This window comes from Ammospiza nelsoni, chromosome 8 (genome assembly GCF_027579445.1).
Source record: "Ammospiza nelsoni isolate bAmmNel1 chromosome 8, bAmmNel1.pri, whole genome shotgun sequence".
NCBI classification, from domain to species: Eukaryota; Metazoa; Chordata; class Aves; order Passeriformes; family Passerellidae; genus Ammospiza; species Ammospiza nelsoni.
In genome coordinates, this window is record NC_080640.1 from 15,316,043 (window position 1) to 15,460,221 (window position 144,179).

Here is a 144,179-nt window from a genome sequence, read left to right on the forward strand (position 1 = left end):
CAACAATCTGTGCTCTACAGACTCATTACACAGAACACCTGAATATCTCAGCATAATATTCACAGCTACAATGACCTTCAAAGAACAAGGAAGCCAGAACAACACACACAGACTACACAGAGTGAATGTATATCAAAATCATGTCAAGAAGTCTGCAGAGGAAGATACTCAATACTACTGAACTACTAAAATAATAAAATGTAGTCATGATTTTTAATGTATGGGAAAGTAATCCAAGATGTCTCTTCTGAGTAATGAAATGTTATGTAAACAAAATGGGACATGATAAAGAAACTGTATAGCAAGTTTAATTAAAGAACTGTAAAGGGGGGGGGGGGTGTATGCATGTAAATATCATAATCTGAACCATGCAGTTAACATCGATAAAATTATATTTTGCTCAGAGTATGGGTTTGAATCTACAGAAAATCTGACCATTCCATTATCTTGTGTAGGCATCTAATAAAGTACAAAATGTGCCATATTGCACAACCTGCAAAGGGAAAAATCCATGCATATTTTCTTACTTCAATAAATCCAGAAAGTTCTTTGTCACAAGTAATTCTATGTATGCTATATCTTTCCTTGTATGCTGACTCAGTGGCTTCCTGGGTCCTTGTTTCACTTGTCTACAGGTTATGGAGTTAAAATGTCCTCTTGATCCCTTCCTACACATGGTACAAGTGTTAAAAACAAGGAGAGAGGGTCAGATATGGGACAACCAGGTGACAGGGGACAGAGAAGGCACACGATTGTGGGCAATTATGCTCAGCTTAGATAGCTGGGGAAAAAAGTTCAGATCAACTTTTCAAGAGCTGTTACTGCTCTGGTTTTCAACAGTGTGGTGAAAGGAACCAGACACAAACATTTTTTGATGAATAAGGACAAAGGGATGTTAAAGAAACTACCTAAGTAAGACTGTAAGAGTGGATGTCTCTGAGAGGGAATAAAAATAAACTCACATTTCAGGGAGAAAATATTACAGGAAGTAATATTCTTCAGTTTTAGCAACGATTTAAGACATATTCTCATCACTGCTCACTGGTCAAAATCATGAGACAACAAAACACAAACCCAGCAGCCTTTGTGGTATGATAGGAAGCCATCACACATGCTCCCTCTGCTTCACAGCAAACCACATCAGGATCACCTCACATCACCTCCACAGCTGCACTACCCACAAGCAGGTTACAGCACAAACACCAGTGCAAACAAGCAGCAGCACAACACAGAAGGATAAAGGTGAGGGGCAGAAATTAAGGAAGACTCTTTCACAGGACTAAGCAGTAGACAATTGGCAATACTTCTTTAGACCAGTTCTACTTTATGTATTTGCATTCACAATGTGTTCTCAAAGCTATGTTAAACAGCTTGGCACAGGAATATAACACATTCATTAGGTAAAATCATTAGGAAAATAATGGAAAAGAAACTTGTAAAATAAAACTACTAAATACACAGTACACAACAGGTGGAGTTACAATTTATTACTACCTTTTCAGTCATGGTATTGTACATTTGACATCAAAACTTGCAACTCAGCCCCTCTCCAAAATGTCTGAGCCAAAAGAAGTAAACTGATGCACCCGACTCTTTAAATCACCCAGGAAAATTTGAAAAACTTGCCCTTGCAAAGCCTGAGCAACCTGAGGTTAGGAGATCCAGCTGAGAAGACATTTCATATATAGTAGAGGCAGTCAATTTATTATTCACTTTTAAGAAAGGCTGTAGAGTCTCCTCAATTAACTCCAGAGCAAGCAAGAAAGATTTTCGCAATACATCAAAATAATGATCACTTAGCTTCTCTTCTTGTCAAGTTTGAGAGTGTTTTTTCCTTACAGCAATGACCAAAGCTTTGTCCATTGCTGTATTTCCCAAGAAGCCACATTTGACATCTATTTGAATGGATACATTAAAAACAGTCAACTTTGTTAAGATTGCTTCAGTACCACAAATAAACAAGACATACCTGAACAGTTATATATCACTTTGCACCCTTACTCATGCTGAACATGCCTGAAAAGCAGTCAATACCATTCCCTTCCCCCACATTTCAAAATAGGCACATGTGTAAGCTTAAGCAGTGTACTTGGTGCTCTTCAGGCTTTTTATTTTCATAAGTGACTAGAAGCTCCAAACTTATTCACCTTCCATTTAGATCACTGCTTTTCAATCTTCTGCTGTGCGACACAAGATATCCATATTAACAATTAGACTAGGATAATCATTAGGGTCAAAGGAAACAAAGCTCATTTGTGTGTCTTTTATACTAAGGCTAGGAATGAGAAAATTCATTGAGCACAGATGTGAGGAAGGGTCTGAAAACTGTGCTTAGATTTTGGCTAAAAGGAATCATTTTTGAACATTAATGAACGAGATAAATCTTTAGAGCTCCAAGTTCACTAGTGCTAAGCACTGAATTCAATAGGATCCCATGGCCTAAAAGTAATACAGGGCCAGCAATTTCAGGCCAATGGACAATGTCAGGGTAGCAGGGGTCAGGATTGCTGGGATTATAGATCCACATTACCCAATGGGTTTATGGTCAATTAATTCCTGGGCAAGAAAAGAAACTTCCCTGTTCATAGAAGGGTGTTAGGTGTGAGGAGGCAACAGCTGGGTTTGGGCTGACAGTATTCAACAGACTGGAGTCAGACCTGATTCAGAGAAGCCACCTGGCCTGGGTTTGTGGTTGTACAGGAAATAATTTCCCTCTGCAGAACTCTAAGCCCAGCTTTTGCACCTTTTTTTCCACTTAATCTTCTCTCTATCCTATAAAGTGATCATACAAGGACCCTAATTGAATATAGTTCCTGGGCAATTTAGTGAACTCATGTGGACAAGTGCTTCATACTGAATGCAGAGAAGCACATGGAGTAGGAGTGTGAGCAGGTAAACAAAGTGGACTTGGTTCATTTGCTGAACAATTGTTGAAAGGAATACTTGTTTGATTGGAAAAGGGAGGACACTGACAATAAAATGAAACCAAAATGTTTCTCTATGATTAAAAGTGTTCATTCAACCAAAAGTGAAACTCCTTGTATCAATTATCCAAAAATAGCCCACATTCAATTTAGGTTGAATAATGTGTTTCACTTGATGTGAAGTCAGGCAACATAAAACAATTTCAAAATACTTGTCGTCTTAATTCCTTATTTTATTTTTAAATTTAGGGCTATTTTTATTTTAAATATCATTTTTGAATGAGAAGTGGAAGAAAAAAAAGCCACCTTATTCTGCTGGTGACATTTACTGGTTTATCTAAGTTCTGTAAACACTGAGTCCTGTTTGAGCAAAAGCAAAATGAATCCCAGAGCAATCAGTTTAATATCTTATGTGTTGGATCTCTAGCTTTTGTTAGATTTTGGTAACAGCACTGAACAATGTTTGGGGTGGGGGTTGACTATGGTTTGGGTTTTTTAAAATATATGCTCTTCTTTAAATAAGTTGCAGACATTCCTTTAACTATGATCTTGGTTTTTAATAGTCATATTTTGACACATCAGGACAAGCCTAATGAGATATACTCAGACTTAGATATATTTAGACTGATATGATGCAACATGCAGCTATCTTGATATATTCAGGCTCTCACCAGAAACACATGGCAAATGTGATCCATTCACCTTCATCTATTTCTGTGCAGATACATTGGTGGCAAATTTTCGAACACCAGAAACTCCTTATCAAAACTGAATATTTTTATGAAGTATATTCTTTACTGCAATCACAGTCACAGGATATAAAACAGGCAGGTTTTCTTTCTCAATTTCTGTTAAGCTAAAGGTCACACTCTCTAAAGACTGTTAGTAATTTCCAACCTTAACACCTATGAATTTACAAATTTGTTTGAAGACTTCACAAAAAAGAAGACCAAAATGAGTGCTGTGATTTCTACACTGAGAAATAATTTCATTTTCATTCCCAGTTTAAGGCCAACTTCTGGATATTATTTCTGCTTCAGCTAGTATGACTGAAACCTGAATAGATGGCAAGAAAGAACTTGTGTTTCAATAACAGACTCTTCTGAGGTGTTCAGAAGCCTAAATAAGTAAACAAGTGTTCAGTAGGATCTAGGGAAGAGTGGTGCACTTTACAACTGGTGCAGAAGAAATGTGCTTATAACTTGCATACTGGTGCATTCACACATACACACTTTTCACTTCTATGAATGTTAAAAACATTTTTTCTGTGTTGGGTAGGTCAAATGTTCAAAGTTGAAAACATTTATCATTCAGTTGGTACGACTCCATTGGGGACAGCAGTCATATATCAACAAAGATTCAGGACAGTGACTTTTCCTGAGGGATTCAGGGAGTGAGGGAATACATTAACCACAGGCACATTTTCTTGCTATTCAACTGCTTATTACTGTGCTATCCAGGAGAGCACATTATATCATAATATTTTGCATAATGGCTAAATATGATACAAGCCTTTTTAAGACATGACAAGTCCAGTCTCACTGCACATATGACCCTTATGACCCCTCACAAACTTTGGTTCTATCCATAGAGGTTTAATTTCTTTCTTCATGTGATTTGTTCCAAATATAAATTCTTCTAACCTAATCTCATAAATTTAATTGAAACTTGTAAGCGGATAATACTGTCCATAAAATGGAAATTAATCATTTTTAAAGCCAGATTCCAGTGTTACATCCAGGAATATTTTATCCAGAAATATTTGAACAGGAAACTAAAATGGAGAAAGTATACCTTAAGTTTTAGCTTTCATATTTTCCAGATTCTGTACTGCTATAGTATATAACTCTGTTCAAGTTCCCTTCACAGTTTAGTTAGACAAAGCTATCCTTTTCCAGCCAGAAAATCAAGGACACCATTGCAGCTTCAGGCCCAAAAAATGTAAACAACAGCAAAATGAGGAGAGCAATCTGGGAGGATGGGACTTCATAACCTGGAGCTGTAATTGGACAGTTAACCCCAATATGCAAATGGACCAAAACTTATGAAAATGTTAAAAACTTGTGACCAATTGTCCATCTTGGGTGGAGCCACAGTTGGGCTCTGCCAAGGTGTATCCTTTGAAAGCCTTTTTAATAAAAACCTACCTTATTCCTTTAACACTATCTTGCCTCTGTTCTAGGTAGCCTCAAAGGGCATCAGAAAGAATTGTTCAGTGAACAATTTAGATTAATTTCTTCAAAACAAAGGGATGATATTGCTACATGAGGACAATTCTATGCTGAGAACAGCTCAGCTAAAATTCCTTTTCCTGTGATCACTGTTTTTGCTGGGGAAAGGAAGGAACATCAAATACTCAAATAGTTCACCTGAAAAAGGAGCAGTAACTACTGCTCCAGAGTGAGAACACATTCCTTGTTTCCTCTAAACACAAACTTATTTCAAGTAAAAGTAATCCTTTCAAAAAATGAAACCATTATCTCTGGCTCATTAAGACAAATTTCAGTATTTTTGTCCATTTTCAGAGATGGTTTGATAAAGGTATTGTTTCCAATTACTGTTGACACATTTCTTGAACTTGGCTTACTAAAGCATAAAGGCATATGTGAAATGTCTGTGTTCAATATCACTTATTCCCATATGCCTAACTCAGAAATCACTGTTTAATCAATCCACAAGTGGAGACAAAATCCATTAGGCTTACAATCAATGACTGTAGATCATCTTCAAATAAAGTCTTCACTAAAGAGCTCTTTTCAAACTGAGCAAACATTAAGTCCTGAAGTTATATAATCAGCAAACATCTACTCACCAGAAAGTGTATCAAAGTCAGAACTTGGCATATCATAACACAGCTTTGATTTACAAGGTGATGTATGTTCATGGCAGACAAAAAAGAATCAGCCCTGGCAGACAAAAAAGAAGGTGAAACTTTAACACTTATCTCCTTTTCATATGCTAGTCACAATAAAAATGAATTTGAAAATGTTTTCTGGAGTTAGAACAATATTTTGCTTATGAAGGTTCAGTGAGAGGCTGTTGCACACTCGTACAGTGCAAAATTCTGTATTCATTGTATTTTCACTGCTGACAAATAAGGAAACATTAAGAATTCTGTCTAACTTTGGTAATTATGAATTACTTAGACTGTGTAAATAGCATTTAACAAGAACATAGAGATTCGCAAACAAAAGGCAAAGTATAGCATTTTCTTTCCAAAGCATGGCTTTACTCTATTGCCTTGTGCACAAAATTTTCCAGGATAAATTAATAGTCAACTGTCATGTTAAGCCCCCTTGATACCAAGTGTCAGTTATCAAAAGAAAAAATATATATCCTATATCTTGTCATTAATCTGCACTGGGTTTTATCCACAGATCTCAAAACAAGCCAACGAGCTGTCAACCCTGACAGCTGCAAATGTCTCCTGCATGAACGTGTACTGTGGGCTAGATTCCTATCTCAGTTACAGCAGTAACAATAAAAGCTCCTTTTGTAAGCAACATCAACATGAAAGAAGTACATCAATTATCTATGGTAAAATTACAGGTAGAACCTGCATGAATATGGGAAAGAAAATGAAACAGTAATTTTGTATGTATAAATATTACAAATTTAACTCTTAATAAATTAACCATTCGGTCAAATAAATGAGGAAACTACTCCAAGCAACAAAAAACCTCCCACCCCTCCATTTTTGAAAATTGATTATACTGGTTCTGCACCAGTAAGACATTTGCTATTTGATTTTATGCTTACATGGGGTGAAAACTATTTCAAGTCTAAAGAACTGACAAACTCTTTTAGGATATTATTTTTTATTGTCAAGAGGAGATCAACCACCTTGCATTAGATCCCCCTCTTTCTCTGCTCCTGAACTCTAAGGATTCAATGCAGTTGAATGCTCCCCCTTATGGGCTGCTACAACATGACATTATCGTGCTCTGTGTTTCTCTGAACTAAATGCCACCACCTCCAACAGAGTTAAGATAGGTCTAGAGTGATACAGCCCATAGGAACTCTTTCATTTCACGACGTCCCTGAAAGCAGATTTTTGCAACTGCAAATTGTCATTCTTTGTTTTGCTTTTAAATGTGGTTTTGCTCATCATTATTAAATTTCAGAATAAATATATAGGAAGAGAATTGATTAAGTCAGGCTCTGCTGACTAGTGTTTTGTTCTTATTGGAATTTACCCTGGACAATAAATACAGCTAAGCATTGTTGTTAGGAGATTTGCCACTCCAGTGACTTGTTTGAAACCACATTTATTAATCCGGTAGGAACCAAATGTAGAATAGTGAAACAAAATCTAATTAAAATGGTATTTACTATATTTTCCTGAAGAAGTGGAAAAAACTACAGTATATGCATGTAGCCACTAGCATCTACTCTCTGTGTAGATTTGGTGAGAATAACTTCCACCTCCAAGTTCACTACTTGTTCTTCAAATCAAGCAGTCTATTTCAAAATGGATTTGCAATTTCATTGTGCTAATCCTTTAGAAGAAAACTTTACTAGTTAGATCTTATATAAGATCTGCTGTCCTAGATTATAATTCACTCAACTTGAAATGCCTTAAAATTCAGAAAGTCTTTCCTGGGTTCTGTTTTCACCCTATTAATGACTGAAAACACACAGGGTCTCTCACCTGCTATATCTGACTGTAATAGCTCATTCCTCAGGGCAGTTTGTGTCAGTACACGTTCCCTGTTCTATTATGTCCTCACATGCTTGAGGAGGGGAAAAGGGAAATATCTTTAAAAATAAAGATATTTTTAACCTGAAATGTTATTCAAACAGTAAAACACATAACTACATTGATCCTCTTCACTTCTTTTTAACACCAATTCATCTCCTCAAAATGTGCTGAAAAACATTCATTAACAGTGATATAATTTCACCTCCTTTGTGCTGTGTCAGTCCAGCAAAGTGCTCTGTTCTCTTGCAAAGTCTTCAAAATTCAGCTGGTAACTTCAAAGAACAGCAAGCCCTAACTTCCCCCAGCAGATCCTGTAACATAAAGCAAAGCACATTAAGGATTAAGATCCTCTCTGGAAATAAACAGAACTTCATTTGATTCAAGTTCTTCTCCCTGAACTTTAACTGAGTGGTTTTGGGGTCATTCTAATAAAACAGTTCACTAAAAGGCATCCTTTCTGAAAGTGCTTTTATCTTTGCTTGTTCCGCTCATAAAAATAAAAATGAATGGGTTTATCTGCAATGGATTTGCAATTTAGATATCTAAACAAAATAATCAGATTAACAATTTTCTGCAGCATATTAATTCTGTGGGAGTTAATATTTTTAAAAAATTGTTTAGAACATTTATTAGAACACTCAAAGTGTACAAACAATACAAAGGATAAAAGCAACAACAGAACTTGACAAAAACCTCCTAAAATCCTTCTAAAAAAACAGCTTCAATACTGGAACTCCATATAACATTTGACAAATAGTTCCCAGCACTATTTCATCTCCTCCTCTGTGAACAGCGGGGGTGGTGTCATCTCCATTCAAGAAGTTCACTTGATTCTGCTTTTCAAGTTTCCAAATAATATTAAATTCAAAAACCAAAATTCCTCTATTAGGCAAAAATTTTACAAGTCTTAAAGTCTTACCTTCTGAAACAGGGAAAGTATTCAACATTTCTCCTAAATTCTATTATGAAGCTATCAAAAAGCACTGAAATTTTACATGAAATGTTAAATTTCAACTTTGCTCTTTCTGAGATTGATTGTATTTGAATAGAATCTTCTTTTGGCTTTAGGATTCTTCTATATGCAGTTGCACAAAAAAGTTTTGAGGTTTTAAAACTGGAGTTCATAGTGGGAACTAATTGTAAATGTATTTTCTTACTAGTCATAGGTAGTACAGGTAAGGATATTTTTCTTAGGAAACTAAACATCATAAATATGAAAGGTCTGTCTTTCAGACAGAGTGAAAAGATACAGAAAGCTGCTTTTCCAAAACAGAATCACCTTGATTTTGAGATGTTTCTAATCTTTCAAGAAGGGGGGAAACACCCCACTCCCACAGGCAGTTTGTAATCTAAAAGTACACACATTGACAGAAACTCATGGGGGAAAAAATAGGAGGCAGGAAGGAAATCCTTATGAATTAATAGATTGGCTCCCATCAAACAGAGGGGTCTGGTCTCCTCTTCAGTCTGATTTGAATCAGTAGCAGGGTGAAAGCCAGACCTTCAGACACACAAAGTTGGCCACCATGTCCTTCCCAGCACCTTCTTAGAGATTCTTAACCACACTTCTGCAGGAGAGGAGTTTCAGCTTATTTAGTTTGACAAGCAAGTATCTTGTTTGTCACCAAAGGAGCTCTCAGGTTTCCTGAGATACAGATAAAAAATCTGAAGGAGATTGATAGAAGAAAACCCTCACAAAAATATTGCATTCTTTCTGGCCTTTTTCTCCTGCTGTTCTGCTCTTACACAAGGTGTTGACTCACAGGGCTTTGCATGCTGTGAGAAACAGCAAGAGTTAAGAGAGCTGAGTGCAATTCATCTGTTATAAGAACAAAAAGGAAAATGAAGATAATTATTTAGAGTATCATGAAGTTCCTGAGTTCAGTCCATCCAGGGCAGAATCTCAGTTCTTAAGACACTGAAATCATTCAATACCTCAATTCAAGCTTCCTTTTGGATCTGCAATTATTTATGAAGTCTTGATAGATAATTATGGAGTAAAGAGGTGAGCAAGATTCTCAGTAAAAAAATTCATTATTTAATGAGTCAGTGATTGTGAGGCTTTCCGGGTGCAACATGAAAATTACTTGATGGTTACTGTCCCTCACATGTTATTGATCTTACTTTAACATCAGAAACAAAGACATGGCTGAGGCTGATGTAAGCACCCTGCAAACTGGCAGTAGAAATCCAAAAGCTGGACTGGCCAGTGGAGCAACACTGATGGCCTCATGTCAGTGATGTGACAGGGACACTGGATCAGAGTGCACGCAGCACACACTGTGACAAAATATTAACTCTAAACAATACAATTATTTCTGTGCCTGAAATTCCAGCTACAGGTCAGCCACCCAAGTCAACAGGAAAGAGTGGAGATGAATACAGTTAAAAGCAACTTTTTTTTTTAATAACTTCTAATCTGTTATAAGCTATGGGCCATTCCAAATCATTCTGATACAGATGTACCAGGGCCAGTGTCTGTTCTCACAGCTTTTGCACTCATATGTGCCAATCACAGATACAGCACAGTGTATGAAGTGTTATGAACTGGGGCACAGCTGACCAAAAGGAGAGAATTGCCAGGGAATTCAATGGTCTGCTGTAGTCTGCCAACAATGGAGAGATGCAAAATTACAAGCAGAAATAATAGATCATGCTCTGGACAGTGGAGAAGAGGTGACAAATGAGGCATGGGATGTTATGCAGAACATGTACGTTCCAGAGGATGAAAGTCATCACTGCATCATCTGATTTCTAACTTCTGGCCTCAGCATAACCATAGCATAGTCAAATCTCATTGCTTTGAAGGTCACTGCTGAGGTTTTTATCAGCCTGACATTTGTTGTCAACTTTTTTATTCTAAGTTCTCATTTCATTTTAATAACAAAGGAATGAGGACATGAAGGTTATGCCTTCATACCTCCCACTGATTTTTCATAAAATACTTGAATCTAAACAGACTTCAATTTGTCAGGAATGTAGGTAACATTACCAAGTCTTTATTCACATTATACCTCCAATCAGCTTTTGAAAACAGGCATGGAATTCTAAGGTAGGACTGCTTTTGAGGTGTTCAAAAACCTAAAAGAAGCATAAAGAAAAACACCATACAGAGTTAACTTAATGTTTGAGTTAACTTAATCTCTTTCTAACTTCCTATGGTTTATGGTTCACTTCTCTAGAAGTGCAGTTAATATTCACTGGTTCTAAAGAAAAGAATATTTCTAGAGAAGTGCAGCATTCATCACTGAGGGAAAACAGGAAGCTTCTATTTCTACTACTGTTCAGTTTATTGTCTGGCAAATGCAGGTTTGCCCAATGCAGTGCAAGACAAAACAAAAGCAAGGGGAAATCTGCTTAACACCATAATTAAGACACTTCTTATCCCCCCAAACAGTAGCCTATTCTCCTTTACACTATCTAATAAAACAGCAGCGTTAAATACATCAACATTAGGTAAATAATTTACACTGTACACTGAAGTGGGAATTTTACAATAAAAATTCTTCTTGCAAATGCAGTTTAGCCAGTGGGTTTATTCCCCACATTGCTTCAAAGTATATTCATCATTTGAGATATATCATTCCCATGACAATGGGATCACAAGGAATCGTGGTATAACAATGCTAGACCAAACAGACAGAATGTCAGCAGTGTCAAACTGGCAAATACATCATTTAACCAGAGATCAAAAGAGAAAATCTGAAGGTCAGAAATGCAATATTTATAATGCTGTCAACAGATGGATGCATACCAAACACCTCATATCCAGACCCCTAAAAAGCTTAGCAGAGGAATGTTCACAACACACAAGAGAAGTGCTACTGGAGTGTCCTCCATTCGTTTCCAATATGAATGAAATCTGAGGCAAACATTTCCTAATATGCTCCTCAGGAACAGCAAAAAATCTTGAGATACACTTTCATGCCACCAACATAAGCAGCAGCCAACTACTACCCTCATTCCCACTAATTCCACCTGGTACAACAAAACCCGCCCAGCATTTTTCCAATAGGCAACACATTTCCTTGGAAAGAAACCAACATGATTAGGATGGCTGCTGGCTTTAGAAAAGAGGAGAGAATAAACAGAACCAACTCTGTATTGTCACTGATTCATACAAAGCACTTTGAACAGTGCAAAGAAAATACCTGTGAGAAAATTCATGGTTTGTCTTGAGTATCTCTGTGGCAATGGAACTGGAGATGCTAAAGCTATGGGAGGAAGGTTGACAAAAGCAAGCTCACAAAAAAAAATGGAAAGGGAATTGACATAAGCTCACCAAACTCTGGCTTTATTCAGCGTATAACAATACAAGACTGCTCCACATTTGGTGTGGGAAAAAATCTATCACTGTTTTTTCCTTTCATACCTCTCCTGTAATCATGAGAGCATTTTACTCAGATGTAATTTCACTTAATACCATGGTGATAGATGTTCAACAACATTACCATTACCCAATGATAACCAAAATCAAGCTAATAAAAAGGATCCAGAATAAAAAGTTATGAAATTACTGAGTTTAAGTTTGTGAGTCAAATGAGAAAAAATCAAAAGCAGTTTGTCATTTTCTTCTTGATAGCTTTTTCATTTACAATTTATTATCATAAACACAGTATCTCTTGAAATATCTTTTTGATATCTCCTCAAATACAGTCAGAATTCTAAAAAAATTAGATCTCTCAGTTTTCACGGTCCTTCTTATTGAGATTTTATCATATTCTCTGTGGACTGTCAAATAAACTCTGCTCATTAAATTTTATCTATGTCAGCAAGCTAAGGACATAAGAAATGTAAAAGCCCTATTTATGAATCCAAAAACCTTGAGAAACATTCTCTATTTATACAGCTTGTCTCTTCTTTCCTTTTCTTTACTTTTTGTACCCTTCCACTTCTAAAACCCTCTCCCTTTTTCAGTCTCTTCAATTTCTCTATCTTCTATTTCTCAATCTATCCTCAAGCTCTTTGGAATTCCTCCTTTTGTCTGCCTTTATTTAAGAGGCTTAGAAGTTCATTTTCCCAACTTCATTTTCAGGGATCTGCTGAGTGGAAGTAGAGAGGAGGTTTGCTTGTTTTTGGTCCAAACAATATCTGGATGCTGGCCAGCTGACATGGACGCTCCACCCCGTCCCTCTTGAATAGTGAATAGCATGCTTCCCTGAACCCTTTGGTCCTCCCAAAGCAATCACTCTTGCTCCTTTCCTTCCTTCCTTCCACATGCTGTCTTTGTGACAATAAGCAATAAATACCTTGCCCAAACAACTTTATATTGCAGTTTCTGTTGTCAGACTCTCCCTTCTCTCTCTAATATTTAGCCAGTTTCCCTCAGAACTCCTTCTCTCCTACAGAAAGGTCTTGGATTTTGAAGTGCCCTGTTCCCCTCACCCTGTTATTTATCCTTTCCAGTTTTATCTCAGTTGTTCTAAATAAGTAGAGGAACTGAAGTTCTGACCTTCAGAATTCACCTGGTACAAGTTTTTGAAGGAAACCTCCATGTCAGAATCACAGACACACTATAATGCAGTACCATAACATCCCATGGCACTGGATGCACCAACAGGGTCAACTTTGCTGAGATCTTCCACTGTAAAATATCATGTGATGCCCACTGAGAGCTGAGATATTACTTTAACATTTTTCCATTTATTTCATAGCAAGAGTCATGAGCATGGTAAAATACTTTCTACATATATCAGTGCTCAAGCCTCAAAAAAGATCAATAGTGGTTGAAGAAGAATTCATTACACTAACAAAACCCATCTGAGAACATTTAAAAAAAATTAAAGCAAGCATCAGCCACAGCATTTCAAATTTAAGTTGCCTTATTTAAATAAAATTTCTAGGCAAGACACTGAAATAATACTGAATTTCTAAATTTACTCACTTGGTTTTAGTGCATAAAAACGTTGCCAGATGGAAAGCTGTTTGTACACATTTTTCCATATTTTATCAGAAGACTCAACACAGATGAATTTCAAAAGAGAGGTTTTATAAAGAAACTATATGAAGTCTAAGCACAAACTATACAAGGCAGCACATAAATCTAGAGAAACAGACAGCAAGTTTTACCAACGTGTTCAAAAGAATAATAATCAAAAAAGTGGCTCAGTTAAACAGCAAAGAATACTGAGTACTGGCAAAGGATATCACAACCAAGCACTACAGCATCAATTCCAGCCTTCAAAAAAATCAAAGAGAATTTTTAATGAACATTGTCATTTTTGTAGCAGGTTGTGATTTTATTACTGATATGTTTTATTGTACTAGTTGAACACATGATTTTTTGAAAAGATAAAGAAAACTAGGTGCAAAATCCAGGCCACAAAGAAATACCTATGAGAATAAGTACATTTTTAATGCATGGTTCGTTGTAGTGAAGCTCTCTAGAATAACAGCTGAATGTATTGCTAGATCCAAAGAGAAGGTCAAACTAACAAAGAAAAGCCATATCAAAAGACTTCAGAAGGTTGAGTGAGAACACAAAGAGCAATTGTCCTTGAGACAATGGGTTTTATGTCATGTATCCAGCCTCTCTGACAAAACTTGCAAACAAAATCCCCCAGCATTCGGCAGTAATTAACATTCAGTTGAAACTACATGCCCCAGAAATGGATTAAAGAATTACTGAAATAAAGAAAAAGGGCATATTTATGCAGCAAATTGTATGTAGTGAAAGTGATTTAAAGGTGACAGGTTTCAAATCAGTGAATAGCCTTGAATGGTACTACCATTCTCAGCAAATTTTTGGGGATCTGAGGTTTGTCTTCATATTTTTTCCATTTGAGGCTTCTTTGGCTCTCCGTCTTTTGTGATCCCAAGAAAAGTCATACACCAAAACTAGAACAACAGACATGGAAAAAACCCAGGTGCCCATTTCATAACATGAAGATTTTCATAACTTTTGGACAAACATGGATATATTATGTCCTGTGATTCTCCTTGCTACAGCACTGAATGCTCTCACAGAAACAAGGATGGAGGAAAACACTGTGACAGCAAACAAGGAGATTGGCAAAGATCCATGAAGTTCTTAGGCAGGTGTAGGTCTCTTTGGCCTCTGAAAAACTCCTTAATTGACTTATCAAAATCATTAAAAACAATCTACTTCAGTCACAAAGGAAACTCGAGACTCTGGAATGGGGTTTTCATATCTCCTATATCTACAGGGCAAATATCTCGCCTTGAACATCACGAGGGAAGGAGGAGAGCAAACTAGAGAGCAGTCAGCCCAACTTCAAATCTCACAAATATACAATGCAAATGTTGGGCCTCAATATAGCTATAAATTGTTTCTGCAGTAAAAACTGACTTTTCAGGAACAAACTGTGTCAAACCAGTCTCATTTCCTTCCCCATTATGATAGCTACCTAGATAAGGGGCACAAAGCTCATATTAAAACTGATGCTTTTTATTAGGGTCCCACATAAAAATCATCACATACAAACTAGAGAAACATTATTAAAGCACTGGTTTTTGTAAGACAAACAGTATCTGTCTGACTCTCATTGAGAATATATCCTGTGAATCACTACCAAACTCAAGGAGTATTTCAAGTAGAGTTACACAGGGGTTTGTCCTGGTCTTAACTGTACTCAGGATTTTGTTAATTCCATGGGTGCTGCACAGTAAGCATTCCTAAAGTCTATCAGGATATTACTGAGCCAGAAGTGGTTTCCATGAGCTAAAGAGTATACTGGGACCAGTTTAGACACCTCATTTTTCAGAAAGATACAGCCAAATTGAAGAGTGTGCTGAAAGGGAAAAGACTTAAGAGTTTCCCACACCACTACTTATGAACAAATGCTCCTGAAACTGGGTTGGCTCCTTCCAAATCAGCAGGATGTCTCAGTCAAACCCATCTGGTGCTTAGACAGCAATTATCCTTACAAACAGACATTTCCTTTTGCTCCCTCCAGCAGCAGAGCAGAAAATTTATTCTAGATCTCCTTCTTGCTGTTCCACTTAAGGACATGGTCAATCTGATGCATCCCCAACAACTCAGTTAAAAAAATGGGTTACTGAACTGTTTTCCAAGACTGACCCAGTTTCCTCTAGTTGTGTTTGATCCTGCCTCTCTGCTGAAGCCCTGCCAAGATCTCTCCAGGTCCCTTTCAGACTCTGTGATTTCTGTTGATTATGTTGCTTTTGTTATTTCCTATTAAATGAAAAAAAAATAAAACAAAACCAATTAGCAAGACTTTTATCAAACTTCTAGACAGATAACTGTAAGCAAGACTTCATTTTCCAACGTTCTTTATAGACTTATTTAGACTATGAGTATAATCTAGCCTTTTACTTTAAGAATGTTTTTCTCCCACCCACCATGAATGCCAAGCCTGTCAATCACACTAACAACAAGAAGATACATATGGGACAGTTTAGGAGGAAGAGCAGACATGAGAAACTGCTCCTTTAACTTACTTGGAATCAACTCCAACATGTGTGCCTGGGAGAAAAAAAAAAAAAAGAGTATGTGGTAAGTCACGTTACTTTCATTATTTTTATATAAATTTGGGGAAAAAAAACAGGGACAACAGTTCATATTTTCTGTACTGTAATATTCCATTTGCTCAAGTGTATTTTCCTGGGGCAGCATTCCAATGTTACATCCAGTAAAACAAGTTGCTTGCTGCTGCTGCTGAGGGGTTTTGCAAAGCCGAACTTTACTATGGAAGTTTTGAGATACTTTTAACACATTTAGTGCTTATGCTCATGAATATACAGAGCAGTAAGAAATGCCAGTGGTATGACCTAGGAAATAGTTTTATACTGCTTTTTAGCTATGAAATCACAAATCGAGAACTTCATTTACAAAAAGCCAAGGAGTTGGAACCTGCAAAAACTTGGTTTTTATGTTGCTTGCACATTTCAGACTCTAGGAAATGAACTTTAGGCAATATAGAGTGTAAAGATGTGTTAACTCTGCTTGATACACACGTTCTGTATGGGAATGAATTTCTCTTAAGAGGACAAAATACCTGGTGTATAAAATGCTCACATTTAGATTCCTCTGAAATTTGGTAGTTCTCAAGCACTAGATGTCCTTTTTTATTAGGAATCAGAAAATGAAATTTCTTAATATATAGAATCAGATTTCTACCTTTTTTGGAGGAATAAAATTGTAAAACAGTGCAGATTAAAATTGTTAATGTCTCCAGTAAGACACAAGTTTCTAAAATAGCAGATTACTCTCTGCACACATACCAAATACATTTTTAAGCCTAACAGGGTTCACAGCAGATCAGGAAGCTCCAGGGAATTTTCAAGTAGCAAGCGAGCCTGATCTGCCCCAGGCTAGTACTGTTTCACATTCAGGTATCTAAATTCTGCTTCAAAATTTTATGTAAGCACCTGAAAGTTAGGAAAGAACCCATTTCGGTGGCCTGTCTTTATCTGGGGAACTCTGTAAGCCTTGGTATTCTGCTCAAGAACTCCTCCCACTAGAGCCCTCACAGCCAACATGCATCCAAGTGCACATATTTATTTGGGTTTATCACACCACGGAGGTGTGATACATTACACAGAGGAACTAGAAGTATGAGGGTACTAGGTAGAATCAGTAATGGAATTTGGGGTTCCCCAGCCAACAATTCTTGAAATAATCCTCTTGAGGGTAATGGAAAGCAAGTGGAAGTGCGTGACAATATTCTCCATTTCTGTCACACACACTGAAGGACAGAGAACTACAGCACCAATTGAGCCAAGGGCAAAACCAGCATCAAGAGAGGAGATGCAGGAACCCAGATGAGCCTCCCCATGTCTCTGGTCTTTTTTTTTTTTTTTCTTTTTTTTCCCTCTTGTCATTATGTTTAATCTGACTAAAACACTAATGGAAAAATATTTCCTGCAAGTCTTACAAGTCTCTTTGGTTGAAGCAAAGCCCCTTTGGGAGCAGAAAACTGAGCAGGACCTTCCCAAACAGATTCCTGCCTCATTCCGTGGACAGAGGCTGACTGCACTAACCCTGGCCTTTTAAGAGACTGTCCTAAGAGCCTAGAACACAAATTAAGGCAATGTCAACACAGAAGAACTAGCCACAATCTAGTTTTGAGGGAGAGCAGAGAGAAACAGGTAAGACAAGGAGGACACCTGGGCACAGCAAGGTGGGGCAGCTGGCAGGGCAGAGCTGCAGCTCACCCTGCACTGCAGGAAGGAGACAGCAACTGGCAACCAGGAGCAGTTCTCAGCACCTCAGTACTTCCAAAAATGCTCCCTGCCTGATGGGGAGGAGGAGCAGGTACCGCTGGCAGCACACACTGAACTGCAAAATTCTTAACGCACTATTTTTAATTGGCCTTTGAGATGTTCTGAACTAGGACTGCTAACACCTACTCGGTAAGCAAACAGCCTGCACTTCACATTATTAATGTTCCACACCTGATGCCATCTGTTATTTGGTTGTTTCGTGTAAGCAGCCATTAAACCTGTAACTCACACAACTCCTACCAAGCTGCTTCCCACCTTCACAACTCATGACAACTCTACAACAGACAAAATCACTCCTGCACTCAAACTAGGCAAGCAAACTGTCTTGTAAGGAATACATGCACCTCTCTCTTCTGGTTCTGCATATAATGGAAGGAGTATTGCTGCCTCCTGACATCCAGGAAGACGGCACCCCCCTTGGAAAAACTCACAGCCAACTTTCTGAAACACTGAACAACAAAAAGCACTATGAAATTCAACATCATTTTTTCATAATATGCCAGCCAAGTACCTCTAAGGTTTTTCTGAGGAGGCCAAATTTAAGATGCAAGAGCTTCAGTCATATTTCTGCAACTCTGGGAATGGAGTTCTGCCAGATTCAGTGTTCTGCCTAGGCAAAAAATAGGAAATACGTATTCACTGGCAACACCTGACCTGTCAGTCACTCTAACAGTAAAAAGCATGCAGGAAAATTTTAAGGATAGCAGATGAGACACTTGAACTTTTTCAGTAATGACAGGTATGTGCATATGTTGATATAACAACCAGTTCCTTATACTGGAGTCACTCACATGAGAACATTGGGACTTCCTAAATCACCCTTTACAGGCGTTCACTTTAAGTGACCAAACAGGAAAAAAGTTGCAAAAAGGACTTCCCCTTCAGATTTCTACATCAGTAAAAAAAGAGTAAAGCAAGAGTTCAGTAGTATTCATGCAGATCAAGTTTTTTCTCCCTGGAGAGAAGAATGACCACAAAACTACCATCTCAAGAGGAGTTTGAGAACTGGACAGCTTTTCAAGTTGCAGATCTCTTAAGACAGGTACTGAATCTGTATGTAAGACTTTAGAGAGTTCAGTCTATATTCAGCTAGCAGAAACACTGGACTTATCCTTGAAAACGAGATATCTTATCCTACATCTACCACAAATATTTAAAAGTACTAAAAATAGTTTAGTCACCACTTATATTATATATAAGTTCAGTTTTCTGTAGAAATCTAATTCATGGTAGAAGCAAAGATCTCCAACATAACAAACCATACAAAAAATGTTTTCTCACAGGAGTATTGCTTATAAGAGAAAAGATATTTCATGCCCAAATTTATTTCCTACTGGGAAAAAATAATCATTTCAGAGAAAGTATGTCTAGTTTTATATGTAAGTATAGCTTTAAAATTTACAGCATGTAAATAAGAATCTACTCTTCATGTTTTCTTCTCAATGCATATATACACACCAGTAGTTGCTAGATGTTGTTTAAGTTGTACTTGAACTTTTGGGGGGGGGAATTGAGTCAGTCCTTTGTTGGCTTGTATATTTCTTTGTTCTACAAGGTCCTTTCTAGTATATCTAAAATAACCTGAATTGCACAAAGTATTCCAAGCTCATTTCAAAGACATCTTTCACTATCTTACTAATCTCTTCTCAGATATAGAAAATATATCCTCCATGATACAGCCTTTTTTAATCACATTTTTCCTTTTAACCTACTGAATACTATTACTCAGGTTTTAGATTTCTACCTGTAATCCACTGTAGAACAGTTCAATTTTGAAAAAAATCATTCTGGGTTCAGAGAAGGTTTTGAGTACTGTGCAGGACAGGTACACAAGATAGACAAGCAGTGAGCACTGAACAGAAAATAATACATCAACCTTCAGGAAAATAATATCAGCTTCCGTGGTCTGTGACTGAGGCTGGGTTTTCTAGAGGTATACTCATGTTGATGCCACAATACATACATATAATGGGTATGTACATGTGTACCATGCAATTTTAGTATCTTCTGAAATTTAAGTCTTAATGATATAGATTTTCTTGCGTCATAAATACAGAAGTTCTTGACTAGCCATTCTGCAAAGTGTTTCCAGCCTCATGAAAGCCTCATTTTGTATAAAATCAATACCTTAACTACTAAATAATAATTAACCACACAGATTTTGCATTTTCCCTCATAAGTAAGTGAAGATAGTAATGGAGACCTGTTAGCCATGTGGATGTACCTCAACGTCATCTTGCACCTATGCTGTAGTTGCAACACTGAAATATTCCATATTGTGTTCAGAGATTATCTACTTGGCCTCCATTTGCCATATAGTCTGGTCCCTCTCCTAGTACTGACCTTAATGTACTTGTAAGAAAAGTTAATGCAATCTCAAGAAAATTAACAGTTCCATGGTCATCACTAAACACCAGCAGCAATACACCCACTTGCCTAATGCATTAACCATGTAAAATGAACAAATTTTCCCTTACACAAAAGCTTGATTAATAGCATAAGGCAAAGCTCAAAAGCAGCTCATCAAGCCAGTAACTGAAGATATTGGTAGAAACTAGAAATAGATGAGCACCAGCCAAGAGAAGCAGAAAGTCCATAGCCTTGATTATTTGTCTCTCACCAACACCTATTCAACAGATGGCAAATTAACACAATGCACAAATGACCACTAGTGCAACAACCACAGCAACCCTCCCCTTTGAATTGTGATCTATTCTGCATTGCAAACAAGCAGGACTCTCCCAATCATAGTAGAAAAAAATTTATAAACCAAGGGCTATCAGCTAACAGACCAAAAAAAGAATATATATCTGAACAGGACATTTTCATATCAAAAAGTAGAAAAAATACACACTGAATATTTAAGCATGATCAGTTTTAAGTAGTCTAGAAATATAGAATTATCTTAGGAAGGCCACATAACTACGTCTATAAGAACTTATAGCCCTAATATTTCTCTGTTAGCATCTGATTTGGTCAGTACTGATACTGACATTTACATCTAAGCATTACAAATACTAAAACTCAATTTGAGAGTGGTACATTCTTAAAGAAAAGATTCCCAAATTTTTTTGCCACTTTCTATGCATAGCAGTTAATTTCTTTCAAAAGCCACACTAAGTCATCTAACACACCATGAGATTTTTTTAGGACATCTTCAGCCTTGATGCATTCTTTTCCTCTCCTTAATAGAAAATCCAATGTGTCCATTTTTTCCAAACTACTATTCAGCAGTTAGTTCTATTTCAAGATGTAATATTTCTGGACATTCTGGTTTCATTTGAATTTATAATTAACATCAACTTTGTTAAAAAACACGATTACCACAGCCAAGTTACAGAAAAAAAAACCCTGTTTCTGAGCCTGAGTTCTTTCCAGCAATGCCCATCAGCATGGTAAGTGCAAGACACAGCCCAAATAGCTGGTACCAAAGTCAAGCAGACCAAACAGAGGCTGGTAAACAGCCATGTGGGATGATGGCATGGCTACTGCTTAGCTTTTTCCTCAGGTTACCTTTTAACCTGTTTCTAATTCTGGCTTCTTATCCCACAGCAATCCACAGTACTCCTGTTGGGCTCCTTGCTCCACTTATATGATATTTGCTGCTTGGAAATCTCTTTTTGTCTACTCCATCCACAATTTCATTAGCCCTTATCCCCTGTAATCTTTCATCCTAAGAAAGAGGTAAAACTGTGTCTTATCTCTTACGTGAAAGTCACTGCCTGAGCATTACAGTTACTCAATACTCTTTTTCTAATTATCCTTGTCAAGTAGTATAACAATTTCCACAACCCTGAGTATTTGAGCATGGAAATATTAATTAGTTTGTTTACAAACGCCAAGTTTCACACTACTGCAATCTTGTCTTTTTTCTCACCTCAGTTTGGAATGCCTGAATCTGCTGTGGTTGTAGAAAAACTGTGCATGAGTGGATCTCATTTCTTGGTAAGCAAATATTCCATAAGAGCTCTCACTCGGGTGTATTTCAGCTTGGGGATTGTACCCCTTACAGTGCCAGGAAATAATGTGAAATGTTTCCTTCTCTATACACTCTTCATCAATTGCTTTGATCTTGCATTTGAGTGGGCTGATTTCCACCTCTGACTCAAGGAATCCCTGTACACAAAAGAAATCCCAGTCAGCCTTCCCCCCTCCAGAGAAAGGGCAGATATAATCAGCCATCAGCACACAGGTGTGGCAGGGGACAGCTCATGAAATATGAGGAGGTTGTGGGGTTTTTTAACAGTATAGATATTTTAAAGCCATCATTTATGTAAAAGCTTTTTGATAAAAATTGCATTATTAAGAATATTTACCAGCACAGAATTGTACGTAAATTTTATAGTAAAAGTTTAAAGAAACAATGCCTGAAAAATCTGATAATGTCCTTTCCTGACCTCTGTAGAATTTTTTGTATGAGCATGTTTAATTGATTGCAACTAATAAGGAGAGAAGACTAAAGTAACTCCTTGAACTGCAGCAATTCCTCTATCAATAATACCATCTGTCTAACTACTGAAGAAAGTTCCTTAAAACCTATTTAAAGGTAAAATTATTGTTATGGTGCATTTATGCACTGCAGAGATAATATGTTTGCTTGGCAATTCATTGCTAAACAGAACTGTTTCCTGGGTGCATCAGGAGTTATATCTGCTGTTTACTCTAACAAGAGCTTCAGTGCTGCAACATGATTCATGAGACTGCAGGTGCACCATGGCCACAGAGTAAAACTGGGTTTTACCAGCTCACACCAATGCAGTCGGGCTGACAAAGCTGCCAAGTCCACACTGATGCCTGTCCCATCCATCCATTTCAAACTGGATCACTGAAGGTGCTGCAGTCCCCATCACTGGATGAGAGGCAGTGAAGTTAAAGTTAAGGGTGGATGTGGCAGCTTCCTGTGACTCTGTAAATAAAGCTGTAGAGCAGCAGTGGACTGAGAAGTAATTTCAGATGTTAGTGGCAACCTATTCAAAACACAAGTGAAAAAAGCAAGGAGAACAATGGATGACCTTTGGACAGTCTACAATAGAAAAGTAGTATGAGTAAAAACAAAAGTATTTGCTAGTATGTTCTCCAAACTATGCAGTGTCTTCAAAATAGCTTTAAAGACTATTTTGCACTGCCAAAAACACGGCATCATACATGCAACCCAATAAGCAACATATATTTTTTATGTCTGTATAGAAAAATTGAGACAGGTCTCACACACTGGTAGAAACTTTCTTCCAAATTTTATATATTCTTTAATTGAATTGCTCAGTAGCATTGCCAACATGATAAATCTGCATGCTTGAAACAGAATTAATTATGACAATATTAAAAAAATTTAAATACCTATATTTTTCTATCATTAACAGCCTTATTTGACTAACTGTAAGATGCTGTTCTCCTATGTACAAGCTAACACTTATATCAACTTAAAAGTAATTAAATCAACAGCCAAGTTTCTTATTCCAAGCTCCTAGCCCAATATACGAGAAATCTGTACTAACCAGAAATTAAATGTTCCTTATCTGCTACAAGGTGTGTTTAGAAAGCACAGTATCCAATGGAGTAACCACATGTTGGTCATTGCCACTCAGAAAATCTGAGGTTTTCTACATAACATATAGCATGATTCCTTAACTGCATTTACTGTTCTGTAGAGATGTTCAGAATTCAAAAATCCTACAAGTCCTGAAGCTGTTATGTGCCTGTTAACTGTCTTTTGCAAGAACCTGAGGGTTTGCACTTCAGTTTATCCTTCAGTTATCAGAAGAATATTATTTCTTTCTACTCCTGTCTGCAAAGTCTAAACAGAAGCTCAATATCACCTTTAGACATTGAGATTAGAATCATTAGAGAAAAGCTGGCCATCTATCACTACACAGCAATGAACCAAAAAAACCAAGCCCAAAACCCTAAAAACACTTGAACAAGCCTGATGACACCTAGTAAATAGAAGTGACAGGTTTACCTTTACATAATAATTTTTAAAAAGCAAATACAGGTTTGCTGCTGTGTGTGCATAGACACCCTGTGCACACATGGAGATCTCACAATACATGTGTGGTGTTTCTGTGTGTCTAGCAACAGTCAGATGAACATTTAGATACAGATCTGGTTTTGCTATGATATCTGTTAGGAATCACTAAAAGTGAAAATTCCTTTTAGCCTGGCAGATAAAGAAGAAAGCAACTCTGTGGTATCTGACATGAGAACACAGTGAGCACATTCAGAGGGGCCCAAGTTGCTGTTTTACCTTTGCATCAGCTGGAAGATTGTCTTCCATCCCAGCTGCAGAAGGCACATCCGAGTGCCTGGGAAGGCAGGCAGGGCACCCCAAGGGGAGCCACCCCAACACCAACCCATCCCAGCCTTCACAACTCCCAGCCAACCCCCTCTTCTCACAGTGTCACTCCTCCAGCCTGCCCCAAAGCCCTGCTATGGCACTGACCCCTAAGAACATGCTGTGCAGGGGTTTTGTGCCAGTGCGATGTGCCAAAATCCAGAGGTCGTGCCAGCCCACTTCTGGGCAGCACTGGAGGGAAGCTTTCCTGGAAAGAAAGATCTGCAGCCAGCATACTGCACTTTTAGCAAAGATATAAACACCAACCCACCAGATGTGCCCTTATTTCCTGGTTTCCCAGTGAGCACACCCATCTTTTCAATTTTTCCAAAGAGGAATATTGTCAAATGTTGGGAGAATGCTGCAGAAAGTAATTATCCTATAGCCTGCCACTGAACTAACACAAAACAACTTAGGGAGCACAAAATCTTTCATGTCAAATGCAAACTGCATTTTATTTGAAAGTGAATCAAACATTTATCAACAGTAAGGTCTTTTTGAACTTTAAAGTGTTCGGAGTCATGCAGGCATTATAGCCACAAAATCTATGATGAGTTGGCCACAACACCTTAAATCAATTTGACTGCCTTCAGAATAAATCAACCTTTATATGGTCATTTCTTTGAATATTTCTTCCCTTTGAGTGGCTAAAAAACAATCATTTTTATGGTAATATCATATTCTATTTTATAAACATACTGAGCATCCAACTGAACTTTTCTAGGAAAATAAATTACATGCATTTCATTAAAATTTAGAAGTAATAGGGCTTCTTTTACACTTCTGTAGAATCTAAAAACACAAAAGGTTGGTATATTAGATCTGAAGTGTACCATGCAGTTTCATTTTTCATCAATAGTACCATACTTTTGATAGTTACTCAATATGCAGGTCACATCTGAGTGATGCTAATCTAGTCCTAATGTGCAAATCAGCATTAAGCCACAGCTGCATTGCACAGAGCATATTATATTCTCTCTTGCTTTTAATGTCTGAACTTGCTACAGTGTGCTCCTGGCTTTTCAGTTCCCTCTAAGTGTAGGTTGTTTGCTTGATTTTTTTTTAATTCTGTTTTGAATTCCCAGTGACAGATTGAAAAATATATAAAAACAGGGAAGTTTTACTTGAACTTCAGAACTAAAAATAGGAGACTTTCTTATTAGATTTGTATATAGAAATTCACTAAAAGAAATCTAAACACAGCAAAAATGGTCAGGCATTGATTCTAAACTACTTTTATGTATTTCTCATCTTTTTTGCTCTTTCAAAATGTGTTTTGAATTGCATGGCTGGAATAGGAATGCCCTGGAGAAAACCAGAGCCATGTTATTCACAAATACTCTACTGGGGATTTTTGAATAATATTTTAAAAATGGAACTGGTGTCTTCCTGTGGGAGATTCCTGACTCCCTGCCAGTGCAAAACACTGCCAGAGCTTGTCAGGTTCAACTCACCGAGCCTGTCCTTTGACATCCATTTCTGTCAGCATTGCTACTGAGAAAAAGCAGCTCTTGTCCAGAAAAAGCAGCCCTGGTCTCACTTGGGTGCTCCCTCCCATCCCTGCAATGCAGAAGCAGCAGACAGGAAAGCACAGGAACCACATCTGCTTTCAATGGTGACCACAACAACCAAACACACCACACCTAGAGCTCCTCTGCTGCTATTTGAAATCTCCCACCTTCCCCAGTTTCAGCTAAAAGAGTATTTCCCAATGATGGGAGTGATATTTTCACAGCATGAGATATGGGAATAGGTAGAAAGACATTAAAATTGGTTTAGGTGGCTTGGATATCTGCTTGGAAAAAAGATAACCAGCATCAGGTACTTTTCAGATTGATCTGACATCCGCCCCTGTATACTTAGTTTGACAAATAAAATTCAGACCATGAATGCCTTGGGTTTCCAGAGAGGGGGGAAAGCTCTTTTCTAAGTCCTATATAAACAAAAGAAATTGAAGACTTACTAAGTACATTCTTATAAGTTAATTCTTCTGGGAAAGAGCAAAGAGTCTTGCAGTGTTTTCCCTGGGTGTCAAGCAAGCATGGCAAGCTTAGGTAAGGTTAGAGAAGCATGGTCCCAGGTGCAGGTACTGTTGAGTCCCACCCATGGGCTGGCTGTTGACACCTTAATGACCCAAGTGCACATCCAGGGTTTAATAATACACTGCATATCTCAGAAAGCCATAAAATAAGCTTTTTGCAATGACACAAAACTTGAATATTAAAGTTTTGGCACACCCAATTGTTTTGGAAGTAGAAGTGATGTAGGCATTGTTTGTCCTGCCTTTGGCAAGCACACAAGGTTACCATGGCAAAAAAAAAAAGGATTGCTCACCACAGAAAACTGATGTTACAAAAATACACATCTTCAGCTACAAAACTAAATTAGACCATATAACTGCATTAATTTAGTTGCATTTTTACACTATTTTTATTGATCTGATGTTGCTTTCTCCTATTTATCTACCATCTGCCACCTTGCCCTTTGCATTTCACCACAACTGAGCCCCTCTTCACCCACTCCCTTTTAAACCTCCTTGCCTCCAGTGCCTTCCAACACCCAGTGCTTTGTTTCTGCTCCTCTTTTAGCCAGGGCCCTCCTTCCCTTTGCTCCTTAATTAGTTTCTATTAGTCATGGATTGAAATTTCTCCTACTGGCATTCCTCATGGATTTACACTCCTTCAGGCTTGCCTCATTTCCATTCTTCACAGATGTAAAGGTTTCCTGTCAGAGGCAGCAGAAGTGCCTTAGATATCAAAAGTATTTTTTTCAGAAACACCTGAATTTCCAGGTATTTCTACAGGCTGTGATCACTTTCTCAATGAAGAGTGGATAGTAGTAGGAGCTGTGCACCTTAAGAGCTGCATTTGTTTTGTGCAAAGAGAAGTGATCTTAGCACCTACCCCTTTAGCAAGTACCTCACAGACTTTGAAAACACATTTAAAATGAAGCTGTTCAAAATGAAAGTTTTCAGGGCAGGAAGAAACTGAAAATAGTTCCTTCTCCGGGGAGACAGATGCAAAGCATTAAAAGAGAAAGCAGAAAACATAACAAAGAGTAGAGCAGCGCAAGCTTTGCCCCCGAGCAGTTCTTACAGGGATGCAGTGGGGGGCAGAGCAAACGGCCAGGTGAGAACAGCTCCCTGGGTCCCCTGAACATCAGCAGCTGCCAAGTCCAGAGGGCTTTGGTTCTGTTTCTTGCTGTTTCTAACCAAATAGGAAACTGTTTCTGAAAGCAGAATCAGTTACTCAGAGTCATTTCAAAAATAAGAAAATGGTAAGAGCATGTCTTAGAAAGAAGACAAATGTTGTTTAACTTATCCCATAACAAGAAACAAAGAGTCACTTTAAAGAGGCATGGACTAAAAGAAAGATATTTTACAGCTAAACACCTCTGCTGCTTATCAATCATCTTCAACCAGATCACAAGGTACAAGGGTACTGCATAAGACAATTGTAAAGTAAAAGTAAAATCTGCATATTTATCCTTATTCTCAAAAAAAAAAGGCAAAATAAATATGAAGCTGTATTACTGAATGTAGATACAATTTCTGAAATCCAGGGCACTGGGAAAATACACATCATTCTTGGAACACAAGAACACATGTCATTTTAGCAATCAAGTTATTAGTTAAACATATATGAATATTAGCAAATAAAACACTCAAAAGAAATTATTAGACTGAGATACAAAGTCAAACATCATTATTGCTGGATTCCCATGATAGTTAGCTTAGAAACTGAATTTTATCCAATAATTTTGAATTCTTTTTCTGCCAAGTATTTTCAAATATATCAAAAGCAACTTAATAAAACTGTCTAATGTCATAACCCAGCAATGGAATCCTGCAGTAAAAAATCCTGAGCCCATGCAAAAGTATTTATTGCAGGAGTGGCCCCTTATTTTTTTTCTGTGATGAAGAGTATTTCTATTCATATTCCAAATGCTGCTGCCAGAAATTATTTTAACTTTTTTTGTTTGTTTTATGTAGTAGTTGCAAAGGATGTAAAGTGCTTGTCTGCTTTCCAGTCTTTAAGCTCCAGCCATAACAATTCAATTGAATTCTAAATGTCATGATAGTCATAATTACATTAAATATGGATTAAAGGAATATCTTTTGACACAGAATTCTTTGTTCTTAAAGTTTGCTGATAATTTTAAATGTTGAGCTTTGTGTACCTTTCAAGTTCAGGGAACATGAAAAAGAATGTGAGAAGTTGTGGAAATTAAGCCCCTGTGTCATAGTTTCCAACGGGGACTTTGTAAGCCCTTCACTGAAAAATAGGAAAACTCCAGAGAGCCTTGGGCTTTGTAATTTTCAATCTCCTCCTGTTTCTGGTTTTGTTCAAGCATCCTAGTTATAAAAGTGCACTCCTTCTTTAGAGGATTTGTGATTAGAAGAACCTTTATTTTGGTTGCTTTTGTACCTGTTCCTTCACGAAAGATCAGGAGATTTGACAATACACGTAAGTTGCTTCACAATACCAATGTGCAAAATCATTAGTAACGATTAAAAATTGAGCCAGAAACCATAGTCACTACCCCATTGTTAAATACCAGCTGCTAACCATTTCAGAAATCTTCTAGCATGCCTAATCAGAATTTAGTCCTTCTGCTTTCCTATTATCTGTTTCCAATACAATTCCTCATTCTCCACTCCTTACTTCATCCTTAAAGGGGTGGCTGAAGAGGGGCACCATAGTGCTCTTAACCTGAGAGATATTTCCAAAGGCTTCTGGCAAAGCACACTTTTCTGCAGTAAAGACTAAAGCCAGGTGAATATTAGCAATTCTCATAAGAAAGCATGAACAAAGTTAAAAATTTATGTTATAGAGGAGTTTTTCCAAGAAAGGGCCGACTCTTAGGGCTCTGTTGGTTTGGAAAGGTGAACACATGTACAATTCCATGGAAAACAAGAAAACCCTGTGAGAACCAGACAACACAGCAGGAAGAAGGGACTCCTTGGGAATAGGCTGGAGAGAGTCTGAAGTTTTAAGTTGTCTGTTTCTACTGAGTTCAGAAAGAGAGAAATTCATCAGCCTTCTATGTAAAAACAGGATTGCATTATGTACAGCTGACTTTAGTCTAAGTTTCTATTGCAAACAGAGGGAACCTGGAAAGGCCTTGAATATAAACATTTTATTTGAGGCAGTGGGTGATGTTAGTGCCAAAATGAGATAAACTTCCAAGGAGATACATTTCAACCTGCTATTCTTAATCAAGGAACTAACTGGAGTCCTAAGTGCAGAAATTAAAAATAACTAGAAATTATTAAAAAAATATTAAAAGAACTTTAATTAAAAAAAAAAGGCAGGAAAAGGAATACTCTTTTGTTGAAACCTATCTGGATATTGCAACTACAAAGCTACTAATTGCAAAGTGACATGAATGAACCTAAAACAAGTACACTGTTACCCCCACAGGACATCCACAGGGGTATTATCTGAGGATAATTATGCCAGGACAGTTCTGATGGTAGATTTTCACTTAGAAACCCTTGCAGCCTAAGATTTACGTATAACCCACAATAACCTGAGCACTTTTTGCTAATGCTGACTGAGCTATTATGGCTGTATGAAAAAGCCTAAGGCATCTAAAATGAAAGTATATGAAGTCTGCAATGCAAAGTTATAGAAACTAGAAGCATTGAGGAAGTTACCAAGAGTCAGGGAGTTTCCCTTAGTAAAATGAAGCCATCCTGGGTTTTTTTTGCTTGATGACATCTGCTCTGAATAAGCATGATGATAAGGGGAAGGGGGAAAAAAAGCAAACACAACAGGAACACCAAGCCTATAGATTGCTACTAATGTGGTGACTTCTGAATTTCAATGTAATATTGTCTTTAACTTAAAAAGATCAGCAGATGTCTTGCAAAAGCTGTCAGTTTTCAGCATAGTGCTAAGAGCAAAAGCTTCCAGCCATTCTTAGAATGTCTCAAAAGACACTATTAAATATTTATCAATCTTTCCATATCTAAAAACTCATGGAATTTGCCTATATTAAAAAATAAAAACAGAACATACACAAATGCAATTGCAGAGATCTTTCATGAGTTTTTGCAGTGCCAGTTTTGTGCATAAGCACAGACCTTACCATTAGGGAATCTGGCCTGGAGTTTGGGTTGGACTGCTGGGAAACCACATCACACACTGGGACTCAGGAGGAGGCATGCTGGAAAGAATTTAGAATTCCCAGAGGTCCTACAAAACCAGTGCTTAGAAGAATAAGAATTTCAATCATTTCATGTATTTTAGGCCCCAGGAATACTGAAGAGTAAATTCTATTCAAAATTCACATTAGTGTGTCAAATGCAGTAACACAGATTCTACTTGTAGGGTATTTGACTTTTTTTAGGCAGCATAGGAATTTGACTCTTACCTGCAGCATTTTACTTCACTTTAATAAGCAGATAGGCACAAAATTCCTATAAAATATATTTTGTTTATTAATATTCTTTCAATATGCTATAGAAGTTTTTTACTTTGCTTTTCTATTTTTTTTTTCTTCCAATGTTCCTGTGTAGCTGGGCTTTTTCCCTTAACAGTTAAACTATTTTGTCCCCTGCTACTTGAATGCAATTTACACTTTTAAAAGGTGTTATTATCTGCATCCATTGCAACAGAGTCCTTGAAAAGCATAAGACAGAGAATTATTAAAACCTTACAAATGCCATGGGGTTCATTTCTCATGGTATGACCCTGATAGAGTAAAACTTGATTTTCTATCAAACTTACTTAAATGTCCCATTAGACATCTAGAACATCTAATCAGCATAATATGAGCAGGCAGGGTGCTTAACCATCTGAATGTAGGATGAGATAAAAACCAATTGAACAAGTCATACAATTTTTTGGTTAAAAATAAAAAAAGAGGCATTAGACTACAAATGTATGTTATCTATTTATAGCTGATGACCTATTTTACTCTCTCAGAACCACTCAAGGCAAATGCTGACATTTGCCCTTAACCCCTAGTTTCCTGTGAAGGGGAAAATGCAACATTTCATTTGTGTATTAGACTGTCTGGGTCCCACAGTATATAAAAAGCAGATTATAGAAATGTCTGTGTGCACCAGCATCACACTGTAAGTGTAAGAGACTCTTCACTGGAACAAACAAACCAACCTCAAAACCTCACTCTTTTACCTGAATGTTTTTGATTCAGGTTATATCAGAGTATTGGAAATGCATCTGTACAAACACAGCACTGGATTTTAAAGAGGCAGCAGGAAAAAAGGGCAAATAAATTCTGTAATAGTATCATCCCCAAAGCCTGGGGTTTATTTGGTCATATATACACTTTCCAAACAGAAAGTCCTCCACTGACAAAATTTCAGTGTTTTTTAGAACCGTACCATGCATTATTTATGGTGTTATCGTTTCTTCCTTTTCCCTGTCCAATTAAGTATTCTTGAACTTTACAGTGCAGAGCTACATTTTCTGTTGGGTCTTGAAGGACTTTTGTGACTCTGCTCATGAATAAATTCAGAAATATATAAAACTGAGGAACTCAACAATTAGGTCATAGGAGGTTTTTTATGTTGTCCTATGTTTTTCATCACAACACAAACCACCACATTAGTTCCAAATGTGATAAATATCCATTTGGTCAGCACAGATAAAACTGGTATAATTTCATATTGGCAGACAATAGCTGAATTTCCACAACACAACATGAAGTATGGTTGCAACATCAAGAGTTTCTTGGATATGATTTTGCCTTTGTTGAGCTTCAGCTTGAAGTAACATCAACTTGTGAATTTTAATCAGCTAAAGCCAAATAGAGCCACTTTTATCATGTTAAGCAGCACCCAGATTCACTGACACTCTGCTAAAGCCTGGCTCTCAGTCAGGTCAACAACTCTTCCAACATCCAGCTGCTGTGCACCTCACACACATCTGAATGAGCTGCAGATTCCCTCTCTCACACATGGATAATAGTGGGAAGCCATTCTCATTTTACAAACATATTACAGTGGGAAATGCCAGGGTCACTTACTTGGCATATGATGCAAAAAAAAGGAAAAAAATATTTTGTTTTTCCTTATTTAAGTGTTCTAGAAGACATCTGGTAATACTATGCAACTATATTATTTGGCTGGGTAACTACAGTCACATGTAAAAAGCAGTAGAAAGTACTAAGTAAATAAAGTTTTACTTTTATTACTCAATGTTTTATTTTTCTGGACTAAAAATACAACACTTCTGTTTAGTTTTATGTAAGAGGTACACACTACTATGGGTAATTTCTTTAAGTTATATGGACAAGTCTCTTAATTGATTTTGTTTTCTAAGTCTGCATGTCTGAAGTCTTAAATCTGTGCTTCCCTCCCCCCCCCCCCCAGAAAAATAAGTGACGGTAAAATACAGATTTAGCAACAGCACCCATCCATTTCATCACTATCTCACATTATTAGAGAGTTTGATTTTTTTTTTCATTTTTTACTTTTATTGCACCAGAAATGGCTACAAGTAATTGGAACCTATAACTGAAGTAATATGGTCATGGCTAGCATCTTTGCTCACTAGAATGAATGTGGAAAGCCATGCTAAAAAAATAGTACTTAGAGTATTTCTTGAACTATGAAGAAATTTAAGTAATCAAAATTGCCTAGTTTTATCCAAAAAAGTTTCTATTTTGCACATGATCAACAAAAAAAAAACTGATTCACATTGATATTGAACTCATTACAAACCTTTTGACACAGTGGGAGATTACCTTCTAATAAACAATTTGCCAGCAATTGATAATTGACATATCAAAATTCAAATGCTCTCTCTTTTTGTTCTTCTCCTATTTTACGAGTGTATATGCCCAATTGTAAGGATGGTTGTTATGTAATATAATCATCCATTATTGCCTCTTTACTTTCACAAATCATCAAATCATTTAGAGAATGGCATATATGTTTTTATAAATGTTTAGTGTTCACACAATTCCTAGTTTGCTTCTGCATGCAAACACTACATGATAGTCACCCTGCACAATAAAATTCTTTAAAACCTCACTTAAAGCATTTAAATGTAAGAAATTGAAATAGTCACTCCAAGCTAAATTTCAGTATTAGTCAATGGTTTGAGGGTGAGAAAGGGAGAGATAAAATTAACCAACAGTGACTTTTTCCTAAAAAGAAACTACTCCCACACACAAGGAAACTGGGGTTAAGAGAGTAATTTGAAGTTAACATGTTGGTCACAGTCATCCCAGCATAAATATCACTGGCTTCCAGATACCATTATAAGGACAGGCTAATATTAGAACTGTTCAAAATATGTGTATTGTTTTCCTGGAACAAGCTTATTTTGGAAGCCATGTGAATCTTCAGAAATTACTAGAATGTGAAAGGACATTTGCATGCACAGTTCTGACCTCTTCTCTTGCTCTTTGCCTGTTAATATATCTCAGCTGGTTTGTCTTTTAACATCCCAAAACTTCCAGTAGCTTTCAAAGTGCAACCTTTCTCAAAGAAAACATGCTGCTTTTCCTTTCTCCCCACACTCTGAACTTTGCACAAACTTGGTAATAGATTTAAAGACATACTGCTTCAAAATGGTGCAATGGCAGCATCCTGAAACTCAAGTGCTGCTTTATGAACTGCCAGGAAAAGAAAGAGTGTCTGTATGTCAGTGGAAATTTGGAATTTCTTGTAAGCATTTAATCTTGGCTGTCAACAACATGTTGGGTCATTGACTTATAAAGCTTTGAAGCAAAAATATTTATTTTTAGACTTTAAATATATATTCTGGTATTTATATCTCTTCATGAGCCATGCTTGCTAATGACTGTAATTTAAATTTCAAAAATTGGTAGAAGTAGTTTTTTTTAAAGAGGATTCATGTATATTTATATGTAGTGGAAGAGCCACTTCAATGACATTTGGCATCATTTTTAGAACCCATACAAATTGCCTTCCTCTCAAATTAACTTGGGTCACTTCAAGAATGGGCCAAAAGGAAGTCTGTTACACATGCATTCCTGAACAGTATCTAATGCTATGAAATATGAATATACTAGGAGCAAGATTATAAAATCTGAATACTTTGAAGGTTTGAGAACTTCAGATGTAGACAGACTTCACTGGCTACCGTGAAGTGTCAAAGAGAAAAAGATTGATATTTACATTTATGAAGATTCATCATGCTGAAAGGGAAGGGAAAGATTCACACGCTGGGTACCCCAGGACCTTGAGTAAATATGCAGATCCAGCATGAAATCCAAATAAATAAATGTTTGTGTGTACAGACCAAGCAGCTATTCAGAAGTATAAAAAACACAGATCACTTACATACTTGGCATGTGTGCTTCACAGTCTGTAGAGCAATATAAATATACACAGGAACACCAAAACTTTCACCTAATATATTGAGAGTTTTCCTATACTTTTTCCTTTTGAAATCATCTAACAGTCTAACATCTGTTAGATAGACATGTCACTTCACAAGCAGGTCATTGTACTATTAAATTTCCACACAAAAACAAAGGAGGTGAAAAACTTTCAAAACACCTTTTCCTTTGCTTCTTTCTAACTGACACTAACTGTTCAGGTCTTGACAGCTAAAGTAAAAGGAAATCAAACCTCTCAAATTAAGTTACTCTCTACTTTGATAGCTATTCCACAACATCTATCATCCAGAAGCATCATTAGCACTAAACGTGTTGCACTGACAAAAGACATTGTTGATTGCATTAATTGCAGAAAATACTTTAATGAAACCATTTGAATACACTAACAAATCTATTGGCATCTCAGAAAGATGAGATAGTGGGGTATGAGGAAGGGAATGGTCTATCTACAGGCTGTCTTCAAATTTCCAAACTAAGAAAAATAAAGCAGATGTTTAAACCAAACACCCTTAAACACTTTGTAGCCAAGTACTTAAAAAGTTTGCAAAGCTCTTTGTGTCACTGGTACACATGCAGTAATACTGTACTAGCCTTTGGCTTTGCCCCTTCAAGATGTGGATCTCAAAATCTGGAGCTGTCCTAGCCATAAACCACTAAACAGCAACCTTTTCTCTATCACAGACCAGGGGAGAGGTGTCTAATCCGTGCTACAGCTGTCCTCCTCCCCACCTCAGAAGTCCTCATCCAGACTCACCTCAGCGATCCAACACAGATTTTGTTCATACTTTGAAGATATTTACAGACACAAGCATGTTTAGTTGTTTTTTCCAGGGGCAGAAACAGTTTCTCCTGTTTGAGCCAGGGCCACATATTGCATTCACTGTTGGCAGACAGTCTTTTCCACACATAAGAGTTGTAAAGGCTGAGTTTGTGCAGCAGCTTAGACCGGGCATAAGGTCTAACCTGTGTGTGCTTCACAGTAACAGGTCTTAATCATGCTCAGTCCTGATACCTCTGCTGCTTACCTAAATTATCACTACATGTGGTGTTTTGCCCTACTTGCAATGACTGCCAGCCAGCACTTAAGGCTGAACTTTTCACAAAGTTATTTCAGCCATTGAAATGCAGCAGTCGTGATCTTGCTGTTGAAGTCAGTGATTAGTCACTATTAATGATGTTGCTTGCTGTGGCTGAGGTAATGTGAATCAAGCAAATCTGGTTCTCATTTTCAAGATATAAATACATGACATACTCATGACTGTGTGCATTAAAGAGTATCTATACAGGACAGCTGTAACCATTGTGATTATATATACATATACAGCTATAACCATATACAGCTATAACCATTGCAATTATTCAAATCTAAACAGTGGAACTCCAGTACTACCTCAAAAACCTAAACCAGTATCAAAGGAGGTACAGCAAATCTATTCCACTATCCAGGGAATACTTTCCAAGTCAAATAGGCCAGCACATTTCTGTGTGGGTATTTGAAATTGTTTCTTCAATATAGATGCTCAAGGAGCTTATGAGGTGGTTTTTTTTCCAAAGAGAAGACAGGCAGCTATCAAAGTGTTTAGGGTAGACAAGCATGTACTAAGCCACATTTGGTTTCTTGATTCTGTAAGAGTATTTATTCTTATAATTAAGATTTGCTACTCCTAGTTCCCTTGATGAAATGTAATGTGCTTATAATTATGCAGATGTTCTCTCAATCTTTCAAGAACATATAGATTTTGCTTTTAAGACTGCTGTTACAGCTTAACTGTTGCTGACAGCTTCTGCCATAGTATTTGCTCTGAGTGGTAAGATGATTCTCATACTCCTTCTCTACAGCTTTTTTTGTCTCAGCTGTTTCCCAGCAGTTCTTGTTGTAATTGTTTTTGTCTAGATTCAGGAAAGCAGAAGGCAGCAGATTGTGCAGGCAGTGTCAGCAGGGAGCACATCTGCACAGTTCCCAGGCCCCTGGCCAGCAGGGGAGAGCTGAAGGTCCAATGTCACACACTGCCTGGGATTCTCCAAGACTGATCCCACAGTCTCCACAGCCTGACACACCTGGGGAGCTCCATATTTAGTTACTTGGCTTGTACAGCAGCAGTTAACTAAGATTATGACTTAACTTTCCCTAAGAAAGTAGAGTCCTTGCCAGTCTCAGCTACCAGTGACCTGAGAATTGATTCCTGATAGGCAATTTCCTGGTCATTTTCAGTGTCCCTCATGAGAGCAGGATGTGAAACAGTCAGCACCCAGAAAACTGAGTTTTGTATTTCAGTGCAATGCACAGAGCATCTTCCACCAACTCAGCCTCAGCCTTTGTTTACTGACATTACTCTTCCTACTAATTCAATATTCAAATACTGAAAATACCACCACCACAGTCATTTCAGCTCTTGCCTCATTCCATTCCCTCAGTAGGCAAATTAGAAGAACTGAAGGGACTTTTTCATACCTGCAGAGATGTCTGCTCACTTAAGGAAATAACAAATAGCAAAACCAGATTGTTTAATAGGAAATATGAACTAGAAAGAAACTGTGCATAATCACCCAGCCAAGGGACAGTCTTTGTTTTCACAGCAAAAGCCAGACACTGAAGGGCACCACTTGACTGAAACCACCTGCATGCAGTTACTGGAACAGCACTCAGGTAACTGCTGGAAGCAGCAGCTGGCCTCAGACCTGCTTCAGCCCTGACAAAAGCAAGATTATTAACGGAGGCTGACAGTGTCAATTCTGCTGTATGTCACCATTAAACTGGGTCAACAGCTTACTGCACTCACCTTGGGCTGAGTCCTGAGGAAAAGTCTGTTCTTAAAGCACCAGGTCTGCTTCCAGCAGGACTCCCTGTACTGAGGACATTCCTGCAGCATATCCCGTTCTCAGGTGACTACAGACTAGAAATATTGTATGTATTTTGACTACAGACTAGAAATATTTTCCAGGCCTCAATTCTTAGATGTGGACAAAAATGGAGCTTTTGACACTTCAGTATTTCCCTTTGCTCTGATTCAGAAGGAACAGTTGCAAACTTCCCATAAAAGTAAAAATAAAGTGCTTTGGAATCACTAAGGCAGTAATGCTTACATGTCCCATTTGGGTCTTTTACCTTTTTTTAAAAAACATGAAAATTAATTTATTCAACTTCACCAATTTTTTTAATAGTCTTAATCATCAATGAAGTAAAAAAAACCCTGAAAAACAACTTGTTTTAATTGATGAAGCATTTTTAGAGATAAATTATTCTACTAGAAGAATTTCAGCTGGCCCTTTAGAATTCTCTTCTTCTCATAAAAAGAAATCAGACTTCCTAATCTTGCAGCCTACATCAGCAGAGGCTCTGCTGCTTTTTTGCTGAGGCTAAATTTCTGGTGGACACAGTTATTTCTATATGTGGTAACTTCCTTCCTCTTTCAAACACTAAAACTCAATTTGCTTAAGCATATATTGGGTGCATTACTGCAAAGATTTGGGAAGTGGTTTTATTTTCTGTGTTCCAGTAAATGTCCTTTCAATAAGGACATGCAAACACAGACAGAGCTCAGCCCACAGAACATTACACTGTCAGTGAGGAAGATAGCATAATTTTTGAAAGAACCTTGGAAACCTCTCATCTCTCCATCAGATCAGCCTAACACTAATGGGGACATCATGTTCTAGGAAAGATAACATGACCTTTCCCATTGAATGCACTATATAAATAGATTTATATTGCAAATCAAACCTTACTGTCTGTCTTAGAACAAGGCTATTTCTGCAGCCAGCTGTCAAGGAGAAGAACCATACATTCCACACATGAGATTGAGTAAAACAGGTTCAAAAAGTCTTGGACAGTCAAGCCTGAGCAAACAGCTCCTGGGGTATACAACAGGATAGAAACACTAGGTCATAAACAAATAAATCATAGGTGAACCCACTCATGGCACATACAGGAATAAAGGGTCAACTAGTTTAAGGTTTCACTGAGCTCTTAACGTGAGATGGTACTACTGCAATAGTACCAGAACAATAGTATCAGAACAATGCAAACCACAGGGGTCCACTGAGCTACTGTTGAAAGAAAACATCTTTCAGTCAAGCAAAAAACAGATTTCTATGATCTCAACAGCTAAAAAATGTGATAAGTGAGGCAGTACAGAATCCTCAGAGCCATACAGCTCAATGCATATTACACTTCACCAAATAATTCCAAAACCCCCTTGGTTTTAATTTGAAGTGTTAGAGCAGCAATACCACAGACAGTCTCCATCAATGTAATAAATTCCAGCTGCCCTAAAGGATTTGGAGTACTCTACTGTTCCTTCCAGTAAGGGAAACATCTAGATCTCAAACTCCCATTACATGTTGAACACAGCTCTTAGTAACACAGTATTAGATTGGCAGGTTTTTAACTAAAAGCATGCCTGAGGAAAAAAATAACAGCAGCACTCCATGAGGGATGACAAATCCACAGCAGCCCAAGAAACCCAATCTCAGCAGTTGTATTTACAACAAGCACATCCTGAATATATTCCCTTGCTACCACCACTGCCAGCAACACAACTACATTTGTACTATGAAAGGTTTTATATAAACCAAACAGAGGCACCTGCTCTGAAATCTTAGAGATCTCATGTATATTAACAATTCTGGTGCCACTAGCATGCTTCCACAACTTTGGAAAGGTCCCAGAGGTAAGAAGCAGCCCCAGGGAGTGCAGACAAAGTCAGAGTGACTTTGCACACAGCAATTGGCCTCATGTCATTGCAACAGCTCCCACTCAGACCCAAAAGGTCAGAAGCTTATTAGGGCTCTTAAGCACCTGCAGTGGATTACCAGGTTCAGGACAGACAAGATTGCATCTCCCAGCTCTGGCTGGCACAAGTGTTAACAACCAATCTCATCCTTAGAAAGGAGCTCTGCAGCAAACAGCATTGCTGCTCAGCTCTGCTTTCCACTAAAGCAGCAGGCTCGCCTATCTGAAATGACAGCTGCTGTTTCTTATACCACTTCTATAACTGTGACTCAAGTCTCACTGCAGAATGTCAACATTTGTGTTCAACAAATATGATTCACCATGTTTTGAAAGTAACAGAAATGGAATGTAGAGGCAGCATATGATTCACTCCAGCCTTGAAACTGCACAACTGCACAAACACACATTGAATTAGAATTATGCTACCAACATCTTTTATCTCTGAAATATTTGCAACAATTATTATGAAATGAGAAAACTGTAAAATAAACACAACCAGAAATAAATCAATATAGTTTGACAATTCTTGCCACAAACTGCTAACCCAGAAAAAATAATCTATGAATTTTTTCCTCCCACTTCTAATTACAATTTCACTGAAGCACACTTCCTTTCCTTCTTCCTTCAGATTTGTCTTTGTCTTCACCCAGTCTTCTAATGCTGATCTCTTTCATTTTATAATCTGGGAGATAGCTTTGAATTAAGCTTTTATATTTTTCCATGTTCATTTTAAATTGCACCATTTGACTGTAGGTATGGTGCCCCTAAGCCATGTTTTTAAAAATAATTGATATTTCATTTTTGCATATCTTTGCTTGTTATTAGTAATTTATTCATTATGTATATAACGGCACTGGAGGCAAAGATAAATTAGAGTCTCAGTGGGGCAGGCATGCAGAGTTTTACCAAGGGATTTTTTTCTTCAAAGACACAAGCCAGACAAAAGAGAAAAGCAAAATATTTTTGAATGCCCTTTGAACCAAAATGTGAATTAGAAATTAATATATTAACCATGATTTAGCAAATAAAAATGAGAATTTTTTAAGCATATGTCTATGTGCTTTATTGATTCAGAGCCCACATGCCTTGCCTGAATTCAGGTGAGATCTCAGTTTTGGCCATAAATTCCTGCTTCCTCTCCCAGAGGAGCTTACACTCATGAGTAATGCCACACCTGAGAAGCACATCACAGCTCTGAGGCCAGACTTCTGTTCATTCACTGGAGGTCTAAGAATGGTATCTCCAAACAGTTTCCCAATTGACCCTGAAGTTCTGTAACCCTTACTGTCACCTTCTTTTTTTTTAACCCTCATGCCCCTTTCAACCTTTTCTCCTCTAATGAATGTGTTCATCAGTTCTCTAGCATGAGGCCATGCATACACAAAGATGACTCACAACCTGGCATTATACAAGCAAGATATTACTAAAAGAAGCAAGATTTAGTTTGAATGCTCTGTAAAACCCAGCTAAAGTACAAAGAACTGCGATTTTAGTATGTAATATAGTTACAATCTGTTAATCTGCTCTGCAGACTGGTCTCACTGTAAAGCCATTTTGCACAAAGTGCTATTGCTACCACTAGATGTCAGTTTTACACACTTAAAAATGGCCAATTCCCTTAAAAATAGTAATTCTCCATTCACAATAGAAACAGCTCTATATTATGCAATTCTTTCTGAACTGACCTTTAATTTGAAGTGTCTCACATTTTATTTACCTTCTCTCCACTTCTTCCCCAGCCCCTCGGGGCATAGCTCTCCTTTATTAAAGAAAAAAAAAAACTCCGCTATGCATTTATTCCATGATTTGCTCAGTCTGAGACACTGGCAGTTTTTGCCAGATGTCACTGACAAAAGTCTATATCTCAGATTGTGTCTCTAGAGGTCAGCACTGAAATCTTACTTTTATTCCCCAGAGATATTTTTATATTCCATAAGGACACTTCTACTAAGAAATGCCATTACATTTCTTTACTAAGAAATGCCAAAGTACTTACAGATAGGCTACCATGCCAGTTAATAAGGAATATCATTGATATGGCTTATTACAATTTTATGATTTTTCAGATTTTCAGTTATATTGACTGACTGCCTAAATGCAGATAGATTTTATTTATACTTCAAATCTCTGTCTCTCAAGAGTCAAAAACATAGCTGTACATTCCTCCAATCTCCTACAAGGGCTCTTTACAGGTGTTTTTCTTAAGAAGATTTTTCATTAGCTAGCCTTAAAATAAACTTGGTCATACTGAATACAGAACTTCTATATTATGCATTTACTTTATCACAAAATGGAATTGCTTTTTGTCAAGTAGATCTGTCTTTACTTCCTTGTGCAAAAAAAAAGATCGTTGAAGAAAATTGGGATGAAGTCAAATTCATTATACATTATTACAGTCAAATATATGTATACTCCACAGAAAACAACAAAGCTCTCCAAAGCTCAGAACTGGCAAAGTTACAGAATGTAGCTCTGAGTTTTTACAAAGTAATGACAAGACTGTCGCCTTTCATGAAGCTGTACTGTCCAGATATTGACAGTTTAGCTAGCAACACACTTTGTTTGTTTATCATAATGTCAAAGGAATCCCCCCACCCTCATTCACATCAAAATCTGATGTTTTCAAGCTCCTACTGATCCTTCACAGCTCTCCTGGACTGCTCAAGGTATTCTTTGCACGTGCAGCCATAACCATCTCATACAAGTGCTTGCCTACCAGCAAGGGGAGGAAAGCAAGGAAGGGGAAAGGTATACATCAATGAACTTCAAAACAGAGTTGAAAACACTGTATCATGCAATCAACTCTATCAACAATCTTCTCCAAAGACATCCAAAAACTTGTTTATACAGCAACTCCATTGAAACCATCTCTTTGCACAGTCTCAGCAATGTAAAAGCATGGCAGAAAACCTCCGAGGCAAAGATGGAATCCGAAACACATCCAGTGCCATGGCTGCTGACAGAAATGTTCATGACTTCCTTAGAAAAGCGCCATGGCTGGGGCAGATGAGGGTGTTGTATGTGCTACATTTTGTGTTGCTACGTTCTGCTCCATTCCCTTTGCCTTCCTACCACACTCACCATCCCTTATCCACCTACCAGGCATCCCCAGGACTGCAAAATGCCCTAAATCCCACCCAGCCACAGCATGTGAGCCACCTGCACCCACACTGCTCCCTCCACAGAAGCAGAGCACCTCAGACACGCCAAACTGCTCTGCATGCACTGCACAGTCCATGGGCATGAGCCAGTCCAAAGCTCTCCAGGTGAAAATCCACAAAGCCCCCTGTGCACCCACAGCTCCAGACTTTACAGATCATACCTGCTCTCTGCTTTTGATGCAAGGCAGCCTCTCCGTCAGCACCCATGGTGGCAGGTACCTACAGCAGGATGGGCTCTTTTTTATGTACTAAATTATATATTATATATTTTTAAATTATCAATTTCTAATATTATATATTTTAATATTATATATTAATACTATATATATTTATATGCTTTCTAAATTATAATTATGCTTTAATATAAAATTGTAAACATAAAACCCAAAAAACAAACCAAACACACACAAAAAACCAACCAAACAAAAAAAAAGAAAACAAAACAAAAAAAAACCCTTAAGAACAATCTGTCCCTTTATTTCCTCATTGTAGATTTGACAACACAAATCCGTCCAGGAAAAAAACGACTTTAACTTCTTCTTTATCACACGTACTCATTTGCAACTTATTCCATTCATGCCAATATGAATCACTAACAATGTATATCATGAGCAACAACAGAAGCAATGGTTAATTAAAACCTGGAAGCGTTAGTCATCTTCCTACAGAAGTTACCATGTAATTTCAAAAGTGTTGAGGTTTGCAAGATATTTTTGTACTCTTTCCTAGGACCAGAATTCTGCTGCTAAAGAGCAGCAGCAGTTCTTAGTTTCAATCAATCATGCATTTTACTGAAGAAGGAAAAAAGAAAAAACTTTCAGCTGGACTCATAGATATCAATCATCTCAAACCTCAGAGAGACACATTGCTTGATCCCTTCATTGAAGATTGTCCTGGGGAGGAGAAATAGGTTAAAACTCTCTCAATAAAACATTCTTCAATAAGGGAATGGCTCAGATCCATTGCTTCCTTCTCTACCAAGCTCCACTGCAAGTTCTAAAAGTGCCTGATCTAACCATACACACAGCACTTGCCTGTGTGGAAAGGCAGCTGTGCTTAGGCAGCACATTCCAAAAAACAGCATCTTGGGAAGACTGAAAGTTACACAAAGATATTTCCCTGAAATCATCAAGCCCTTATACCCCAGCAATCTTTATACGAACAAGTAAAGGTTTAAATACTCTATTTTGCAAAGAAAAGGGAGTGAACAAGAATCAAACCTTTGCAACAAAAAGCATAGCTGCCTCCTCTTCTTACTTACAAAGTGCAAGAGGAGGTGAGGAAATGGCCCTGCTCTGCTGGTCATTGATATGCAGAGGCAATGGGGTGAATCACTGCTACAGCTGATGAAGCCAAAGGAGCCCAGATGGGCCTGAATGGCAATCACACAGTTCAATGCAGCTTTAAATTTCCTCAGGAATTTGGTGATTTCTAGATCTGCTGGATCATCTGCTAAGTACCATATCCACTACATGTAGATATGCAGCTGCTTTTTGTTACAGTATAATTACAGGCTAAGTATTAAATGTAGGGGCTTCTCTACTGTCTGAAATGGCATATTTTCCCAACAAATATGTCAAAGAAATGCAGAGATTCACTGGGATTGAAATATAGACTGAGGAAATATGTTTTCTCTGGGAATGTGCATGTCCTCCACTTGATCTTCTCTCATTCACTTATTAGTGTCTCCACTTGTATGCCTGATACAAATCCATCTGTCATGCTGATGAGATGGTGAGAGAAAAGGCAAAATAGCTTGGTTTGGGACTGATGGCTGGGACATTATTCAGAAAAAACAGATCTGGGCAAACACCAGTCATACCACAGTGAACTCACTATCACTGAGTTCACTGGAAAGTATCTATTTCAGAGATTTCACATCCACTATAGGTACACCTAGAAAGTGTCAGGAAATACACAAATTAATTTGCTTTTCCCAAGACAAAAACAGATGGAGGGTTAGAATTGTATCTATTAAATGGACATGTTTTCAGCCTGACCTATCCTCTGCTGAAATCTATGCTGGAAAAGGGGGCATTTTAGCATTAGGTTTCTGGACTGAAAGTGTGCAATCCCACCCCTGGTCTTAGTACAATCCAGAGACTGCACTGGAAATTTTGCACTAAAGAAAAACCCACAGATATAAAAAGGTTTTACTTAGACTAACTTAAAACTCTGACTTGAGAAGTTTGCCTGCAAGTTGTGCACTAGCTTGAACATCAAAAGACCTGCATGAACTCCTTGTTCACATTGAGGTGAGAGGTATATAGAGCTACACAAACTATTGAAATCATTTGGGGAAACTCTTTCCAGTACCTGCATTAGCTAGTTCAGCATTAGAATGGGCACTTATGTGCCAAGGTAGTACTCTACAAATTCTATTTCTTTTTCATCACCAGCTCTTCATGGGTTGAGAAGTCATGCAGAACTTTAGAACAAGAAGAGAGCAAACATGAGGTTAATAATATCCCAGCAATTGTTAAAGTATCTTCCACTCAGCCATTGTTATACTAATCTGCTGATTTGAGTGAAAAAAATACAAAGAAATTCTGTGATGAAGTGACCATATTAAATGGCTTGCTTATCACTTCTTGAAAGATTCATTAACCCACCTAATTTAATCTGCCACATGCCTGGTAAAATTCCAGTTTAGCAATGTAGCCTCTACTACCAGCTTTCTAGAAATGTTACAACAGGCTAATAACAAAAAGTTAAGCATTAACCAAGATGGGACAAGCATGTAGCTACTGAACTAAAAACTGTTTTTTCAGGTCTTTCCTTTGTTCATTTTTTAAAATATCATGTATTTCACTACTTGAATTGCTCTTGATTAAAATGATCTCCATTTAATTTAAAAAACTTGTTTTCTGTCTTTTCAGAATGCATCAGAATATGAGCTGAGCAGATTCAAAACAATGCACCAGCCGTAAGTTTCTCATTATTTTCCACTTCCCCATTGAATGACTAATACACTTCTACCCTGACAGTTGCTCTGTTAATAAATCAGGAAAAATGAGAATTGAAACCTCCTGATCACGTGAACTTTAACATTGACAGGGTGGGACTTCCTCAGGATTAGGATCCAGGAATATTTACAAGAGCTATGGTTCAGATCACCTGATGGGAAAGTCTCTTCTGCACCTCTCTGCAGATGCTGGATGTTATTCTTCCTCAGAGCAGAAAGGGGCAAACATGATATTAGTAAAAGTACAAGTTCAACCTATTCCAGAACATAAAGGCTCTTTGCTTGTATTGTATTTGAGGTCAAATTTTCATCTGCTACTTAGGGATTAATTTAAGCGATCAGTTCAACAAAGTGCTATGTTGAAAGTAATTTAACTAGAATTTAAATATAGTACTGAATAAGCAAATATAGATATAACAGATGAGAAATGCCTTCATATAACTTGTGACAAATCAAGTCTGTTTCAAAGGATATCCTTAATGTTCAAACATATTATTTCTCTTGTAGTACTACACAGAAATAATATTAGGGAATTTTCTCTATGAGCCAGTGAAACCAAGAAGACATCAGTTTAATATAATGTGTTGCTGTTCTTCACCTAATGGTTGTTACTATTCCATGTAGTTTTCCCCTCCATCACTAGGTGGGAAAACATTGATCAATTTGCAAATTGTTTTCTGAATTCCACTCTATTGGTAAGAAACTGGATAAGCTTGAAGGCATTTTTACCCAATAAATTCCTATTCCTATTGATAGGAATTCATTGAGAGCATAGGTAAATATTCTTCTGGGTTTAATTTAATAATTTACTAGGTAAGTAAAAAAATGAATGGACTTTCTTGCAAAGCACTTTAGTCTAACAGGACATCATTTTGAGAGAAAATGTAGAGAGAAAGTCAACCAAGGATACATTTTCTCTTTCTGACATACATGAATCTGATCTGCTAAAATATTGGGGCAAACATTGAACTTAGGCCAAGAGTTGCACTTCTAGTGATGTGAGCATTCAAGCTTTGAATCCTCAAATTGTATATTGGAATAATAAAAGTGTTTTGCCATTTGAATTCCACGGTCCAAAGCATTAAAATTCCTTAAATGCACAGTGTGGATGTCATATCCTCAGTACCAACTTCCAATCTAAAATGTGTTACTCTTACATCGTACTACTTGCTATTGCAAAAACTGCCTGAGTTTCCAGCACTCTCAGTTTAACTGGAGACACTGAGTCTACATTGATACACCTAACACAGACCAGCTGGCCTGTTCCAGCATGTTCACACAGCAGGTAATTCCCAATGGACCAAGACACTGAGGACAGACAAACAGAAAATTAATAATTGCCAGACACAGTGGGACTGAGATCCTGTGTTTCTCCTGGCTGTGTTCAGAGCTTCAGGTCTCTGCCTTGATGAAAGTTTCTTCATGGGGATTCATCAGGCAGGAGTTAAGCTCTCTGACCACCAGCAAAAGCTCTTTGCCTTTCCTATTCCAGTTCAACACTTGATATTCTTGTTTTCCACAAGATTTTGAGTCCACAAGGCTGTGAGTGCCCTTTGAGCTAAAACACAGAGTTATTCCCCATTCTGCTGGGACATCTCATGACAGAGGTAGCAGGAGCAATCTGCAGCCATGCGTGGGTGTGCTTCCCTGCCCTCTGCACCAAACACCTCCAACAACTTAATGCAAGGCTCTTTTCCCTCCAGCCAGTACCATGCTTGTTCTCTAAGGGGAAAAAAATTGTCTAGGCAAAAAAGACAAAATGGTTTATCTGGAAAGAGTTTATCATAGTAATTCTGTTTTGATACCCTTAAGTAAACATTTTTTGCTCTACGCTTCTCATGAAATTTCTTGCCATATTCTTTTGAGTTTACTGTGTCAATGTTGGCTTTGACAGCCTAATGACAGCCCCATATAAACTAGTTCCCACCTACACTTGAAGCCACAGGTGTACCTAGATTGTTTCTGAGAAACTACTGGATGTTAAGGTGAAATTACCAAGGTGCAGTCTCTACTAGTGTCTTGCCCTACCTCTGAAATTCAATAATGAAATATTTTCCTCCCCACTTGCTAAACTGTATCAGAAGAGAGGTCCTGCTTTAAAACACAGAACAGCAGAGCAGTGAGTCACTAGTCCAAACCCTCTCTGGAGCTGCCAAGGTTGTGCAACAAACTGCTCTCACAGGTTTACATGTTTGCAGCAATCCCAACAGCATGTTGAAATCTCGAGCTCTGCTTAAAGCCTTTCCTCCTGCACAAGCACCATTGTACTTTTCACTCCACACAGCAGACTCAGCTGATAAACTCTCACCCTGAAAGCCTGAGATCACCCAAAGCACTGAACCAGCTCACTCTCAAGAATGCCAGTACAACTGCACTTTCCAGATACTTCCCCTGAGAGCAGTTTCAAATCCTACTGATTCCAGTCCTGGGCCCCTTTAGTCAGTGCTAACATTTATGCCAGGGAGAACACTCTATAGAAAAACATCAAGCTACATTCAGGAGCACTTTTTAAGAGAGTGCAGGTGCCATAATCAACCTTATACCACAGATACACAAGAATCCTGGAACTTAAGGCCCTTCCAAACACACTGTCTTGCTGTGCAAATAAGATTGGTACTTATAACTGTATCCAGCCAAACCCAGCATATAGGCTATAACTCAATTACAAACATCCAAAATTTGGAAGCATATCTCAGAAAGAAATGTAATTACAGCTTCATCACCTCAGTGTAGATATTCCAAGACTTACAGTATCAGATGTTTATGCAGAAGTTTTTTCATAATGCTTTCAGTCTACCCAAGTTTCATTTTCCCAGGGACCGTGAAATTAAAAGGCTGCCTTTATAGCTAATGTGATTAGAAATTCATCCCAGATCAAACTCAGAATAAACTTTGCTCTCAGCTCGGGAGCTCTGGGGGCTACTTTACAAAATCAGGATTGAAATCTTTCATCACAAAATCAGTACTTTCTATCACATGCTAATTCAGAAGCCTGTTCTGGGCGTGACAGATTGCCAGGTAAATGAGAAATCCTCACCTGCAAATCAGGTCTGAGGTGTCAAGTCTTGAGTTTACCATTTGTATATAGCAACATGCAGTTATGGAAGATCCTGGGTAATAAGTGAGCTGAGTTGCAGAACACATAATTACAAGTTCTGTGTAATTATGGTGTGGGCAGCATTTGATCTTCTTTGCTTGAAATAAACATCTATCAATTTTCACTTCTGTGAAAAATGTTAATACTTTATTCCACCAGGAATTTATAGCATATGCAGAAAAAATAGCTGGTTTTAAATCATGTAAGTATTCTATAATTGATTTCTAGATGAGTTTCTAACATCTTTTTTATTTGATTTGATCATAATTTTTAAGAACTCCAAACAGAAATTTTCCATCCTTGCCTTCCAAGAACAGGCAATGTCTTTTCCTGTATCATATGAATAAATTCTCAATTGTAAGAGCTGTTACATACCAGGAAAGTACTTTTCTAGTAATGCTGAGGTGTTCCACTTGAGATGTCTGAACTTGCATAGTTCAAACTACAAGAACTAGAAATGTTACACATTAACATATTTTTCTGTTCTCCCCTCTCCGCTCACATTTTTTATTTCTTTATTATTAAGGTAAACAACTTAATGTGGAAAATTAACTTTTCAGCTTTGACACAGACATCAACACTTACATACACTTAATCAAAGACAATTCCTAACAAAAATATGAATAAAACTAATGAGATTTCTATGACAACTAGGGTGTTTCCTTAAAAAAAGCATAAAGAGCTTTTGCTGTCTCTTTAAGTAAGATCCAGCAGTACAGACATCTTGTCTTGTTCAGACAATCTGCATTTGGACTTTCCCCAGTCCATAGAAAGCTTTCAACTGAAAAACAAAGGAAGTAGATTACTTCTATTCCAATACTTAGTAAGCAGGAAAGATTTTCCTCTATCCTTGGGATAATCATAATGTTTTCTTATTATAATATATCCTTCAAATACCATTACACATTAAAATTAATGTTCAGGACAATTTATAAATTAGAAAATTATAGAGTTAGTGAACCTTGCCCAATCACTTTTCATGCTACCCTACCATGCTCAGCCATCTATGGAATGTCATTAGAGGGGATGAGGGTAAAATTTTTAAGTGTTTCTTTAATATTGAAACTATGCTCATTTTTAGGGACCTTCAGTAAGATAGATCAGAGGTACACTTCAATAACAGTGAGAGACTAAAGACCTGTCAGCCCTCTTTGAAGAGCAAGAGTGGATCAGCCTCTGAGAACAAAGCCCATGCTGGTCCAGGCAGAGGGACTGTAACACCCAGCTTCATCTCACTAAGTTTTTGTGAGGGTAGATATCTTTCCCTTTTTTAATACCCTAAACCAGCCTAAACAGCAATGCAATATCAGTCACACAGCAACTCAATTTGGGTACCAAAATTCAAATAAATGGGTCATCTGTTTGGGGCATGTATGCAAATGACCTGCTTAGGTTTCCACACAAAGGCAGAAGCAAAGACCCGAAATGGAAGCTGTTGCCCAAATCACAAACCACTTCTTCACCAACATCATATTTCTGGGCAGGATCCCTTTCCTCCACCCTGTCCGTTGATGTGCTTTCCTTTTCTCTATTACATATGTGCACTCAGACCACAGAGAAGAGGCTGTTGTAGTTTCAAATCATTGGTCTTTCTTCCCTTTTAGAGAATCATATTTCTTAGTCAGAAAGTGCTGCACCTGGGACTCAAAACCAGAAGAAAATAACTTCTGACTCATTCAAGCAATGAAGTGTGAAGGGCCATTAATTTATAATCTCATTTTACCAGGATTCCACATGTGCCCCAGCTCAAGTACACACTGGGCAGAAAAAAGAACAAATGTCTGGGCTCATTTTGCTCCAAGTGTCCAAACTGGAGTCCTCTCAGTTTTTGGAAGAAATAAAATATTTAATTTACAGCATGTTATCAACATATATTTATGCTCTCTGCAGGAGGGACATGTCATTCTTCTTGCTTTAGACTAGCCTCTGTGAAAATGAGTGAAAACACAACCTCTTTTTGCTTTTGTATAAGCATGTGGAGAGCGTCATTCAATAGTTCATAAGTTTATGCTGTGATGTCAGGGGGTCTACACACTATTGCTAAGATAGTGGAGGAAAGTATTAAACCAAATAATGTAAACTTTTTTCAGTTCAGAAATGAGAAAATAACAGGTTGAGATAATACTAAGCAATTAAAACAGCAGTACTTAAAAATGGGGTCATCAAGACAAGCAAAGTAGAGAAGGTACAAGATAAGCTGCAAGGAGAAGTTAAGGGACCATGGCAGGAGGGTCAGATGCAGCTGCAAGCCAGACAGTTGGGGCTGCAGCAACCAGACACTTGAAACAGCTTCAGAGGAGGCTGCTCAGTGCAGCTGGGCTGGAAAAGATGAAGTGCGCTTGGTAGGAATGCCACAGCAGCCCCTTGTGCAACAGAATTCAAGACCTGAAACCCAACTGTCTGAAACCCATAGAATTAACAAGTTTGCCAAAAATACATATTTCAAAGATTTCCCCCCAAAAATGCAGAAATTGTGTTCAGCATGCAAATAAATACCTTTTTACTAGCACCTTCCTTAAAAAGTCCCTTTCCAGGAGCAAACAGTGGGAGGAGTGTAGGATTGCCTTAGTAACAGCACAGACACTGACATGGCAGCACTCGTGCATAACTGCATGCAGATGCACTGACCCCCATCAACACATGACTCAGGGCATCACAGAGCCTCTCTGGATGGATCACCTGCAACCACCCAAATACAGACAGTACCATAATGTACATATTTACTAAATTATGAGTCATGAGCACCTTCATCCTGGCCTTCTCATTGTCAATGCTTCAGAGCACCTGTGTGCTTGCAGTGGGTGCAGGAGGGACTGAGGAGCTGCCATCCAGCACAGGAGCTGCTCAGCTGCCAGAAGCAGGGACACTGCTCCAATGGATGCTGCACAGGACCAGAACAGCAGCTTTCCTGCAGGATGCCACAGTTCAGGACTACTCACACCATGTCTTCCCGGTTATTTTATCAAGCTCCTGGAGGACAGAGGCATTAAAGAACATTCTCCATAGTAGGGAAAGAGGTCAGTCTCCCTGCCCAAATCTGTTTTGGTCTGGACTGAGACTGCTGCTAAAAATGATAATGGAACAGTGTTACATAATCTGTCTTTAAAAATATTTTATTTTATTCTTCCACAAGCCATGCCTAATTTTTCAAACCCTGACAATCTCCTTCTGTTTCTAATAGCCAAGAATTCTGGGAAGAAAAACAAAAGGAGATTTCATGTATTTTACAGTTCTTATACTAGCTTTTCTACCTACTGCCATGCCATTGCACATTTTAGGTACTCTCCAATGATATCCTTGACAGAGCATTGGGTCTCAGCTTCTTCTTCACAATTCTGGCACTGAGTTTGACAGACACCTGCTACCACAATTCTATCATTTCTCCTATTTAGTTCCTCACTGCACAGTTTAATGGCTTTTTATTATTTTACCAAGCTCTCAGAATACAGACTAAAGCTAAAAATATGTTACCATTTCAATTAACATACCTTACCATGCATTTCACAAGTGGAATCAATCCTTTTTCCTAAATCACTGATCTGGCTGATATCATTAATTACCTTTATCAGTATATTAGTTCCTCATTTCATTCCTCTGGCTCAGGGAATAATCTGAAGAAATACACAAGAATATTAGACATTTCCATACTGTTGCTTCCATTAACAGATACTACAGCTCAAGAACATAAAAGTAAAAGAATTATTTGTATTGCTTGGAATGTCAACATGAATTACCAGCTATATTCCTTTTATGTTACTGGTACAAATATTGTTCACATATAGCCCACAAATAGATTTAAATACACTCTGAAAAGACATTCCAAAGTCAATTATTTCTTAGTATAAATTTTTATTTTTAATGAAATAGAAGTATGATTCACATGTATAGTTTTAGAGGTAATCTCTGCTAGATTGTCCCTTTCCAGGGATTAATTCCAAATTACAGATAAACCAACAAATTTCAACAATTTCAGCTTTTAACCAAAAGCAGTACTATTTATGTATCATATACCTCCATGCATTGGTATTTCATTGGGTTTTCTCTTAAAAACAAAAAAAGGCAGCTAAGTAAATACTGAAAAATAACAACTGTAGCTAATTTCTGATCACAGACCTTACAGATAATGTCTTTCAAGCAACACTTTTCTATCATCACCAAGATGACTATAGCTTCATATCCTCTGTTAATCACAGTGAATAGTGGGAATAAATCCATCAGGATTAAAGAATTCAATGCTCCTGAACCAGCCTAAGGCAAAACCAACACATCTGTATACATCTATACCTGTCATGTACCTTTTCGAGTCCACAGGATGGAGCACCACTTTCTGGACAGATTTGAAGTGCTGTTCAGTCACAACCAATGCCCCAAGAACATTTTGAAGCACAGCCCCAGGGAATAGCTCCAGCAGACACCCAGGCTTAGGCTTAGAACTCATTCTACACCAAGCTCAAAATGTCCTTCCTTTATCAGCATTTCTTTCTACTCTGACATCCTTGTGCATCAGCTTCCTTAAAGCAAAGCAGTTCTGGGCCAGCTCCAAGGTGGGTGCCAGGTGACATTTGTGACAGCCGGTGCTCGAGGAAGGAAAGAAGGAGGGGATGGATTTGGGTGGGCACCTCCACACCCGTGTGTGAACTGTCACTGCTGGGCTGCAGTGACACCCCACTCACCACCTGAAACAAACAAAATTGCACAGTGCACTACTACTCAGGTAATATCAGTTCCACCAGGAATCAGCATAGTAATAGAAATCTATCATTTCTTTAGAAGCCTCATGATACTCTGAGTAGTTTTTTTCATACAAGGAGCAATTCTCCTGTGAACAGAAGAATGAAAGTTAACTGGCATCAAGGAAAGGTTAAGCTTGAAAGAAATCACAATGCCTAAGGAAAAGGTACCTTAAAAACCAATAACTTCTCTTTGGAACACTCTACTGTATCAGTATTGTCTTCCTATTTGCTAACTAATACAAATATTTTCTATCAAAAGCTATACAAAGATCATACATCTTGTGAGTAGTTTCAAATTACAAACAGTGCAATCTAGTCTGCACTATCAGTCTGCTTATAAACACAATTCTGACTCAACACCATTATGACAAAATGAACAGGACTGTTTCAAATGTATGACATAACCCTAGATATCTACAATACAGAGAAAGGTGTTAAATATCTAAATCCATGCTGGAGATGTTGATAAAATTCACTAACAACCAGACATTAAAAATCTTGTAGAGCTATCACCTATGCATATTATTCCTAAACTAATAGTCAGAAACTTTCTTCCATCACAAAATACTTTAGTTGGTAATTTCCTCACTGCAGAGACCTTCTTGTTCTCTATTATAACACTATATAAAAAAGGGAAGATTGTTTATAAATAATACAATGGAGTATAATGGATATTCAAATTCACATATGTGTGTTTCTTTACGTGTAGACTTCTGTCATATTTTCTTTCTTCTTTCCTTTCTGAATATTGTATTTTCCCTTTGTATTTTAAAACTGAAGGGAAGTTATTCTGAAATCCAGTGTTTGATAGTAAACATAGACTTTTTGTCCCAATATCCTGTGGGAGGGGAAAGATGAAGAATCATATGACCACAAACTTGTAAAGTAACTCTTTTAAATTATGTACTATGGCAATAAATGCTTCACATTAGGATCTATAAAAATAATAACCCTCTCTGATATAGTGTTGGACTCCAATTCATCTGCTACATTTTTGTGATCTTAATGCAATTAAAGTTACCAACTGTGTAAACATATCCTTAGCAACAATCCACAAAATTTGTAGCTGTAGACAACAGAAAAAATTCATGGCTGTAGTTACAAGTCTGAACAATTTTTCTCAACACAAGAGAGAATTCCATTAAAATGTATCTCTTTGGTCATAAAATGTTCTCTTGCTAATATTTCAAAGAGTAGTTTGATACTTATTAAGACAATAATTTCTTTCTTTAAAGAGTCTCCCATCTCCTTGATCATTTTACTGGGGTTTATTTAGGGTGGGGTTTTGTTGTTTGTTTTTTGTTTGTTTGTTTTTTGGGGTTTCTTTGGAAGGTGGTATTTCAAATCCACTACATTTTTGTGTGAAAAAAATTTTTGAAACTTTTTCTGTTCAGTGACCTCTCTGCTTCCAGAACACAGTGGCAGGCAATTCCAATTATCCAGGAAACAGGAGAGAGCAGTATTAAGCAGATGGAAACACATGAGAATAGAAAAGACTATAGATAAAATAATTTTTCCTGTTCTTAAGCTGGAATAGGAAAACGCTCAGACAGCATAATTATGGTCAGTGAAGTGCAGATTACCAAACTATGCCACCCACCAACCCTTTCCCTTTGGTTGTATGTATTACAGGCCAGTGCAGGAAAGAAGTGGTTTTAAAATTGTTAGTTTTTAAGCATTTTTCAGATACTGAAGGCATCCTGGTATGTGTAACAGCACTATACAAAAATGACCTTATTTCAAGACATTCCTTTAACTTTGAAATTTTAAAAATTTGTGCAGCCTTTTGTCCGTGTGAGCAATTTCATCAGCAGGGACACAAACATATTTAGACCATTCACCATCCATGCCTGAATGCTGAGTGATGCTCGTGCTGCAAAGAGCCCTGTGTCCCTGCACCCTCCCTCCCGTGGTTAGGCTCACAGTGGGACAAGCCGGACACTCAGGGGCATCTCCCTGGCAGCCACTCGTGATCCTGGAAGGGGATCAGGTTTGCAGCACTTGCAGAGCTGCTCCCGAGAGTCACCGTGGGTGTCAGCTGGCTCCAAGACAGGTCACTGCCTCTGAGACAATCTGATCTCAAATGCTTTGAGTTTGACGTTAAGTAATTAGTGTGTCTGTAGGAGCAATACTTGTGTTTCTGTATGCACATGAAACAGATGACAGTAAAACTGAAAAGCAGAAGTGCAGCTTTTTGCACAGTCCCCAGAGAAAGAAAACACATATTCTCAGCAGGTGCTAAAATGTGTTTGCTCAGAAGACTCTTCATGAGAAAATCCTACTAAATTTACTGTTTTCACATCTTTGCCTGCAGTACATGCCTACATGTATGACCTGTTTCCTCCAGTGAGCCTAATGACAAACCCAAATCCCATTCAATAAAATTTAGAGTTGCATTTTCAACTGCATCTTCTATTACTAGTACTGTAAGATCAGCTTTGAGCATGCCATTGGTATCCAAAATGATAAAGGATTAAAGTTTTAAGATTTCTAGGGCAGCTGATAGGAATCTTCCAAAATCAACACTGTGACATTGAGCTATTTGACCCACAGTGAGAAGACCAAAACTCCTGAAAATCAGTATTATGTAAAAACACTTGGGACAGAAATGTACTCTCTTCTCATCACATGTAATTCTCCCTGTACAAGAAGTGTTTCCTAGTTTAAAATGGCATATAAGCATCCTGGGAAAGGAGAAAATTCCATTGAACTAGATACTAGATTGGAAAAAAACAGAGATGTATTATTTTAAATAAAAAGCAGAACTATTTCACCTGTTTGTAGCAATCAGTAAGTAGCAAATATAGATAATATTATGAGAAATCATGTTCCATAAACTCATGTTTTCCAAATACCAGCTATGAGACACTGAATACTAAGTTATGTAGGCAGTGTGTTGACCAAAATAGAAATTGAGGGGGCAAAAACTATATCTAAATTGACATAGTTTTAAACAATAGAGTTTGAGTGCATTTCTGGCCCGGTATGAAGTACCACAAATTTGCATTCAGATCCATATGATCAAGCACAAAACCCTCACAGGCAGCATGTGACTGTCTACTGCTAATTTTCTGTTTCCCCTGCACTCTTCACTACCACAGCCCATTGCTAGCATATCTTCCTACAGATATTCTGAAAGTAGAAGAAATCAAATACATACAAAATATTATCAAACAGCACTTTTCTTTTAGGAAAAAAAAACGAGTTTGCAGCACAACTACAGATTCTAGTTTAGATTCACATGGTTTGTACTTGGGCTGTCTTCCGATGCAGATGGCACCAGTTTGGGCTATTTTCACTCCACAGCCATGAAAAAGAGAACTGTGGCAATCATTTCCTAACTTTCATGTGAACACAGACTGATCAAGCCAAATTCCTGTTACTGACCAGTTATATTTACATTCACATTACAGTGCTTCTATGGCTGGAGCTCTCTTTAGTGCTAATCTAGTAGCTCAGAGCTCAAGCAGTAGATGCCTCTCTTAAATAGAGTCCTTCATGTTTGAACACATACTGTCTTTGAAGCAATTATCAATCTAAGATTAAAGACAGCCTGTAGATATGGGCAGGGAGAAGTACCTCTGAGCTAGGTGAAACACTATGACCTCAAGGGAGTAAAATCAGACAGATATTTTGAAGTGAATTATCAATCATTTTACATACTGCTCAGGAGAGCTTATAGTGGAGCTCTGTTGCTGGGACTTCCTAAAAGAAAAGCCAAGCAAAAGCTCACAAAGCTGTCTTTTAAAGAGCAAATTGTGCAATATCCTGTGATTCTCCACATTCTCCAGAAGTAGGGAAGTCAAAATCAAAGAACACACTTAGCAGAGAAGGTTGCACATTAAATTATCTCCATTAATTCTTTCCTATAAAGAACAGTTGGATCCTTCACTCCTGAGTACTTCTAAGAAAAAAAAATTGGCCCAATCACCTCTAATAATGTTGGAGAGAAAGCTTTGTTAATAGAGAAGGAGTTAAGAAATGGGTTTCCTAACATGACTGAGAGATAAAGTCATATATGGTCATGTCATGAATAAAAATGAAACCTGGTAATCCAACTGATTACTTACTTCAAATCAGGTTTCTTGGCAGTTTCACAGACATTGAAGGCACTAGACTGTATCTATGAGCATTAATGTAATCTGTAAAAAGTAGCTTCCTCTTGAATAGTCATGCATAGCTTGAGATCCTTTGACGCAGCACTGTCTCCTCAAAGCATCAAAAATAAGCATTAAAGAGATTCACTGCAAATCATTTGAATCTACCTGCAGTTCTTTTTATTCAGCTTCTTATTGCTAAATGTGAGTTTACAATTAAAGCTTTTATCTCAACTGTGTGAAACCCTAGAGGTTCAGAAATGGCAATGAGAGCCAAGGCTGCACCTGTACCCTGGCTTGGACTTTTCTCCCTTTCCTGCAGCTTGATTGTCCATCTCTCCTGTGTGCCAGAGCTCCTGCCTGGGACACCTTCCTAGGGCTTCTTGCTGTGCAGAAGTTGCTAAGGGGAGATGCTGCTGCACCACTGAGCCCCACCTCAGCAGCAGTCAGGATGTGGCTTCAGGCATCAACCCAGAGCAAGAGCTCAAACAGGCCCCCAGGTTCCCCAGACTAATTAGTTCCCTAGACTAATATGTCACACAGCCATACTCTGCAACTTGCATTAAGAAAACGGCAAAAATGGTCTCCATAAAAAGCTGTTAGCACCAAAACTTAAGAGTCTTAAAGGAAGATATGCATAGCTGTTATATTATATTTAAATTTAATAGCTTCAGCAGGAACCCCTGACAAACCCAAAATCAGCATACAAACCATGTATTAAACTAGGGAGCATTAATTTCAGTGGAAATAAGAAAAGGCAGTCATCAAAGGAGTCAGAGAAAAACCTTCAGGCAAGAAAATACACCCATCTTATCAGTGATAGCAGCCAAACCCCGGACTTTGTTTATTTCTCTACAATTGACTCTCTATGGAGATGCTTTTTCTGATCTAGGGACATAATTTAACAAGAACTAAAATGCTTTAGAAAAGTCATCTGATCCTTTGTTTCTATGCTACAGGAGTCTTTTATCTACTTAGAGATCCAAAGTAAAACCAAAAATTATTCTAACAATATTCTAACAATAGGATATAGAAAACTGGAGCCCTGAAACAGGACATACCTGGCAATTCACAGTTTTGACCAAATGAAGGTGGGATGCTCACAGTCTTTGTCACAGAGTTTGTTTCAGCAAGTCTGGTTTTGACCATGCCTCAATGGCCTCACAGCTCTGAAACAGAAACCAGAACATGCCGCCAGAATGAGGCAGCATGTGGAAGGAAAGAGCTGGTTGGAAATTAACAGCAGAAGATAGCAGAGGGGATAAAAAACACATTCTGTTTCTGAACATGTTTATCAACATGCTTTATCAAATGCTAAAGAAGTTGCTTTTAAAAATCAATCTATTTATGAGCATAAATGGGGAATTATGCAGTCATATTGGGAGAGGATGAGAGAGACCAACACAGACGGAGCCACAGCACTTGCAAAGAAGAGAAAATTATGTTACAACAGACAGTGGATTTATAGATTTATAAAATCTATTCAAGCATTTAGAAGGCCTTTTTCAAAATTACAATGGCATTTTGAGCATCAAAAATTTAAAATAGAAATGCGTGTATATTCTGTAAGCCATCCTGCCAAAGGACTTAACTGGCAAATCCTGCATACCTGCATTAGGGAATAGTGCCAGGAATCCATCCCCTATCCTTTGCAGCCAAATAAAGGAAAATAAAGTTAGTGCCTATCTACATAATCACAAGAGTGACAGTCTGTGTGGATGCAGGTTCTTAAAACATTAGATAGGAAAATACAATTTAGGCAAAAGGCTTCAGTGATGTCGCTCCAGAGAAGCAGTACTGTGGGAACACCTCTGCAAAACACCTCATCCAAGACTTCGAGATACATTCTTCTGGGACACCATTATGCCCCACAGCCCTTCCAGGCCATGTCTCAGCAGGCAGCAGCACAATCCCCACTGGCCCCAGATGTGCCAGGGAGCAGGGAGATGACAAAGGCATACCTCAAAACAAATCCCCATCTACCCAAAACAGTCCCTGAGTCCCTGTGGCTGGGGAGGAGAGTTTCCTGTTAACCATCACTATGGTCAAGATGCCACCCACGTGGTAAAAAAATCCCAGTTCCTCTTTGGCCTTATCCAAATGAGCATATAATGTCAAAGAGGGAGAGTTGCTGGGGTTACAGCTACAGAAATAGCACACATTATGTTTGCTGTGTGGCTCAACCCGACCACCGCCTGCAGGCTCTCCCAGGGCTCCTGAAGAGGAAGGCAGGGTGTTTCCTGCACTGGGGGTCAGTCAGGCCCTGCCCCCAGCTCCAGCCTGGGCCCCAGAGACACCATTTTGGGGTGGCAAGTAAGGCTGTAGTGATGGAGAAACTCTTGTTCCTTGCCCTGTCCCTCGTGCAGGTCTGCAGGGCCACCCTGCCAGCTGGACAGTTACATGTCCCTGTCCATATGGGCTGCACAAATCCTCCTGAGCACAGACAGGATCAGTCTTAACATAGGCCCAGAGTTCAGACTCTGCAAACACCTGCTGGGCAAAAAGGAGAGGCCTGGGGCTGTTTGGAGGGATTGGCCATGCCCTTCTTCATTTAAGGTTTTTCTCCAGTGGTTTTTCTATGTTGGGGTACCCAAACCAGCCTTTTCAGCACTGGGGCAGATAGCCCAAGGCCGACTTGGAGGCAGACCAGAGAGAGCTAAGCAGGTGCCACAGAATCTCAAGAACAAGTCCTGTATAATGAAGACTTTTTTAGGAGTAACTTCTTGGCAGCAGTACCAGTCTAAAAAGTCGCACACCCTATTCTGCTCATCCTGCACTGCACACTCACAAACATCTGTGCACCAAATCAAACCAAAGAACTGTTGCAGCTAAAAACCCCGATTTTTGTGACTTTTTGCTTGATTGTTTGTAGTGGACTCCTTTCCCAGTCCATGTAGCACAGCTACACAAACACAGGGGCCAGCAGATGACTGGGATGAGAAATCCTGTGTGAGTCAAAGTGTCACTGAGCCCTGAGTGCACGGGACTGAGGGACTGCCCTGAGCATGACACATCAGCAGCCACCCCTTCCTGGGACCAGGGAGGTGACAGCACTGCAAGGACAGGCGAGAAAACTCGGCACTGGCACTGCAGAGTTTTAAACCTGTAGCCTTGGTTGAGTCAGGAAGAAACAAGGTTAAATCAGCACAGTATTGCAGATGACAGATCTCAGAGATCCCAGAGGAAAAAAGCTCAGGATTTCTGCGACAGTCAGGCAAGAGGAGTTGTTGTATAAGGGAAACCCTGCAGGAACCTACTGAGCAAATCTCTTATTCTGATATGTGTTCAGATAAGTGGGAAGATTATATAAGCAAAAGGGAAAGTGACACAGCAATATATTCCTATCTACTTCTTTACACTGTCAGTGTGAACTTTACCGAATTCAAAATTAATTTAATTTTCAAAATAACTTTTAAGGAGTAAAATTGCAAAGTTGACCGGTCCACAACCAGATACAACGCAACATGAAGATCCAGTTTTGTGTATTATGTGACAGTCAACATTGTATTATTCCTTAAAGCCCACAAACTTTATAAGATACCCCCAAAAAAAGCAATTTGTACACTATCAGCCCAGCCTAGAAAATACTGTATTCAAACATCAGGCAATTCCTATGTTGAAAGCTCAGAGACCAAAACCAGCAGCCTGCCAAGATCACAACGATACTGCTATCAAAAACAAAAATCTCATGGCAGGCTATTTCCCCAGTCACCTGCACTAACCATGAAACTCTGTTTTGCTCCTTCAGTTTCACAAGAAAAAAAAACTTTAGTCAGTACTCTCTAGGAAGACAAATTCCATGGGAAAACCTAGCCAAGTGGCAATAAGAATCCCACCAAAAAATACCTTTGTGTGTCCCCAAAGCATATTCTACGTATCAAAATATATTAACACGATGTAGATGTACAGTTAAAAAAATAACTACTAGGTTTCCTCTCTAGAACAGCCTTAGGTTAGAAACTAAGCTGCAGAGAGGCCAAAGATACAGAAGGGGAGCAACAGAGCCATCCTCCAAAGGTGCAGAATTCAAATGAATCAGCTGCTACTACTACTACTACTACTAATAATAATAATAGTAGGCTGGATGTGAACAACTGCCTACACTGCCCCTTAGAAGCAACTGGCTGCCTCCAAAGTTCGGCTTTATAGAGGAAAATATTGCTGAGCTTAAGACTGAGCAAAAAGTCCCAAGCTCAGAGATACCAGAGCCATAAAACACAGCTGCCTGCACCTTCGGTGGGAACAGCCTTGCTGTGTCTCTGGAAGGATCAGAGTTTTAAATAGTTTTAAAATAGGGTAAGAAACTTTTTTTTTCTTTATAGTTACATTCAAAAGAATGGGGATAAGATGGTGATTTTTTCTCTCTTTCACTGGGCAACCTCGGGAAAGGCAAAGTTCCCACGCAGCATGTTCCCACCTGGCACAAATTCACCAGGAGCGGGGAGGAGGAGAGGAACCAGGCCCTGCATCTCTCCCCGCAGCCGGTGAAACCCCTGGGCTGGGCAGGTGACAGCGAGCGGCTCACCGGCCCCGGCACGGCCCGCTGGGCTCGCCCTCAGCCGCCCCTCAGCTCCCCTGAACCAGCGCGGCCGGGCCGCCCTTCAGCGCCCCTGAACCAGCGCGGCCGGGCCGCCCCTCAGCTCCCCTGAACCAGCGCGGCCGGGCCGCCCTTCAGCGCCCCTGAACCAGCGCGGCCGGGCCGCTCCGGCAGCTCCGGGGGCAGGGGCGGATCAGCGGGCCCCCGTTCCCAAAGGCTCCTCCTCGGTTCCCGGCTCCGTAGCCACCTGTGCGCGCCCCGGGCGGGGCGGAGCCGGCCGAGCCCCGAGTCCCTCCTCTGCCGGTGCCTGCAGGCGGGACGGGTCGGGGAGAGGCTCCGGCAGCGCGGCGGGACCCGGCGGAAGGAGAGTCCGGCCCGGGCAAGCGGCGGCGCCGGCAGGTGCCGGGCCGAGGGCAGCGCGTCCCGGGGGGCAGCGCTCACGGGCATGGACAAGCTCAACAGGCTGACGGTGCCGGCCGGAGAGAAGTTCAGGTAGGGGCTGGTCCGCTCCCGGCTCCTGCGGGAACGGCGCTGCCGCGGGACTGAGGGCAGCGGTGGGAAGGCAGCGGGGGACGAGGCGCTTCCCGCAGCGCGGGGGGATCGGGAGCTGCCGAGGCACGAGCAAGTTGGCAGAGGTTTTAGAGTAAAAGGGAGTTTTACCCGTTCTGACCCGCTGGCCAGGGCGCCGCAAGGAAGTGCGGGAGGTAAACACGGGTTTGGAGTGGATAACGCAGATTTAGAAGTAAAATATGTGTCGGTTTCACCTGCAGCGCAAAGAGGAATATTTTCAAAGTGTCTATTTTCAAAGTTGTAAGGAAATAGTGTGTGACTCATTATCATGTATGAGTCTTATGCAAATTAGAAAAACTTAATTAATTGCTTAATGCTTTAATGTCTTATGAAGATGGCTTTTGTAGTTAAGTTTTGTAATGTTTCCTAATCTTCGAAAGAACTGGCGGAATGGAGGGAACTGGAAAACGGGAAATGTTCCTAAGTGAAGGAGAACAATGTTAAATACAGGGTTTGAGAGGAAAAAAGCAGAAGCTGGCCATTACTGAAGTATTTTTAGTGTGTCTCGCTTCATGTGCTGCTACAGTTGGCACTTCGAGGCTCTTTCATCATGACTTTTTGTATTTCTGAATACTTAAAAGAAGTTCTGTTTCAGATTAAGGTAACATGGAATTCTTTTCCTCCTCTGAAAAAATAAGAATGAAATACTGAAAAATATTTTTTCCTAAAATAAGTCATACTTAAGCACTCAATACTAACTTATAAACCCTTATCAAGGCACTCTCCCTCTCCCCAGGAACCTTCATGCAAACTGGAATAATCTTTTGTAAAGCTAATTTTGATGGAATGCAGTTTATTGATGCCGACTCTCTCCATACTGTGGCAGTGTTGTTGGGGAGGTGTGTACTGGCAGAGCTGCAGTGACACTGATGCTCCTCAGCCAGGCACAGCTAATGAAAGCCAAGCCGGCTGCATCCTAACCTGTGGAAGCCTCAATGGACAGGGGGAAGAACGCAGAGAATTTCCTCATTGCCTGCAATTTGCCACCTTAAGTAGTCTGAACTGGTTTAAATGGTGTTGGTCTAAACTAGCTATCTTTAAATAACAAGTTGAGGAACAAGTTGGAAAGCTTGATTCCATCCATTACTGGTACATAAAAAAATACAGTACACACCTCCTGCTGTCATAAAATTATAGCTGGGATTCTCCTTCTGCACTTTTGCAAACAATTAGAGCAGGATTACCTTCAAGTATCTAAAGTGGGTCTATGTGTGAGGGTTATAATGGCCCACAACATTTTGGTGAACTGATTCAAAAGCCCTAAACCCAAAAGGCAGCACCACCCCTCTGCTGCACCTTCACATAGACTGCACTCCACATCTCATCTGAGGTTTTAATATTGTTGTAAAATAAGGAAGAGAAAGAAGTAGCTCTGCTTTCCTGCATTAATCTGAAGTATTACAAGTTGCCCTTTCTCTCCTCCTCATGGCCAATTCAGCCGATTTGTGCAGGGATAGGAGGAGCACCTGTTTCTCAAGTGTGTGAGCGTTCTCACCACACACAGTGGACATGCATACTTCGACTTGAGCATGTTGAAATACTCCTTAGAAACCTGGATATGTGGCTACAAAATCTTACTGTGGTGTCAGGATTTTAAAACCTGAAGGCAGAGCTTTCCATGAGTAGATATTCACAGGATAAATTTAAGAGAGATATGCAAATACAGGAAGAAATCAGCGTAATGTGGTGGGAGCCTTTTCCTTTATCTTTGAAACACCTGGGTACCCCCTCGTGCTCTGTGACCTGTTAACAGTGCAGTTGACTTCCTAATTCCACCCCTGTCTGCATGGAACACACACAGGTGGTTCAGAGTTTGTATTGAATGTTACATGATCTAAATGTTTATGGCAAAATTGTACTTTTCTTCATATGCTAAGATGCGATGCCAAGAAACATTCCTGCCAAACATAGTTTCAATTTATGTGATTGTAGTTTGCATTTTTAAAGACAACTTTCTTAAAATTTCTGCTTTGTAGCAGCAAAAGTTAAAAAAGCGCTACTGTTGAGTCTGAGAGAGACTCTTTTTATTTTTTTAAGTGCAGACCTGAAAAGCTAGATATTATGTGGTTTTGCTAAGCTCAGCTATTCTCCATGGGTGTAGTTGAGCCCACCAGACCTAGCTTTTTGTTGCATTAGCAAATCTTAGATCAGATCTGATCTAACAAATGTTCCATTTGTTAAGTTTATTGCAACAATAAGAACTTTAAATGTTCTTATATGTCTGTCTGCCTGACATGTTGTGGTATGTACATTGTTTGCAGTTAAGCCACTCAACTAACTTCAGTAATAGTTGGACAGGAATGCTGGAACTTCGTGGAATTCTGGTATTAATTTCTATATAGTGTTTCTTATAAGGCATGCACAGTATTATGCAAATATTCCCTCAGTGTGTTCTAACTGCTTCCTTATAGTCAGGAAAAATTAATTCAAAGGCTTGGTTATGTATTGTGAGATAAACTAATCTGTGGCTCATAGAAATAATTTGGTACTTTGAATGGTTTCCCAAAGAGTGGAGTGAATACATGAGCAATACCCATACTGCCATGGCAAGCTCTAGTGTGCCTGGATTTCAGACTGAACTTCAGGGAAAAAAAATTATGCTGCAAACATACAGAAATAGATGCACTCATGATCAGGGACAGTAGGCAGCATGGGTAATGGGAAGTTAGAAGCTCAGAAGAAAAGTCTGCACTAACCTTACAAATTCTTTTGTGGTTTAACTTCCCTGGACTACAAGCCTATGATTCCTATGATTTAAATAATTTCTAGCTACTATATGTAGCTGTGTCACAGCATCTCTTCAGACTTGCTGCATTTTTTTATTATGACCACAAACCTTAATGATGACCCTCTGCCCATAGCTGGCTTTGCTGTGTGGCACTAAGTCCTTTTGAAGGCATCATCGCCTCTGTGGTGATGGGCAAACCATGGCACAAACCAAAGTGTGCCACATGCTTTCGCTTGCCTAAGGTCATGCAGCCAGGGAGTTCCAGATTGCACACAGCCTTTTCCAAGGGCACAGTTGCATGTTAATTTTACATGACTTCTTTAATTTGCAGCACTCCGTCTCTGCCCCCAGCAAAAACAAAGGTTTAAAATCCCTATCTCCAAGCATAATGTCCATTTAAAAGGAAGTGGAAATAAACTGACAATTTGCTTTTCTTAGGTTGAACAAGTGTGTCTGGGGTTTGTTTTTGCAGGATTTTGTATTAGTCCTCGTTAAACAGAAGGGTTTAAATCCTAATTCCATGAAAATCAAGAGGGATTTCCTTGAAGCCAGAATGTCTGTTGTCTGTCAAACCAGGAGGTGTTTATAGTGTTCACTAATTTTCTACTGGTAGCTTGGCTGTAACTGCTAGGCCTTTTTCTTTAACAGAGGATCTTCTGGCAATGTGTCTTCTTGAAAGTGTATAGTAGGAAAAAATAATTCATTTGGCATTGAAATTTTATTCATTATCTCAAATTTCATCCTATGTATAGGATGCTTTACCATAGGGAGCATTTACTTTTGGAGAAAGTGTTTGGGGAATATTTGGATATGAGTTTTGTACTGTAAGAAAATATTTTATTGTAGTAGTTCTACAAATTCCTCTTAGTGGTAGCAAACAGTTTTAGAAATTGAATCTGGTTTTTCAAGGCAAATTTTAACTTAGTTTTTTACCTCAGTGAACTTGAACAGGACAAAAGAACAAAAACAAACTCAAGCAAGAAATTAACTGGAAGTAACCTATAGAATGTTCTCCATGACAGAATTAGCCATCAAAGCCCACATCCAACTGTAACATCTCAACCTGTCATTAGTTACATAGAGTCCAGAGGAAAGGCTCTGGAAATGATAGAATCATTCAGTGGTTTGGGTTGAAAGGGACCATCCTGTTCCCATCCCTCTGCCATGGGCCGGGAAACCTTCCACTAGATCAGGTTGCTCAACCTGGCCTTGAACACTTCCAGGGATGGGACAGCCACAAGTTCTCAAGCCAGCCTGTTCCAGTGCCTCCCCACTCCACAGTAAAGAATTTCTTTCTAATATCCAAACTGCTCTGTTTGATGCCATTCCCCTTGTCCTGTTACTGCATACCCTTGTAATCAGCTCCTCTCCAGCTTTCTTGTAGACCCCTGCAGTTACTAAAAGGCTGCAGTAAGATCACCCCAGAGCTTTGCCTTTTCCAGGCTGAACAATCACAATTCTCTCAGCCTCACTTCTGCTCTTCGATCTGCTCTGGAGATCTCCCCTTTCTAGCAAAAGTCTAATCTGCCCTAAGGAGATAACAGCTGGGAAGGTCTTCTGCTCTTCAGCACCCATTGCCACCCACAGCCACCCCCTGTCTCGGCTTCCAGTGTCTCCTGACAGCTTCCCACTGCACAGTACCACTCTGTGGGGGCAGCAGCTTCTGTGGCACACCCTGTTTTAGCCCAGCAACGTGTAGGCTGAACATAAAAGGTCACATGAAATCCCACTTCAGTGATTTGCAGTCTTCAAAGCTGAGTTTCACTGGCACAGGGAAAGGAGGACACCAGCTGCATTTGCTGCGCTGAGGAGCACAAACAAAAGTTTTTGCTGTAGGATTGTTAGGTCCTGTTTGCCATACAAAGCACAGTTTATGTCAGCTTAAATAGTTCATAAATTCTCTCTCATCTCTGGACTTTGGAATGAAATTAGATAGGAAATGCAAACTTCCGCAAATACCACTGCAAAAGTCCATTCTTTCACTCAGTGTGACTTCTCCAGTCAAATCCTCTTGCTTCTTCCTCTGACCTTGCTTCAGCACAGCATAGCCTCCATCCCATCTATATTTGTCCTTCTTTATTCCCTTCTCTCTGCACAACCACTTCATTCTACCAATCCCTTTAAAGCTTCTTTTCTTCCTTCCAGCTATGTCATCCACCTGGACTAATCCCCAGGCTAAAAAAAACAACCAACCTACCAAAACAACCAAACCTGAAACACACTAATTTTTATTAAAAACAGAAAGCCAAAAAAAAGCATCCACCCACAAACTGAAGGGGGGAAAACACCCAAACTAAATCACCACATAGGATTTATTCTCAGACAGAATTTCCTCCCTATAATGCTGTTTATAGAAAGGATGTTTAAGTGTGACTGTGATCTATATGTGTTTTAAATAAATATATTTAAAGAAATATGGTAATGTGGACAAAAGGATGCAGTATAATATTGAAACTATCAAGAGATGCCCTGCTTTGGTCTCTGCAGGTAGACAGCAGTGTAAGGGTGCAATGTGTTCACAAGATCAGCTATGCTTATGTAGTACCTATAGCTGCATTCTTCTTGTGCTGGCAAAATTATTAAGTCATTGGCAAATAAAATATGTTCAAAATAAAATAAGGCCTTGTAGTGACACTAAAGGCCTGCTAAAATAACTGTCCTGAGTAGAAGCATTTGTCAACCATAGCAATGGCAAGCGACACCATCCTTGGCCTGCAACTGTCAGTGACTCAGCAGAAGCGAAAAATTTAGATTTGATCTAATGACATAGGGTAGTTTTTTTTGTTTTTTTAGTAAAATAATAAATTATTAAAAGCCAAGCAAAGAACCCAATAAATTAATGTTCATGCCCATGGGGAAAAAACATTCTAGCAAATGTGGCAAAACTCTTTTTTTTACCATTAGTTTATAAATGTGCCCCACACAGCTGTGTAGAGAGCTAGATATTAAATCATAATTTGATATTGCAGGTACTCAGTGATATGTTGATTCCAGAACAAACAGTTTTGTGTTTTACAGAATCATTCAAAATCTATGTACTGCACAGGACATTAAAATGTGATAGATGCTTTGCTTTTGGAAGGCAAATATGGCAATCATAAATCATTATGAAAAAGCCCCACTGGAAAACCATATTAGTTTATATGCTCAGCAGACAAGAGAATTGAAAAATTGATGGAAAACAGTGGCTGAAAGGGACAGTACTTTCCCATTTGGCTTTAGGGTATCATCTTAGATTTTTGGTAAACTGTAATAGGATGCAATGTAGATATGTCTGGTTTTGCCAGCTGTAATAAATTACTGAAGAGTAACAGAAGCTTGAAAATTCTATTAACATCTTTATCCTAATTGGTTAGTATATACATTTTGAACAAGTTTATTTTCCAGACATAAGCGAAGGCAGATGTGCAATGCTACAAGTTTATGACCTCAACATAAATTACTACATAGTAAATGCTTTAGAAATAATTGAAATAAGGTATTTTATATGTAAATGTGAAATCTAAGTTATAATGACTACATAATGTACTCATATGTATTTATGAGGCAGTAATATGAAAAACATGAGTATATGTTTTTCAAGCTTAATTCAAGGGGAAACCAGGTGAAGTAAGCTATTAATAGAAGAGGCTAAACCATGTGTCTTAATGTTTCCTTCCTATCTTAAAATATGGATGCTGTGGGCATCTCTGCAGGATGCACAGAGGCAGCAAAGTGCTACTGGAGCTGTAGCCACATGGCCAGTTGAATTTGGCACAAGTCTGAGCAGCTGCCAGAAGAGCAGGTCCCTTTCTTCCAGCCTCCCGAGGCCCCTGCTCGCCCTGCCCTCTCTGCCCTCTCGCTGGCACCAGGGTTCCAGTGACCACGTGACAGAGCTGGGTCTGATCCTGCTGATATCTAAATTGGCAAAAGAAAAAAGAAGTTCGTTTCCCAGCTGGAATTCCCATGATTCATCATAGCTGGGGAAGCACCGAGGGCAGAGAGGAGTGGAATTTCCCCTTTCAGTGGCAGCCCACGTGGGCTCCATTAAAGTGACATAGGGACCAGCCAGGGAATTTCTTCAGAGTTGAACAAAATTTGATTGGCTTCAGAACAAAACAAACAAAACTGATCCATAAGCAGCCTCCATTAGGTCTCTGTTAGTGCCACCCCACATCTATGATGGGTATAATGCTTCTGTAGCTTGAGCAAGAACACTTTCAGCCCAAGCACAGCAGTGTTTGTTGGTGGGAATATTCTGGGTCCGTACCAGATCCTGTCTTTATTCATTTCCCTACAATGTCTTTCTGCTTCTTCTTCTTGTTGAACTATAAAAGCCACTTAAGTCTTGTAAATTTCTGTCCTTGTTCTCCTTCAGTGACCAGACTGTAGGGTACTAATCCTTCAGGGAGGTACAGCACTCGCTGAGTTTAAACTGGAACTGCATTTTAGAGTAGCCTAATGGCTTGAACTTCCTTCTGCTGCTTGAAAACCTTCAGGAAAAGTGGAGTAAGTCTTGTGAATGTGGCTTCTGTGTAGGGGTTGGTTTTTTTTGTTTTGTGTTTTAAAACATTAACTTACATCCAGAGAGCTGGTGCAGAAAAGATCAGCAAACCAAAAAATGGCTCAAAACAGAGCAGGTCAGTTACAGAACAGAAAACATAGCTTATCTTTTTATGTCAAGGAGTGACATGTAATATTCACTTACATATTGTACTGCCTCATTTTCTGTATTCCCTACAGTGTCACTGTTACTCAGTTGGGATAAAGGGAAGAGCAATCTGCATAAGAGGGGAGAGATGTCCAAAACTTGGAAGTTTTGTTTGTTTGCTTGCTTGTTTGTTTGTTTCCAGGCAAATTCAAATGCTTAGCATTGGAAACCTAGAATGGGTTCTTTCAATATGCAGAACTCCCAGTCACCCCAAAGTATTTACATTTTTTACTTTCATGTTAGGCATGATTTCTGTCAAGAATGTATTATTCCTTTGCATGCTACATTTTTTATTAACTCAGTGAATATTAGTACTTAACCAGTGCAAGGAGGACTGACAGCTTTTTTGTAAAGATTATGTAGAGGACAAATGAAGATGAAAAATACAATCAGTATTTAGCCTTTCTGTGCCTCTGTGTGTACCATGTAAACACACACCTGCTCTAACTATGGGGGTTGCCTTTAGGCAAAACAGTGGATGATACAAAAGTGAGCAGAACAGGATGTTTCTGAGACTTTAAGAAACCAACACTCTTGTCAAAATGAATATAAACTATTGTCATTTCCCCTTGTGCATCTCCCAAATATGGGTGAGAACAATTCCTTGTTTCTTCTTCCTCTCAGATAGGTAGCTGTAATTGACTTCTCCCAATAAGCAAACCTCTTTGAACTTTTCTTGTCAGCTTTGAGATAGCTTTACAGATAAAGATCAAAGGCTCAGTGCCTTGAATGGATGCTTTGGTGCCACAGGTTACCACCTCCAGTTCCAAACTTCCTCTTCTCCCACCAAGAAAGGCATTGCAGGGGGTGGATAAAACCCCAGACTAGATGAAGGGCTCTAAGACCCTATTTTAGACCAGTAGCTGCTGAAGTGGTTTATCTGACAGCCCCTCAAGGATTCATCTGTCTCTTACACATTTTTATGCATTTTACACAAATCTCAGCCATTGAAAAGAACAACTGTGACCCAGGTGGCTGATTCAACCTGGAATTTCCTTGCAAAGGACTCCCACTCTTTCTGTTCCAGGTAGAATAGGATGTAAGGGTGTGCACATGTAGAGATCTGAAGCACCTGAAGGAGGTCTAGTTAGGAAGTAGATTTATTTGGTGTTTCTTTTTGCTTTCTACTGAGGAATTAGAAGTGAAGATGAAGGAGGTAGAATTGTTTCATAACATTTAATTGCATTGTCTTTGAGGCACAAAAGTGACAAGTAATAGGAAAATACATCTTAGGAACACACCCAGTTCACCAAAATCCATGTTCTTCCACAAAGACCATGGCAGGAGCATTGCTTTCATGGAAGCCTGCCATAGGAAAGGTGGTCCTTTTCTGGTTTGTTAATTCAGTTTGAGAAGATATTTCAACATAAGAGCTTAATGCTTTTCAAAATCTCAAGTGGCAGTTTTACAAATCCCCTTCTAGGTAAGCAGTTTCTCCCCCCAAAAAGAAGCAGGAGTCTTCCCTTTGTCCAGAAACAATAACTTTCTTTCTTGATTTGGTCACCTGCATAGCTATTTATAAAACTGAAGGATAACAGAAACACAAAACAAAGACCAGCTGGGGAGAAGGTGCTGGGATAATTGTGCTGTGAGAAGCCATAAAGGAGGGGTCTGGACACACTGTTCTTTCTTCAGTTTCAAATTCTAATGTGGGGTTTTTTTAATTAACAGAAGTAGCTGTTATAATTTTTAGATTTCTGGTCTTTGAGTTTTGGTTTGTATCTTCTAATAACTTAGCTTTTATTTTCCAAATTTCGTTGCTTTCTGTTTTGTGGTTCTTATAGCTGAGGCAAGTGGGTATTTTTGGAGACTTTTTGTTTTAAGTCTAAATTTGCACTTACTAAATACCATGCTAGTTTTCTAATGCCAAGTATTTAAATTTGCCTGAAAAACAACCCCAAACAAACAAACATTTGAAAAACATTTTTTTGTTTTAATGTGATCTTCCTTTCTTAAGCCAGAAGTGAGTGCTGCACCTACCCACAGTCTTACTTAAAGTGAATGGACAAATTAATCTTCAGAAAATGGGACTTTCTAGGCACAGAGCTACAGGCTGTCCTGTCAGTGAGAAACAGATACCAAAAAGGTATAAGAACATGCACTTGGCATGCAAATTGTCTATTTTACTGTGTGTTTATTTTTTTAATTATTTTTACTATTTTAAAACCAATTCAGCTTCATCAGTTAACGACCTAACTGATGTGAGGAGAAGGAGAAGGAACATACAGGTCCCTTAATGTTGAATGAATCAATATTGCTTGTAAAGCAATTACAGATTTGTAATACCCATAAGTACAATTTCTCAAAAACTAGTCTAAATGGTGGGAGAATTCCATATTACACAAATCTGTCTGAAAGCAAGACAGACTTCTCTTTCTCAAGTCTAGAGACTCTGTACCTCATCTCACATCTGAGTTAAAACTTGTTACACACTTTATTCTTCTTCATTTTTCTCTTTAAAACATATTTTACCATTGGAAAGTTTTTGTAGGATAGTGTGCATGCAAAAGAGCCAAAGGCTTCCAGGTGATGTTTGAAGGTGGGGATGTGTCTCAGGCCAGGTCCACCCATCATCCTCACTTCATCATCACATATTCCTCATAAGCTGAGCTGTGACCAGATCAAAGAGAGGGTGGGTTTGTTTCATTTTGTTTTATCTTGAGGCAGCTCTGACAGTCCTTGAGTGCAGCAAGCACACAACAAATCCTTCTTTCAGGATGTATGGTATTTATAATGGGAAAACTTAGCACCTTCCTTCGAGTACTTATCACAGCTTATGACCCCTTTGTCATTTGATCTGATAATTCTGAATTACTGGAGTTTTTAGCTACAAAATTAGCAACACAGGGCTAAAAAGGGTTTTGGTTTAGGTTTCTGTCTTTTTTCTTTTATTCCTTCCAACATGTAAGAATTTCTAATGTACTTGTAAGAAACCTAAAACTTTTATTAGCACCTACAGCCAAGACTTCCAAACTTGCTGTCTGCAGAACTTTGAAAATCTATTGTGCGCCATGAAATCCTGATCAAAGGGTCCCATCCAGTCTATGCAAGATACAATTAAAGTGGATCTCAAAGTATCTATTGCTGAAATGTGTTTTCAAAGATTAGCAGTAACACAGACTGCAACAGACTGCGCTTTTATCTGCAAACCTGATTTTGCATAAAAAGATCCCAAGCAGGTTTAATGAAGAGTTGGAGCTTGTAGTTAAAGAAGCAACTTTAAGTTTTACCTCTTGATTATCTTTAATTATATGCAATGCCAAGTAAGACCAGCATTACTCATTATTTTTATTTACAGTACTAGCTGTAGTCAGGAGGTCCTTGAGTGTTTCTAGTATCTGCTCATCCCAAAAGAGCACCAGAGAATAGACATTAGCTGGTGACAAGGTCCTGACTCAGGTGTTGTGAAGGAGGAGGTTGTAGTTCTGTACCTGGCACAAGGGCTGCCTGCACTGGGCCATGGCAGCCCCCATTGCCTGGGTGCTGCTCTGGTGAGGCCCTCTCTCAACAAACCCCTTTTCTTGGAGTGCAATCTCAAGTATTTGAGAGCCATACAAGTATTTTAGTACTAGTCAGATACATAGATTCAGTCTACATACGTGTATGTCTATAAATACCCTTCTGGGCTTCACTTTCCTCATCAGTCTGGAATGGCCTTTGGGCCTGGGATTGGGTGCTTGAAGATTTGGAGAACCCTCTTGCCATAGACTTTTCAATCTGCCTCTCTTCTTTTCTTCTGTCCCTCCAAGATCACAAATCAGACAGACAGCTTTTCCTAAAACTTTTCAGTCGTTGCCTTTTATATGGCCTGGCACTTCAAGAGATGTCAGCCTCCAGCTGACTGGACAGACTGGTTTTTGCAGCTCATTCAGCTCTATGGTGGAAGGGGATTCCACTTGAACAGGACATCAGCTGTGCTTGATGGCTTCCTACACTTCCCACTTAGTGCACTGGTTATCTGCTTACTCTCACGGGCTTCAGAAAAGTTGAATTCTCCAGGGGCAACAAACAAGGATTTTAACAACTCCTACAAGAGCTATGTAACTTTAACAGCTGAAAAAATTCACACTAATGCATATTAGGTACTCTTTAGTTTATCAAAGTTGGAATTAGAAATCTAAATGCCTCCATTTAGAGGCATTTAGAATAGAATAAGGCATAAGAGGCACAGATTTTTAAGAAATTTAACTATGCAAAAAATGGGAATGTTTTCATTTCAGTCCATCTGCTTGGAAAAAAATATCATAATAGCACCAGTGCATGTGATTTCCTAATTTAAATGCATCTTTTAAAATAGAAATATGTAATAAAATGATCTTTTAAACTGTAGCCTTACTCAAGGCTCATGGAATATCCATGATGCTCTAATCAATTCACCTAAATGTGATCAAATGAAAAGCAAACTAATTCAGGTGCTTTTACTTATCAGTTTTGTTTTGGGTCTTATTTGCATGTGTGTGTGAAGGATTTTTTAGCAAATAAATGACAATATAGAATAAAACCAGTAAAATAAAAAAAGCACACCTTTTTTATAATAAAGTAATAGTTTTACTAATGTAAAAATATTAGTGTCAGTAAAGAGCAACAAGCAATATTCAGAAAGAAATCTACAATTAGATTTTTGTGGGTGAGTTCTATTTCTGACAAACAACAAAGGAAATGTAACTGATGCTGACATCCATCCCTAATTGAAGTCTGGCAAGCCTTTTTGAAAGAAACACAAACACTTACAAGCTTTCTGCCCAAACTAGAACTAAACCATTTAGATCTCCTCTCATTCTTTTCATTCCTCATTACTTTTCATTTATAGACACTGCCGGGTGCCAGCTGGGGCACAGCACAGAAACAGCAAACTGCAGATGATGGCTATTTCTGATGTTTCAAGCAGAACCAGAAGCTGAATCTGTTAAGAAAAAAACCCCAGCAGATACAACAGAAAAGCAGAAGTTCTTCTGAGCTTTTCACCTCACATTTAATGTATCTGGTTAGTTTAGACAATAATCCAAGCTGCTTTTATAGGTGTAGTACATTGTTGTTAGAAACTTTGGATCATTGCTGTACACCTGTTTCTCATATCTATAAGTAATGCATTTCTTTAAATTAGCATGTAACGCTGTATCATTTTGCTGTAAATGACCAGTTTGAGTTTTCAGCAGGAGGTAAAGATGTGCTTGTGAATTATTTGTCCATTGTTCTCATTATATTTAAGTGTCGCATGTATGGCTAGAAATCAGAGGGCATCACCATTATAACCTTGCAGAGTTTTGAGGTCAGTTCTAGATAAAATGTCAACATTTAAATATTCAAAACTATTAACTTAGGCAAGGATTTTTCCTGATGCACTTACTCTTAAATTGATTGTTTATACCATATTTTATTGTATTTAGAAGGATAACACAAATAATGCTAAAGAGCTCCTTAAAAGGAAGGAAAACTTCATGCACAAATGATTTAACAATTAAACTACTTATTGAAGATATACTGAGCATATTTTTCTTAATTTATATTAATGTTGAACCACTTGGTAAATTAATGCTGGCTTTGTTTATTATCTTACAGGAAGCTTCAAAAGATGGTGCATGACATCAAGAAAAATGAAAGTGGGATAATAAACAAGTTCAAAAAGTAAGTTTGCAATGCCAATCCCTAGTTTTATCAATGTGGGGAAGTTTGGATTATGAGCAGAGTGGTGTGTGGTACTTCAGTGATGGGACCATTGTCATTCCAGAGGGATGCACTTCATGGAAGGAGCTTTGGTTTGGACTGCAACCTGCAGAATGGTCATCAGTATTAAGATTATCATAAAGGAGTTGCAGAACTGGAGTCCAATGATAGGTTGTGTTTGTAGCTTTGAAAAAAAACAGTATTTGAGTGAAGAGCCTTTTTTTTGAATGTTTGCTGGGAGTGGTCATTGCTTGTTGTTTGCATTGTCTGCCTTTCTCCTTAGGCAACTGTTTAGGCTTCCTGCTGCAATTAAGTTGAATTTGAGCTCCACCTTGAACCAACTGGTCAGACATCATACTTAAAATTCCCATAAAAATGCACGGTCCTCCTGTGTTTCAGTCTCATAAAACAAAATGCAGAATTACCTAGCGCCCTTATTCTAGTAAGACATACTGAACAACATGCAGATTGTGTCACGTGCATGAAAGTATTATAAAATATTCATATGTATTTATACATAGAAAGAAATTCCAGTAATTTTGCATCCTTGTCAAATGAATACACTATTCACTGTTTCCAGACAAACATCTATTTAAAGCAATTAGCTATTTAGCACACTTTTCTTAATGCAACAGCTCATTTGCATTGAAATTCCATTTGGATGTGATTTTCTCATTCAGATGTGTTTCTTTACATGGGTCATTGGCAACAAAAGTATTAAGTACTTTTAGAAGTTAATTACAACACCTATCTGCAGTGTTTCCAGGACAACCGTGTTAAATTCTAGAAATACAACTCTTGTACATAAAAGACACGTGGAAGCATTGTTTTAAATTATTTTTAAAGAGGGACCGTGATGGCAGAGTTGAGGGGGAGCAGCTGATTCTGGGTGTAGCTGCAGTGTTCAGCCAGCTGCTGGCAGGTGTGGCTGTGCAGGAGCCCTGGAGAGCCAGGCTGGCCCAGCTGCTGGCCCTGCTGCCAGCCCGGGCTGCTGTTGGTGGGCAGCTGCTGGAGCTGCCAAGGAGGGGCTGCACTCCCAGGAGCAGCACGACTGCCCAGCTCTGCTGTTCCCCCGCCAGGAGGGGTGATCTTGGCCTCCTTTGTGCTCTCATTTCCACAGCTGTGTTTTCTGCCCACAGACCCTGAGCACCTGATCTATCAGATAGATTGTGGAGATAATTTTTTTCCTGTTTTCATCCTCTTTCACGCTAAGATTGCTGCAATTCACAGTTAATCGCAGTCACTTGCTATACTTATTTCCATGCAAGCACAAAAGAGAGTTTCCCATAAAATGGCCCTCTTTCAACTACTTGGGGTTTTAAGTAAATTTGTGGGGTTTTTTTAGCGTGGTGACCACTGTGTTCACCACCCATCTACAAAAGACTCATTCTCACCTGGGACCTGCTCACAGGGAAGAGCTGCTAGGCTGTCCAAGGCTTTTTGTGGGGTTTTGGAGGGGAGAGGGTTAGAGCTTTCTTATAGTTGTTGCTTTTTAATAAAGGGTGGCTTCCTACTTCTCAGTAGTTGTTTAACTCCAATTAATAATGTTCCAGTGGACTCAGTTCAAAAGCCTCGGAGAGGAAAGATGACAAAAACAACAGAAGCATCTAAGGTTTATCATTTTGAGGCTACAAAGTGTCTCCTATAGTAGCCTGAACGTGAATTCTGATGTTAATCAGTTGCTCTGAAGCTGGGAAGGTCATCATTAAGTGTCAAAGATTGCTCCTATAGCACTGTAATTCTTTGATTCACTCAAGATAAAATATATATATATATAAAAGAGCAGACTCATAAAAACTCAAAGTATGACTGCAGCACAAAACTCACATGTCAACTCTCCCAGTTATAAGAACACAAAGAACACGAGGTATAAAAGCATAATAATCTTTCCGATGTTACTGTGATTCATCTGAGTCATAATAATCGTTTTTGCAGCTATGAAGATCAGAAATTTAATTTTTAAAAACTGAAGAATTTCTGATATTTGCACATGACTTCAGAGTTCAAATCTTGAACTCAGCACATAATGAGACTTGCAATAAAAGCATGAGCTGACAGCACTGATAAGGATATGTACAAGAGGTGCTAAGCTTTACAGGATTAGAGCTGGCTGTGTTCCTTACTGTGCAATCTTTGGGGGCTTTTTGTTTGTAAAAACAAACAAAACATGGTTATCCAGATGATCACTACTTCCATTTCAGAAGTGCAGAAATTAAAACCTTTGCTATCCAGTCTAGTTCATCTGTGGGGTGCAGGTGGGGAGGAATTAATCTACTATCCATGTATGTCTTAAAGGTGTGTGGAAAGCAGGCTGAGCAGTCCTGGTAGCAGGAAAGAAATAGAAAGGTTGTTTTTTCATTGCTTAAAAGTTCCTGTTTGTTCCCCATTCCGACTCAGCGTTTTCTGGCAGTAAAAATATTGGCCACTGCAGGGTAGCTGTCACCTGCTTGCCCTTAATCACATGCAAAGCTGTTTACAGCCCTGAGTCCCAGCTGCTGTGCAGATCACAGTGTCAGGGAGCATTATGTACTCAGGTGTAGAAGCAATGAGTGCAGCCAGCATTGGATAAACAATGAGAGCTGGGGACATTTTTTTCATACTCATATCCTTGGTAATACAGGACAGGGAAGCAGAGCAATCATAGGTTTCAGGATGGAGGATGGTGGCCTGTGCTTGAAACACACTGTAAAGACAGAGCACTCATCTGTGCATCATCAGCTTTCAGCCTCAAGGCTTTCTTCAGTGGAATCCTGGCTCCACTGAAGTTGAGTCTTAAAAGTAACACTGCATGCACAGCAAAGTCAGGACTTCACCTGAAGTTTTGCATGGGCTGACCTACTGTGTTGAGTAAGAAACAAGAAGTTCAGTTTATTCTCCATGTTGTAATATCCCATCCTTCACAAAGCCATCAGAAATCATGCACTTGTACTCATGTTTCTGACTGCACACTATCCAAATGGGTCCATTTCTTGAACATTTGCCCTGTGACCTGGAAAATGGAACAAAGATGCTTTACCCAGCTTTTTAGTTGGGTAAGTCTTTGCTTCAGATTTGTGTGGTCCATTTTTCTATGTCATTTATAATTTAAGCAGTAAAATAGTTGTGTCACTATTCAGGCAGAAAAATAGTTGTGTCACTAAATATCTCTTCAACCTGCGTAGCTACAACTAAAAGGCATTAGTGATCAAACCCTTGGCAGAGGGAAAAGCAGTATTTTATCAACCAAACAGTGAGAGAAAGTACCAAAATCAAGCTGTACCACACTTAGAAAAAGAAAACAGGAAAATGTATAATACCTGATTTTAACTGTTACACTGAAGGAACATGAAAATTACTGTGTAACTGAATAGAATGTTTTGAGTGTCAGGATTTTTATTACTAAAACTGCCACATCATAGTGTAAGAACATGTGTGAAAGAGTCATAATAACAATTTTTAAAAAAAAACCCTTTCAGTTTAATTTTGTCTTGTACAACTTCTGCATAATTCCACATGTATAACAAACTCTTCCACTAGGAATACACAGTTCAGGAAAAGTTTATCTGTTCTCATCACACCTTTTGGACATCTGAAAATGTTTCTGGCAAAGTCCAATTAATTTATTGTGTAATCACAAGTGTGATGTTCTAGTGCATGTAAAGCTAATACATACTATAAATACTCAGGTCAGAAAAGATGCCAATATAATTTTTGTAAAAACTGTTATGTTAAAATGGTTCCTAACAAGGGAGTGGAATTTGTACGGACTTAACAATACAAAAAAGCAAGGGACTTCTGAAAACAGTGAGTTTTCAGACATATCTTAAATGCTGGGGGACTGAGCAGAAACACTAGTAGGGGAATGCACCTGTGGGAAAATTTAAGTGCTACATGTAAAGGTCTACTAATATGTGTGTTTGATTGTTTTTCTGGGTGTAGCCTGTAAAAACAAGTGTTGCTAGAGCAAAACACCCAGATCTCTGCTGCAGTTTATTTTAAAATTCTTCACTCAAAACAGAGAACACAAATGTGCTACAAATTCTAAGTAATATATTTGCAGCTCCTACAGGACCACATATTAATTACATGCCTAAATGTTTTGTTGGATCAAGCTCAGCATATTATAGGGGGAAATCTTGGAATATATTGTTTTAAAATGGAATAATTTATTCCTTAAAAGCTATTCTAAATTTCTGTACCCTGCATTATATTCTTATGTGAGAAGCATCTATAATATATGAAGTGTCTCAAGCGCTCCCTGGTTATTTGTTGAAGCTCCAGTATATGTGCTAGGATTAAATACATTTAAATATGCGTGGTCAGTTGGATGGCATTTGATTCTTGCAGTCCCTTCTCAGTAACTTCAGGGAACAGGACAGAGTCAGTTGCCATTCTGCAAGGATCTGTGTGGACAGTGAGGTCAGAGCCTGCAGTAGCTGGGTAACCACGCCTTGGTGTAGGGTTGTGTGTTTTGAACTTGTGTTGTGGTTTGCACGTTGGGTAGAGCTCTGGCTCCTGTAAAGTGAATCTGCAGCTGACTTCAAAAGAGCTTGGATTCCAGTTCTGGCACTCGTAAAATCTTACCAGTACCATGAAAACGTCTTTTTAAGTGGATTTGAATTTTAGAATAAATAACATATTTGAAAAGATTCTAGCAAATATAGATGTGGCCATGAACTGTTTCAGCTCTGTGACAGAAACATTATTTGTTTTCTTCTGTTGATATTCAGGTTCCAAAATGAACAAGTGGCCTTAATTTGCAAAACTGGGAAAGATACTTGGGATCGGTATGCTATTCCATAGCTGCACATGGCATGATAGGCTGCTTAGACACAGACCTCTGTTCTTCCCTCGTGTGCTTTCGTTATAACCTATTTACACTTTCTGCCAGGGCCACTGCCAGGATTTACAGGGCCTGGTACCGAGCGTGGATGATTTCTCTTTAGCAGCTTAGAAATGTGTGATATTGCTTAGCTATGTACTTTATACCATGACCCAGAGAGCCTCTTACTGTTGCCTCTGTTCCACTATTTTCCAAGTCTCCACCATTTCCAAACAACTCGTGGCAGATATGTTGTAAAATACATCAAGAGATCTTGGTCTCCCCTTCCTAAGATGTGAGATGAGCCCTGGCAGTGGCCCTGGGATTTTCTATCTAACATGGCTGTGCTAACCTGGACAGAGGACCAGAGCGGAGCTGTTGAGAATGCTTTTTAGTTTACTGTTTGTACACTGAGTTACATTATGCTTCAGGAAGTTAAAACCTCTGAGGAGTCAGCTATCCACCATTAGTGTCGTTAGCCATGAACAAAGCAGGCTAACGTTGCAAAAATTATCTTCCTGGTCTGGTTTTTGTTTCGTTTGGGGGATTGGTCTTTTTTGAGTTTTAGCAATACCTGCACCATTTATTCATTGATTGATTCATGTATATGGGGTGTTTTTGGTGACTGTCTGAGCAACAGAATTCCATTAATTCAACCCATTAATTTCTCAAAACAGACAGGAAAATTTGTAAGTTGATGTGGTAGTGCCAGCCTGCCACCACCCTGAGTAAAAGTGGCGCCTGAACAATGATACCTAGGCAGCAACCCTAAATAGGACCTAAATATTGAGTGTCAAATTCTTGTGGTAAAGCAACATTTGTTAACACTATTGCTCAGAGATCCAAAAAACCATTTTCAATTCTTTGGGGATGTGGTTTTTTTTAATTATTTGCTTATTTTTGCAAATTAATTTGTTAGGACCTGACTGCAGAATGAGTGATGTCATCAGTTTAGTAGACAAAGCTTCAGGTCCACAGTGAGATCTCATCAGTGCTACAAGGAAGCTGTCAGACAATGTTCAAAAGCCACTTTAAAGAACAATTTTAATGTCATTATGTTAATGTTTTATCTGGCTACTAAAAACAAAGGGTTGTTGTTTTTTCCTTCTGCAGAGGCATCAGTCTGGCCTGTGATGCCACACATGCACCATTCATCTTGACTTTAAACCCAAATTCTTCTCTTTCATTACAGGGTACTGAAATAATTCAACTGACTGTAATTCAATGTATTCTTTGGACAACTGCAAGTTAGTAAGGAGGAGTATACATGAATACACACATATATACATATGTGTATTTTACATATGTGTATGTGTGTATGTGTTTACACATATGTGTACTTCTGCCTCCTAGATAGATATATATATGTGCACATACTTATGAACCTTCCTGTGTAGCCAAAAAGATCCTTTCAGTATTTCTACAAATCAGTCATCTTTTGATTCATTTGGTATGTGATGCCATTGTAACAGTTTTTACCAAAAAAGGGACATAACATCATAAAATAATAAAAAGTGGAATCTTTCACTGAGAGACCTCGTATATATTTAAATATTAACCATCAAAAAAAGTGCATGCAAAATTATTTCGTTCTAAAAATACAAATGGAGAGTGCTTACACCACTTTCTTATACCATAGTCTTAATAAAGCCTCTGTGAACCTGAACAGATTTTCATCTTCTGATACATCATCATTTATTTCTGCCCCCTATTTTATCTCGTTCTGGAAATGAAGAAGACGTGGGGTGAGCAAAGAAGCTGTCCTTTCAACCTATGTTCTTAGTGAAAAAAATATATTCTCAGATTCTATTTTATTATTTTATCAGTTTCTAGCTTTTGAAAGCATTCTTCTACAGCTATTTGCTAAGTATCTGTGATGGTAATCTGTATTTCTTTAGCTGCGGGTTTCTTTAGTTATCAGCTTTTTAATGTGTCTGGCTAATACTCCTTTCTAGTGAATGTTACTGATGAGATCATAAATGTAATAATTATAATTTACAGCCTTAAAAAAAAGCCACCGCCAAGTCTGCCACAAAGGGATTATGCTTCAGGTAAGGCTGTATTAATGTAAATTTAAACTGCATGTCTGTGTTAATTTGCTGTCTATATGCCTAACAGTATTTCAGCTATGCAGTGCCTCATAATTTGTTTTTAATGAGAGAACAAGATACCATTATCAACAACTCTGAAGGTAGTTCACACCTCTGAAATGAAAGGCAAGAAAGAAATTATTAATTGTGCCAGCATAAAGAGTAGCAAGTAACCACTCTTTCAAAATCAGTCTTAATCAGAGTTCTGTATCAAGGCTGCTGTAAAAATGGAGGAGAATTTGCATGCAGCCCCTCTTTACAGAAACTGTGAAAGTAAATACAAAAGAAATTGAACAAATATATCATTACAGATTTAAAATCTTAATGCTATTAATGTAATTATGACATCATGAATTATCTTAAAGGTAGAATCATCATGAATTATCTTAAAGGTAGACCTTTACTTGCTTATCATACAGTGCTGCCCACAAACGAGTTCATGGCTGTTTCTACAAGTTAACAGCCATCTTGTTAAGATAAGAATAGAAAAAAGCAGGACAGAGTTTGGAACTTATCAGGTAACTGTTCCCTGTTTAATATAAACACAGCTGACTTTAACCAGGGCCCAGAGGTCAGCAAGAGTTCCATTATCTAGAAATGGGCACCCCTACTTAAAAATGAGGTGCATTAGCAGGACATTGTGGGTAAAGTGCATGCTCTGCTGTTCAGACTATGCACAGTTTGCCATTTTCTAATGCTTTTCCAACAGTTCTGAAATAAGGTGTCAAAAATAAGCAAAAAGGCATTTAATTTACTGTCCAAACAGATGTGTTGCTCAGAACTGTTTGGAAATTTTGCTTACTCTTTTTTAACTGAATATCATAACTATAGATTGAAAAACCAACCTAAGACAAACATTGATATTCATTATTACATCTCCTTAAATAACTCTAATGTTTGGTTTAGAACACGCAGACAATGAAGAGGAACAATGGTCAGATGATTTTGTAAGTACATATTTTGGGCTAGTAGGGTGTTACTGTGGCAACAAGTTAGCTCAAGAAATAATAATAAAAGTTTATTTTAAAATCATGTACTTGTGGTTGAGCTAAATACTATTGAAATGTTGTTATTTTTTACCTCAGTTTAATTCACAAGTAGCCACTGATTTTTAGCTACCTCAGTTTTTTTACATTCAGCTTAGAAGTACTTTCAGAAGCACAGTCAATGATTGCCATGAACACTAAGGTTTTTGGATAAGTAAGCACATGGCATCAATTTGAAGGACTTGCTAAACTGAACAATAATTTTAGAAATCAGAAGAAGGTTTTATGTGGGGCAGGAAGGGTGGGAGGGGTGAGGAGAGGAAGGCCACTTGTTACTAAAAATGAAAACTTTGCTAAGATTTTAGAAAACATTCGAATGAAGCAATTCACGGCTGTCAGCCGTGTAAAGTAGTGGTGCAGCTGTGAGCCTGAAGTGACCAGTCTTCTTCTGGAGTCAGATCTTCAGTACCCCTTTAACTGGAAAGGGAGAGGAAGTGACAACACACCCTGAGATCCATCTGGCTGGATCTAGAAATGAACTGTTGTGGGAAAGGAAAGAAGCAATTGGTCCATAATTTGAAGACTGAGCTCTTCAAGTGAAAGGACTGCTTGGAGATAGCAAAAAGACAGGGAGCTCCTGTGAGGAGCAGAAGGGGAGAAGGCAGGAGTGCCTCTTTGCAAGGCAACCCTGTGACATACTAAAGGGAAGATGATGTGTCTGTTCAAGGGTACATTGTTGTAATTTTGTGTTATAGAATGCTATGAGATGAGAAATGGGGAGTTGTGTCTTTCTAGGACAGTGATTATGAAAATCCAGATGACCACTCTGACTCTGAGATGTATGTGGTCCCCAGTGAAGAGAATCCTGATGACAGCTATGAGCCACCTCCAAGTGAGAAGGAGAAAAAGAAGATTCCCTCTGCATTCCCTATTTCTAGGGGTGAATATGCAGGTAGATATGGAATAGTTAACTATGTCACCTTGATAATTGCTTTTTTATCAGTACCAGAAGAGAAGAGGCCCCAAATGCACTTATCTGTCCTTTCCTCAAGAGTTTGCTTTTAATTCTCTTACTCAGATCTTAAGCATTCAGGGGTATGATTTTTTTTTTTAAATTACAGCATGAAACAGGTTAGTATTGCCAGTAGTGATGTTTATAATTTTAATATAATGTGTTCTAGAGACTGCGATAGACATCTACTAATGACAAAATTCAAGCAGAGGTCTGAGAGGTACTATTAAGTTGGGGCTCCAAATTAATACACATATATTGATGCAGCAATTACTCTTAAGATGAAGCACATAAGACTAGACAGGTCCCTTCTTAAACTTCTCTGTTTCTCCAATCATTATTCGCAAAGCAGTAAAAGAAGTAGCCCAAATATTCACTCCTTCAAAATAGGTACTAAGGATGATAAATATCCTAAAAAACAGGACAGAATCAAGATTTTATTTTCATCAGTCCAGTATAAAGGGATTTTTTTCTTTCTGATTTGATTCTTTTCAACCATGGATAGGTTGCATTGAAGTGAATGAAAGTTAGCTTCAGTTAATGAAGATTTGAGACATGGAGAAAAGAAACATTGACATGATGCCTGCTTTCATTTTTGTATGACACCAGACTGTTACTGGTTGTAGCCTATTCATCAAAGTGTTAAAATACCACATATGTACTCACAGAAGTTTATCAGCCCTTCACCTGTGTGTTCTTTGAAAAGGGAAGGACCTGACCCCCCAGAGAACCTGGCATAATTAATGTTCCAGTCCCACCCAGTGTGATTTTTCTCATGTCTCATGTGCAATACCCCACCCAGGCAGCACCTTTTTCCCAGGGAGTTGAACAGTTGTTCATACAGCAGCCAGTGCCTGGGCACCCACTGCACTGTACAGGCTGCTGCCCTGGGCAAGGGAGCAGGACCTGTTCACACACAAATCTCAACATCAGGTCCAGCTGTGCCCAGGTCTGCCATTTGACCTGTGCTGCAGCCACAGCAAAGACTTCTGCACAAGCAGTAGAAGAAAGTGCAGAGACTAATGTGTAATTTTTACTAAAATTGTTGTTTTCTACTAATTAAAAGACAATCGCCCCAGTCACCAGAAGCTTCCTCCCATGAACAAACCTCTCCCAAGCACACCCAGTCCAGCCATGTCCAGACCAAAGAAACCATGTGTGCCATCCATGCCACTGCCATCTCCTGCTGCAAAACCAAAAGTGCCACCTAAGCCTAAGGAGTGCAGTGATGATGAGGTAAAGTTTACAGATATATTTGTTATAACTGTGTAAATGTCATAGCAATGCCATGGGCTGGTCTCATCTTACCCTTTGTAGTACAAATCATTTTGTACATCACTAACAGTGACCTGCAAGTACCACACTGACTCCTAGGGGATATCTGCCTGCGTTGAGCATCAGGGAGGCTCTTTAGACCGTGCAATAGCTCCTGATCATCCATAACAAGCTGCAGGCAGTGGGGAGAGAGTAACCTCAAAGGCTCCAGGACTGGAGGGAAGGGAGGGCTTCCATGCACCAGTGGAATAATTCAATAAAGGGATTTCAGTCTTTGGGATTCCCTTCCACACAGGATGATAAATGTCTGAAATAGGAGTCACTGTGAAATGGCAACTATTGTAAACTGCTGCCAGGGCTTCAATCCAAACAGTTTGATGGCATGATGGAGGTTTAACTGAGAGATTTTTGTCCTGAATTTCTCATAGGATAACTACATTGTGCCAGTGGACAATGATGATGATAACTATATTCAACCCACAGAAGGCAGCATGTCACTACCTACAAGATGTGAGTTTTAGTCACTTAAGCTTATAATTATTGCTTTATTAGGACTAATAGTGGAAAAATATGGGTCAAATTAATGGGTCTGTTTCTAGGGTTCAAAGAGTGGAGATGCAGCTATTAAAGAGATCACAGCCTGCAAAAAGGCAGTTGGCTCCTTTGGCTTATGACAAGGCCAAGGAAAATTATTTTTTAACTATGGAAAGACATGTTTAATTTCTGCCTCTCTCAGCTGTTTCAAAGTCCAGCCCTTGTACAACCAGGAGGCTTCTCATGACATATGACCTGCCTTCTCAACCAAGGGAGCAGTAGCATTAAAATTCTCTGTTTGCTGAAGTGCTTCAGGAGAAGAACAAGCATTTTTAGATATTTAGTCGATAAAGACAGACTTTGCTTTTTTTTAATCTCACTTTATATATAAATATATTTAACTAGAAAATGAAACTACTACAGCCCAAAGGTGAAAAGTAAACAGAGAAGAGACTGTAGTTCTGCTGTCTGACATTACTGACAGTATCAAACCTCTTCAGAAAGGCTGAAATACTGAATAATCCTTCATTTTTAAAATGAGAGCTGCTTTATGACTCAGTTGATCTATTCAAGGTCACACAAAAGGTTGTCATTTGGACCTACTTAATATTCATTCTTATTGTATAAATGTTACATTGTTAGTTTGTAAACAGATATATATAAATATATGTCTATATATACACACATGCACAAATATATATATATGTACATTAATAAAATATGTTTTTAGCACCTGTGAACAGATTTATGAAGACAACAAAGCCAGCCCCCCCTATTTCTCCAAAGCCTTCTCTTACTTCTGTTATGCAAGGTATGTGAAGCTTGCATTGCTGTTAGAATAAAAGAATGTAAAACTGTGAAATATTAAATTATGCCTGATGTGTTCACACCACTAACCCTGTGACATACTAAAGTAAAACAAAAATATGTTCCCCTTTAGCTTTTCTGTGTTGTAGCAGTTGCTTTGTCTAGCTGGAACAGTAAATCCATTTTAAGCATGAATAAAACTAGAACAAGCTATTTGCCCCAAATTAATTTATTTTTAGTCTTCTGCTCTAGTGGAGGAACACAAAATTGATCAATACAGTAAAAAGAATTATAGGACTCAGTATGTCAGTAATCCCATTTCACCACAGGAATCAAGAGCCAATACTTCAGACTTAACCATATAGAAATTCTCTACAGGCTGATGTCTTGCATGGCCTTTTATAACAGTGTTCCCATTGAGGTTCTGTAAAGAGCAGTTTATTTGGAAAAGAAACAAAAGCAGAAGCAAATAAGAGGAATCCTACTTGCTTTTGTAAATTCAGATATTTTTGTTAATCTCTCTCTTCCAACTTGTTTTGCATCCTCAGTCTCATTAATTGCTTGGATGTATCCTTTCCAGACATGACACAGTTCTTTAAAAAGCTTTGCATATTCATTAGCAATGTGTTTAGCTTTAAAGTCACAAACTACAAGTCATAAACTAACATTTGTTATGCATTGCTTAAGACTTTGTGAGTAATTTTGCAGACATTTTAAAATGCCCTTTTCAATCTCAGCCTTTCTGTAAATCAGTGTCAAGCAACAACGAGCTCCTGACAGATGTTACTGCAGAATAAAACATCTCCCCCTGGTGGGAGCTGGGACACTTGAGTGCAGCAAAGTGATGAAACCAGACATGAAATTTACTGAAATAGGATTCTATTTGCATCGAAGAAACTGGGCATAGATAAAGATGCTGGTGGTTTTTTCTTCCAAGATCTATGAACTAAAATATAGTTGTGGGTCAGAACTCAGGGAGGGATGTTGGCCATGCAAATGAGCCAGCTTGTATTTATGACTGACCTGATTTCTTCCTCCCTGAGTCAAGGAAAAGCTAAATGCTACTACAGGTGTGATAACACATTTTTTCCAAACTGACCCAGGTTTGCACAACACAAGCATTCATCTTGCTTGCAGCAGGGAGGGAATGAGAAGAAAAACAAAACAATAAAAAGGTTTTGCAATGGGAGGAAACTTGATTAATATAGTGACTGTATATCAGAATTCCTTCAGACTTCACCTGAAGTTTTCCCTACAAGACAGGGGTTGTTGCTGCTCCAGGGTGGCAGATTCAAATTCTGAGCAGATTCTTCAAGTTATTTTTCCAGAGTCAGAAGCATGACTGATAGAAATTCAGATCAGCTTTTATGGTATCATGCAGTATGGTTTTGCTACACTAAAGAATGCTTTTTATTTCTTCCCTGTCCTGTAGAAGTCTACGAGGTTCCTGAAGAAGAGGTGAGGCCTTTCTACAGTATCAATCCCGTTGCCCTCAGGCAGGGTACAGATGTGACTGAGAGAAAAGATTATCAGCCTTTCAAAAGGGAAAACTGGGAACATAACTCTTCCTGCACTTAAAGCTTTCTGACACTCCCTTTTCAGAAAAGCTGGCAAACCATTTCAAAAGAGTAAATGGGAAGGGGAAAGTTTCCCAGTCCTCTGTGATAGTGACCCAATCTGTGAAGCAGCAGCCTAAGGGAATGTTTTGCAGAAGAACTGCAGCAGAGGAGCAGTGATAGTTCTGACACAGTAATTTTTTTCCCATTTGCTGGTACTGACATAACATATGGCCAAAGCAGATTTACTGATGTTGAGTTCTTGCCTGTCCCATCCTAATGTAGATTACCACACAGAGCTGTAGTAGAAATCTGTATCACAGTGCAAAAATAATATCTTGATGTGATAACATAAATAGGATCATAATATCTATTTTATGAAATTAAAAAGTGACTAAAAAACAATTCAGTGCATTTTCTCTTACAGGAAAAACCATCACCACCACCAGTAACCAGGTAACCCATTGCTGTCAATGTTTGTGCATTATTTAAAACTGTCAGAAAATATTTTTTCTCATCTAGATACTACATGTCTGGTAATTCTTTCTCTAGAAGAATTACAGTAACAGAAGTAAGAAATACATACAGTAAATTGTATGTATTGAGGTTACTTATTAGAATTTTGAGGGGGTAAGGGAGAAGAAAGAGAGGTTTTGTTTGTATTCACTGTTGTTAAATGTAATTTTCCTTTCTTAATTCATGTTTAATTACTAGGTTCACCAAGCCACTCATGTTCATGCCTGCTCAGAGTACAGAGCACTCCCACATGCACAGCATGACCAGAGAGTCACCTAAGCAGGATAATTCCAGGTAAGTTAACAGCAGCTTAGATCAATAGGAAATATTAGCAGAGAAAAAAAATCTTCTCTCTAATGTGTAGACTTCAAACAATAAACAGTTGTCAGGCCACTCAAATAGCTAGGGATGCTAGGACAAGGTGAGAACCAAAAGCTCTCCTTGCTTTGTGAACTTCTGTGTTGAAGGCAGTTTGCCATTTAGATAGGATTTTCTTAAATAACCCTTCAGGGATCCAGTACAGGGATAAAATATCTCTGCCAGCCAGTTTAAGGTCCTATTAGCCATCTCTGCACCCTTGCAAATTAGATGTTTTTGCAGTTGTATAAAATTGCTTGTCAAGAAACTGGGCTCAGTAAATCCATTGTTTATATCCCAAGTCTCTGTCAGAAAAGGGCAAAATCATACTTGAGTGGGCAGCCTACTTCACTCCTGTGTCCCCAGAAGCATAGCAAGCTGCATCATAAGCCCTGCCTCCTCTCTAGGTCATTATTTTACAGAGTATGTTATGTGCCCCCAGAAGGAGGCATCCACAGTACTCTGTGTGTGAGGGTGTTTGATGAGGTCCTGTGCAGTCACAGGGGACCCAAGGTCCAGGACAGGAGCTGTTCCAGAGTAGTTCCACACCAAGGGCACAGCATCCACACAAGTACTCTAGCTGTGTAGAGCTGAAATCAAATCCATTTACTGCAGACCTCCTTCCCTCTAGATCTTAAAAAGCCTATCTGGGCCAATTAAATAAATAAATCCTATTCATTATAACTTACTGTGTGTATTTTTCAGAAATATTTTGCCTCTCCCCAGAAGTCGTCTTCATCCAAAACCAGTGAGTAGTTAATGGGCCACTCTAAAAGAATGTGTTACGTTTAGTCCTGTGTTTCATATCTAAAGAGATGGATTATCTATTTATTATCTGGATTAAATAACAGAAACAGATGACTGAATGCCAGATTCATCTAATATTGTGATTGTTGCTATTAATCCTTTGGGCAAAAGAGCACTGGACATCTGTATTGATCCAAGAAAAAGTTCAAATGTTTTTTGGGATGTAAGGGATATATATATATATATGTTTCAGTCCACAAAAACAATTTCTTGTACCAGTTGTACTTCAGGAACTTTACTTTAAGCAGCAGAGGATTATTCTGCCCAATCTGAAGCACTTTTCCTTGAGCCTCATTCCTCTCAGATGGTGAATGATTATTACTTTCTGAAAATGGAAACCTTCTAAAATGTCAGACTGGATAGTGTGAATAACCAGTGTCACTAGAAAATGCAGTCCTTGAAGGACTCATTACAAGCCTTGGGTCCTAAGGCTGTGTTTCAGACAGTCCTTATCTCCCTCTGCTCTTATGCTATCTGTCCCTTCCACTGTGCTAAGTTGTTTTAAGCAAACTATTTGGAAACTTGTCCAGCTGCAGAAAGGAGCAAAAGCAAATCTTTTTCAGCCAGATTAGCTCCATTAACTGATCTACACCATAGCTCTACTCACAGCTGTGCTAGTTTGAGAGGGTCTTCCTGAGGAGCCAACCATCCAGAACAGAGCAGTGTGTCAATTGTGTCAGCATCTGTGCCGAAAGCTGCGTGCTCAGACCCTGTCCCAGCCCTGTGCTCTGAATTGTCCCTAGGAAATAATCAGTCTACCAATAACTATATAGAGAAATTAGACACTTGAAACCAGGAATTTGGGGTCATATAACAGGATTAGAAGTTATGGTAACAGTGCAGATGGTATATGAGTATCTTATAGTCTTCAGTCTTTAAATTTCTAGACGTGCCAAGCAGTTTGTATGTACAACAGCATTTTAGTTTCCCTTCCACCTCATCACAAAGTTCTTCCCATTTAGATCTGTATCCTGTGGGATTCTGAACAAATCCAAAGCAGTGCCAAATTTGGGATTTCTCTTTTAGGAAATAGTTTGATTTCTCAGCTTTTCTTACCAATACAATATAAGAAAAAATCTCACATCTCAAGGGAGGATATTGGACAGAAGTTCCACTATCTGATCAGCACTAAGAATACTCCTGCTTCAGAACAGACTCAAATGCCACATTGCTGCTGAAACCTCTCCATTAATGCATTTTCAAAGCTTGCATTTGAGATGGATATCATAGTAGCTTTGCAGAGAATAAAAAGAAACTATCCTTTAGCTGGAGCCACACACTGAGTGAGTTACAGCTCCAAGATGAAGCTCCCAGACAAACACTCATTGGTACCGTGAGCATATTCAGCTCCTGGGTGCTTGCAGCTCACGAGTTTGCCACAAGAGTCAGCCTAGGAAAGAGTTATCCAGTGCAATCCCAATCCTGGGATCTTTGCTTGTCTTTTAAGTGGCAGCCTTTACAATTTTATACAAATACAGGGTAATGAGCATGATGTTTGTCCGGTTCTCTGTTGTTCCTTTCCATCCCTGGCTACAGCACACTGACAAAGCCCAAACAAAAACGAAAACATCTGTTAACTGCTCCCATTCAGTCTGCTGGCAGCACTAACCAGCACTGATCATGTGCACAGAACTGTAACCCTTGTTCCTCTCAAAGGCCTGAGCTGACTGGGAGAAAAAATTTGCCATGTCTCATTTCCCCAGCTGGTGGGTGATGGATTACACCTCTCCAGCAAGAGAATGGAGGCATTTGTCACTAACATTAGTGAAAAGCCATTAGCTGGGTAGATGAAGACAGACAAATTAATAACTGGTGCTTCTTTGAAAGATACTTATCAGATGGGAGTCTTGCTTCCCTAAAAGTCAAGAAATGGGAGTCAAAATTAAGAATCTCCCAAAGAAGCCAGGAAATTAGGTGGATTGCTTCAATTCTAGCATGGTGATAAGAAGGTCTACTCAGTTTTCTCCATTCAATGGAAGATGTCGTTTTGGTATGTTCAAATCTGCTGCAAAATTTCTGTCTTCCAGGTCAGAAATTAAACGTGAATCAAAAGGTATCACTGCAAAACTAAGGCTAGATTTTCTCAATACTTACTACAAGCAATCTCAAGATTATTAGAAAGTTCAAAATTTGATGGTTGCTTAAAATTTTTCAAATAACATCATGAAAGTATTCTGGATACTATATGCCTTCTGTACAAATATTTCTTTAAAAATTAAAGAAATATTTGATTATTGATGCAGTTCTCATTTAATAATCAAAGAATCATTCGGGCTGAGAAGGACCTCTAAGATCAAGTTCCAGCTGTTAATCCAACACCACCATATTGACCAGTAAACCATGTCCGTAAGTGCCACATCCACATGGCCTTGAACACCTCCAAGGATGGTGATTCCACCACTTCCCTTGGCAGCCCATTCCATGCCTGACCACCCTTTCAGTGAAAACATTTTTTCTAATATCTAATCTAAATCTCTCCTGGTGCAGCATTAGGCCATTTCCTCTTGTCCTGTCACTTGTTATCTGGGAGAAAAGTCTGAGACACTCCTTTCAGGTACTTGTAGAGAGCATTAAGGCCCCCCTGAGCCTCCTTTTCTCCAGGCTAAACATGCCCAGCTCCCTCAGCCACTCCACATAGGACTTGTGCTTCAGTCCTTTCACTAGCCTTGTTCCCCTTCTCTGCTCCATTACCTCTGTGTCCTTCTGGTAGTGAAGGAATTAAAACTGAACACAGTAATTCCTTTTTTAATTCCTTCATATCAAGTCTAACCTATTTTTCCATTGCAGGACCATGAAGCAAACAATAATGATGAAAGTAAGTATTCAGATGAAAATACATCAATATGAGAGGAACTGAACATTTCTCAACTGAAAGTGTTGAGAAAAAAATTAAAGCAGTGGATATTTTTTACCTCTATTACTAAAATGGCAATGAGGAAAATCCACTGTTCAGATACAGCTCACATAGCATACTAAATGTATTGCTTGCATCTCTAGGTCAGAGGTTCAATAACACACAGGAATCCAGATTTCCTACTGGAGCAGCTCCATCTCCGTTACCAAGGGGCCTGTGAGTAAAAAATTATAAAAGTACTTCTTTGATGGGGATGGGTTTAATAGGTGTATTAGGAGCTAACTCCTGTCCTTGCCTGTAACAATTAGAATTCAGGAATAATATTTATTCCTGTTTGTGAAAGATATCCTGACTAGCTAAAGGCAAGCTGTTATTTTGCTGTTTCTGGAGGAACACTCTTTGTATGCCAAGTGGCCTTGCCCTTCACTGCCTGTCACTGATGGCAGATGCTGGCTGCCCTGGCTGTTTTAGTCCCATACTGCAGCACAGGCAAGCCTGGAGGTGCAGAAAGCTTTCACTAAGTTCTCCTGCCCTCCTAACTCATGTTAAGTATTGGACAGAGCTGTAGCTTCCTTGTGTAAGTACCTTCAGTGAGTGCCCACATTGCATCTGATAATACCCTTATTCCTTTTTTATTCTTCTTTGTTTCTAACTGGTACAAGTATCCAGTGAATCCCATCTTAGACAGAAATACCCTGAGAACCAATGAAACTGATGTTTAGTTGCTAAATGAATCCATGTATCTGCTAAGTAACCATATTCTTTTTCTTTTTCCTCCATACTTCAGCAAGAAAACTTCTAATGCAGTAATTTCACCAGTAAGTTGACTTGTAATTGTATAATCACCCAAAACTTCTATTATATTTTTAATTTATTGTAAAACTTAGTTTTACCATGAGTTTGGTTACAAGATAAATGTAAAAAATGCTAGGGGAAAGAGTTACAAAGACAGGAAATATTTGGGTGCTATTACACAAGTGAAAATCAGTGATCTTTCTGCTCAAGCAGAAAAATATTTTGATCAAAGCAACGTTTCAATTCAATGCCCTGGGATGTAACAATAAAAACAGTGCATGAACTGAATAAATGAGAAATAGATAGGAACACAGACAATTCAGAAGTATTCCCAGAATGTACAGGGCTGCCTATGGAGAACATGAGTTCATTGAAAGTGATAGCTCAAGAAATATGCAGGATTTTACCAGAATTTGTCTGAGGTTTTTCAGTAATTCAAAAAATATCCAAAAACTTCTTGTGGCAGAAAGTAAGAGGACTGGTTGAAATTTTCAAAGAAATTAATTAAAAAAATGTTTCAAAACTGGCAGTTTATTATCATTGTTTCAAAATGAAAGCAAAAAAAAAAAAAAAAAAAGTGGAAGATTGGTTCCAGTTTTACTGTGAGCTAAACTGACAGTTTAACTTCCAGTAAACAGAAGAAAATGTGTTCAGATATTTGTGTGCATAGTTCAGTACGGATGAAAATCCAATTTTCATTTTCAGGTACTTGGGATAGACTTCTGATTTTAGCTCCTGAGATAAGAATGAACCATCTAGATTTTAGTTTTTCTCCATTTATTTATATCCACAAGCTGGGATTCTTTCCAAATCTCCTTTGCAAAATCACAAACTTCAAGGTCATACAACTAGAGACTCCACAGAATGGCTATGTCCCTGCCTCCTAATTCTTCTGGGATGTTGTCAATTCTAAACTGTTTCACAAAAAGTATAAATGATAAACATTTGCTGCACAAGTGCCAGTTAATACTTAGTTGTCCTTCTCTTTTACTGCAGAAGCCATGTTTACCTTCCAGAGAGACCTTAACTGCAAATGAAGGTAAATTATACCCACTAATGTGAAAAGTTGACATTTATCCGATTATTTTTTTACTAAAAACATGAAACAAACAGCACCACATTCAAGTTACTGTAGGTTTTTGAGGGGTGTTTGGTTTTAGCAGTTTCAAACTGGATCTGGGCAGCCTTAGTTGCAGTGAGTATCATTGTTCTCTGACAGCAGTCCCAGTAAAGCTGCTGAGGTTCCTGGCAGGGTAATGTAGCACAGTGATGGACCAGCAGTGTGCCCATGGAGCCCTGGAAGTGGAGAAGGAGGAAGGGAGGGACAGGCTCTGAACTCAGCCAGAAGCATCCCTCACAGAGCCGACTCCTGGCAAGAGGCAGCCCCTGGCATGGGCAGGGAATCCATCCTGGCTGTGTCTGTGTGGGCAGGGAATCCATCCCGTCCTGGCTGTGTCTGTGTGGGCAGGGAATCCATCCTGGCTGTGTCTGTGTCTGTGTGGGCAGGGAATCCATCCTGGCTGTGTCTGTGTGGGCAGGGAATCCATCCTGGCTGTGTCTGTGTGGGCAGGGAATCCATCCCGTCCTGGCTGTGTCTGTGGCTCTCTTTGTGTCGGGGCGAGGCGGCTCCAGCAGGAGCTGCTGCCTCCTCAGGGCTGGCTGCCCTCCTCCCCGAGTCACAGAGTCCCACCCAGCCCTGCAGGCATCCACAGCACAGGTATTGCCTAGAATTAGTTAACAGCAGCACAATGGCAGGCTGCCATGTCAGAAAAAACCCCAAATTTATTGTAAAAGAAACCCTCCCTCACCTACTGGGACTCCCTAACCTGGGATAATATACTTCTGAAGAAATCTTGACTCTACCATTTGTTTTCCCAAACTCCAGAAAAACCCACGGTACCAGACCGACGGCGCAATTCCAGCCAGGAACTTCCACTTCCCCCCCTTCCAAGTGGTGCCCAAAAGTAAGGTCCCTTTCCATCCTCTTGGGAATATTGCAGTGCACCAGCTCTGAGAGGCTCAGAGGGGAGCACTCTTTTCACTGGAGCCTCCTTGTTCCTTTCTCAGAACTGAGATTCCTGAAGCCTCACAGTGGCAAAAAATAAAACATGGCAAATGAATGCATGCAAATATTTTAACCATCACCAAAAAGCATGAGGGGATATAATCTGTAATAAAGTAATCAAGATTTAAAACACATGTTTAAATTCCTCCTAGTGGGATATCATTTTTTTTAAATACCGGTATCAGGCCCATGTTTCTCAATGAACACATGGGTGAGATAGAACACATTCTACCACTGCATATTTTCAGTTTTCATATTATCAGGACTGGGTACATCCCCTCAGACCTTTCTGTAATCTCTCAACATTTATTTCAGGCCTCTGCTCCAAAAGCCCTCAATTCTGCCCAGTAAGTATAATTCAGTTTTTGAATTAAAATATTATTAACTTGTTATTTCAAATTAATCTTTGAACTAAAATTATTTCAAAGTACCATGCATATTAATTAGTTTGCAATTAATGTATCTGTAATGCATACAAAGAGGAGGTCAAGTATCCAAGACCTTAGTTCAGCTAGTAAAATTAAGGGAGTATCTCATGATTATTGATGGAAAATGAGTGCTTCATTTATATTTAGGAATACTGGAAATCTGTAGCAAAGGCAATTTGGGTCATTTCCCATCATAATAAAGATTCCATCAATCTTCCTTGTCACAGAAGAATCCTAAATATGACATTTTTGGGCTGCTCCAGGCTTCTGTTGCCTACAAGACAGACATTATTATTACATTCAATTTATTCTTTTTCTACAGAAGGAAAAAAGAAAGTACTTTTATAATAGCAATTGCTGAAGGTCTTTTCTAAGTAGTGCTTTCCAAGATGGACTTTGTTTCAGTTCTCAGCTAAAAACAAATTAGGTAATGTGTATATAAACCCACTTTGTACAGAAGTGTAAATCAGATTTAACATTTTTCTAGTTGCTTGTTAGCAGACACTTGTCTGACCTTCCTGTAAGCCCTTTACTGTACATATTCAGTCTGAACATATCTTTCATATTGTAAACAGATGGTGAGAATGGCACATATAAATCTGCATTTGGTGTAGCTTAAACTGACATGCTGTTATTAGTGTATTTCTTTCCTGGAAACATTTGCTTGATGCATGTTGCAATTATATCTCCTGTGCTGAGGAGGTTCACATTAATACATGGTTCACATCAATGCTCTTGACTGATGCACTCAAGTTTGTCTGCTCCCATCACACAACTGATGTGCTTCAACTGGAAGCATAAATTCTGACTACTCCTGGAACTGTAACTCTTCTTCAAGACCATCTGGTGCTAAATGATGCTCTGATTAGTAAACTTTCTTTAGCATAATCTTATTCAGTGCCAGGTCCAATAACAACTTTATAATACAAACCACTGGTCCCATAATCACTGATGTCCCTTGAGCATGACCTGCCATCTCTTCTTTGTACACAAGCCTAGAGCTAACTTCTGTCTTCATCATTGCAAGTACTTTTTTCCCATATGGCACAGTGTCAAATGCTCTTCTGAAGTCCAGATTAAGTACACTGCCACATCCCCTCCTTGGAGAACTCTGTTATTCTATGAAAGAGCTGTAACATTTTATCTACTTGGCTAAAATTCAGATTTTCTCTTGCTAGTTGTACCTTTGCTTCCAAATCGTGATGTTATTTCCTTCAAATTCTCTCCTAGGGCCTTGTGTTCTGTGGAATCAGGCAAAAAGCGCTGTAGATGCTCAAGTCACTTTTTCCACTTTAGGTATAGCAATTATGTTTGGTATTCTTTAATTATTTGGTACCATCCTGACTTGAAAATTATGTAAAATAACTGTTACCACCCCTGAATTACATGTGCCAGTTTTTAAAATTTCATAGGTAAAGATAATCTGGGCCCATCAGTTTAATTGTAATGTTATTTAAGCTCTGCTTCCAATTTGATTGTGGAAATTTCTATTTCTGTGCCCGAGCTACTATTTTAGTTCCTAGATTATCTTTAAAATCAATAAAATTCTTATTGCATAAAGCCCCATCTCTCTTTACTTTTTTACACACAGCCAAGGCATCTTTCATTACTTATTTTAATATCCTTTTGTCAAGTCTAATTCACTAATTTGACTTCTCTCAGTTCTTGCTTTATTAATACAATCTACTTTCAGATGTAGCTTTAACAGCCAGTCAGTCAAAATTTGCCAGAAAAACCAAAATCCATAATATTGAACAGCCTTCTTCAGGTGATTATTAATTCATTGAGAACTGGAACTGCTCTCTATAATGTCTGCCCTCCACTTGGGATGCAGCTTCCAGACAGTTGCATCTTTACTGCAAAAGAAGTTCTAAATGTACTTCACACAATTGTCTTTGTCCCCAGTCCAACTGCATTTTTTTAGTTCTGGTCACTGTATGGTCTTCTCTATAACATTCTATCGCTTTCTAAACCAATATCTAAATCAGAATTTTATTAGTGAAGATTTAACATTACAAGCTGCAGAGTACCATATCCAGAAAGGGAAGCATTTGTTTTCCCTAATAAGTAAAGCACACAGGAAAAAAAGCCTCCCATAATAGCAAAATAAGGATCACTCAACTTTCTACAATGATCTTCTCTAGTATATTGATTGCATCCAGCTGTGTTCACAAGTACCCATAGCAGACACCTACACTGTTGGGCTAAATTATTTTTTACCAGAAAGCAATAATCCATACTTCTTTCATCATATCATTACTATGCAACACTACTCAAATATTTCACTACTGATTTCTTAAACTCTTACATCTGTATTTCAGCCCTAGTAACTATTTTCAACTATGCTTTGTTATTCCAATTAAGCATCGTAATGTTTTCTATTAATTCTGCTTCTCCATTTTGCTGCCTGGACTTCTTGAACATGTATACAAACAATTCAGGCAGTCTAAATTGGTGAAAAATTATCTCTGAAATAAATTCATTTTCCTGACTTGCTCACCTGTAAGACTGCTTCTCACAGGACTGAAAATTACTTGCATCAAGTTCCTGCATTTTCTCATCTACTGCTACATTCATTCACTTTGGTGGTGGAAGAGGTTTTTTCCTGTACTCTGAGTGTAGTTCTGCTAGTAACCAAATTGTTATCCAGACTGGTTTTTCCTTCACAAGCAAGGCTACCCTTTGGGCAAGCAAGTGTGTCAGCACTTACATAGGCCCCATCTATTTCCAGTAGAAAACTTTCCTGACTGATATCAAAGGTCAAATGTTTCCAGATCTTCCAAACAATTCAATTGTTGTAACAATTCAGTTTCTTACATCATAACAAACATACTTTGAAAATTTATACATGTTGTTCTTTCTCTTTTCTAGAAGTCCCAGAAGCTGTAAACCGATCTTTGGGTACTTCCCCTCCCAGCAGCATTTCATCTGATTCAAGTTCTGCAGACCAGGTGTAGTATTAGCTAAATTCATATTACAAAAATATCCTTTATTTTAAAATAGTATTTCCACCTCCTTTCAGTAGAAAATTATGTTCCTGGAGGGCTTCTATGCCTCCTTTTGCAATGAGGCTTTTCTGTAGTACAAATAATCTGAATGTTATCTTTCATTAAAATATGCACAGAACAGGTAGCATAGGAGAGGTTTAACAAACTGTAGAAAAATATGTAAACAGTATTATATTAAATCTTGGCACCCTACCAATCACAAAAAGCTTTGGTTTCATGTCTTCCTGACTCTCCAGTTCATACTTTCAACATCATTGTAACAAGGAAATTTGTGGTGATATACTTAAGTCTAGTCTTTGATACAGATTGCTATAAAGAGTTTTTAATCACATACTTTTTTCTAACTTATAGCTGTACAAATTGTGTACAGGGAAAAAAAGGTGCAGTGAGCAAATACAATGATGCTGTGATGCCTCCCCTCTGTTTTAGTCTCTCCCAAGTCCAGCTCCTTTCTGTTCCTTTAAACAGATCTCTTCTCATTACAGTTCACACTGTCAGTTTTATGGCCAATTCTCTTTTTTATGTGTTTTGTTGCAACATTAAGCTTTGAATGATCTAAGCAAATGCAAGGTTATTTTCATTTCACTGCTATTCCCCTTACTCTCATTTTGGATGAAAGGAGACTACAAAATGCAGAAACTCATTCTTATAAACCTAGTAGTCACAAACAAGGTAAAAATAGTTCTGTTGAGTGTAAACCAAAGGCTCTGTCATGCAGAGCCAGTAACAGTAAGCGTTCTAAACTCTGACAAAGATAATACAACAGTGAAGAACACAAAGGATTTGAAGTTCTGGAAAATTTTTAACTGTATGTAATACTAGATATTTATTATAAAAATTACTTTCAAATAAGCAATCCAGAAGACTCTACATAAACAGCTTATAGCAATTACATTTGCAATTTTTATGTAACAGCCATGGGCAGAAACAGAACTTAATCAAAGATCCATTTTGTTTAAAAAAAATTAGCTGTTAGTGTTATTTTCCCAGCAATTATATACAGTGGTATCCTTTGCTGGAGCATCCTCCACAATACAGGTGCTCACAGATTAATGACAATTAATTATGTCATTAATTCCCACAACATTCACTGTTTGCTTGGTTCCCATCCAAACTTTGGCAGCAGCTCTCTGCTTCTACATTATAGGCCACAGATAATGGTAGAAGAAAAGTCTGGAGGCCATTAATTCCTTCTTTTGTTGAACAAAGATTTGTTCACTGGACTCGTTTTCTATGTGGGCAAGTATCTTTCATTTTTGCAATTCCTCTCAGCATTTCTTTTTCCAATGAATAGTGTGAGTGGAGAAATAAATGGAAAAATTTTGAAGGTAAAATTATATGTTATGGCTTGAGCCAGTCTAAGAATTTAGTACAATGCCCCCAAAATTGAGGCTCTGCTCTTTCCTCACTGTCAGCTCCCCTCCCAGCTTGTGTGGTGTTCCTTCCTGATCCTGCAGTGGGTTGAACCAAGTCATTAAACTGACAGAAAATGAGCTTGGCAGTCAAACACAAAAAAAGGCAAAACAAAAAAGGAAAGTTTTTTGGTTTTTTTTCTGCAAGTTTAATGAAGTGAATTATCTCACCATGGGATCAGATGAGCAACAAAATGAGCATAAAAGAGAAGCCAAGACATTCCCTTTCTGGCAGCTCAGTTAAAATTTGCAACCTTTAATCTGTTTTGTACAGAGGTGACAAAGGTTGTGTGAAAATTAATTTTATCATTAAACTTGTTACTGTAAAGCTGGAGCAAAACTTATCCAGGCATCATGCTGTCCATGTGGAGTCAGGCATGATTGTGTTCACAAAGAGCATTATTCCTCAACATTCCTCGACAATTTGTTCCTCTTTAAATTCTACTGGAATAGCTTTTGTCTTTAGAAGGATCCTACAGTTGAACCTGACTGCTTTCCTCAGGGCATCTCTCTTTTGTCATTTATCAGCTTCTATCACAAATCTGTTACCGCTGTTTTGACACTCCCAGTTTTTCTTTGCCCTCCCTCTACTCAACTAAAACTGTGAACTCCTGGCAAAGACTTTTTTAAACTCTTGAGTTTTCTGCATTTTAGTTCTTCATAGCTGTCACTGTTTAGCAATAACTCCCCTACAGGCCGTATTCTTTATTATTATTATTATTTTACAGGTGAAACACTGTTCCTCTCTTTTTAGGATGCTGGTGTTCACAGAAAAGCATGGTATGCTGCTACCTGTGATAGGAAAATGGCAGAAGATGCATTGTACCGATCAAACAAGGTGGGTCACTTTTAAAGAATATCTATTTTATGGGGGAAAACCCCAGAACTTCAAATAAAAAAATTTTTAAAAGACAACCAGAAGTATTCAAAGAGCATCAGTTGCCTTCTGAACAGGTCAGAACTGCTGTGCCATGCAAGTACTGTCAAACCTGGAGTTATTGTGGTGACATTTAATTAGGCCAGTTAATGCTGGCTTTCATTGCAACACAAAGTTGCATTAGTGCAACTCAAAGACCAAAGCACTACAGAGAAAGCTACTAGAGAGCTGAGGAAGATCTTACAGCTCATGCACACCCCCTTAAAAGAAATGCAAAGCCCAGTGGCTTTTAAGTGGTCTCCACCACTGTCCAGTGGCTCATGTGGAAACAGCTGTTTGGAAAGGCTGGTGTTGCTATGCCTTTTGAAATAGCAACACTGTGCATTTAGGTATTTGGACAGTTTGAATTTTCTCAACTATTCTTTGTGCAAAATCTAGTGCCACAGGAGGAAAGAGGAGCATGTGGAGTTGCATCCTCAGCATCAAGTACATTTCCACTCTTGCCTAAGTCCACAGAGGATAAAGGGGCAGAGCATGGGGGCTGTCACCAGGTGAAGGCTACTGTGAGTTAGTGAGCACAGGGCTACATAGTCAGGAGTGCAGGTGCTTGACTGTGGTGAGCTCCTTTTTACAGCTCTGGAGAAATGGTGTCACCACCCCTCCCTGCTTCCTTCCCTGCCTACTGACACTGATAGAAACTATTCCCTAACAGTCTGTGGATCCCAACAGATGGCTGCCACTGTGTATTTATTTCTTCATTTTCTCTCTGGTTGAGAGAGAGAACAGGCAGCAACAAAGCTGATTCCTAAATGACACCTTTGCAAGCTACTGTTAGCAGGAATACATGCTACTTCTCATCTGCCGCTATTATTTTTCTAATGGGAAAAAATGGTTCAATGTAAATATAAATCAAAATAAAAGCCAAAAGCAGACTAAGTTGTTGGAAAGAAATGAGCCAAATACACTGACTGCTTTTCTCTCTTTAGGATGGATCTTTTCTAATAAGGAAGAGTTCTGGGCAGGACTCACGGCAGCCGTATACACTGGTGGTGTTTTACAACAGAAGAGTGTACAACATCCCAATACGATTCATTGAATCAACAAGGCAATATGCACTGGGCAGAGAAAAAAGTGGTGAAGAGGTGAGATGATTTGGGGGTATTTTTCCTAACAGTTTTCAGTTATATACCTTTAATAAGCAAGGACTAAGATATATTGCATTATGACCACAAAGATTCCTCATGTATGAAGACAAAAATATACCCTTCATAATGACCAATCTGTCAAGCTAGAGAAACCAGTGTTGTAACAGCTCCTGTACACTGTAACTAAAACCACAGACCAAATCTGAAACATGCTCATAGAGCTGTTTAAATAAAGTTAACAGGATAAGAGCTGCAGCCACTAGATAAATTTTCTGACTGTTTAGTCCTCCACTTACCTTCTGTCTAAAACTGTAGTTATGTTTCTTGGAAAACTGCAAAGGAAGAACAGCCATGCTCAAAAAACAAAACCCTCCAACACTACTAAAAATGAGAATGACATTATTGTTAGTACTGTTTTCACATAAAGAAAATATTAAACTTCAGCTCTGGACTGAAAAGATCACTGGTTATCTACTCTGCCACAGAGATAATTACTCTGATAGGAAAACAGAAACTTGGAACACAAATAGCAATGAAAACAGTTCATCACTGCATAGAGTAGGCTTTTCAGCAGTGTGGAAGTAGGCTTGACATAGCCTAATTATCTGCCTCCCAGGCACCAGTTTTGAGATCAGAGGAAATATAATAGCCTGGAGTTCACCTGGTCTTCAGCAAAGGGTGAAAAATGACCTCAGGATAAATAGATAGTCCAAAGTCTTTATTTGACCAAAGTCCAAAAAGAAAAGCAATAGCCCTGGCAGATTCTGGATACTAATTTACAGTGACAAACATTAAAGCTGTGTAACTAGAACAGGCCTCATAGATGGTTGCCTGTACGTGTTACTCCTGGACAGAGCCTTCCCTCTGAGGTGGCTGAACCACATCTGCCACAGCTGCTGAGCAGCCAGGCTGCAGCCTACTATACATTAAGGGAAAATGAAATGTCAGTTCACTATGGCCCACAGCAAACCCAGTGGTTCAGTTTCTTCAGGTGGCAATCATAAATGGAAAGGAGGACAGCTGGTGTCTGTAATATCTTCTGTTGTCTAAATCTAATCTGTTTATGACTAAAATCAGAACTAAGTGAAGGATCAGTGCTCTCACTAAAAGGCAAAGCATCTAACTTGGTAACAGGTAGCTTAATTCTCTTCAATTAGATGAGAAGCAAAGATAAAAAGATGCAGTGATTTCTTGTCAATATTATAGCATAAAGGAAGCCAGCACTAATTATTTTTTTGTTTTCTTTTTCCAGCGCTTTGACAGTGTTGCTGAAATAGTAGAGAATCATCAACGCACCTCCCTGGTTCTAATTGACAGCCAAAACAACACAAAAGACTCAACAAAACTGAAATATATTGTAAGAGTTTCTTAATCAAACTGAACTGCTAAAATGAAGACCTCTTTAATCATTTCTTTCAACATACTGAGATGTGGACAAAGTATTAAAAGAAGAAAATCCAAAATGATGGGAAACACTCTTCAAGAGCACCTACAGAGTAGTAAGAAATGCATTTCATAGAGTTCAACCCAACGTCACTTTTATCAGGAAAGTTTAACACAAGAAGCCAAAGCAGACACACTGTCATCTGTGACAACATGGGTATCCAGTCATGGGAAGAACAACTGCATACCACAGCCTCTGACTGCTGTTTGGAGACAGATTTCTTGAAGGACATTTTCATTTTAAAAATGAGAATACCCACAGTGATCTATTCTTTCAATTTATATTTACCACATATCATTGCTTTCAGCAACTTCTTTGTAAAGTGCACAGCCCCAGAAATTAGAGCAACTTGACCTAATGTACCACTGTGCACAAGGTGAAAATAGGACTGGACTTTGATTAGTGGTAATAAATCCACCTGAATGTTTTAGATTTATGGACATGTGTTGTACTTTCCGTCAGCTTCACCCTGTTTCACTGATATTTTTGTTTGTATTTTCAAATGTAAAAATAAAATTTAAAATATACTGTAAACTCAGTAGTGTATGGAGACTTTGCTGGACTGCATTTCTGGCACCCTTCCAGCAAGAAAGCATCACTAGTGTTGATGTTTTAATGTATATATTTGTATGTGCTCCTTCACAATGTTATGAAAAAGCATCACTTTTACAACTTTATCTCATATGTATATATATATATATTACACATACACACAATTTGGCTTAATGACTTTCAAATCTTTTGTCTTCAAATTGCCTACTGCTGCTGACCCAGGCACACTGCATCATTGCTAAATTACTCACTTCTTGCTGAATTACAGTTCATGGAGACACACACAGGAAAAAAACCACTTTTTAATGTGATAGCCTGTTCTATCACAGTGGTTACTGTGATTACTGGATACTGTGATTACTGTAATTTTGTGGAAAAAGTAAACTTCCACAAATATTCAAGTGGTAAAAATTAATTTGATGAATGTAGAAATTGCATCAATTAAAAACTTCTAGGAGCAATTGTTAACTAGTTCTAGCAGTGTTTGATTTCACTGGACCTGAAGACTGATCCATCTTAAAGGTATTTTCCAAAACTGACATATTACACACACTTAGTTCATTCTTTTTGTTCCATATAAAGCAGTGTTCTCTAGGATTATATTCAAGGCTTTAAAGGTGAGACCGAGTCAAGACCTGCAAAGTCTCAGCAAGTCACTTAGGACCACAGGGTGGCTGAATTCTGCAAATACTTTCTTGTGCTTTTGATCAGATACTTCTAAAAGTCATGCAGCTGTCTCCTAGAAAGAACTGTATGCCAGCAGGATTCTCAGCACATGGCTACCTACATAGCTTGAGGCAGGTCAGCTTCTTCCCTCTGCAACACAGGCAACACTTACCCAAATGTGATGGGATAACACACTGGCAAATAAGAAACAATGTATACAGACTACACACAGTACTACCTAAGGGCTATATTTAGTATATTGCTCAGTTGGTATTTTATATTTAACACTATGCCTAATACTACTGAAATGTTTAGAACGTTAAGATTACCAAGTCAAGGTGTAAAACCACAAGTTAGTAGTGTCTGCAAGCTTCATTTACTCTTTCTATATGTGTACTATTATTTTATTTAGCTACTTCAAGTATCACTTTAGAAGCTATTTCAAGCAATACTCACAATGGAAGTACTCTGAAAAAGTAGCCACTGAGTATTTAACTTCCTTTGCATTCATGTTGTCCTTGCCTTTCAATCATGTACTGCACAGTATTTCAACTTGGTACTGTCTGCCAACCTTTCTGTGTTGCTCCTCAAAATCTCTAGATTCTTCATTCTTTCCAAGTTAAGTGTGCAGTATCTCCATCATTCTAGGATGAGGGGGAAAAAAATAGCATGAACAAGGGAAGTTCAAGTGTGTATATTTCATAACAGGGACTAAGTATCACTTTTTTAAAAGGTAATTAGCACTGAGCACTTTAAAACACCACTGTTCCTGCCCCTCAGCTCTAAGTGCTCAGCACTACATAGAATATTGTGGTTGACCTACAAATAACAAATTGCTCTAGATAAAGGGGCCAGTTACCTTCATCCTCAAACCTTACTTTACTTTTTATCCATGTTCTACACGATTATAGGGCTACCTTATAGTTTGGACAACAAAACAAGGCAGGGAGCTGATAGGTAACACAACCTTCCACAAAATAATCCAATCAGCCTGAAATGAGAACTTTTTAGGCACTATTTAGGCAAAATAAGGCTCGTTGGGGGAGCCTCCCCCAACAAACACACAAAACACACCAGTACATTATCACCTACTTTACTACACTTGGTGTTTTGTACAGGAACAAAGGCACCAGACTGGTTACTCTGTTTTCCATACTCCAGCTAGATCTGTTCTAGTTTGGCAGGACTTTGGTGCAGACATACCACGAAACAAAGTTTTATCTGGAGAAGGTTTAAGCAAGTTTCAGGTATTGCACCAAGCTACCATTTCCTACATTCTGGACATAGAATAAATTGGCACTCAGGATGAAGCATGCTGAGTTAAAAATCCCAGTGCTGTGGGCTGAAAAGCCATTACAGAATGCAGGAAATGGTGACTTGGTGTGGCTGTTGCAGTGCCAGCAGTCATCTCCAGGTAAGAGGTATATCAAGTCTGACCTGACAGACACAGCAACACACCCCTCCCCTCATCTTTCTTTGATATTGTGATACTGTTTGCTAATTTCCCTTCCATATATCATTCACTGAATAGTTAAAACAAAACAAACAAAAAACAAAAAACCCCCAAAACCTCACACCAAAAAACCACACACTCACAAACAACCCATAAATCAAGAACTAAAAATGAATTCTTTTGTCTGAGAACTCAGGGCAAGTGTCATATTTAATAATACACAAAGGGAGAAATGTTGTCTGCTTACCTGATACAGAGAGTACAATGACTACTGCATATCATTCCTGACAATGTTGCTCCATGAAAGGAATAAGAACCTGCATTCTCAAAAATCCAAGTGTTCAAAGACACAAGGTACAAAACTCCATTCTTCCTTCAATCAAAAGCAGCAGCAGCAAAAAGAGATTATTAGGAAGCATTGTTAGGAAAAAAAAGCGTGTCACATAACAACATAAAGGTGTGTCACGTAATAACAGCTCTGTAACAAATTTTTGTTAAAACACTGGAATTACTGAGGAAGGGCACCATGACTTACTGATGAATGCACATCTTGCCAAGAACACATAATGGGATCGATTTTAGGCCTCTTCAAGTTTGTACAAATAGTTGATAACCTTGTGCTTGCACCTCTCTTTGTATGTCCCAAAACAATAACATCAATTTAAGGTTTATCTTGCTATTTGCAATGTTACAAACTACTAAAATGTTATGGTTGCATAGTAAAGCACTCAAAATCAAGATAATTCAAGTTACCTGTGCAACCTTGCCACATCAGCTATATCCATTACAATACAAGCATTAGATATACAATCAGTGAATATTTTTCCACATGGACTTATGTTTCACTTGGTTCATGCAATACTTCAAGGATAAATCGTAGCTGTATAATAAAAAACCGTGGTTTGTAGGATATTTGTAGAACACCTTTCCCCAGTTACTGAAAATGCTGAGAAATGCACCAACATTGCAGAAGTCAGCCAGTAAAAAGGTGGCTTCATACAATTAAAGTAGTTGAACTGAAGAACTGAACATATCTTCCCTGCATCTTCTACCACACCATATACTGCAACACAGGTCAGATCACTTCAATCTAATTTTCTCCTGATGGTAATTAATTGTGATCTTAATTTCAGTGAAGGCCCACCTGAGTTTTTCTGAAACCTGATCTGCAGAAATGCCAAACTCTAAGAACCTCAAACAATGCACTATGAAAAAGGTCATAAGAATAAAATTATGTATTTGGAACAGTACTTGAGCAACCTGCACTAAATAATATGAGGACTTAATTAAGGGTGGGGAAACAAAATAGTGAATTGCTACCCAGGAGGAAGCAAAAATTCTCTGCACTGAATGAGATGGATGTCCATGGAAAAAGTGACACATGACAATTAATTAAGATTGTATAAAGTAACCTTATTTCAACATTTCCTAGCTTTACAATGTTTTCACAGTACCATTTAAGGTCAATTCATACAAAAATAAACAAGTTAGAAAAAATATTCCAGTGACAGTTGTCACCCTCATGCTTCATCAATACAGAGAAAACTCCCTAATGCTACAGCAGAACTTCCACCTCAATGCTAAGTAATTGTTAATAAAGACTGGTCATCCTCACTGAAATTGCACCAAGTAGGTTTCACGTATATTTTTTCCAAAGGCAGCAAAGGCAATGTCCAAAATTTGCAAGTTCAATTTCAGAGTTTACAGAAGAGCAAGCAGAGGCAGACAGTAGATTCTTGTAGTCAAAAAAGCTCAACATGTTTTTGTCCTTTCCTAACACTGTCTTTCCAACCTGCTTCCTCACCACTACACTGGTCTTCTTCAAAGTTCCTAGCTAAATTAACATCAGAGCTCAAGTCCACTGTGCAGCGCAAAATGATTCAGTTTAGGCACACAACACATGCCAACTGTGTATTAATTCACCCAAAGGATGATGTCTTGACTGCTTCACTTGTCTTCCATACATAACTCACCAGATGCAAGGCTAGTGTGCATCTTCCTGCCAACACACAAATCAGGAAAGAAAAATTTATCTAATCACTGAAGCAATTGTTTTTAAGTAATTTGAACACTTTTTAAAACATAAGTTGAATTCAGGTTAGTGGTGACATGCCTGTGACATCCATGACTTCTTACTGTTTCACTGGTAGCAAGCAATCTTCATTTTCACCAGTAAGAGAAAACTACTTGGGCTTGCATACAATCTAAACCCCAGGATTTAAATGCCCCAGTCCTCTCCAAGCCTACTGTTCAATTTTGACAGCTTTTCCATCAATACTTTATGAAGCTGGCTTACACCTTCATACTTGGGCAAGAGGTGCCAGCCATATGGTAAGAGCAGTCCCACATTAGACTGAAACTTCGAGCCTACAGAGGTTCATGAAGAACCTGGAGCACAAAGCCTCAAGACATTATTACTGTAGATAATAACAACCTTCATCTCTATACGCTCAGTCACTATGGTTAAGAGGTCTTTTGCTGACATGCCCTTGTATAAAGACTAAAAACTGTAATGCATAGAATGTTCCTTCATTATCTCTAAAACTGAAAGTAGAAAGCAAGCAGGCCGCTAAGAACATTACACTTCCAGCTGATAAAATATGGAAATAACAACTCGAGCCTTGGTTTAGCCAAATCCCTGGTGCCCCAAAAGGCAGTACATCAGAATAAGCAATAGTAGAAAACATTAAATCATTATGGGGACAAATTACATCCACCTGAAATAAAGCTATGAAGCAATTACAAGCCTAAAATGGTGCTCTGCACCTCCCCACATCCTGACCATCCCTATAGGGTTTGTGGCAGACATAACAAGATAGGAACATTTTCTATAAATGCTCAAAGTCATATGCTGTAAACACAAGTTATAGCAAATTTAATAGTGACAAAATCAATACAGATTAGGAATGTTCACCATTCTTAAACACCATATACATTATGAATATATATTTTCAATTGATTTCATTCTGACTCACCGTATTAACACAATCATAATCTGTTTTATTAATTTATATGAAAAATACTTCACTAAGAAAGTAGACAAACTGCACAGAAATAGTACAAGTGTCATGTGCATAGCAATATAGCTTAAAGCATTTACATATGGCTTTGTTTAAATGAAACTGTGGGGGAATGGCCCTATACAGACCCAAAGTTACACAGTCAACATAATGTAAACTGCTTCACATCTTTGAGGCACTTGCTAATAATAGTGTTCAATCCCTGAAAAACAAAATCAAGAGCTAATAAGTGAAAATAACAAAAATCCCAGGATAACAGCTGTGTATTTTTGAAAATATTTTAAAAATTTCTTTTAATAGTGCATGCACAGAACTGAAAAACTGGGGGGAAGGATGTAATTTCTGTGCAAGAATTATACCAAGTAACTTGAAAAGTATAAAAATATTTACATGTTTAGGGATTTTAAGTATGTACAGAACAAAGGCCCTGAAGACTTACTCTATAGAATAAAAATATAGCACATGATAGCAGTAATAAAAATAATATATATTTTCATGGAATTGTATTTGCAGTTAGTTACAAGTTATTTAAACCACAACGTTCTTTGATCTTTCTCCAATCTGATGGCAATAAGGAATACACTCTTTCTTGTATAACACAAGAACTTTGCATACTTTTTCAACCTCAGTTACAATACTGACATAGAAAACAGAATGACTTGTGTATCCTAATCCAGCTGGGGTGCTTTTTTAAACTTTAATGACTATTTTCTTCACTGGTCATCACTTCATTAATGAATTCCAATCTCGAGTAGCCTCCATCAGATGCCTCTGTCCATGTCCTACCCAATTATCCTGATTGTCAAATATTCTACCACAAAACCAGCAGCTAAACTTAGCTTTCAAGGTATTATTGGAGGTAGTTTTCACAATCTGGTAATTGTTTTTGCTAGTCTTTTTCAGTGTCAATTTTAAGACAAATCTTTCTTTTACAGGGTTAAGGGGTTTTATTGTCCTGTATCTTTTCTGAGAAAAATTATCAGTAGTTACATCCGAAGGATTGCGGAAGTCTGGTTGCAGAAGAGCTTCAATGGTTCTTTTTGACAATAAAACCTTAAGAACATGTCCCTTAAATTTAGCAATAGTTTTCATTACATTTACAACTTCTGGAACATCTGCATCAGGATGGTTTAGCACAACAACTGGTTGATTTCTCCTAGGGCATTTTACAAGCTGGTTAGAATTAAAAGGAAGCAATTTCAAAGTCCTTACAGTTTTTTTTGATGCCCTTGGTTTGTAAGGGCTACCTGATTCACTAACAATTTCAGCTTGATTCTTTTCTTTACACTTTCTGCGCAACATTGCTTTCTTTCTAGGAGGTTCTGGGCAACTAGCCTTCCGTTTACGTTTGAAATTCTTGTTTCTTTGCCCACCCACAGTTACCGAACTTTTAGATCCAGCTTGTTTTAAACCAGGTTTTATTTTTGCAGTTCTGTTTTGGGTGTTCCATGTGGACTTTTGAGAACCAGAGTTATTCCTCTTGTTAGCAGCTATTACTTGCATACTCTCGATAGAACATTTCTGCAACCGCATCCCTGCAGATTTAGCAGAATAAACAGGTTCTACAGGAGGAACACGACATGCTGGATTAGAGCTTGCCAAAGAGGCATTTGCTGGCATTAACCCACTTGGTAAGTTTAAGGCATCATTAAAACTAAGATTAGTTTGTTTCTGTGCTAGTGCAGGAGTAAGGGACTGCAAGTTATCCACCTGTAGTGAGGGCACCAAGTTCCTTACTGACTGAGTGTTATCAGACAGTGTATCTGAAGTACGAGTTCTTATTTTTAGCAAAGGCTGTTGTTGCATGGCTCCAGTTTTCTTTGGCTGACAATTCCGATGAGCATTATCCTGAAAAAACATTGGTTTATGAACTACAGGCTTGTTTGGTGTCAAACATTGCAGAAAAACTCCCTGCTGTCCATCAGGCGAAAGTGCATAAACGTGTTGTTCCTGCTTAATTTCCTGTTGTCTTACTGACTCCAAAGACCCAAAGGCAGCATCCCGGTGCTCTGGTAACACCTTCACAGAAGAAGTTGCCTTCACAGATGACTCTGATGAGTTTGGAACTACAAGAGGTGCTTTGAATGGCATACAGTCATTTACTGTACCACATACTTCCTCATTACAGGAACTTCTTAAATTTCTAAAATGGCCATTTTTCCCCTTCACTTCTGAAGGTGGTATTTTCCCAAATTCTCTGGATGCAACTCCCTCTAAAACCTGAGAACTATCATTAGCAGCATTTGCAACTGTTCCAACTGCCCCACTAAAAGTCAAAATCATTCCAGGTCCTTTATTTGAAACACAAGATGCAGGTACACCTTTAGTAACATCTGATGAACTGGTTGATGGAAGAGATTTTCCTGACACCATCTGCTGCCTAGATTGGTTAGAAAGGTGGAAAGGAACGAAAAATCGTGACGGAAGGGACTGAACAAAAAGGGCTTTCTTTTGTTCCTGAAGAACAGGCAAAACTGGTGAAAGGCTGCTAGGATTTTGAGTTGCAGACAGTACTTTATCTTTTACTACCTGCTGTGTAAACTCATCTGTAGGAGTTTTTAGCAATGTACCAACACCTGGAGTTCTGGATAATTTGTCCACATCCTGTGAATCAAGTAATGTTTTGGGTGTCTGTCTTTCTCTCCCACAACATGTACCTTCATTTGTGCTACATCTTGTGTTGAACTCTCTCCTACATAAAGGGAAGCGTACATTAGGTGGAGGCCTCTGAAAACCACACACAGTTGCAGAGCTTTTTAAACACACACAGGCTGCACTCCCAGTCTCAGGACCAGAAAGCAGCTTATCAGAACAAAGTTGGACACAATTAGTCTTGCTGTGAAACTCCTGCTGAGAGGCTGTTTTTACTTTTAACACATCTTGCAGTAATTGGTTTATCTCAGGCGATAAATAATTAGCTGCCTGCTCACTTTGCAATGAGAAAACAGATGTGATTTTAGGCATTAAGAAAGAGTTAACACCATCAGAGGCATTTTCCTGGAATTTCTCAGCTACGTTCTGAAAGCCTTGCTCTAGGTTAGTGTCCAAATACTGTCGGCCATTATGCTTGTCCTCTGTAAAACACTCGCTGTCAACACCACATTGAGATTGGCTTTTAAAAGACACAGAGTTATTCTTAGTGTTTATGTGTTTGTAAGTTTTATTAATATTTGATTGGGCTGACACAATTTTCTCTGCTTTCAAACCTTTCATTGACTCTGAATGTGAAGATGGAAGTTCATTTCCAGAGTTTTGATAAGAACCTCTTTTGCTAAATTCTCTGTACCTGTCATCTGTTGACGTCCAAATGCTACATGGATTATCCAAAGAGTCCACTTTGGAATAGTTGTGAAAAGACAACAACCCTTCATTAGATGAATCCACTGAGGCTGAATAACAGAGATTATTAGTTCCATTGCTATTATTCAGGCCACCATTTTGCATTTTCAGTTCAGGAAAGTAGGGCATTTTCATAGGGTCATAATGAAGGGTATTTGTAATAGCGGGTGATAATACCTGAGGATGACTTGAAGGACGAAAGCTTCCCCATGAGATACCAGTTTGAGCTCCAACTTTTGTTACTGCTTCATGTGGAGGTACAGTTGAGTCCAGCTTCACTGGCAAACAATTTGGACCTTTTCCTTCAGCTATATTAGAAGGTGCTACAGTTTCAGAAACACTCCTACCATACAACAAGTAGTTATTTTGCTTTTCCACTTTTGTTTTTCCTGAATGAGGAGCAGGACAGGAAAACGGAGGGGAAGTTAATGGATGAACACAATTGTTCTTTAAAGTCGACTGATCACTTACATGTGGTATAGCACCTGAAGACAAGCCACAGGGATCAGCAGTCTGTAGCAAAGGAGTTGCAGAACCATCTTTAACAGGATCAACTTTATGACCCAACAAACAGTCATTTTGCTTACTTGTAGGTAGCAATTTTATAACAATATGTTGTTTTCCATCTACCATTTTAAAGCCCATAAATTTCGCACTGTAATTTGCTGGTACTGATATTTTATTGTTTTTAAACATCAATACTGTTGGCCCATGAACAGCACTTTTCAATAATCCCAGGCCATAACTTGTGCCATCATCTGCCTTATTGTATTGTGCAGTAGTAGCAGAGAGCATTCCACCCATGAAATGACGCTTTTCCGTGTATTTACCTTGATGTTTCTCTTCACTTGTTTCCACGTCTCTCACACACTGATTCAGCTCCTCAGCATTTGGCTGAATTTTATTTACACTTCTTAGCACTTGTGTATTTTCTTCTCCAGCACTGTCACTTCCACTGCTTATCTTCTTCCGTCGCCAGAGTGGTTTTTTTGATGCACCCATTTTATACCTCCTTAACACAAGCTTCAGTCCTGCTGGAGTCTTTACTATTCTTTTTTCATATTTATCCTTTTCCAGTTTTTCTTTTGCAATTAAGTGGTCTCTGTGTAAAGCTATGATGTGTTTTAAAAGATAATCTTTCCGTGATGTGCTGTAACTGCAGTAAGGACAACCAAAAGAAAACATACTGGTATGAACAAGCAGATGATTTTGGAGCTCCTCTTCTGTAAAGTTTTCTTGATGGCATTTTCCACATTTATAGGGAATCTCCTTATGTTTGTGAATGTGCTGAACAAACGTACCCACATCATAGGTAGAAAACCCACATTTTTCACACTGGAAGTGTCCATTTACACAATGCTTTGATATGAAGTGTTTTGTCAAAGCCAACAAAGTGTATATCTGCTCATCATTACAGAGCTCACATTTTACTAAAGTGCTACGATGGATGCGTCTGTGCTGTTTAAACGACTGAAAGTCATTAGCTGAGAAGCTGCACATCTCACAAGGATACAGAGGCAACTCACCATAGTGTAACAGCTGAAAATGTTTCTGTAGGTCATTTGGGCTGTATCTAATGTTATCCTTGCACTTCGTACAAGTGAAATTCAGTATTTTTGCTGCAGTTTTAAATCCTTCTTCAAATTGCACTTCTGGTTTAATTTGCAAGTGACTTCCTTCTGAACAACTGAGATTGCTTCCACTAATTTTCTCTAGACTTAAGGATTTCCTAGCAGTTCGCTGCTTACACTGAAAGAGTTTTCTAAACCTATCAACTTCATGTTTCATTAATACTTCATTTGGAATGTTCACCTTGGGCAATTCAATCTTCACGTTTTTTAGTCCATAAGTGAGATTGATATCTAAAATTGCTGGTTGAATTGTCATACTTGAAGGATCACTCACCAGTTCTTTCTTCAAAGTAATGCCTGTAGAAAAATTCTTCATAGCATTGTGTTTTAAGACACTGATTTGCTTTCTGTCACAAAAAAAGTGTTCCTGTTCAGATGACATGATTTTAGGTTCTACTTTTCTTTACATGAATTCTTGAGATTTAGTCTTACTTCCGGCAGCAAATGAGACAACTGCACCAAGTTACTCTCAAAGCTCTACAACTTCCCCATTTCATTCTCCTGAAATTAAAAACAAACAAAGCAAATAATTACTCTTAAAACTAATGCAATTAGAACACCTATTACAATTCACTAACAAATATATGCCAATCTCTGAAGTTGGTAATTTTTAAAATATTACTCAAGGGGTGAAAAAAAAAAGTATGAGGCAAAAAAACCTATTACAGTATAACCTCTGTTTGTTTGTGTTGGGGGTGTTTGTTGGTTTGTTACTTGGTGGGTTTTTTTAAAAAAATAAATAAAACTTGAAAAATATGTTTTAAAGAACATCTACTGAAGGATACATGTCATCAAATTTTGGGTTTCTCCCACCCTGTAGGCATAAAGTCCGAAGACCTACTTTTTTTAAATGAAGCCTGTGTTTATTACTTATTTGATTTCATGCAAATAAATCAAATAAGTAATAAATCAGTTGGGATTTCATGCAAATAAAACCACTCCTTTGTGACATGCCACTAACTGAAGTATTAAAAAGAAGTCAAAATCTACAGAATTTTACATTTTTATTACTCAAGTGCGCTACTCTATTAGTTACTATTGTGTTTAAAAAGGAAAGAAAGTAAAATCAGAATCTGACAAAAGATCCACTTCACCAATGGAGATATGACCTTTACCAACACCAAAAACCAATCACACTGACCTACAATGAATTTTTCACATGCCTACCTTTAGTACCACACAAGTCTGAATCAGTCAACAGATACAAGTTCTCAGGTTTCTCATTGCATGTTCCTGGGTACTTGTTAATATTTTCAGTGCATGACTGACCACAGTACCCCTCTATGGATTAAAAGGCTCAAACAGTTATGGTCAGCATCACTGTCTCACTACAGATTTCATGTCAGTGTTTCCATAACAATTTATATCAGCTCAAGTCTATGTCTGAACAACACTCCTGCACAGAATGTGGACACAGAATCAGCAGAATTGGAACAGCAGCAAAATTAACATAAATTCTGAAAAGCAACACTGGAAAGGAAGAACTGTTTCTTTACTAGTATAACACTTTTTACTAAAAAACTTTTTTTGCAGTACAAGTCACAAAGTCACTTTCTTCTTTCCTAACAGAAGTTAGTAAATCGTTAGCTGAAGGCTGATTAGTGAATTTCTCTCCACTACTCTGGGGCTCGCCCTGAAGCAACACAGACTTGCAACTCATTAGATCATCGTATCTATTCACATTCAAACTGAAAGAATGATCACACCCTCACTGTGAATAAATGCAAGGCTGCTTCTAGATCTCCAAGCCATCATAAGCATTGGCCCTAAGATCTTTCAAATATTTTCCCACAGTCCTGGGAGAAGGAAGTATCTAGCATTAGACATGCAAATACCTGACAAAGAAAATGGAGATTGAAAATTTTCAACTCCATGTTCTTGTATCATGCAGCAAGAAAAGCAACCATATTTTTAAAGCACATCCTTTAATGCCTTTCTTTAGAGAAGATACTAGCACTTCGGCACAATTCTTGAAAATAATAAATACAAAAAACTTCGACACTAGACACAGACTCTAATATCAAGTAAATTCACTTAACTGTGTTCTCCAGCTATGAGACCACCAAGACTTCAATTACACATCTGACATCCAAAAAAAAAAACAAAAAACCAAACCCAAAAAACACCCCAAAACAACAAACCACAGAGACATACACTCCCTCCTCAGAATCTCTCCAAATGGAAACACTTTGGGTACAGGACTTTTATTTTTCTTTTAACTCAACGACACACTCCCCATCTTCCACACAGATGATTAATATGTGGGATATTACCCAGCTTTGAGCCCTGAGAAAAGAACAACTCATGTGCATATTATTCCATTTTCACCAAAAGAGTACTGCATTAAAATGCATTCTCTTGCCAATGGTATATCCCTTATTTGAATAGAAGCGAGCTGAACTTCCTCATAAAGAATAAGTAACTAAAAATTATTTGGATTTGTTTGCTTGAACAACATTTTAAGACACGGGCGCAACACAAAGATTACAGCTTGCATGATGCAATACATCATCCTGCTGGGAGCTGCCCATCCCTCAGGTTAGAAGGTTACGCTGCCAGACACTGAAACCTGGAGTATGTTTACAATAAAAACTGTAGAAATCAGAAGTGGGTAAAGTGCTGCAGAGAACAAGGCTCAGGCTTTCAATACCAAGCCAATGCAGTCCTCGACTGGGCAACACATTTGGCAAAGAGTCACGATCTAAGATCCCCTTTAATTAACTAACCTTATACTTAATTTTATTATTTTTGGGTAGTATGCAACAATCAACAAGCTCCTGGAGCATGACAAATAAAAATATTTACTTGAAACAATCCTTAAAAACAAAAGGGCTTTCTTTTATCCCAGGGATCTCTAAAGGAGTATTTTCAAAGCAGTCTGACTTACGTGTTAAGAAAATACTTGACTTCAATTCTCCAACAGCTGGGTATTTTCCACACACACAGAAGAGGTAAGATTGCAAGACTCAGACAAGGCCACAGTCAAGAGAAATACTAGAAGAAGTTCGGGAAACAAAAGAAAAGGTATTTTAAATCGTGTAAATACAAGCAATAACTGAAAGAATAAGCTGAAAAGCCCATGTCCCTCAGAAATTTACATTATGTGGATTTTTACCACATTGAAGACAAGAATATACACCAACTTTTCTCTCACAGAGCACCATCAAATGCAATACCAATACTGTATATATACACAATATAACAATGCCTATTTTACCTTAGATTTGCCACTACAACTCAGGCATTCATAGCTGGGAAACATAAGCACATGATAACTTAAAAACAGCACAGAAAGAAGTGACTGGTATCTCGGTCCATCAAATTTTAACCTGAACTCAAAAGGCACTTATCTTTTTTCAAGCAAAAAATTTAATGACAAAAACCTAACCATAGACTTCTATAAAGTTGCGCAAAAGCCTGGGAAAGAGGCAGAATATTACATTCACAGTATCTGAAACCAGTACGTAGATTTAAATGCAGTTAAAATGAGTACCAACACTGAAAACACATAAGCATGTGCCACAGCTAACTCTCAGTCAAAAAAATCCCCAAACCACTAAGAACAAGGATAAGCAACCACTTGAGGCTCTCAGCCACAATTTTCTTCCCTCAAAAATGCTGCAATTTGTCCATATTTCGTTTTAAAAAGTACAGATAAGAAGTTTAAGGTATATATTTTGATCTAGAAAGAAATTGCAGATAGCAGTTGGACACTGCTAAATTAGTTAACTTTTACAGTTTTTCCATTTCAAACTACATTCAAAATAGGTATCCCAGCAGGCAGGATCTTCAAGATTTCTGAAGAATTTTCGGCTTATGTAAATTCTATTAAATAAATAAATAAATAAAATTATACTGAAGTACATCCCATGCCCAGTTCCATTCTGTGTGTCTGCAAATTTAGAGTGGCGCCTTAATCTCTCCCCAGACCGGGACACAGGCAGGAACTCTCAAAACTGGATCTTATGAAACGCACAGAGCTGGAGCAGTCAGACACAACCCGAACAGCAATGTTTTAGTAAAAAAAAAAAAAAGAAAAAGAAAAAAAAAGGGAAAAAAAAAATCACCGAAGCGCTCTCAGAGTTCACACACGCAGACTGCCCGTGCCACAGGGCGAACCTGCCTTTTACAAACACAGAAGCCGAACGCGGCGGCGACACACGGCCAGCGCCGGCCCCGGGCGGGCTGACACTGCCCCCGCCCGCCGGGGCAGCAGCGGTGCCCAGGAGCAGGCAGGGGCCGCGGCGGGAAAAAGCGCGGGGCCGAGCGACGAGGCGGCGGCAGCTCGGGAGCTCCGTCTGACCGCGGGCACGGCAGCGGGCGCTGGGGGAAGGACGAGCGAGGCGCGTCCCTGCCCGGCTCCTCCTCGGGAGCCCCGCGGCAGCGCCGCCCCCGCCCGCACGGCCCCGGGACGGCCGCAACTCTCGGCGCGCAGCCCGGCGGAGGGATACGGTCCCACAGCCGGCCCGGCGGCTGCACACGAGGCCATTTGTGCCCGGTCCCGCCGCCCCGGGCGCGCCCCGCGGTCCCGCCCGCCCCCAGCCCCGGCTGCCCCGCGAGCCTCCCGCTGCCGGCGAGCGCGGACTATTTAATGTCTCACCGCACCACGGGGCACCGTCCAGTCCCGTGCCGCCGCGGCCACTCGCGCCCCCTGCCTGCTCCGAGCCGCTCCGGACCGTCCCTCTCGCCCCGCGCGGGGCCTCCTCGCTCCCCGCCCGACAACCCCCGCGGAGTTACCTCGGGTACCGCCACCGTCCGGCGAGGCGCTGCCGGCCGCCATCACAGTTTCCATCCGGGGACTGCCGGGTACGAGCCCGGATGAGGGGCGGCCGCGGCGGAGGGATACGCTTTCACCTGAGGGATGGGCGGACGGCGGCCGACGAGGCCCAAGGGGGAGGAGCGGGCGGGGCGGTCCCGGCAGGTCCGGCTGCGTTCCGCCAGCTCGTCCCGCTCCCCGTCCTCCTTCTCCTGCTGGGATGGGGGCCTGGGGCACATGGCACGGCCGGGGAACGGCCCGCCCGCTCCGCCCGTCGGTACCTTCATTGGCTGTGCACCCATGGGCGTGTTTCGGCCAATGGCAGTGGCAGGGAGAGCCGCTGCCCCTCACAAAACGCTCCCAGGCAAAAGCCTGGCCCGCGATGATCGTACCGCGCTCGTGGCTTCGCTGAGCTGCACAGACACAAGAGTAGGCACAATAAATAAAGGGCTGTTTGTAGGAGATGTCAGCAATTGAAGCATTCAGGAAAATATACGTGCGATAGAGCGGTTAATTTGTTTTAACATGCTGAAAATAACAAAAATCAAAGCTGATAATCACTACAAAGTGCTTGTCGTGTTAGACAGTACCATTTCTGCTGAGGAGTGGCACCAGCAGTGGGTAGGAGCTGCTCCTCACGTTTGTGCAGGTTTGGAGGCACACGGAGACCACCCGGAGTGAGGTCACCGCAGGGAACGAGGGCACGGGAGAAGCAGGAATTGGAGCTGCACCATGGCCAGAAAAGGGCGAATGCCCATGGCAGAAATAGACTGTAAAGATGAATTCTAAATGAAGAGGTCATCGCAAAGGAAATCCATTCTCCACTTCGGAAACAGTGATCAAAATTTGAAAGCAAAGAGGAGAAAGCTTGAGCTTTTTCCTTTGGGAAATCTGACTAATGAACAATTTAGCCTAGCAATTCAGCTAAACATTTCTCCACAAATCTTATGGTATCTTACTAGTTATAACAAAGTTTAATAAGTGCAATATTTGCTCATGATTAAATATGAGAACAAAGAGGAGTGTTGACGTCTTTGAGTGTGCGTGCGTACACTAAGGGTACATTGAACATGAACATATTTTTAATTTCTTGTTCCAGCTGACATCACTTATTTCCCTTGTGTCCTAGACTGTAAAAGAAAATTTATAGATGCCATTTTGGGGTGGGTTCCTTGGCCCTAAAAAATATCTTCAAGGAAAGAATTATATAATTGTTCTACTACACCCAAATGAATAAATCTGTGCCAAAAGCAAGCAGAAAAAAGTATTCTTCTGCTTTCTGAAAGGGGGGATTGTACACATCCATGGTGTCTTTCATATATGAATACTTAACTACAACTGAAGAAAAAGAAAGAAAAACAGCATAGTTCTGACTGAAACCCTAAAGTCAGAAAAGATAACAGAAAAGAATGATCCATGAAAATCATTAGTCTAACAAGCAGCTACAGTATCAAATTGGTGTATTCCAGATGTCAAATTAAAATATACATCATATTGTCAATTATTAATCCCAATGAATTTACATGTAAGATGGGAACAAATATTTTATCTGTATTTTATTACTTTGTAATTCAAATTTAGAACACATATGAGTGTTGAAATTCTGAGTGCTCATTTATTGGCTGTATGGGTTTTCTGGAAGAATTCCTGTTTCTGATAGTTTTCTTATGATGTGGACTAAACATTTCATAATTATAGCAGATAAAATTCTGAATCACTTTGTGGCTTTTAGTGACAGTAAATAAAACAATCTCATGCATTCTTCTATGTCAGCATTTAATAAATATATTAAATACACACTTTATAAAATATAATTAATTGGTATTTCTTTCTTGCTTTGTATATAATGAGATTATAAACCATATTCTTATGTACTGCTTGGCAGCTAGAGCTTCTACTCAGTGTCACCAGAACAGCTGCAATGATTATGTGTTTCTCCAAAAGACAGCAAGTTCTGAATATGTCCATGAAAAATTATTTTAAAAAATATGTCTGTCTTCATGGTACAACTGGGGGGCAATATTACAGGTAGCAGAGGCTGCAAACTCGTGGAAGAAGGAACCTGGGGCTAAACATACTCAGATGTAGGAAGATTATGTTTAGGAATTGACAGGTAGAGTACCTTGTAGGCAGAGTACCCAGCAGGACAGTCTTTGAGTGATAAGCAAGAAAGAATTAAGATTCTATTTCTATTTAAGAATATCAGGTTCACAGGAGTTAGAAATATCTGTTGTGATAGTAACAATAAGTCTGAGTCAAGTAGTCTTACTGCTAGGTGGTTGTTTCAAATTCTTGTAATGACTATAAATAGAAAGTGTAATCTTACAGGTAAACAGCACACTACAAATGGAGGGTTCAAAGAAAATACATCCATTCTTTTCTGTTCTGTGCCACTTCACTCTTGAAAGGTGCTAACTTGACTTTCTGTATTAAACATTTTACTGCTGAATTCTTACATAAAAGCCTTTCGGTGGGGCCTTTGAGTTCATTCTTCAAGTCTAGTATTTTATACTGATCTGCTTACAAAAATCTCCAAACTGTGCTTGTCACTTAAATAAATAATACATTGGTTAGACAGAGCTCACAAAGTACAGTGTACTTCAAACAATGCTTATATGAATAAGCTGTAGGGCTGTAAGAGAAGCTCCATATTTCTAAGATGAAACACCAGTACACAGAGAAAATAAGAAAATTGCCTTTTTAAGCAGTTCCTAATACACTACATCATTGATTTTGACGATGAAGTATTGAGCAGTGGATGGTTGCCTATATGTTACTGTCAGTGACAAATGTCACTGTAATTTTTGACTCTGTATTTCTTATGATAAATAGCCTACTTTTGTTTAGGGCAAAACAGCAGGGAAGCATAATGTTAAGCCTTCCTTTTCTACATATATTATCTCATAAACATAACAGCCTTAATGATGACAGCTAAAGGTGTCATTATTAATATCAGAACATTTATGCACTCTTTTCATTTCTCCACCTGCACAGCTAAAGCAATATTGCAACATTGAAAGAAGTCAACAATTAAGTTTTCTTGGTGGATTTCGTGGCAGAAATCAGTCTTGGAGCTATCTGAGCCATAATTGTTAAAACTTTAGGAATAAAAGTACAAATGATAATGACAGCATTCAATCTAACAAGGATTTAAATTAATTTATCTTTCTTCAGGAAGAAGGGTGAAATAGAACCATGCCAAAAATTTGATGACAGTAAGTTTCTTAAGCCAGCTTGGGAAATTGCAGCCATTGCCATCATCTAGAGCCCTGTTGGAATCTGCTTTTGGCCAAATGATGCTCTGCTAAATAGACCCCGTACATCAGTTTCCCCTGTTAATTATTTTAATACAGCCACCAGATGGACACATCCAGTTAAGAGGCCCTATTATAATGAATATCCTTATTCACACTCTTATTCTCAGCATAGCTTTTTCAAGTACAATTTCTGATCACTTGCATACAAAGAGTCTGTTGTACAACTGAGAAAACATTCTTAGCAACTTATTGAATCTTCTTTGGAAACTTGTGGAAAAAGCATCTCTCTGCCTTCACAATATGTGAAATGGGTAAGAGACTTTTTATGGTTATAATTTGTGAATGGGGAAGTATTGCCAAACAGCAAAAGGAAGAAGCACTCTTAGAAATGGGTAAACAATTTTTTTTTTAAAGTTTATCACTTTATTTATAGTTCTACCATGTGTAAATCAATTCATGATAATCTGCTGAAAGATGTGATACACCTTCACGAGTAGCTTGAACTAGAATTTCTACAGATCTTATATCTTGATTAGACTATTGCTGTCTAATCACTATCACTGTCCTTGGAAAATGCTTTAATCTCATGAAAACTGAGGCTTGCATGGTTAAGTGAAGATCCCATTTGGCTCATTATAGTTTTAGTCTCAATGTTTGCAAGTGTCTTCACCATCATGAGCAGTCTACACTGCAGCAAGTTCAGGCAAGTTAATTTAAAGCAGAAACTGGAGCTGGAAAAGAAAGCGGCAAGATCTAGGAACCAGCGCTGAACACATGAAGGGCAGATTAGGATCTAGCACTCAGTAGGAGGAACTAGGACAAGATCTAGGTCTAGAAAGCAGGAAACTGGATCAGGATTTTTGACAGGAAGTAACGCTCAAGATTAAGATTCTAGAGCACAATTACAAGTAAGAGGCATTAAGCTTTCCAGAGTACCTGGTCCTATTTCATGTGCACCAAGACAGGCTATACCAGCCTCTCAGAGGTGAATTACCCTTTGGAAAACTAGTAATAAAGAAAAAAAAAATGAGTAATAAAGAGGTGTCTGAGCTGCCTGTGGGAGATACCTTGACTTCACAATTTTCAGTGGCAGCTGAGCAAGCAGGATGTCTTGAGTGACACAAGCATCTTCCTCATAGTCAGATAGTCATGACCTCAACACTTTTCATCAGCAGTCAAGTGACATGTGAGCAGTGAGCTGGATCATGATTGCCCAGGTGAGACAAGAGAGACTGGCAAACTGCAATAATGTTCATGCTCATAAATGCGATTAACCTCATGCCTTTCTGAAAATGGGGAAGATTTTACTCTTGGTAGCAATCAAACTAGAAACCACACACCATTGCACATACTGTCCTGATGCAACATTGCAAAATACATCCTGGATAGTGGGCTGTGTTCTTTAGCAAGGGAGGTACTCATTTCCCTTTTGGAAGGTGCAGATAAACGGAAATATCTAAACCAACAAGTTGTTCTGTGCCGTAACATAAGACATGGCATTATATATATCATAACAATATAACTTCTATCCATTTTTGCATTTCTAGTAGTTATGAGTATCTGTCAGTAGAGCCCTCTCATGAGTTTTTACCATCTGGATGCACATGTCCACACCTGCACACTTCAGGTCAGGCTGTTTACCCGCTCTGCTTCAGTGTATCCATCAGTGGGTGTGAAGGTGTGCACTCCTAAAGAATTAGTTATTTTAAGATTAATTTGTTTTTCTGACCAATAGCTTTGTACATTCTTTGATATCAGTTAGGAAATTCTTATGTTTCTTTTTCAAGAACTAGGTGACATTTCTCATACAACCTATTTTTCTCATGAGTATTGACAGGACTTTCTGCATTTTAACTGGAGATAACACACATACTCTTCACACCAAATTAAAACTGGAGAAGTAAACCACATTCAGGCATGAATGTTTGATTCCTGCTGAATTCCGTGAAAACTGCAGAAGTATCTCCATGCATAATAAGTCAGGACTTGTTTTCCTCTGCTGCTTGAACAATAACTTCCATTCCAGTCACTGCTGATAAACCTTTCCTAACAAAATACACACCGACTTTAAACACAATGGGAAATGAAATTCCTTTCTTTTCCTCACATACCTTTGTGCTTTTTTGTACTTTTGTTGTATCACCACATGTTGAATTTTATCTGGATCTTCCAGAAGTTGATTTGAAAATGTCTCATCATGGTCTCAAGTTAGATATTGGCAGAAATCTTTCCCAGTTTATCCAATTTTCATCTGTTTAATTGGCTCCCTACAAAGTTTCAAATTGATTTTAAATTATTATTTTTAAACTAAAATCTAGCAATCTTTTGGTTTAATATAGTTTTCAATTCTTAAATTTTGTGTCATCTTGCATCTTAGTCTAGCAGATCCTTCTGCACTGCAGGTCTCACAAAGGCAGCAGCACAAGAGAGTTTCTTTGCATAGCCCCACAACTATGTAATTGCATTTAATCATCTGTAATTGCACTGCAAACAAGTCCCACTCCCATATTCATTCATCTGATGCACTTTTGCTGAGATTGCTAATATCAAGTAACTTTTGAAGAGTGGAGATAGAGACTGGACTCCCCTTATGTAAGAGTCCAAGCTTTTAGTACTGGATAAATTTAAAGTAGGAACCTACCATGGATAATCCTTCATATACCATCCTCAGCCTCTTGATAAGCTGCATATTCTCTTTCTCCTATTTTAAAAGGTTTATTGGAGACTGCAGGTGTCAGGTTGCCTTTTAATTGTGCTCAGTGTCTTCGGGTTTCACTGCCTAATGGCAGGAGATCAGTTACACTGTGATGATGTAGTTTAGCAACAGGCTAAATAAAACCATTTTTGTTTTTCTGGCTCCTTAATTCATGTGTGAGCTATTATTTTAGTTCTGTGCACCACAAGGCTTTCCAAGCAGTTTTCCAGACTTGTACATTGTACCCATTCCTATTTACAGAAACAGGCAGACTGCTGGTGTGAACATGTTCATTGGTTTGTAATGAAGTGTCTTTGTGTTGGAGAAACTAAGCCTTTAATTAGAACCAGCTGGCACTTATAAATTGTTTGGTGCTCCATAATACTGACCAGGGGTTTCAGTTAGATATAGAGAAAATGAGAGAAAATACCTAAAAACTGTGGTTGCTGATTTTCCTCTTGACTATTCCATCCCACACAAGAGATGAGTAAAACAACTGCTTTGTAACAGTTTTGTATCCAAAATGCTGCAGTTTTTGCATCACAGAGTGTTTTACAAAAGGATAAATAAACCATGTGACAACCACCAAATACTGCTTCTGCATTTCCAGTCAGCCAATTTCCTTGAGTTACAGTAAAGATAAATAAATGCAGAGTCCAAAAATTTCAGCAAATATCGTGCTCTCAACAGCATTCAACAATTGATAGGGGAGAGTGGCTGGATGTGCACAGCTTTGAAACATAAGAGACCAAGAAGGGAAGCACAACACAGCTATTACAATAATATCTCCCAGAAGCAAAATCCAGTCCTAATTGTTTTCCATTTCAGTTATGAGTTAGCTTTGCTAATGCTATTTCATTATTTCCCTCCTCATGAAATCTATTCCCCCAAATTAAGTGAGTTTGCCCACAACTTTTTGTTGGTGGAACTACAAAGATAAACCTGTTCAGTATTTGCAGAAAGAGACTACAGTGATTAATTAGGCAAAAGATTAGGAGCAAGGCCAATCTGGGTCCTAATCCCAGCTGAGCCATTTATGGTGTAACCTTGGGGACGTTACTTGACCTTCATGTTTCTCAGCAAACTCTGCTGGAAATTGGATACCAGCTGGACCTCAGAGAATACCAGACACGTCTGCTGAACTCCCCCCAATTAGCATTGTTAGAATACTGGTGAGAAGGCTTGCATTATTGTTGTGGAGTAGTATGCACATAAATACAGCCAAGGACCTTCTTTTCCTTTCTTGGCAGGAATAAACTAATATTAAAAGGTGGCCTAAGAACTACATATCCTGGCCAATTGCTGGCTGTATCATACATTAAAATAATAGTGATCATGAGGCAATTAGGCTTTAAAAGAATTCCAATTCTTCCCTTCCAACCAGCATTCTTCTGCACTTTCAGAAAGGACATTTATCAGATTAACTGATTAGAAAGATTAGATTTATAGGCCCAGACTCTTAGCTGTATCCATGATGAACTATGTGCAGTCCTTTAATATGAGATCAGTTCTATGCAACTGGGAAAGACAAGTCCAAGAGTTCATAATTCCTTAGGTGCAGTACCATTTTGGCCACATTAACCCCAAACACAGCTGCCAATTATCCTGTGCCAGTGACTTTATATCACCAAGGAAATTCCACTTGCCAGGTGTATCCCAAAGTCCTTTCATACAACTAGGTTATTTTCCTGAACTGAGCCTAAATTTTCTTCTGTAAATATTTGTTATATTATTAAATTAGAAAGAAAAAAAAAAAAAAAAAAAAAAAAAAAAAAAAATGAAAGGAACCAAAAAAAAAAAAAAAAAAAAAAAAAAAAAAAAAAAAAGAGGAAAAAGAAAGCCAAAACTTGTATGGTGAAGAAAGGAAAGGTGAAGAAAGGCTCTGTCACTTTGGCAATAAAATTATAAGAGTCCCACATAATCCTCAGGGGCATGATAGGGGGTTCAGTATTTGTAAGCTCCTCACTAAAGGCTTTGGTGATGGGGCAGAGTGCCCTCTCAGCAGGTTTGCCAGCCATACCTGGGGAGAGTGGTTAATACACCACTCTTTGTGCTGCCATTCAGAGACACCTGGACATGCTGGAGAAATGGGCAGACAGGATTCTCAAGAACTTCAGCATAACAAAGTCTTTGAACTAGATGATCTCCAGGGCTCCCTTCCAACCTCACCATTTCAGTGATTTTGTGAGTCTGAACAAAGCCAAAAAATTTAAAAATTAATGGATAATCTTGTTACCTTCCTGATCAGTAATCCTGCAAGAATTTAAAATCCATAAGTTTATGCAATATCTTTTATTACACACGGTCAATGGGATTTTATTAGAGATTAATAGCTGAAATTTCAAAGATAGTTATTCCTGAGCAAATTTAAACTTCCGTGCAAATACAGATGAAAATATTTGAGCATACCTCTTTTCACTTATTTCTCAAAGGATCTTGCAGAATTTCACTCCATGGATAGCAAAAAGCCTTCTAATTCCCACTTTAATTTTCTTCATGATGTATTATAACATTTCCCTCTTACATTGATACTACTATTTGACATCTTGTTTAACTTTGTAAAATGAAGGTTAAATGAAAACAAAGCATGCGTGAATTTTTTTGAGAAGTAGGTATCAAGATAGAAGCAGGTTCAGGACCAAGGGTGAGTTGAGCAAGATGCAAAAGAAGATGAGAGACTGTCAAAAACTCCTGGGATTTCATTAGGAGCTACTTGTGGCAAATTAAGACTGGTGATTGTTGAGGAATGCAGGAGGGGAACCACAACCCACAGGTACAAATAGAGCTTTGTGTGATGGTGCATTGTGGCAAACAAATTACTTAGACAAGAAATCTACATTGAGAAATGTGTGAAACAGAGGTAAGCTCACTCATTAGGAGCCTGAGGATGGAGACACAACTGGAATAGGTATTGTGAACAAACTGAGGGGCAAGCCTGAGACACAAGGAGGAGTTTGTGTGTAAGACTGACACTACAAGCTGATGACATAACTGAGTCAATATGTTGCAATCCGATAGATTCATTTACCTATGGAACTATTAATAAAGCTGGGAAATTATGTTCACAGAAGTTACTTAGTTAAAATTAAAACTAAGTAAAAACTTTGAAGAGTAACAGGACTAAGACTTATTAAAACATTTTATTTCATCCATCTCAACGAAAATCTGTTTATTATAAGAGATTTTTTTATTTTAAAAAATGTGAGTTTAAACAGTAGTTGATAATAGCAACATTTGGACCAACTCTGCTTTTAAGTGCTAATTGGATGCTGGATTGCTGACATAGGTATGATCAGATTAGCTCCTTGGATGGAACGGCAGAAATGCTTGGTCAGGATTTTATGCTTGTGGTGGTTAATGTGTTATTTTGTCCTGCTGTCAGCTAATTTATATTCCTTGATGTGAAAACAGCAGCTAAGCTTCCACTGAGCCCCTTAATTTAACTTCACTGTGCATATGCAGTTCTTGCTGGAGTTTCAGAGAACTCACCATGGAATTGAATAGGGCAGTGTGGCGCTGGGACAAGACAGGGTTACTGCAATAGTAAGAACAGCTTTGCACAGTAGGTGCAGCTGCAAGGAATGCTGGAGAACACAGTTTTATGTCTGCCTTTTCTGGAAGTCCCCCAGCTTGCTGACTAGGCCACTGAAGCATCATGTTACCTCTGGAATTTCAGTGTCTCGTTTTCTGAATAAAAGCTATTTACAATCCCAGTGAGCAGAAGAACACAGCAGTTGAATCTGCCACCCACGCCAGTGGAGAACACTGTCAATAGGCACAGTGAAATATCATGCTGAATTCTCTGAAGGGTCACCTTCCGGTTTTCTTGAATCAGGCACCCAACATGAATTTCAATTTGACTCTCCTCATGACCTAGATGCACTTCTATACAAGGAAGACAACACTTATCTCAGAGATATTGTGAAGATGATTATTATTGAAGAGACCAATGAAAAAGTTCAAACTTATCTTTTCAAAAGTCTAACTAAACTGCAGTGAACAGAGGCAGAAATCCTGCAAGGAAAAAGAAAGTCTGTTGGGATGTGTGGTCTGTCCTGCTCCAGGCCACAGTGATCAGGTATGGGGCTGCTCAACAGAGACCCTACCACAGCCCTGTCTGCTTGATTTTATATCCTTTCCCCACACACACCTTAAATAACCAACCAACTCTGTATTACTCCTTCCCCACTGGTTTCCATTTTGCTGACTACATCCTTACTTGAAAGTTTCAGCCTCATTCTTCCGATCCCTGCCCTGTCCTTGAAAATTTACACCCACAGGGAGTCCCCTCCCTCCCCTTCACATCTTTTGTCGCGTATTCCCTCTCGTTACTCTGTTGCTCTCTTAGCCTTGGCTTGGCCCACTCCTTTCTCCCTTCCCCAAGGCCAGCAGTTTCTCAGTGATCAGCCCGTGTTGCCAGTGAGGAGCGAGGGCAGCTCCTGCGTGTCCAGCCCCAGAGCAGCCCTTGAGCAGCAAGGCAGCCTGCACAGTGAGCTGCCCTGCGGTGGTGCTGGGGGGGCTGTGGCTTTGTGGCACACACCAGATATCCCTCGCCACCAGGTGAGGTGGAACACACTCCTCCTCTCCCTGGCTGGTGACACTGGTCCCTTTGGGTGGCTTGGTCTGGTCCCTTTGCATGGCTCGTTCTACAGGCAGGTCTGTAGAACCTGGGATGTCCCTCCCGGTGACAGGTGACACACTCCTGGGGCCACTGCTGTGGGCTCTCTCCAGCTGGCCCACTCTACCTTCCCAAAGCACCCAATCATGCCATACAAACCACAGTAAAAATTCTCATCCATTTTCACAGGGGCCATGCTCTGTTTCACAAAACAATAAAACTGACTTAGTGGGAATTTCTGCTTCAGAAGTGTCACTTGGATGGATCAAAGCCAGCTTGGTGTCATTCCCACCTAGCACCCACTTACTGTGTCATATTTGGGGTAAAGGAGTGCATGTGTTACTCCTTGGGGATGTGTTCACAGCTGCTTTTAGGACTTATTATAGAAATTGGATGTTATTAAATCGACCCTCAAACCTGGAAAAAAACCTTTATAATAACAATGAACATAATCTTCTTATTCTGGTTACTTTGTCATCCAGATACCCAAGCCTCTAAAGTTTCTCAACCAGACTATAGTTTACTTCTTCCATTTTTACCCCCAACATCATGATTTCACTTTAAAGTTAAAAAAAAAATAAAAAAGAGAGAGAACAAAAAAAGCTGATCCAGGAACCAAAGTAAAGTTGGGGGTCTGCAGGCAGCAGATGGAAAACAAGTACAGATCACTAGAAAAAATGTGAAAACAGGGTCAGCAGGAAAGTGAATTTAGCTTCCTCTATGGAAAACACATTTGCATTGACTTCATTAGCTTTGTTTAAGAGAAAAGGCAAACTTCAGGCTGTAGAGTTTTTTTTAATTTCCCTTGAAAGTTTGCTAATACAGATTTAAGGCATTTCATAACTAGATCATTTAAATAAATAACAAACAAATGGAAAATTAAATGTACTATAACTCTTCAAAGCCCCTTCTCAAGCATGTATCTATACAGTATCCAGCATAATGACATCCTTGTCTGTGACTGGGCATAGCTTCCCATGGCACCTCTCTGTTACAAACAGCAAATAACAAAATAGAAAAGTGACTTGAGAATATGTCAAGAATATAAATTTAAAAAGTAGGGTGAGATTTTAGAGTGCAAACAAGTGTCTCAGGAATGTAGTTAGATCTCCTCTTGCAAAAGCTGATTTGAAGAGTTTGATCCATCCCCTGCTCCCTCTGGGGTTACTGTCCATGTGCCTGCACCATGACCTGTCCACTGGCAATCGTTGGTGTCAATGCAATTTGACACTTCAATTCTGGGGGTGAAACCCCCCAGGGAAGAAGTATTAACCATGGATTAACAGCAGTGAAAGAAGGTAAGTGTATGCATGAAGCCCGAATATTAATTCTTTCCAGACTGTTTTAGACTGTCAGCCATTTATTTTACTGGAAATAAAGCATTTACATACAGATTTTAGCACCATGGTCACTGGGTCTAGTTTTAACTCCATGTCTACTTTGGTATACTGGACAAAAATGAACATGAAGTTATGGTAACCTCCTCTAAGTTCTCAGGGTTTTGTGAAAAGGAAAATCAGCAAATCATAATGTAATTTAATATTGGAAAGACATTTGCTTTACAGTCTATTAGACATATAAACAGACAAAAGTCACCAGGAGCACTTGAATGTACAGGAAAAAGAAGTAAATCAGTAGAAAAAAAATTTAGAAAAGAAAAAAATAAGAAAGAGCAATAAGGCAAAAACCTACATTCATTAAGGATTCCCTAATCCCTCTATGAGGTCTGTGTATCCAGAGGAGAGCAGCAGAAGCATTAAAGATGGAAGATCAATATAAAATAATCAGTTCTTGGGAGCAGTGACTTCAGCATTTAAAAGTTCAGAGATTGCTGGGGGGAAATTAACCTCTATGCAGCATTCTGTAACAAGGAAATAAAAAAAATAATCTGGACACACTGCCTGAAAAATTACAAGACTATAACATTAAATATGAAAGTAAATAAAATTCAAAGCAATCAGAAATGCCTACATATTTTTCCTTCACAGCAGCAATGAGAAATCACATATTGTGAGCATGTAACTGATACAGAACATAATTCTGCAGATGCTTCCAAGAGTGGAGAAGCTGACTCATGCAAGTAAAAGCTTGCATGAGTTGTGTGTTCAGCAATGCAGGTAACAAATTCAGTGCATGATAATGAAGACTTCAAACCTGTTGGGCAGTAGAACAGGTTATGTTGGCATCCCTAACACCCATTTCATTTTGCTATGCTGCCAAGAATGGATTTAAAACAGCTCTCTGAAACTGCTGGTTGTGATACCCACATTACTGCCACCTAAATGAGGGTAATGTCCCTTTGTTTAAAAACAGTTGAAACAATTGAAAAGCACCAGCCCCCCAAAGAGATTCAGAGAAAATGGACAGTAATGCTGTCTGGGGCTCTCCAAGGGTCTGATAAAGGTGGGAGAGGTGAAAGACTGGTTGATATGGCAGGATGGATAAGAGAATAAAAGCAGAGAAATGCCCAAGGAACACTCCAAGAGAGCCATTACACAGGGGTGTCCCTGGAATTTTTCTGCTACCTTCTTTTTGCATAACCTTCAGAAAAGAGACAGCAAAATAGCATGGTTGCTATGAAACTGCTTCCTGCTGTTTGGTTACTCTCTATCTACATGATGCAAGAACAGGATGGCAGGAAAAAAAAAAAAAGCTCAACCCAGTCACCTTCATCATCACTGTCTTCTCCTGAGAGTGACTACCTGCAACAGCCTGACTATCAGGGTAGCTGTAGGAAGATGAAAATGTAGCATGGGGAAAGAGTGAGGCTGTTTTCAAGAAAGAAAACATTGATCTGTTCTTACAATTTAGCAGGGGGAAAACTGTAGATGCTTGCAAAAAGAAGTCCCTTGAGCGTTATGATCTGAAAAAGTTAGAGTTGATTAATTCATGGAAGAAATTAACCAATTTCCAAGTTTCTATGGAAAACAAAGCTCATTCCATGAAGACATTGATTGCCGGAAAGCAGCAGCAACCCTCCAGCTATGCAGAAAAGACAAGTTGCATCACCCACTGTTGGAAGCAGCAAGACAGACCAGGAGAGTGGCCTATATTGTGTGGAACAATTTCTCCAGAAAAAGGAAAGTCAAAAAAGAGCTTTGGTCAGCCAACTCTCTCCAGCAACGACAGCTATCCCTTTACTTCATGCAATGGTCCCCTCTCTTCCTCTTTACCTCTTTCCACTGGAGAAGAGGTGAGAAGTGTCTGACCAAGTCCCAGGCAGACACAGCTCATTCACCTAAAAGACCTCCCAAAAGAGGGTTTTCCCAGGGATGTGACCCAAACCAGTGAAAACATATAAACTTCACTGTCTACACCCACAGACGTTGGAGCACCTGTTGGACTTGGTTACTCACACAACAAAGTAATCTGTGGCTGGGAAGTCTCCTGAATTTTGCAGTTGGTTTGTTTCTGATCATTTATTTTGCAACCACCAAGTGGTAACCTGGTCCTTGCAGTGAGCTGCTCACTTGCTACATTCGGCTGCTGCTCCACAAACGTAGACACACGGTGATGTGTAAGTGTGAATAAAAACACTGGAAAGTCACCTTCCCTGCAGTTTTTCGATTCTCCTTTGGAAGCAGAGCAGAAGCATACACAGCGGAGCAGGGCTGAGCAGTGAGTGCAGCAATGCCCAGCATGTTACACCAACTCAAGGTTCAGTGGTGCTCAGAGCTCCACAAAGCATTAGACAATCAGTACTCTCAAAGGCTGCCTATGTAAACAGCATTGCATACCTAAAGCTCCTCATTTATAGAGGTTTAAGATCAAAAAGCTGAAAATGTATTCAAAGCATTTCACTGTAAGTAGTTATCAAAAATAAGTAAATCAAAGATCATGGAGACACATTTGGCAGAGTATGAGGAAACTTTCAGAATTTTGCGTAAAAGAGTCATGCTGAAGAGCAAGCTCAGACTAGTTTGGAGAGACAGTAACAAGGAAATCACGCTCACCTTGTTCTGTTCTGAATCACAGGCCAATGAGTGATTTGTCATCTTTTGTCAAAGAGCTGTTTTCTACCCTAACTCATCCTAGCAGAAGTTTCACAGTGCAAATGCTTAATGCAGAGACAAAAATGCTACAGGTACGTCCAGACATCACGTAACCCACCATATTCCAAGGGCTCATCCTGCCCTGACGGTAGTGGCAGAGGCCAGACTGGAGAGGAACAGTGCTTCAAAGCTGTTTGAAATGCAAATACAAGTGATAAAAAGCACTAATACTGCCTATTATTGCTTTTTATCACTTGTATTTACAATTCACAACGAAGCATGAGTGCAGTCATCTCCTCTCTCTCACAGGGAGGAAGGGGACGGAGCAGAAGACATTCGAACCCCGTCAGGAGGGATTTCTCACCGCCCTGAACACTACACGTAGCTAGTGCCATTCCTGTAAACATTTTGCTTCCCGCCGTTCCCCTCCTTTCAGGATTTCGTTGTTGCTGTTCCGGAGCAGCCTGGGGCGCCCTGTCCTGAGGCAGAGCGGGTTCGGGAGGGAAGCAGAGCAATGGAGCGGCCGCGCTGCCGCCCGTGTGGCACAGCCTCATCTCCGGTCCTGGGCGTCCCTCTAGAGGTGAAACAGCAGCCTTGTCCCCAAAGCTGCTTTCCGCACACATCCCTGCCGGGCCGGCAAACAGGGATAGGAGTGTGAGCTCTGAGAAGCCGGCACGTATCCGAGCAGGTCTCACTGAGCTGTACAAACCATCAGGTTTAGGTAGGCACCGAGTGGCAGCGCCATGACCCCACCCAGGAGCTGAGCGCGGGCTCTGCTGCAGCGCCCGGCCCTGCGCGCCCCAGCCCCCGAAACCCCGAGGCTGAAGATTCCAACACACTAAGAATGATTATGCTTGGTGGGCTATTTCTGTACCTTCATCCCTCACAGCATTCATGTCTGAATAAAGGGAAAATAAAATCACTTAAAGGAGCACTGTTATGTGAATAAACAAAATTACATAAACAGTGCTTGTTGACTTTTTTATAACATCTAAACTGTTTAATTATTGTCAGGAAAAATATCCAAGTATTTCTAATGAAAAAAATACATACACATATGTGCATAGATAGATAGATAGATAGATAGATAAAGAATAGTAGATCTTTTGCTTCTTTCTCACAGTGATTACATATTGATCACAACAAACTCCTCAAGAGAAGAGATAGCAACAAAAGCTCTTTGTCTGATTGTTCTGCTGCCAATTGACAGCATTTCACAGTCTGGATGCTCAATTTCACACACACACAAATACATTTGCCTCTGCTCTGCAGTTGCACGCAGTCAGTGGAGCTCTCAGCCACCAGCTTGTCACTTACTGTTCCCAATGAACTGTGCAGTTCAAATCAGCAAGGCACCCAAGGGAGTTGCAAAGGATTTTTCCATTTCATTTCAGGGGAACTGAGCTGGATCTGTGGTGAAGAGTACAGAAAAAAATGTACACCTACAAACCTGGAAGCCACAGCTGACACAAGCCCAAGACCAGTGCCTTGCACTGTGCCTGCCTAGGCTGTGGCAATCTGTCTGGGAATGCAGCTACTCAGTCCCAGGCTGCACTGCTCCAAACCTGAGTCTTTGCTATCAGCACCAGCTTCTCACCACAGCCCTTCACTAGATCCAAACCAATCCAAGCATTGTGGGAGACTTTCCAGAGCCAGACATCCACACCAGCCTTTTTCAAAATAATGTGATTCATTATCTAGCAAAATCAAACATTTGTGCACAGGCACCTACTAGACAAATCCATAAAAAGCCAGAAAATCCTCCAGTGTCCTTTAGCTGAAGTGACTAATCCCAATGGCATACACAAGATACCCACAAATATAAGGAAATTCTGTACCTAGAATGACAGAAAATTCAATAAGCTACTAGTTCACTTATGTCTGAAGATGATCCAGAAACTAAGACACTCCCGTACATTCTCAGAGTTTAAATTACTTTCAATGTGTGAGCACTTAATCATTTCTGTTTCTTTTACAATAGCACTGTATATTGTAACCCTGTTTCAAGTGAGGTACTTCAAAATTCTTTGCACACAAACAAACCTGACAGGCCTCCTTGCAACAACCACCTGGCTAAGTCTTTGTTCACAGCACACAGATGCCACCTGGCTTTTCTTTACACCGGGGCAAGCAGTTTTAAATCACACTGCACTATCAAGAGCCTGCAAATGGTCTGTAATCTGTCATAGCTTCCTATTCAGTAACTCTAAGCTGAGTCTTGGAATTTAAATCCCTAAGAAGCATACAAAAAATTGTGGGTCTACATCATATTACTGCAAAGGAAAAGCTGTCTGCTTTTGCTGCTTTCTCCTTATGCTCATTGCAAAAGTCATTCATTACTGAGTGACTTTAGTTTCTGCATGCAGCTCCTTCATTTATTGGAATAAATAATATTGATATATTAATTTACCCAGCTACTTTTGCTAACAACATTCAATGCCTTCTTTTAAAATATGTGAATGGGGCTAATTCTAGATATACACCTCAAAAGGCTCTGCTAATAGGAACAAACCTGCAGCAATGAATAGAGTTAGGAAGAGGGCTTAATTTTGGTTTGTTGCTTTTAATAAATTGTTTCCTACTCCTGTTTGAATCAGGACATTGTGTGATTACCACTGAAAGGACAGCATCATTAGATACTACTGGAGAATTAGACAGCAAGTGGCAGTGCTACATTTGACAGCTCCATAAACAGAAACATTACATTATCAGGAAAAGGGCCATGGCAAGTTCAGCAAATTCAACCCAGAGCCTTCATCATTCTCAGCCAGGGTTTCACAAGTAGAGGTCACAACAGTTCTCACAGATGTCCATGTCTATGCTCTTCCTAAATACTGATCCTCAAAGTGGCCCCCATATTCTCTGAAATCCATTTGATTCATATTGCAAAAAGCCTGCAGGAGTTACTGTGACAGTGTCTGGGAACATACTGAGGATGGAAGGAAGATGCGCTAAGGCCACAAGCCACACTAACACAAAACCTTAGGGTTTCTAAGTAACTGCTCCTTCTGTCAGGTGGGACACCCTCAGTGATCTGGCAATTGATGTAGTCTCTGAACCTTTTAATAAATGGCATGCATACAAAATTATTCAATCTTCTGTTTCTAAAAGATTTATTTTCAATTATATTATTAATATCCCAGGTAAGTAGACTCTGTGAGAGAGAGAGCTACACTCAGATTACAGCTATTCCTACAACTGGGAATAGGAATGGTACCAGAACTGCTTCTGCTGCATGTGGCACTGAGAGTAATAAATTATTTAGTAAAGACTGTACAGGTCTGACAACTTAAAAAAAAAAATTCTCAATATCAAAACTTCAACTGACTTCAGTGGGAACAGAACCAAACTGTTGCAGTAACTAGAATCAGTTTTAAAAATCTGTATTATGGGTAGCCCTCAATTAAACCTTGGTGATGATATGCTTATGACATGTTTAAATTATGCTAATACATCCTTTGAATGTTTTATCAATTCCACTGAGCAACCTGGCTGTTTCCCAGCTGGTTGAAAGCAGGTCAAAGTTAGGCAATGCTTCCAGGGCAGGCTCCTGCCACACATGAATAATTACCCTGGAATCTTACTCCTGAGAACTCTTTCTAAATGATGTGAAAAATAGCCCATGTTAAACTGCATTTTCCAAATGGACATTTTCTCTCCATACCAGGCTCTTAGTTAAGTAGTTCAGGTGTCCATAAGAAAATCCTGGCTGTAATTGTACCATTTATTCCTCTGTTTTAGAAAGTAGCTAAGAACACAAAGGCAAGACAAATGCTTTGTTCTTCTACAATGCTGCTCAGCTCATTTACCTGCTCCTCCTAATACAGCTAGATAAAAGTGATGATTCCATGAAATTATAAAATTAATCTTGATACATTTATACAGATTTGTGTTGCAAATAATCCAAATTTGAAAATGGCTGAAAACAGATGCGTGCACTGCACCTGTTTCAACTTCTCCTACATCTATATATCTACTTTTCCTACTTTGTGGAGATTTTTCTGATCATATTGCTGGCTTGCCTCCCTCATTTTCTCTGCCTAAATTATGTCTTAAGAAGTGAAATGTACATTACCATTATTAAATTTTATATCATGACCTCAGTAGTTTCGTGAGAAACACAAAATCCCAGTCAAAGGGAATGAGGACAGTGAAATAATGTTTCCCCTGTTGTGAGGGGGATGTTGTAGCTATGCTGAAGAACTCTGTCAATTCACTTTGTGTTCTGTAACCTCAAGAGTATTTCACTGCTCGCCCTCATTTAACTGCAGATCATTAATCAGTCAAAAATGTATATTTTGGCTTTGGAAAATATTCACAAACCACTAGAGAAAGGCCATGAAATAATATTCAGTATGACCTAATCTGAACTCAGAAGCAAACCCAGTAGATTCTTTTATTACTTCTCCTGTGTTTTTTCTTTGAATTCAGTTAATCTGTATAAAAGATCCACAAAACTGGTCAATAAGGATGCAATCTTATCTTTTAAAAATAATTTCAGTTTTCAACCTCCTCCACTGATAGTAAAAAAAAAAAAATCTAAGCCTTCATTATCTTTTTGCTTCCAGGAACTACATTAAGAGTTCTCACGTACTCTGCCACCTCATGTTATTAATTTGATTTCAATTTAGTATTTAGGTGAGCATGATTTGAGGGATTATTTGCATCCAGTGATTGTATGGCACAAGTGTCACAAGTTACTTGGGCCACAGCTAACTAACAGTTTTCACAGAACAAGGAGGTGAAACTCAAATACCCAGGATAAAATGTTCTCATCCATAGCTAAAACCAGGCTTCCACAGGCACTACCACACATCTATGGCTGTTGGATCAGTCAGCAGCAGAAATTTGAACAATAGAAGGATCTACACAGATCACATTGAGATGTGATAGAAATAGAATAGAAAGAATATAAATTACAGAGCTTATATTTGCTTTATATTTTTACATGAGTTTTCAGGGTCTGTCAGAGGACAGATGATTCCTGTTCTTGTATAATGTAAGTGTTACAGTAAGAGACAACTGTTGATATAAACAGCACAAGAGTAACCCAATAAGTATTTTAAACAAAGCTGAACTATCAGAGAAACTTAATGCCAAAGATTAAAGTTTTGAGTTTCTGCAGCAGCACATTTTTAAACTACTTATACTAATCCAAAAGTTGAATTTAACATTTTGTTAAATCCTTACCCAAATTGGTTCTAGCATCTGTGACTCCACACCTGCAGCATTATACCTCTGGTTTTCATAAGTAATGTGGGTGAGTTTTTTAATTTCACTTCTAGTTTATAACCATGGAATTGTTTATCTGAAACCTTAAATAAACATCATTAGGCAGTAAAGATTGGAAAAGGCAGTCTAATCTGACATGCTTTTTTCCCTCCACATTTAGCCCCTGTGATCTAACAGACATGTTGGCCCACCAATGAATACCTGAAGCTGTTTGAACCACCAACTTTTCCATGGTGACCCCAACCAAGCACAATATCAGTGTCTGAGCATTGCTTTGAATATCAATCTCTAAAAATTTACCAGCTCATGATCAATCCTATTAATCATCTGTTTCTGCTCCTCTCCAACTCCATCCCACCATATGCTCCCATCCCAATCACCTGCAGCCACATGTTCACACCAACATTGCTGAGGTGCATCTCCCTTCACCTTCTGCAGTCCAGAGCTCTTGCTTCCCTACAACATCATGGAGATACAAAAAGCCATTTTTGAGCAGTAAACACACTAACAAATGCTCAGGAGAACTTTAAAAGGCACTGTTTACATTTATGAAACCTTTAATGGAAGATCAGAACTCAGTTCAATTCAATTCTGATGATTATTTACAAAAAGCAACAGTGAACCAACAATAATAACACTTGGCTTTTACAGTTAAGTAACATGGTAAATGACCAACTGCAGATGTAGTTTCAAATGGTAAATTCCAAAGAATTCTACAGACAATTTCAAGCAAAGAGTAATTTACAAACTACTCTCAAAAGCAAACATCCACAAAACAAACACACAGCAGTATCAATCAGCTTATTTCTTACAAGCAATACCTACTCTAATCACAGTCACATACTAGGCAAAGTAATGATTCAAACACAAAGATTGACTTTTACCATCTGTTTTGAAATTGTTGGACCCCCACTTAAAGAAAAAACACATGCTGGCATTTCATGAGACTGAGGCCATTAGTGAGAAGAGAAACATGAAGTGCTAGTTTATTTTCTTGCCAAATAGAATCTTGTACAAATTTAAGATATGGTAGTGTGTGAGTGTTTCACAGATATTGTTTATTTACCATATGGTTAGCTCTAATTTCAGCCTGAGATTTATATCATTTTTTCATATGCAGTGTTTTGCATTCAAAATGCTAAGCAAACATGACTCCCATTTTGCAAGCAGTACAAAACACATGGTTCTTAAACATTGTCCTTTAAAGTACTTCTGAATGGGACAAGAAAATGAATAGATGAGTTCCTCTGAAAATGTGCTCACAATCATGGCAATGTGCAAAGCAACTAAATAGAGCCCAGAGATGCACACTGACTCTTTACAGCACTTGTCCCCCAACTGTGAGGTTGATTAAAGCTCAAAATGAGCTTTGCCTCACCAGTTCCTCCCATCTCTTACAGAGCAGTTGTGAGGTAGGTTCTGCTCTAAGAGAAGGGCAACCTTAATACTGTATGTTATTGTCAGAGAATCAGTCAGTGCTGACTAATTTCAACAGAAAAACACTTTCGACTGAACCCTTCCACCCACGGGTTGTTAGCTACTCGTTATTTTCTGCATGTGTTCATCAAACACATGTCCCAGTCTAACTCAAAATGGGGGTCACAATTTCAGAGGGGAGCAGCACTTGGCAACAAGCTGTGAAACCAAACATTTTAGGTTCATTTTACCCTTCCACCCAGAGATCCTTTCAAATGTATTGATAATTTAACACACTGGTCAAACCAGTGATCACAGTGCTTTCGGCAATATCCAAATGGAAGTATGTTTCTGTCTTTTTAATAATGCAGTGGGTGTCATGAGTCACAATGCAATGAGTGAAAATAAGGAGTACTGACTCATGTCTATTAAAACATGTCTTGACTAGATGTGTGATGAGTAGGTGATTACACAATAAATAACGTGAGGATATTTGGAAGCTGAGGCGAAGGTCTGCTTGTCCATAAACCTCAAGAAAGGTACATCCACACTATTTAGATATATTGTTAATCAGCTCCTTCAACATGGGACCATGTGCCTGACAGTAAAATGTGTCCCAAACACATAAAACTCTCAAATTCTTTCAGCATAGTGAGATGCTAAGATTACATTAGGAGCCCCTGGGCTCTGGCTGTCAGAAGGGAATTGACCACATGCATTGGACACTGAGGCAGAACAAGATCCCAAATCTCATTGTCATCTATGATCATGTTGGGAATCATTATTCCTATTTACTGCAGCCCCAAACCACAGGCTTATCCCTAACAACACAACTGATTAAGGTACAGCACTTCTGAATAATGGATCAAGGAGTACAACACTTTGAATATACATTATGCCTGTGGGATTTGGCAGGATTTACCCCAGTCCCAAATCTGCTGAAATTTATCATTCTTCATATTTGGCCAGGTTTTTTTGTTTGTTTGCTTTGTGGACACAGAGTAAACCATGCTGTGACCCTGGCAAACATCCTGGAGGGAGCACAACACAGGCCAGCCAGCACTGCAGGGAAGCTGAAGGCTCCTACAGCGGCAAGATGAACAAGAGTCAACAATATGCTCTGGCACTGAAAAAGGCTGACAGCATTTGGCCTGTGTTAACTGAGCCATAGCTAAAAAGCAAAAAAAAAAATTATTATTACCATTTTCTTATCATTCACTGAACCATATCTAGAATAGTGCATCCAGTTTTGGGTCACCTTCCTCCTCCCAGTACAACGACGACACTGGACACGGACTAACTGGAGCAAATCCATCAGAGGGCCACCAAGATGGGGAGAGACTGGAGCACTTGCCCTTTGAACAGAAGCTGAGTGATCTGGGCTTGTTCAGCCCAGAGAAGAGACAGCCCCAGAACGACTTTGGAGTAGCCTTCCCTAACCTAAAAATCAGTGCTGCACTCTTCACATCTGTGCATGTAAATCCCAACAGATGAAACTAGCTTACCAAACCCTCTGAACAGACAATAATTTTTGTTATTCACTAGCAGCAATTGGCCGTTCATTAGGAACAACTGGAATTGTGAAGTTTTCCACTTGTGCTTGGACTGAGATGGAACTCGACTAGTTAAGTACTTGAACAAGAAGCACCACAAAGTTAAGTGCCCCTGTCCCACATCTGCAGGCAGTTCTCCTCCTGGGGACCTCTAGCAGACAAAAGCATTAACTTTGTGGTGCTCTGCCTGGGCTAGCTCCAGATAATATATTTAAAAAAAAAAAAAAAAAAAAAACCAACAAAAAAAACTGTGATGGACCTCAAGTTTGAAACGAAAAGGAATAGGCCAGTTTGCCCTGCTTCAATTCTGTGGATATAAGTAAATCAATATATTTGACAGGAACAACTGAGTATTCCTAACTGCTCTCCCCCATCCCTAAGCCAACTGCACAACAAATAACGTTTACTAAATTCCAGTCAAATGAGCTGCAGCCCTCCAAGCAGGAAGTACATTTGCTTTAGATGCAAAATTCCTCCATCTTTTTAGTTACTGACAACCATGAGTGCAACTTACAGAAAAGAACAACCCCCCCAGTGCAACTTATATCCACCAACACCCTTCCATGTATACGAATGTTTCCTTCATCCAACACATAATCAAAAACATATACATTCATCCTAATGCCAAATAAAACAGTCATGGGTGCACATTTTTATAATAGCTTTCCAGAAGATGGGAAAATATTTAAAGCCTAATTGTTCATCAAAATGCTTCATGAAAAGCATGTATTGCTCAGGCCTGAGCATTCTCAGATGTTTTCTGTATTAATAGCCATATTAACAACTAAAGTTAACAACAGTTCCAAAGGATATTTACCAGCTCAGATCAAATCTATTAATCACATTTCAGTAGCTATTCTGGGAATTCAAATCCCCAGACAACTTTGAAAATCCTAACCACAGAGTACCTTTAGCATTCAATACAGGATTTACAAATACAACCCCAGAGTATTTTCTGTATGAGACTTCCTTCATTAATCCTTCTGAAGTGTTAAGACTTTCTACCAACATGGCACATTTCATCTACCACCATGCTGTAAAAGAGCTCTGTGAGCAATTACAGTCCTGTCTTCAGGGTGATTCATTCCCTTTAATTAAATGCCCTTGAAATATTACTGCTATGAATGTCATCTGATGCAGCCTTTGTTTGAAAGTAAGACCAAGGACAGAACAAAAGCAGAACTTTCTCAGCCCCAAGAAACTCAGGAACTAAGTCTGCACTTTTTTTGTTGTTGTTGTTAAATTATTCTCAGTTCTACAAAACTGAGATTCCCTTACATTTTAGTTCCAAAAACTAAATACTTCAGAAATGCCTTTTAAGGAATTACCATGTCTTTAGTCAGATGAGAATGACCAAGGAGCAACAAAACAAAAGCAAGAACCAATAAACAAAGCCCACAATTAACACAGCAATTGAGCCATTATTTGTTTCCTTCAGTGCTATGTCACCCCAGAATTTAGCTTCCATCCTGGGTGCTGATTGTGTGTTGATTCATCTCATTCTGCCAGTCAAGATAAATCCAAAGTTCAGAGATATATCTCATGGCAAGGGGCACAGAAGTGTCAGTCTTTAGAAACTTGTTCTCTAAAGAACTGGCTGATGTACCATCAAAACGAAGAACAGTACACCAGAAACAGATCCTTTTATACTGGGAGGGGTAAATGGGTTCTAATGTGGTTTGTAGGATCAGAGCTTTTGCTGTACTTGGCAATTACTTTCAAGTTCTTAATTTGTATTTTAAAAGTCAA

The 144,179-nt window shown here is 38.9% G+C and overlaps 2 protein-coding genes across 3 annotated transcripts; one reads left to right on the forward strand and one right to left on the reverse strand.

The window, feature by feature from the left end:
- Window positions 1-18,787: 18,787 nt before the first annotated feature.
- BLNK (B cell linker) lies at window positions 18,788-104,784 on the forward strand. Of its 2 annotated transcripts, XM_059477023.1 has the most exons (25): window positions 18,788-18,874; window positions 21,715-21,777; window positions 45,280-45,326; window positions 75,377-75,442; window positions 80,191-80,247; window positions 82,284-82,333; window positions 83,279-83,319; window positions 84,154-84,310; window positions 85,437-85,606; window positions 86,074-86,155; window positions 86,910-86,990; window positions 88,419-88,444; window positions 88,970-88,998; window positions 89,257-89,352; window positions 90,121-90,163; window positions 93,010-93,037; window positions 93,220-93,292; window positions 93,864-93,894; window positions 94,868-94,910; window positions 95,757-95,835; window positions 96,252-96,283; window positions 99,236-99,315; window positions 101,539-101,622; window positions 102,648-102,803; window positions 104,059-104,784. In XM_059477023.1, exons 1-25 carry the CDS (start codon window positions 18,800-18,802, stop codon window positions 104,176-104,178), a joined length of 1,809 nt encoding a protein of 602 aa, XP_059333006.1. In that variant the 5' UTR covers window positions 18,788-18,799; the 3' UTR covers window positions 104,179-104,784. The 2 variants fall into 2 exon arrangements, with proteins under 2 accessions (XP_059333006.1, XP_059333005.1); XM_059477022.1 differs by lacking the exons at window positions 18,788-18,874; window positions 21,715-21,777; window positions 45,280-45,326; window positions 80,191-80,247 and adding exons at window positions 62,100-62,321; window positions 97,595-97,660.
- Window positions 104,785-109,770: 4,986 nt separating this feature from the next.
- On the reverse strand, window positions 109,771-119,736 carry ZNF518A (zinc finger protein 518A). Its single transcript, XM_059477065.1, has 3 exons — window positions 119,649-119,736; window positions 117,799-117,905; window positions 109,771-115,412 (listed from the first exon to the last, which is right to left on the reverse strand). Exon 3 carries the CDS (start codon window positions 115,291-115,293, stop codon window positions 110,665-110,667), a length of 4,629 nt encoding a protein of 1,542 aa, XP_059333048.1. The 5' UTR covers window positions 115,294-115,412; window positions 117,799-117,905; window positions 119,649-119,736; the 3' UTR covers window positions 109,771-110,664.
- Between the last annotated feature and the right edge of the window lie 24,443 nt (window positions 119,737-144,179).

Excerpts from the sequence above, each read along its gene's own strand:
- BLNK (XM_059477023.1), top strand. The coding sequence starts at position 18,800 with ATGACCACAAAACTACCATCTCAAGAGGAGTTTGAGAACTGGACAGCT. Across the intron at positions 21,778-45,279 it reads TGAGTGGATCTCATTTCTTG|AATGCATCAGAATATGAGCT; the intron begins GTAAGCAAATAT and ends CTGTCTTTTCAG. Across the intron at positions 88,999-89,256 it reads TCACCACCACCAGTAACCAG|GTTCACCAAGCCACTCATGT; the intron begins GTAACCCATTGC and ends TTTAATTACTAG.
- ZNF518A (XM_059477065.1), bottom strand. The coding sequence starts at position 115,293 with ATGTCATCTGAACAGGAACACTTTTTTTGTGACAGAAAGCAAATCAGT.